This window comes from Hevea brasiliensis, chromosome 3 (genome assembly GCF_030052815.1).
Source record: "Hevea brasiliensis isolate MT/VB/25A 57/8 chromosome 3, ASM3005281v1, whole genome shotgun sequence".
NCBI classification, from domain to species: Eukaryota; Viridiplantae; Streptophyta; class Magnoliopsida; order Malpighiales; family Euphorbiaceae; genus Hevea; species Hevea brasiliensis.
In genome coordinates, this window is record NC_079495.1 from 4,071,523 (window position 1) to 4,176,650 (window position 105,128).

Below are 105,128 nucleotides of genomic sequence, written 5' to 3' on the forward strand. Positions count from 1 at the left end.
AATAACAAATAAATAAAATTACTACAGAATCAGTTCTCGAGGTGGTAAGGGTATTATGTAAGCTAAAGGATAAGAATAGAGATCATACAATAAAAATATGACTGTAATTTGCTGAGTTCCTTTCTAATTTCAAATTATTCAAAACAATAGTATAATCTAATTATAATAGTGTTAAGAGTAATAAATTAGCGAAGATAAATCACAGAAGGCCAATGGATAAAGAAAGTGCAGAATGAAAGTTTGGACAATTGATTGTAGATGCAATATAATCTAAATGCTAGTGGAAGTACTAGCTAGAGTGGTCAAAGGACCAAATCTGAGTAGCACAGACATATGATAACGCGATAGAGACTCTGAAAGATATAGTTAGCAAGTACAGCTATTATGTTAGGAAGAAGAATGGAACCAGGGATAGAATAGTCAAGTTCTATTTTGGGTAAGACAAAGGAAATAAATGAAAGGACAACCTAAAGAGCGCATAATAAAAGGAACAAAGTTAAGATATAGGATAGGCTAAGTGTTATTCTTGGCAAGGAGAATGACAAGGATGGAAAACCCAAAATGGGACCACATTAGTGAGAAAAGTGATGGAGGTATGAAATACAATAATAATGAGTAAATGTTAGAAGGTGTGCGATGGTATTGCGGACTACCTAAATAGGTAGAGAAAGAGAAGTTAGTAAGCGATAAGTTGAATAAAAGTCGTCTAAGGGATCAAATAGGTATGATGAGAGGAAAAGAATGATAGATAATGACACATAGGTTTTAGGTTAGACTTTTGAGATAGTGAGAAGGTAGTTAGAGGTTCAGTTATGAATGTCGGGCAAACATTTTTAGTGTGATCAACAGAATCACTTTGCGATGGCCTTAATAACGATGAGCAACGATAGGGGTAGAATAAAAAGTGACAAGTATGGATGGTAATAAATCACTAGAAAGTTTAAGGATCAAATTAATGACCATAGATAAGGGTGGAATTAGTGTTTGAAGAATCTATTAGCGAGAGAAATCTTTCAGGATTCAACAAGGGTTAAGGGCACAATATAAACGATGATAGATATGAATCATAGGTCGAGTATAAGTAAAGTTAATAAATTATAAAATATTATGTCAGGAAGGACGATGGTATAGTAAAGGGTTCATGCAGATGATACCTTATAGGTAGAGCACAATTGTGCTAGGAGATGATGAAATTTGAAGAGAAAAACTAAGAAACATAGGTTAAACATTATTATATGGACAATCGGGCGTAGTTGAATATAGAGGATATTTTTCTTTCTTTTCAAGTTTAGCTCGTGTTTTGATTCAGGCGTTAGATAAGGAGCAGAGACTGAGGCAAGGAGACCTAGTTATTTGAGATTTTGATAGGCACCAATTCATATACAATTTCCTGATATGAGAATGACAGTAAGTGCATACCTAGTGTTAAGTATGAAAGGACGATTAGAGTAATGACAGGAGTTAAATTGAGTTAGCTACTAAGGCTTGCGACTGTTTTAAACTATGAGCTAGATGAAGTACTATTTATGGATGAGTTTCAATAGATGAAATTGTTGCTGATGGGTAATTTGAGGTTGAAGTTTAGAAAGCTATGGGCAGTATATATGATTATATTAAGGAGAATGAACACGTGAAGTATCTTGTTTGGAATTAAGGCATGACACACATTTCCCACAGCCGTGTTAGTTCAGATGGAACTTATAGTTTCTGGAGCTCCTATCCATCCAAGATGAGCAATTTCCTACTAAGGCTGGTAGGGAATGATAATGTTCTGATAGTTAAGTTGGGAAAGGGGTTACAAAAACGAATTTTCTATGGTTAATTATAAGTGTTACAAAGGTGAAGAATGTCTTTGGTAGGAGAAAATCGTAAGGTTAGAATCCCCGAAGTAATGGAACTAGTAATCAAGATAAGACTAAGAAATAAAAAGAAAGTTAAAGTTGATGATGGGATAGACATCTTTGAAGGAAAAGGTGTAAGGATGAGATAGGACTAAAATTAAGGAATAAGTACAGCAGGTTGAAAAGATACCAACAATACCAAAAATAGGAAAAGGGAAGTGGATAAGATGCAAAGGACAGAAGAGAGCTCGATAGAGTCGGTTATAATGATGAGGATAAGGAGTGTCTAACCACTTTGTGTTAACACTACCTATGAGCGGTGAAGGATACACCATGTCTTGTGGCGCCTTGAGTTGGCCTAGGGTGTGTTTTGATGCGGAATGGAAAAGTAGTGGCTTATGCTTCAAGGCGGTGAAGAGGCATGAGCGTAACTATTCCACCCATGATTTGGAAATGGCGGTGTAGTCTTTGCAATAAAAATGCGGAGACACTACTGTATGGTGAAGTGTGCGAGATATACACCGACTATAAGAGTTTGAAGTACATCTTCCAACAGAGGATTTAAACTTGAGACAGAGGAGATGGATGGAGCTTACGGAAGACTATGATTGCACCATCCGGTACCACCTGGGAAGGCCAATGTAGTAGCAGATGCTTTAGCGAGAAAATCTTACAGCGGTTTGGCGCACATTTCAGTGAGAGAAGAGACCGTTGATTCAGAAGTACATGAGTTGATGGATCAAGGTTTAATCCTAGATCTTTCAGATGAGGGGTCTTGTTGGCTCATTTTTCGGTGAGGCGGACTTGCGAGATAGAGTTAGAGTTTCCCAACGCAGAGACCAACAATTAATGAAGATCATAGAAAGAGTACAGCAAGGTGAAGGTGGTGAGTTTGGATTTGCCAATGATGGCACCCTAGTGCAAGGTTCTAGGATATGTGTGCCCAATGTGGACAACCTCAGGAATGAAATCATGCGAGAGGCACACTATACAGCATGCAGTGTCCACCTGAGTTCCACCAAGATGTACCATGATGTGAGATATAGATATTGGTGGAATGGCATTAAGAGATGCATAGCAGACTTTGTGTCCAAGTGCTTGACTTGTCAGAAGGTGAAGTTTGAACACCAGAGACCGTCAGGGAAGTTGCAAGAGCTCCCTATCCCAGAATGGAAGTGGGAAATGATTTCTATGGATGTTGTGACTGGGTTGCCTCGTACCACGCGAGGATATGATTCGATATGGGTAATTGTAGACCGCCTAACTAAATCAGTTCACTTCTTGCCTGTGAAGACTACATATTCTCAGCACGATGCGCGGCTCTACATTCGAGAAATAGTCAGTTGCATGGAGTTCCTTCCATAATATCCGACAGAGGGCCCATTCACTTCTCGGTTTTGGAGAAAGTTGTAGGAGGCACTTGGCACACGATTGAACTTGATGCGGCTTTCCACCCTCGAGACAGACGGACGGTCGAAAGGACAATCCAAACATCGAAGACATGCTTCGCATGAGTGTTTTGGATTTTGGAGGTCAATGGGATGAGCAGCTAGCTTTGGTGGAGTTTGCCTACAACAACAGTTATCACTCCAGCATAGGGATGCCACTCTATGAGGCACTATATGGAAGAAAGTGTAGGTCTTCTCTGTGTTGGATGAAAATGGGGGAAGCGAAGGTGCATGATGTAGACCTAGTGCAGTACACTTCAGAGATAGTTCCTTTAATCAGGGAACGACTAAAAAGCGACTTTCGATGGCGGAAGAGTTATGCGGACCCGGACGGAGGATGTGGAGTTTGCGATGGCGACTATGTATTCTGAAGGTTTCTCCAATGAAGGAGTCATGAGATTTGGAAAGAAGGGCAAGTTGGCACCTCGGTATATTAGACCTTTTGAGGTTCTTGATAGAGTTGGACTGGATTGCCTCACGGTTGGAGCTACCACCCAACCTTTCTCACGTTCATCCCGTGTTTCACATCTCCATGCTCAGGAAATACATTCTCGATCCTTCTCATGTACCACAGTCGGATGTAATAGAACTAAAGGAGAACTTGACATTTGAGGAGCAACCTGTAGCCATAGTGGACTACCAAGTGAGACAGCTAAGATCAAAACAGATCCCTATGGTTAAGGTTTTGTGGAGGAGCCATCGGTGGAAGAGTGCACTGGAGTCGAGCGGGACATGCGTAGCAAGTACCCTTATCATTCAATGTGTAATCATGTACTTTATTCTCGCCTTGTGTAAAATTCGAGGGCGAATTTTTACGTAAGAGGAAGAATGTAACACCCACGATTTTTATATATTATTATTGTGATTCGTGTAGGTATCATCAATTCGCGAAAATTCGGCGGATTGTCAGATCTGTGAATTTCGGCGAATGAACCAGCTCTAGGAAAAGTCTCCGAATTGGATCGAGGTTTTGGATACCCCACCATTGTCAGGCATCCCGAGCGCGTTCCCGAAGTCGGAATCGGCAAAGGTAAACCCGAACCTTGCTTTTTCGTAATTTTTTTAATGCTTAAATAGGATTAAAAATCCATAAAATATTCGTGGTAGCTTATAAAATTACGATTCTTTTTGTAATAGCTTAGTAATATTTCTAAGGACCGCGGGGCAGAGTTTTATAATTTTTAGAGCTTATTTGAGCAGTTTTTGCAAAAATGATCAATTATAAGGACTAAATTAAAATTTTACATATTGTGATGAATGATTGATTTGATGGGCCCAGAAGGGGCTGTGTGATGTGATTGAGTTGTGGATATAGAAGTGTGTTTTGAGCCCTTTTGCAGGTTGGGTAAGTCCTATGTATAGGGGAGACTCTGCCGGATTTTCGGCACGACTTAGGACGTATTGGGTCTTTTCTTGATTTGTATTGGGTCATTTGTATTAAATAATTGTAATATAATTGTCAGGTGAGCCGGGGCAGCCTTCTTCCTCTGCCCAGCCGCCACAGTGATTGTCGTCAAGTCTGTGAGTAAAATATTAATTTTAATTGTAATTTCGATATTATTATATGTTCAGCATGCCCATGCATCACTTATATGCATATAATTATGTAGTTAAACTCTAGGCACGATTTATGTTGCATTGATAACTGTTAAAGTGCCATGAATGTTGTTGCGGTAATTTGGAGCAGTGTGCGTGCGTTGGCGTGCATGTGATGTGGTGTGGACTATGGATAGGACGGGTAGTCACGGCTTGAGTTCTTCGCTGGGACCCGATCCTTCGAGGGGTAGTCACGGCTTGAGTTCTTCGCTGGGACCCTCGATTTGGTTATTAAGTGGAAGTCCGAAATGAGTTCTTCATGGCACCAAAGTTGGATTTAAGAGAGCTGTATAGGGGATCAGCTCCCATATATTATGATTGATGCTACAGGGTGCGTGAGTGCTCCAAATTACCTTTTTGATGCTATGATGTGAATTTATTGCTGATGTTGCATTTCATTCCACAGGTTGCATTAGTTTTAGATAGTTATAGAGATTATGGTTAAAATTTATATTTTACTCTCTGAGTCGAACGCTCACTCCTGTTCAAAAATTTTTACAGGCCACAGGAGGATATTTTATTCTGGGTTAACCTGATTTTCTACTTCGCAGGTTGTTTATCAATATTTGTGTAATTTTATTTACTCCTAGAATTTCCGCATGTGTTAGCAGTAATTATTTGAATTTGGTCTGTAATATTATTATCATGTTGGACCTGTAAACTTAATATTCTATGTCTGTTTGATGGATTGGATGAGGGAGCTGAGCTCCCATTTCTTTTATGATGCTATGAGTATGTGGAGGGTGAGCTGAGCTCCCCAATTGAGTATTTATTATGTTTACAGGTCGGGTGAGTCGAAAACTCCCCGTTGGGAAGTCCATTTTATGGCCGGACTCTGTCCGTTTCTTTTCTTGTATTTGGGCCCAAATGGGCCTTAGAGTTGGGTTAATGAACAGTTAGGCTTACTACGGGCCTCGGGGGCTTTAGGCTAGCCCAGGTCCTAGTGCCGGTCCGGCCCATAGGTTGGGTCGTGACACTTATAATTATGTTTAATTTTGTTGAGATTATATATGTAATGGCCCGGCCCACTAGTGATATTGTCCGCTCTGGACTGAAATTCTCACGGTTTTAAAACGCGTCACTAGGGGTTGTGAACCACCAACTTATAAACCCAGCATCTCTCCCTTGTTTTGCTGATCTGAGATTTGCCTAGGGTGTTACAATATATCTTGATTTCCTACCTAACCAATTAAGATTAATGCTTTCCATGCAATAGCCAGTTTGACCTGGTAGGTATTTTGGCAGTTGTCAGTAGGAGCAATCTATAGAATATATACCAATTAGCTAGGTCAACATACAAAATCAACCATCCCCCTAAACTAACTGCTATTGTAACATATTATCATAATAATTAATTAATATTGTAATTTAAGCATCACTGTCTAATGGCAACTCTACACTTACTAAATGAGTAATATGTCTTTAATTACTGAATCAAATCAATAATAAGATTTACTGTATTTTAAGAGAAAAGCTCAAGTTTAATTCTTAGAAATAATATTATTAAAAGAGATAATAATGAATTTTGAAAGAATTAAATTTTATAAACTGTAAAAATAAATATAAAAAGATACCCTTAGAGAAAAGAATATTTATTGACAACCCTGGGATGTGGTCATGCCTTAGCATCAGCTAAATCAGTCGATGTGCCCATCAGCCAGCGATGTAGTTGATATTCTGTCAACTTTATTTTAAGAAAGAAAGGCCTTGAAATTAGGAAGCAAATTAAAATGATTAATATTAATTTTATGGCAATTGAATAATTAATTAAACAAACCATATGCATGTGATGTGTCCTTATGTATCCATTCCATTATTATGTGGACTCAATATGTCAAGCAAGTGTAATGAGTAATGCCGTGCAACAACTTCATCATAAATTTAATCTCATTTAATTTATCATACCCATTTAAAAAAGAGATCCCAAAGCATGCACCAACAATCAAATTGCTTGGATTTTTTTTTTGGGTTAATTCAATACAAGTTCAATGTCTTGCTAATAATTAGTAAATTACTTACTATGAGAGTTAACTCTATATTTTATTATTTTAAAATAAATAAATAAGGATACTGATCCATTCCATATCGATTAACAAGAAATATTTTAGATGTTATATATATATAATTTTATAACTCTCTCCTTACAAGCTGATTTTTAAAGTGGTGTTAAGCAAATTCGTATCATTTAGTATCATAGTTTTAATTATCAGGTCTTTGACTTGATCCCGATTCTTAATACCATGACATATAGTGTAAAGGGGTTGAGAATGATATATATATATATATATATATATATATATATATATATATATATATATATATATATATATATATATATGAAGTTTTAAACGTTATATATATGAGTTTGTAACCCTCTTTTTACAATTTGATTTTTAAAGTAAAGTAAATTCGTATTATTTGGTATCGAAATCTTAATTTATCAGGTTAATAGCCATGATCCCGATTCTTTACACCACGACAGTGACGGAGCCAGAAAATTCATTGAGGGAGGCCTAATTAACAAAATATGTAATTTATAAAAATAATATAAATTCACAAGAAAATTTTTTAAAAATAAAATCTACTTGTTAAAAATTAAATGAAAGTTGTTGTTAATTAAAAAAAAAAATAATAAATGCTTAACATTAGGAATTATTGTACTTACAATCTATTGATGACTTAAAATTAAAAAATTTGTTTAATTTATCTAGAATTTATTTTTTTTCATAGTAATCACGAAAAACAAATTTAACTAAAATTATATATTAAATAAAATATATGATATGACTTTAATTTATAAATTTTTTTTATTTGAGTCTAAGAAAATCATAATAAGGGAGAAATTTCAATAATAGTAATTAAATTACAAGAAGAAAGCCACTAAAATTTTAAATTGATGAAAAAATGACAAAACAAATGTAGTAGAATTTCATTTGATAATTTATCCAATAATTTAAAATTCAAAGAAAATAAATTAGTGATTACAGTAAAATAAAATTGATGGTAAAGAATAAGCCAAGAAATAATAATGTCTTAAATTTTTTTATAAAAAAATTTACATTTCACTATTAATATCATTTAGTTAAAATTTAGAATTTTATTTTTTATAAAATTAGTAACACTCCTAAAAAATTTTAAAATATTAGGACAATAATTGATTTTTGAGAAACTACTACTATATTATATCCCTAAAAAATTTTAAAATACTTATTAAAATTTTATGAGGCTTAATATCCCATAAAATTTATATAATAATAATTTTAAAAAAATACTAATATTTAAAAAAATTACTATTATATCCTTAAAAAATTTTGAAAACTCAGGGTGACACAATGCCTTCTTGGCCCAAGTGTAGCTCCGCCCCTACACCGTGAAATATAGCATAAAATGGTTGAGAATGATACGATACACATCCTTAGATATATATTAAAATTAATCACTAGTTCAAAAATGATTAATTAATAACGCTAATAAGAATTGAAGATTAAACATTGGAAGAACATGGCAGGAATATGTATAAGAGAAATTGAGGAAATTTATTGTATGATATTAAAAAATAATACTAATTTTATATAATTCGCCAGCAAAAGTAAAAAATTTGTGATGACCATTAACAATTTTTTTATATGAAGGAACTATGATTAGAATAATCATACTTGTTTAACACAGTATGTCTTATTTGCAGAAGAATGATGATTAACAATTATGGAGCTCTTTCCAAGCCAAGCACTTGTTTTCATGTGTAATCATTAATTTAATCTTAAATTTCAAATCTTAACTAATAATTATATTGGAAATAATTCCACTTAATTAAATTATTTAATTTTTTTTGGTATTTAAAAATTAAAATAGTAACTTATTAAAATAATAATAATAATAAAATTCAATAATAATGAATAGTTAAGTGAAATTAGGCCTGTGCAGTTTCGGTGTGAACTGAAAAATCGAATTAAATTGAGTCATTTCAATTTAATCGGTTCAGTTTTTCAATTTTATCGATTCAGTTCGGTTTAAAACTTTTAATATGTTTAATTTTTGGTTCAACCGATTAACTAAATAGTAAAAAAGCTTAAATAATTTTTCAGTATAAGATGTATAAGTCTAGCTTAAAAAATAAAAATTATAATATTTTTAATTTAATATAATAAAATCGAACTAAATCATTATTTATTTTTCTATTTAAATCGATTTGATTATCTTTAAGTGATCTGTTCAATTCAATTTATATTTTTAAATAATATAATTTTTTTAATTTTTAATATTTGATTCGATTTCAAATTAAATGGACCCAATGCTCTCCCCTAAGTGAAATTAAGCTTATAAATATAACACTTGGAAGGCAAAAATTTAAGCCGTTCTCTGAAGCCGAGAAGAAGAAATAACTAAACAAGCCAAGCCATGAAAAATAAAAAGTAAAAGAAAATAAATAAATAAACAGAGTATAGGGCAATGGGTGGGAGAAGAATACGGAAAAGTCAGAGCACGTTGTTTGACAGCGTAGCGTTTTTCTAGCGTTTAACCCAAAAAGGAATTAAGCCGCCGCCTAAAAAGGTTTAAAGATTCCGTTTCCCGTTGAATTTTAATTTTTTAAATTATAAAAATTATTTTAAATATTAATAAAATACAATTTAAAAGTTATTATATTATTTTATAATTAAAAATTAAAATATATAAAATTTAATATAATACCAATATTAAATAAAAACTTAAGGTTTATTTGTTAAATTGATGTTAAAGAATATATTATTCTAAAATATCTTTTAAAATTTTATATTTTTATTTAAATTTAATATAGTTTAATTATAAAATTATATATAGTAAATAATATTTTTAAATTAATTTTTCAACAGTATCATTTAAAAAAAAGTTCAAATATTTTTTAGCCATTCAAATTTTATTTCAAATATTATTTAAATGCTGCTTAAAATAATTTCAAAAAAATATTTAATTGTTTTAGAATTTTTATGTTAGAATAATAAACAATAAGAATAATTTATTATTTTTCAAATTAATTTTATATATAATATTAATCTCTTAAAAAAATTGATTTAACCTCTTAAAAAAAGAGAAATTATTAACAATATGCATCATTTATACAAAAATATGATTCTTATTTTTTATAATTAAATAAAAATTATTTTATTATATTTAAAGGAGTATTATTTTTTAGCCTGAATAAATTATCTCACGTGCAATACGCATGCTCAAAAACAAGGGTTTTTTTTTTTAATTTTCAAATAAAAGATTCATATATATATATATATATTTGGATTCATTTGCTTTATAGTAATCAATTAAATAATTAAAATTCAATTGTTTATATTTTAATAATATTTATTTTAAAAATTATAGGATATTAAATTTAAATTCTAATTAAAGATTGATAAATAAAAACAAATATCTTGTAGAACATATCGTCAAATCATAATGTAAAACAAGCACTAAAAAGAAATGTACGGGAAGTACAAAAATAAAGGAATCACACCTCGAAATTTCACGACTAAACAAAGTTGATGGAAGTTTCCACAGAGAGAGAGAGACGTATTCATTGATCTTATATAGGATTAATAAAATATAATCATCTGTGAAAAAGATATCTAGAACTTCACATTCAAATTGAATCTACAGTTGCCATTTGTATATAAATTATACAATGTAGTGATGCGAGTTAACTTCTTCTGCTTTATCTTAATTCTTTTATTTTTTAATGGTGGATGACTCTTTGGGAGTTGAGTAAGGTTCTACTCACTCCAAGCTAAACATTTTTTTATAAGAAATTTGAAATATATAAATTAATATTTAAATTTTTTTATTGGGTCGTAAGGTTTTGGTGAGGGTAAGCAATGGAGAAAGTAGGAGCTTGGTGGGGTTAAATTAGTTTTATTAGACTTGATGGTATTGAATGTTTCTACCCAAAACGTTGAACTATGGACCTGAAGAAATGGATTACAATAAGGAAAATGATTTTCCCTTGGTGGGCTTTGAACATAACGTTGCCACCTTGAAGCCTCACAGGCTAGGCCTATCAACTACATCATTTGCAATGTTATTTAAATTTTTTTTTTATTTAAAATTAATTAAAAAAAGTATGAAGTTAATAATTTATCATTACATAATGCTACATAATTTTATCACACTCATTAAGAAAAATTTTAAAATTTAAATAACATTCACTTTAGAATTAATTTCACGTTACTGATTCAACTACTCGTTAGTAATTATATTTTGATTTTAACAAAGTGACTATGGAAAATCCTTGGGTGAAAAATTAAATTTAACAAGAAAGTGAGACGAATGATAACTAATAACTGAAAATGACGAGGGCTTTCAGACAAAACGCTAAATAAATTCGAAAAATTCGACCGTTGGGGCCCGTTGCGGACAGGGGAAGGGTAACGGTTTCGCTTAAAAAAAGTCCCCGTTCGTCCACCGCCACATCTATATTGAAAACTACCAGAGACAGAGGAAAAAACAGAGCGAACCCCACAAAAATCAGTCAATCAATGGGCTGTGTTTCTTCCAAACTCTTTAGGAAACAACTCCATCAAGACATCATCCTCAACAATGGCGGCAGAGACTCTGTTAACCATGTTGTCTCTCTCACTTCTACAACCTACGGTGCTCTCAAGCTTGACATCAATGAAAAAAGACAAGAAGATCAAGAACAAGAACAAGGACAAAAAGAAGATCTCATCAAGGAGATAGTGGCGGAGAGTAAGAAAATGCAGCAGAGATCACCTCCTCGAGAAGAACCAGAAATTATTAATGCTTGGGAGCTCATGGAGGATCTTGAAGATGGAGGATTACCCGTTTCGAATCATCCCAAAAAAAGCCCCAAATCGAGAGCTTTGCTTCGTGGGTTTGCAGATGTGGATGTTAGGAGCCCTTTGAAGTTCTTGAATCAGATTGGATCTCCAAGGAAAGCCAAGACATTTGGTGGGAAAGAAAATAAGTTAAAGAAAATGTCAGAGTTTAGCCCGAGGCCAGTTTTGAAAGCCAACAATTCTTTAGGCAAAGCAAGCAAGGCAGTGCTAAGATTGAGTTATCCAGTGAAAAGTTCTCCGGTCAGGACTAAAACAGAGAATGCTGGTTGGGATGATTTTGCGCTTTCTTCTTTTTCTTCTTCGAGGAAGAGTAGTTCTAGTCCTTTATTTGATCCAGAGCTTGTCGCATCATACGAAAGAGAGTTGTCTAAAGACGAAGGCCAAATCAAGAAAACCATTACCATTTCTCTAACACCCAGGCCTCAAAAATCAATGAATGCACGAGAATTGGAGTCTATTCTCCATTCTTTTGAACAAAAATGCCCACCAGGTGGGGATAATGCGGTTGTGATCTACACTACTACATTGCGAGGAATCAGAAAAACCTTCGAGGAATGTAATACTGTAAGGTCGATTATTGAGTCATACCACATTCATATGCTTGAAAGGGATATTTCAATGGATTCAGGCTTCAAGGAGGAGATAAGACGGCTAATGGGTACAAAGGAAGTGAAAGTTCCACTAGTGTTTGTTAAAGGGAGGTTGATTGGAGGTGCTGATCAAGTGGTGAAGTTGGAGGAAGAAGGCAAATTGGGGATTTTGTTTGATGGGATTCCAAGGGGGCTAGCCGGAGGGTGCCAAGGGTGTGCAGGGTTCAGGTTTGTGATGTGCATGGAGTGTAATGGAAGCTGCAAGGTGTTGGATGAGCAGCAGAAGAAAATGGTAAAATGTGGGGAGTGCAATGAAAATGGGTTAATACATTGCCCTATTTGTTGCTAATTTCCTTATTAACTTCTGGAATTGGTATTGAGATTCTGGGATTTTTCTTTGTTTGATTCTTGTATGAAGAATGATTCTTGATTGGTTTTGATTCCTCTGAACAGAAAATGATCTATTCCTTAGGGGACCGGGAGTCCTAAATTGGGTTTTAGGCCTCTCATATATTCTCTTGCTAGAGTCTGGCTTGTAATTTGGGATATTAATCTGTTTAATATATCAATGTAATTTGTACATATTTTTTCTTCAGCAATTAATTAAAACTTTTGCTACTTCATCTCCATGGATAATCTGCAGAATTGAACTACAAAATGACCATTTTCAAGCAGATTCTAGATAAACAAATTTCACAAGGATGCTTATCTCCTTAATGAACAAAGAAATAATCTACTTGAAGTTGCTGCAACGGTTAAAAGAACCCAAGTTGCATGGTGAGGATAGTGGCAGGGCCATATTATTGTTTATTTATTTATTGATATTTAAGAAATTTTTAAAGAGATTGAGTTACTACTAGAGTTTGAATCCGTAACTTTGTACAGTAGGAGACAGAACCCAAGGAGCTGAAATAGTTGTAAAGGTTAGAACCCAGGTGGAGGATTGAGGATAGTGGCAGGGCCATTTGATATTTTTTTTTTTTTTAGTATTTCAATAATTTTCTTTAAAATTTGAATTCTTTAACTTTTTATATTATAAAACATGTATAAGCCCTTCTCCCCGGAAATAATTTTTAAGTCAGCGTTTAACGTTTTGATTCTAATTAAAATATTATTTTTCTAAAATAAAAAAATTAATAATTAAATATTACTCTTTTAATTTTTTAAGAGAATAATTATTAACATAATCTCTAAAGATAACATTTAATCTTTAAAAAAATATAAATATTAACAAGATAAAAATTTAATTTAATTTTTTAAAATATTTAAATAATATTAATAAGAAGTTAGAAGTTATAAAAGTAATAATTATCCTCATTAATTTCATACCAAATGCTCATTAATAGTTAAAACAGCATATAGTTACTAAAACAGCAAAATTACCGAATAGAGCTTATTGATTTATTGATCCAATGGAAACAGTGATTTTAAAGTAAGAATAAAACAGTGATTTTAAAGTAATTAAAGGTCTAATTGATAATACTATTATTATTAAAAATATTTTTTAAAAAAATATATTAGTTAGTGTATATTAAAATTAAATTTAATATATTTTAATTAAAATAATGTGGATTTTACATAAATACTAACTAACAACCTGCACATTACAGTGGAATTTGTAATAAAATATAAAAAATACTATCTTCCATAAGAAAATATCACAAGATGAAATTATTCAAGATTATAGATTTAACATTGTTGTAACTTTAATATGGGATTTCACTTCCTTGTCATGAATTTGATGCCAAGTATAATCCACTACAATATTAAGTAAAATACTTTATTAATATCTACCTTTTCAAATTTATATTTAAATTTAGTAAGTTATTGTATATATTTAAAAATATTTTATTAGTTGCATATTATTTTTTAAGTTTATTTTCATCTAAGATTTTTTTTTATTTCAATGAAATAATAAATTAATATTTATAAATTATGAATATTAATTAAAATTAAATATTTTAAAAATAAAAATAATATAAAATCATCTAAAGATTATTATTAATTTTAAATTTTGTTAAATGGATGACTTAAAAGAATTTCATTTAGTTTTAATTAAAAATTAATACTTACAAAAAAATTATTAAAGATAATTAAATTTAAATATAATTAATTTATTTTTATGTATATCTGTATTATTACAAGTATGATTTCTTAAAATGGTTATTAAAGAGTTAGCACTGTGTCATTTATAAAACATTATCTCTTGCGTTAATAATAAATAAAAGAGTAACATTAATTAATTAGCTTTTTATTTATATTAACATGTTATTAATGTTTTCTTATTTTTATTTATTTTCAATGCTGAAAATTGTAGTGTTTAGGGTTCTTATTTTTTTAATGATAAGAATTGAAATAAAAAAGATATTATAAGAATCATATCATATTTGATTAAATTTATTTTATGGTGTTGATATAGTTATAATATTTTATTAATAATTGAATCGAAAATTATATTATACCCAATCATATTGAATACAAAATAAATAATATAATAATATAAAATTTTAAAATATCAATATAATAAAAATAAAAAATTTATAATGATAATACACTAAACTAACAAAATTTTATTTGAAAAATTATTCTATTTTCTAATTTTATAAATAATTTTTTTTCACATTACTCTAAATATATAATTTCATTATTCAACTTAATATTATTTTAAATTATGAAAAATTAAAGTAAAACATATACAAATGAAACTTAAAAAATAATAAAATAATAGAGTTTAAACAAGTTAATTTATATTTATTATTAATTTATTTTAATTTTTAAATATTTTTATCTATTTATTTTTTAAAAATTTATTATTATATATTTTTATTATATTATATTTAATTTTATAATTAAGTTAATAACATATATTAATAATATAACATATAACTTTCATAAAAATATATTAGAATAAAAATTAATTTTTAAGTTAATAAATATTTTTATTTATATAATTAATTAAAATAATATTATAACTAATATTTTAATTTAAATAATTAAATATAATATTTATAATATGATAATGCTATTATATAATATATAAAAAATTAATAAAAAAATGTAAAAGTTAAATTAAAAATTTTTATAATAAATATAATAATGCGTGTTGCACGTTTTAAAAAAGTACTAAGTTTTATAAAAGAGAAAGTTAAATTTTGCTAAATAATTAGATCAGAGTTAAACTATTAATTTAATAATTAAGTGCTCTAAAAATTGGAATTTAAATTTTGATAATTATTAAAATAATTTCTTAAAAAAAAAAAAAAGAGAGAAATTGCAGCTGTATCTCAGCGTCAGCCGACGACGAGTCAAAGTTGGCGAGAGACCCCTGTTAAAACCTTTCACACGCGGTTTAACTTTACCGTACAATCCAGGTCGCCATCCCATGTGTAAACCCACACATATCCTTCATACAGATCCAATAAGAAGTAGCCACGCCACAGAGGTGGTCATTTTGCTGACGTCACTGGCTATAGCGTCAATGCAATACGCTGTGAAGTGACACACCAGATCAAAATATATACTTACACGTGCATTCTATATTTTCCAACTTGTCCATTGTGTTGTAGTAGATAGCAAACGCTGCTTCTCTCGTCTGCTCGTCTCTCCAATTTTTTTTTACCTTTTTTGCAGTGAATCGAATTGCTTCATTTGGGATCCAAAAATGGCTGGGAGGAAGAGAAGAAAGTTGAATTCGTAAGTGGGTTTTTGTTGCTGTTAAATTTCAAGTGAGAAAATTTTCATTTGTTTTCTTGCTTGCTTGTATTTCAGTTTGCTTGCAGTTAGGGTTCGGTGAGTTTTTTTAAAGGTTTGACAGATTTTATCTCTGGGTTTTAGTATGATTCAATGCATTTTGTCGATTTAAGTTGGCGTTGAAGCTTGAATTATGGGAAATTGAGATCGAAATCATTTTGATGGGTGTTTTCAAATGGGTTGGGTGCGGTATGTAAATGATGCTTTGGATTTCAAAGAGGGAGTTGAAAAATGGCTGATGAATTTGAAATTTTGAACATCGAATGCTTTAATCTTCCTTGGGTTTTGCTCGAATTTGTTATATGTTTAATTCTAGTATTATTATTATTATTATTATTATTATTATTATTATTATTATTTTGGATTATGAGCTATTGATTTTGACTGACTTTGGAGTTTGGATATTAATGAGAGATTGTGAGTATGAATTTCAACGTGGGTGAATCAATGATAACTTTGATTGATGCAGTATAGGAAGATTAGAATTAGGAGTTATATTCAATGTAGAATTAGGAAGTCTAGAAAGTTTATTAGTTTTAATGTTTTATGACATTATTATTTTAATTTAATTATATTTAGGATTTATTAATTAGATTTGTATTAGGGTTTCTATTTCTAATTTGCTTAGGGTTGTAATCTCTAGGGTAAATTTTCTATTATTCATAAGCTTGATAATATGAAATTGACAACTAAATAAAGCATTTTTGAGAATTCGTTTCTCCATTTACTTGAGAATTAGTTTCTCTTGAGTTAAATTTCCTTACTCTACATCAGTGATTTTCTAGTGTAGAGAGTTTATAAGAATTTATATGGGGTTTGTTTCTTTACATAGTATATTTACTTAATTTAACTTTATCATCATGGATTTGGGTATTTAAGATCATGGTCTATCATATACGGTTTTTATGGCGGTGTTCCTGTCCTAGATGAATGAATTGCCATCAAGCATGCTGAGCTTGCATGACAAATCCAAATGACAAGTTCATAACTTTATATTGTTATGTATTTTTCTTGCAATTAATATATGTACAAGGAACATTTGTCTCTGAGATTTTCCTAATCATTGTTGGCATTGACTTTCATTCTATACTTGGTTCCAGTTTTAATGTTGATTCAAAAGTTTGCACTTTTCCAAAAGAGTTCTAAACTGTCATAGCTATTAAGTTTAAAGTTTCAGTTTTTTTTTTGGAGGGGGCGGGTTATGGAATGGGTTGCTGGCTGCAGGAAAAACAAGTTTGAATTACTTTAAAAGTAAGATTCCATAAATGTTTCACGAAGTGCATTTGCGTAAAGTGGTGCTACTCCTTTTTCGGACCTTTCTTAGGCTTTTGGAATATATATTGATTTGTGTTCTCAAGTCCATTTAAAAGGAAAAATACTTATTTAACGTAATTTATTGGGTTGGTTTGGCACTTTATTGACTTTAGGTTGGCTGTGGCTGCCATGGATAATACGAGGGTGACAACCAAGAATATGAGAGAGAAATTGGAATTGCAAACTTGGTCTGACCTTCCTACAGAACTTCTGGAACTGATCTTTTGCCATGTAACTCTAGAAGACAACGTTCGTGCCTCTCTTGTTTGCAAGAGTTGGCATACAGCTGCCATTTCTGTCAGAGTGGTAAAACAATCACCCTGGCTGATGTATTTTCCAAAATATGGGAATTTGTATGAGTTCTATGACCCAGCACAGCGCAAGACCCATTCCCTTGAGTTACCAGAATTGTATGGGTCAAGAGTTTGTTACACTAAAGATGGTTGGTTGTTGTTGTACAGACCCAGAACCCACCGTGTTTTCTTCTTTAACCCATTTACTAAGGAAGTGATCAAACTGCCAAGATTTGAATTGACTTATCAGATAGTTGCTTTCTCGTCTTCTCCAACATCTACCAGCTGCATTGTTTTTACAGTTAAGCACATCAGTCCCACAGTTGTTGCTATCAGCACTTGTCATCCTGGGGCAACTGAATGGGTTACTGTTAATTATCAAAATCGCTTGCCTTTTGTTAGTAGTATTTGGAACAAGATTGTTTTCTGCAGTGGACTTTTTTACTGCCTAAGTCTCACTGGCTGGCTAGGTGTTTTCAACCCAGTGGAACGTACTTGGAATGTTCTTGTTGTGCCCCCGCCTAAATGCCCAGAGAATTTTTTTGCTAAAAATTGGTGGAAAGGAAAATTTATGTCAGAGCACAATGGAGACATTTTAGTTATTTATACATGTTGTAGTGAAAACCCAATTATATTTAAGTTGAATCAGTCAAATATGATGTGGGAAGAGATGAAGACCCTTGATGGTGTGACACTGTTTGCCAGTTTCTTATCATCTCATTCAAGAGCTGACCTCCCTGGAATAATGAGAAACAGTATCTACTTTTCTAAAGTTCGGTTTTTTGGAAAGCGTTGCATATCATACTCTCTTGATGACTGTAGATACTATCCTCGCAAGCAGTGTCATGACTGGGGAGAGCAAGATCCTTTTGAGAATATCTGGATTGAACCACCTGAGAACCTCTCAACCTTTCTATGAAGAACACAGGAGTATGTTCAAGTTAAGTGCATATGGTACTCTTATTATCTGTTTGTCCTATTTCATTTACTTTTTGCACTTGACTGAATCCTGTTGGTGCTCACTGTATGTGCTGTAGCTCTTGGAATAATTTTATTGTGCTTAAAGGACTCAGAATACATTACATGCTTAAGTTTAAAATGTCTATCAGGTCTGAATGCCACACAAAACTTTTTGTGTCTTAAACATATGCATGTTTTAAAATGTACACATCTTAGACAAAAGTTTTTCTACTATGCACTTTGTTCCTTTGGATACATATTTGTGGTTGTGAGGAATTCGACTGAATTGTTGTCATTCTGTAGCACTGAAATCTTGGTGGTGCCAACATCAGGATTATCATATTGTTCCTACTTTTCTATATTATTGGTGGGCAAAAAAATCATTTGACCTGAAGTTTTCTTGTGCTTAAAGCTCTGAATGGCCTGATATACTTGGATGCAACACTTAAAGATGCCATTTCAGTAGATATTGCTCTATAGATCATGATAATTTTTTCAAGTATTGATTTTATTTTTCTCATGGGTCTGTGTGGAGCAGGTATTGAGTATCCAATGGTTGCATCTAAGTAGAGCAAATCATTAGTCAGGAGTCTTTAAAGAAGCATTTGTGATGCAGCATGGATTCAGTGTACATCAAGCATTTCGAAAGTTCATGCAATGTTGAGGAATGAAATTTATACCTTGAAGATAACAGTAATGCAGCGTAGACAACCTAAATTGTGCCTGGAGGATCTGAAATATAACATCCTTCTTGTATGATCTTTGGTGCTTCTTTAGCTATATACATTTATTTGTTCCAAATAGTTTTCAGATATAGATATGTTTTGTCCACTATAGATTCTCTTCCTTTGTGTCTTCTGTGCTTTAGGCTAAGTGACATTTGCCTTTTTAACATTTTGATTATGTCTGAAGATGTGCATTTTTTTAAGCAGTCAGAAGATATACATAATGGAAGTCCCTGTGAAAGCATGATTACACTTAAATGGGCTTGCCTAAGCCCTTAAAAAATCCTATCCTAGTTTGATCTGAAGCAAAAAAACGATCTTCTAAGCTCAATTCAACACAGATTAGAAGTGGAAATTTGTGTAGTTGACCCTTGCATGGGATTAGAACTTTCAATATAAGTATCGCAGCTAATATAGCAAAGATCATTATCTCTGCCAGAATTCCTCTTGTAAGGTAAATTGATTGAATAATCTGATGTAGGAACTGCATCACAATTGATTTATTACACCGACAGTAGACAGACACCCGATACATGGTAAGAGTGAAAAGGCAACCCGAAGCCAAGGTAAGAGTGGAAAGGGAAACTAACGCGTTGGTTCAATTTTTTGGCAAACTTTATTTCAATGAATTTCTTTGTTTAATATATTTTATATTAAAAAAATTCATTCAAATGAAATAATTTTTGTATTTAAAATAAATAAAATCAAATCAAATGATATATAATAACATAATAATATTATCACTTAAAATATATATAATTTTAAATTTAAAATTCATATATAAATTCAAATAATTTTAATGAAATTTAATTTAATTATAATAAAGTATTAGAGAAAAGGTAAGAGTGATGCCAATTGAGGATAAGTTGACAGAATGGAGATTAAGATAGTTTAGTCATGTGAAGCGTAAACATACAGAGACTCCAGTTAGACAAGTAGAGCACGTTATGTCACAAAGAGAAAAAAAGATAGATCTAAATTGACTTGAAAAAGATTAGTACAATATATCTAAAAGTATTACACATTTATTACACATTTCTGATAATTTAACCCAAAATCGTTTAGAGTGGAAAAAACGAATCCATATATCCGACCCTAAAAATTTAGAATAAAGGCTTAGTTGAGTATAATAAATTCCATAGAATTTATTATTAAGAATTCCAAATGAATTTTCATTTAATCCAAACACAATAAATTTCATAAAGTTTCATAAAATTCATTTACATACCGAATACTACCTTAATTTAAACAATATTATAAAAAAATCTCATTGTCTTGCACAAACAAGCTCAGTTTACAAAAGTACAATTTAACGTTCAGACTAATTGACATAGTGCTATCCAGCAAGCTCAGGCCTGAAAGCGAAAAGCAAAAGGCAAAATGGGTTGAGCAGTGCAACAGATTGCTTGTTAGCACATCTGCCCTATGGCTCATTAGCGGTTTAATTTCATTTCAGTGCGTTTAGGCTCTAGTAATATGCAGAAAGCACTCTTCGTCGACCAGATAAAGCCTTTATTCAATAATTGAAGAACCTTTTTTTCTCTTTCCCTCGCACTTGCACTAAAATGGCAATCACATTAGTATGGGCTATACCGGCTGCGTCGGCTACTGTCATTGCTATGTCTTCCACCACTTGAGCTGCCAGCACCTCCACCCCTGCCGGCCCGAGGCTGTGGTGGAGGGGCGTGTGGTTGCATTCCAGGCTGTTGCCTATCGCAAAAATAATGACATCAAATGGTTTGGAATGGATAATTCTCCAGAACAAAAGAATAACCCTGTAAAAAGCAGGAAACAAGTAGATCTGCAAGGCAGAAAATTACTCTGCTGACAGGTCCTGTCAAAGAACATCTTTCTTCCAATGTAGTAAGATTAACAACATATTTGTGCTCTGGACATAACATGGTTCAATGCAGTTTAAGCCTCTAAGGGCTTTTGTCCAAATTTCAGTTTTGAAATAAACACAAATATACTCACACCGAAAAGAAAATTTCACACATACATATGGAAATTATGAGGATATCAATTACTGTAAGCGCCCCCGGAAAAAAAAAAGGATTGGTATTCTGAACATTACAGGCATGTCAAGTAAGAGTGATGAAAGTTTGTTGAACAAACAGGTACTGAAAGAAAAATGATCACACAGCCAAATGATAAGGTTAGATATAAAGAGACATGTGATGCAAATCATCATATCAAAATGGAATATTAAAAAAGAAAAACGAAAAAGAAAAATAACACACGCATGGATGGTCGAAGCATGACTTTCTCTGAAAAAAAAAGGAAAATAGCACTTACAAGACATATCCAATCCTTCCATCAGGTAAAAGCATTGGCATCATTGCCATACCAGCAGGAGTTGGTCCTCTACCATAAATCACTGGCTGCAGGAATTTTTCAAATGTATAAGCAGCCAAAAGTTTTGTAAAATTTTAAGTTACACAATGGAAACCTCCCAACAAAGAGAACAAACTAATCCTTCTCAAATACATGTCTAGATGTTACGTATAGCAGAGCTATGGGAAAGGAAATAATAGGAATGCAGCTGTAGTTTGTGTGAGGAGAGTAGAGTAGTTATTGTAGAGAGAGTGTTTGCTATATAAATAAGAGAAATGTACTAGAGGAGATTCATTCCAAGAATCAACAAACAAGAATACTTTTCTCTCAACTCTGAATATTCTTTTCTCTTCTCATCAAATCTATTTTTTTTTCTCATCCATTCTATCTCTTTTCTCATCTATTTCTCTCTCTTTCTCTTCCTATTCCTCTGTTTCACTAAGTATGCAGGCTGTTATGTAACAAATTGGTATCAGAGCCCTATTCTGAGCTGGGTTTGCTTCCAATCCTTCTTGCTGGAGTCACAAGCCTAAACAGATCAATGGGAGTATTCCAGAATTCCAGGTTTCTTTATGCTATTTTCTCTCTCTCTCTCTCTCTCTCTCTCTCTCTCTCTCTCTCTCTCTTCTTTCCCTCTAAATTCTTCTTTCTTCTTCTATTACTTTCTGGTTCTTTCTTCTATTCTCTTCTTTAATTTCTCATTTCCAGCATGTCAAGAAACCCGTTTCTTGAAGTTCTTGAAATTTTGTTCTTCCTCCGCCTTGTTTCTAATTTCTTTTTTTCTTTTCTCGAGAACCAGACTTTTCCCAAATTCCAGAAATATTTGAAAAAAAAAAAGATTTTTTTTCTTCCATCTTAAGAGCTACATTATTCCTTTTCCCTCTATCAAATTCTTCGCAATCTCTCTATTTTTAATTTCTGCCCTATTAGGGTTTCTTTTCTCTATTCCTTCTTAAAATTCTTGAAATCCTTATTTTTGCCTCAACTTTTGTTCCCCTATTCTTCGTTCTTTTCACAAGTTTTTCTTCTTCATTTCTCTGTAATTTTCTTCCAATTCCAATATCAGTTCCATGTTGTGAATCCCTGTTTCAGATCTGATTTTCTTTTAATATTTTCTTCCTCAAATTTTCCTGGAAATAAAATACACTCAGAGCATCAAACCATGGACGTACAATTTTGGGAACAAAGGGATCTCAAGGGAATGCTAGAAATTTTTGAAAGAAGAGTAACAATACGCTTAGAGGAGTTGCCGTATCAAAGATGGAAAAAATTGGATAAATTGTTAGAAGAGCAAACAGAAAGGCCAAACTCATTATCCAAGAATTATGGCAGTGAAAGGGGATTGCTGAATCCAAAAGGAGAGACAAGCGATTTCGATGTTGAGGAGACTGACCTTCTTGATGATGCAACATTTCTTCATGGTGATGGAGACAAAGAAGAGGTTGATATTGTTGGTGTTGGTGTTGGTGATGGAGAAGCGGAAAAGGTTGATATTATTGATGGAGAGGAGACCGTCTTAGATCAATTAGATTCAATTCAAAATGAAAACATGGTTGCCAAGGATCAAGATGACATACCTGTTGAAGTTCAAAAAGTAACAATTCATCCACAGCTGGGATTCGAAGAAAAATATGAAGATCAGTTTAGTGCTGAAATGGAGCAAGATTTTATTGTTGATATGTCTAGCATAGGTGAGATGTAAAAGGATGGCGATGATGGGCAACTAGAGTCTGCAATGGGGAAAATAGGAGCTGAATCTGATGTAATTGCACAATTCATTCACAAAAGTGAACTTTTTGATGCAGAATTTATTAGGAATGCTTTTGAAAAAAAGAAACATAAAGGTGTTTCAAAAAGTGTGGGTGTTAGAAGCAAGTGGCAGTATTTGGGGAGCAAAGATGGTGAATTCAGCTATTTTACTCTTATTAGTCTCATGGAAGATGAATGGGAAATATCAAGAAGGGAAAGGAAGAAAATTAAACCACCAAATGGTATTGTGATCTTAAAGGAACAAACATGGGAAATTGGGAGAAGAGAAAGGAAGAAAATTAACTCTTTGTCATAAGTGTTCATACTTTTAGCTGATGAGAAGGATGTACCTAAAACTTCCAGCCAATTTTTTTTTTGGGCCATTCAATTCATATTTCCAGCTGCAAACGAGCAAGTACCTGCAATTTCAGTTCATATTTCCTGAATTTTCACATTCTTGGGGACAAGAATGTGCTCATGGGGGAAGGTATTGTTACGTATAGCAGAGCTAGATATGGGAAAGGAAAAAATAGGAATGCAGCTGTAGTTGTGTGAGGAGAGTAGAGTAGTTATTGTAGAGAGAGTGTTTGCTATATAAATAAGAGAAATGTACTAGAGGAGATTCATTTCAAGAATCAATAAACAAGAATACTTTTCTCTCATCTCTAAATATTCTTTTCTCTTCTCATCCAATCTATTTTTTTTCTCATCCATTCTATCTCTTTTCTCATCTATTTCTCTCTCTTTCTCTTCCTATTCCTCTGTTTCACTAAGTATGCAGGCTGTTATGTAACACTAGACTGTAGATGCAAGATCTGTGTGAACTCTACCAATTATCAATAGTAATAGAAATGACCTACCATGCATTTTTCTCCATCTTTTATTAAATAAGCAGACCTATTTACATCCACAACTCTTTAGTATTATCCCAAAGATTAAAAAACAGAATAACCTAAATATTTTTGTTGACAAATGCCAGACCAACTTAAAAATACTTCACAGGTGAGAGAGAGAGAGAGAGAGAGAAAGAGAATATCCTCTTACTTGTGCAAAGCCAGCAGCACCATAACCTGCACCTAGAGCACCATAGGTACCCCCAACTAAACCATATCCAAGACGGGGTGGGAAGGTTGGATGCAAGACAGACTTCTGTGAATTTGGCCCTCCAGAAGACTTCTGATCTGCTTGAGGCTTAGCAAGGGAGCACTCCAAAACTTGGCCTATCAAACAGAGAATAACAGATTCATATGAACCATGCTGGTTCATCAGCAAATATAGAAAGATGCTAAAGAGTAAAGACGACAGAAAGTTACCATCAATTTCATATTTCTCAGTGTTCTTCAATGCCTTCATGGCACTCGACCTCTCTGCAAAGTGCACAAAACCAAATCTGCTCCTTTCATGCCCTGCTTTTGCAGGAGGGAGAACCACTTTTGTAACTTTTCCATGATGTTCAAACAGCTTTCTCAAGCGATCCTGAGTAATGTCTTTTGGTAAGTTCTTCACATACACTGCCTTGACCTGTATCAAATGGAGGAAATCATGACTATAATAATAAAAAGGCCATAATCCACTATCCCCTGCATACAAATAACCATCCTGCATGGAGGAAATCACCAGAGAAGCACAGATCAAATATAAAAAAGGAGGGAAAACATATATTCCAATTCCAAGGTATGATCCACCATTAATTCTCTTTAGGGGAAAAGGCCCCTGATTCTTTTTCATACACAAGCCACAAGCAAACACCATAGGCACAAAGCACACAATACACAAGTGCACATATTTCATTGCCTAATACAAAAAACACAAGCAATCTCTACGAACCAGATGACAGAAGGAATAATGGTAGTTACAGGCAGAAAAATGTGTAGTTCGCATAGGTACCAAGAAGACAATATGAACAACAGTAGAATCATTCCAAGCACATTAGCTTCATAGCATTTCAATATAGGGATACACCAAGCCACAACAATATTACAGAAGATAAAATGAGAACAAGAAACGATAAAAAGACCTGAGAAGCAGCTGAAGATCCTGCATTTTTAGGGTCAGCCCAGCTCACAGTTGGAGCATTATCATCCAGTTTAAATTTTGGGGTTGACATCTTTTTTCTTGAGTATTCTGCACAAGCATGATTATAATACTCAATGAAAGCAAATCCACGATTCCGGTTGGAGTTCTGTGGGTCCTATTACCATTAAGAAGTGAAATCAATAAGCCAAAAAGTTCAAATCACATTTTAAGAACCACCATGGCAATATTCAACTTGAAGGATTATAATGACGTATGTGTGAGTCTAGAAGTTTAAAGCACACAAACCTTCAACAATTCCACAGAAATTACTCCTGGCCCAATCTTCATTACAACATTCTTCATATCTTCCTCTTCCCAGTTTCTTGGAACATTACCGATAAACAACCGATGATTTGCTTGAGATGTTGAACATCTTATCTTTTTCCCCTAGAAAAAGGAAGAAAAAAAAAAACAGCAGTGTTAAACTACCAGAATTCAGAAACTCAAGTATTTCCATAAAATTTTCAGAGTGGACTTCAAAGAGGTTGAGATAATAAAGGAAATTATGCATGAAAAATGACACAAGCAGCATTTCCAGCACAAAGCAGAAATAATACCCACTGCTGACACTATTTATAGGAAGAGAAACCAACACTTTGATACCTTAAGCTCAGCATTGTTCAGATCTTCAATCGCCTTGGAAGCTAACTCCTTTGATCTGAAGGTCACAAAAGCATACCCCTTGGCCTCACCTGTATCTTTTCCCTTCATTATCCTTACCTGTTCTCAGCATATACACAAATTTAGTCTGTCTAAATAAGAAATGCAGGTGAGGCATTTATAATGACAACATAACTTACTTCTGTGACTTCTCCTATAGATTCACAAAAACCCCTGAGATCCTCTTCAGTGGCATCATGAGGAATGCCACCAAGGTACACCTCTGATCCATGAGGAGGAAGTGCAAGAAGTTCAGCACGATTTTTTCCCTCATCTTCCTCCTCGCTGTCTGAGCCTTTTTGTGCATCAGCCTCGTCTGCTCTCTCCTCAATTTCTTCCTCTTCTTCCACCTCCTCTTCTACTTCTTCCTCTTCCTCTATCTCCTCCACTTCCTCCTCTTCCTCTACCTCCTCATACTCAACTTCTTCTTCCATTGTCTCCTCTTGTTCATTGTCACCATCAAGGTCAACCCCTTCTTCAGATTCAACAGGCTTTTCAGATTCATCAGGTTTGTCAGCAGCCACAGCAATACCTCTTGTCCTTGGCATCTTATGTGTCTAAAGAAAAAGCTTGCAAGGCAACTGTGAAGGAAGCACAGAAGCCAGAAGCATTCGCAGAAGAAAGAGTACAAGTACGGAAAGGTGGAAACAAAATGAGAGGCCAAATGGAGTTGCAGAGTAAGATTCTCAACTGAATTTTTCCCATCAGATATGGATCCAAGGAGTTCCAATGCGAATGATAATCAATTACGGGATAATGATAAAGTAACAGTAGTTATAGAGACAGGCAAGAGAGAATTACGAATGATAATCAAGAGGATGATGATGCTCAACAGGTGAAAAATACATATGTATATATATAATATGAAGCAGTGAATTTCTTGATATTTAGATACTGGCAATGGCCCAAAAACAACAGCCAGTTGATTGTTTAACTATCTATCTGGAAAAATGCATCCAACAAAAAGAAAGCAAAAAGACAAAAGCAAAAGATAAGAAATGAGAATTTGAACTAACGTGATTTACATTACAAAGCACAATTTTAACACACAGTAAGACAGCAAGCTGTGACAAAGAGGAAGAGGCCAGCAAAAGCACCCACTTGAAAATTCATAACTAATTAAATGCAATACAGAATAAAATGGTGGAAGCAACAAAAATCCAGTTGGTTTTGATTCAAAGACAAATTATTCATATATTTTTTCAACATTACAACCTTTTGTCGTGATCATTAGATTATGTCTATGCCTCATTGATTTGGGTATCTATATGATTATATCATATCCAGCACACTACTAAGTTAGCAATTTTCCAATCCATCAACCTTGAGGGGGCAAAATGTAAAAAAAAAAAAAAAAATGACATCATGGACTGTAAGATGATAAAAGCTAAAACTACATACCAATACAAGAGAACAAAATAAACAGATTTAACTAGGCACAATGATCCCTCAGCCTCACACAAGCCCCAATTACAAACATTTTTCCTGGAATGACTTCATCCCAAATTCATTTTCTAATATTTATGGCCAGGCACTATGCATATTTTCCTAATAAACAACAATATAGGCCACATTATTATTGTTATTATTATTATTAAAAAAAAAAGCGAATAGTAGTTAACAGAATCCTCATTTTTTTCAGCTCTGAAGCAAGACAAGTGCTTAAAAAATAATAACTAATCAGTATTCAACAAATTCCTCGCGTCATAATCCTGCCAATGGCTAAGATTTTAATCCAAAATCCATGACCCTAACCCATCATTATTACATGAATCTACCAGCTTCACCTAGAACCGACAAAGAATTGTAACCTCACAATCTATAGATGGATAATATATAACCAAATAAATCAAACCAAGAAACCCCTCAATTAATTAGATCTTTTCAGTTCTCGATAATACAAAAATTTTTGATACCATTAATGAAAGGAGAGAAGAAGAAGCAACCCAATAACACCAGCATTAAATACAAGAATGGAAGAGAGAAAGAATACCTGGTAAGGTATGTGAAATCGAGCAAAACCGTTTAACACAACAAGGCAATATGGTTGTTCCTGAAGAAAACCCTAATTTTCCCAGTCCTCTGGGAGAGTTCTTTCGGCTCTTTGTTTTTACGCGGGCCCAAGCTTTTAGAACAGAGACGATAGAGAAAGCCAGTGTGCCCTTTTCTGATTCTAATTTAATGGCACAAAACGACCGAAGCTGCTTGTTCACATATTCATTACTTTTATAAATTTATTATTTGTTGTTATTATCAATTAATATTATATTATAAAATCATAAGCTGAAGACATGTCATCATTACATAAATCCATATTTTCATTTTCCAAATTATCTTGTTAAAAAATAAATAAGTAATTAAAATTTAGATAAAATTTAATTTTATAATTTAATTTTTATATTTTTAATATTAAATAATTTAATTCTTAAAATTTGATAAAATATATAATTTAATTCCGGCAGTTAAAATTTCATTAAGTTATGTTAACTTAAAAAAAAATAAAATATCATATTTTTTTTTATTTTGAAAATAATTTAATTTGTGAGATTTTATTATAATTTAGTCTTTATATTTATAAAGTGCGTCCTATTAAATTAAAATTTTTTTATTAATTATAAAATAATCTATATATTTTATAAATTAAATCTTAAAAATTATAACTATTTATAAATAAACTTTTATAATTATATAAAATTTTATTTATGTCATTATTATTTTATATATATATATATATTTTTTTTTTTTTTTTTGATGCCATCATGAGTCTAATAACTAGCCTAATATGCCAAATTAACCTATCAAATAAAGAAAACAATAAGGTTAATGGCTTATTGGCCAATCACTCTGACGCTCAAATTAGATATGCTAGTATAGAGTTTTAGAGAGTGAATAATAAAGAATTTTATAAATAATTTGACTGAATAAGTACACCTAATTAATAGCTATTTTTCATGTTGACAAATTATTAATATTAGATATTCAGTTAATATCCTGAAATTTCCTCCAAAAGATCTAGTCAGATCATTGACTGGTAATAGTGAAGCTCAGTATGGTCAATATCCGATCTGTCCGGGCGAACATCTCCACTTGTTTTGCCATCTTAGTTATGTTTGCTTGGCCCCACCAACCTGAGTATTCATTTGTTCAGTATAAGTTACTCGAGTCTTCTTTTGTTCGGTCTGGATAGTCCAAAATTTGTTTGCTTGATACAGTTAACTCAAGGCATGTGATTGTTAGTCTAGCTCTTGGAGATGTCTCTTCTTATTTACTTTGACTTTTTGATCAAGTGCTAACACTTTAACTATCACATTAGATTTTTAGACCAAGCGCTGACTATTTAATTCGATTTTAGCCGGATAGTACCAATATTGTTGTATGTATATAAAAAAAAAGATATTGATGCAAGTTTATTATTAAAATAAAACTTAAAAAGCTAAATTATTTTAAATTGAAAATAGACTTAAAAGTATTTTAGTATTTTCACTAAATTTAATAGAAATTAATTATAATTTTAACAATAAGAGCTAACTTATATGTTCATTGAAATGTCAAAAACTAAATTACTTAATTTCAAAATTACAAAGATTAATTTATAAGTTTAACTAAATATCAGAGACTAAGTTATCAATTAAATAAAATCCTATGAACTAAATTATTTTTAAATTAAAGATAGAGTTAAGAACATTTTAATCATTTTTGTTAGAATTAATAATAACTTCATTGAAATTTTAATAATAGAGGCTAAATTATAAATTTTATTAAATTTTAAAAACTAAATTATATTTCACCCTTAAAATTTTTTCACAACCTTATTTTTATTATGAAATAGTTATCTTTTGAATTAAAAATCTTCACTCATTATACCTTAAAAATAAAATTAATCAGATTATAATCATTAGCTTTTCACAATATTTTTAGCCGAACTCTTCAACCTCAATCGGTGTATATCAAATCAAAATTAAATTTAAAAAAAAAACCCTTGATTTGACATGTAATAAATCAAGTTCAGCAACCTGATCACATGTACTATTATATTTATTTTTTTATCCATATTATTATATTTAATTATTAATTCCTTAAAAGAAATTAATTGAAATTTTAATCCAAGATCATCAAATTGCAATTGTCGACCCCAAAAAAACAAAATCCTTAAGACGTATTTAAGGATTTGAAAATTTAAATTATTTGAACCAATTGAAAGATAATAAAAAATAAAATTTAAATTTGAGACCTTGTACACCATCAAACTTATATTTGACCGTTCTTTCTTTATATATATATATATATATATATATATATATATATATATATATATATATATATATATTTTAGATTATATGATGGATGAGATAAAACTATTTTCAATAACAAATTAAATTATAACAGTTCTCAAAATATACAAGTTAACAGAAGAACAATTGAAGGAAATTTCAATAGGAAGTGGAGTGCAATTGCATTCACAGTCCATAGCTTACTATTATTATTATTATTATTATTATTTCACAGATATGTCCATCAGCTGGACAAAGAGGTTCAATTATTGACGATGGAAAGAAGACGTGATGTTAGAAAAAGACGAATGTGAGGAATGGGAGGGTGAAAATTTTTGCCAATATAAAGCATATGAAGGAAATCAGGAATGGCGTGATTGTGAAACACCAAGCATAAAGAAATGGAGAATGAAGCACTTCGGCTCCCCGAGTGCTGAAGCCTTCTTTGAATCAATCAAATAATGTTATGCAAGTTACCTTGATGGTAGAAACAAAACAGGACCGATTCAAGGGATAGAACTGGTCCCAAGGACTAAGCTCGATTCTCTCTCCAGGACCATGAACTGGACTAAAATGAGCAGTGCAGCCCTATTGTCCTATTTGATTTGAATCAATTTTACTTTAAAAAGAAAATTTTTCCAAAAAAATTTAACCGCTGGATTGCTTCAACTCGTATCAAACAGAAATCACTGGAGACTGGACCAAAACCGAATCAGCCCCCATAGTCTGGTTCAAATTCATTATCTCCACAAATCGAAACCTGCTCATGGCTGGAGCTACTTGATGGTGGATGCTCATCTTAAACCCATCAGTCACCCCTTGAGCAATAGACGATGCCCTCCAGCCAGGCCAGAGGAAAAAAGTAGATACATGTTGGTTGGTTGTTGCTGATTCGCCTGAGCAGGATAATCACCTCAGCTGCTCAAGAGAGGAGTTGATTTCAAAGATGTGGTTTGAGTGGAATGAAAACATGCAAATGATTTTGATGATGTGTTTTTTCTCAAAGCATCACTCAACCTTACCGATCGTTAACTCAAAGACCAAAATATTGGTTCAAGAAATATCCAAAATTGTATCGAAAGCTGCAAAACTGACTGAATTTATAAACATCGACCACCTAGTTACATCAGGGGCCAAAAGCACCAAAAAGCCTCGATAAAAATAAAGCCAATACACCTCAGAGGAACAAGAGCTGATATTCACCATTTGCAAGCTGACAAAGCTGGTTGTAGGAATATGTATCTGCCAAAATAAGAATAGATTATTAGAAGTTGCAGAAGGCCTATGTAAAGTGAAAAATACAAGCAAATAGCCCAAATACTGATTAGTGTTTCAACCCCAAACACATCACAAGCACAACCACCAAGAATATTTCAAAATTAGATCTCCCAAACATTGTGTTAGTCCTTATTAATTTCTAGCTTGAACACAAAGAATGTACACTCACGTATGCATAAAAGTACTCATTTGCTGGCCAACTGTCTCATCTGATTGTTAATGGAAAATATTCCATCAACTCAACTCAACTCAACTCAACTCAACTCAATTAAGCCTTTATCCAAAAAATTTGGAGTCGGCTATATGGATTCGCTTTCTCCACTCTGAACGATTTTGAGTTAAATCATCAGAAATGTGTAATGCTTCTAAGTCATGTTGTACTACTCTCCTCCAAGTCAATTTAGGTCTACCTCTTTTTTTCTTTTTATCCTCTAACCTAATGTGCTCTACTTGTCTAACTAGAGCCTCCGTATGTCTACGCTTCACATGACCAAACCACCTCAATCTCCCTTCTCTCAACTTATCTTCAATTGGCACCACTCCTACTTTTTCTCTAATACTCTTATTACGGACTTTATCTAGTCTAGTATGGCCACTCATCCACCTTAACATTCTCATCTCTGCAACTCTTATCTTAGATGCATACGACTCTTTCAGTGCCCAACACTCACTACCATATAACATAGTCGATCGTATGATTGTACGTTAAAATTTTCCTTTCAATTTATTGGGAATCTTACGATTACATAAAACTTCCGTGACACGTCTCAATTTCAATCATTCGGCTTTAATCCTATGACTAACATCCTCCTCACATCCCCCATCTACTTGAAGGACTGAGCCTAGATATTTAAAGTGATTACTTTGGGGCAGTATTACTCCATTCAAACTAACTCCTTCCTTATCACCAGTTTGGCCTTCACTGAACTTGCAATGCATGTATTCTATCTTCGTTCTACTTAACTTAAAACCCTTTGACTCTAGAGTACTTCTCCAAAGTTCTAGCTTTCTATTAACTCCTTCTCGTGTCTCATCTATCAGAACAATATCATCCGCAAATATCATGTACCAAGGAATACTCTCTTGTATATGTTTTGTCAGTTCATTTAAAACTAATGTAAAAAGGTAAGGGCTTATGGCTGATCCTTGGTGTAATCCAATTGAAATCGAAAAATCTCTTGTGTCCCCTCCCACTGTGCGCACAATAGTAGTTGCTCCTTCATACATATCTTTCAATACTTGTATGTACCTAATAGATACCCTCTTTTGTTCTAACACATTCCATAAGACCTCTCTTGGAACACTATCATAAGCCTTCTCCAAATTAATAAAAACCATGTGTAAATCTTTCTTCACATCTCTATATTTCTCCATCAAGTTTCTAATGAGAAAGATCGCTTCCATAGTTGAACGGCCGGGCATGAAACCAAATTGATTGAGAAAGATAGAAGTATCATGACGTAGTCGATGCTCCACAACTCTCTCCCACAACTTCATAGTATGGCTCATGAGTTTAATTCCCCTATAGTTTGAGCAACTCTATATGTCTCCTTTATTTTTAAAAATAGGTACTAAAATACTCTTCCTCCATTCATCAGGCATTTTCTTTAAGTTTAGAATCTTATTAAATAAAATAGTTAACCATGCCACTCCCATATCTCCCAAATACTTCCACACTTCAATTGGTATTTCATCGGGTCTACAGGCTTTACCCACTTTCATTCTCTTAAGTGCTTCCTTTACTTCTAAAGATCTAATCCTTCTAGTATAATTCACATTCTTTTCTATTGTTCTATAATTTATATTCACGTTATTACCATTTTGACTATTATTAAAGAGATCATTAAAATAATTTCTCCATCTTTCTTTAATGTCCTCATCTTTCACCAACACATTTCCTTCTTTATCCTTAATGCACCTAACTTGATTGAGATCTTGACATTTCCTTTCTCTCCTCCTTGCTAATCTATAAATATCTTTCTCCCTTTCTTTAGTTCCAAGTTTCTCATATAACTTTTCAAAGGCCTGTGCTCTTACTTGACTAACTGCCTTTTTTGCCTCTTTCTTTGCTATCTTGTACTGTTCATATGCCTCATTATTATCACATTTAGGTAATTTCTCATATCATTCCCTTTTTCTCTTCACTGCCTTTTGTATTTCCTCATTCCACCACTACTCTCTTTTGAGGGTGGTCCCTGTCCTTTAGACTCTCTAAGTACTTTTCTAGCTACTTGTCTAATCTTTAATGCCATCTGTATCCACATATCATTAGCCTCCATATCCAGCTTCCATACTTCGGACTCGAGAAGCTCATTTTTGAACTTCACTTGCTTTACTCCTTTGAACTCCCACCACTTTGTTCGAGCTACACTATTCCTTCTGACCTTACTTGAATTGTTCCTAAACTTGACATCCAAGACCACTAACTGATGTTGACTTGTTAAAGCCTCTCCTGGAATGACCTTGCAATACTTACATAGAGCTCTATTTGTCTTCCTAGTTAAGAGAAAGTCGATTTGGCTTCTATGTTGCCCACTTTTGAAAGTCACTAAATGTGACTCTCTTTTTATAAAATAGGTATTTGCTAGTATTAGATCGTATGCCATAGCAAAATTCAAGATGTTTTTTCCCTCCTTATTTCGACTGTCAAAACCAAAACCTCCATGAACATTCTCATAACCTTGTCTATCACTTCCTACATGCCCATTCAAATCTCCACCAATGAGAACATTCTCTTCATTCGGTATGCTTTGCATTAAATCATCCATATCTTCCCAAAAACTTTGTTTACTCTCACTGTCTAATCCTATTTGTGGAGCATAAGCACTCAACTCAACTCAACTCAACTCAAATCAACTAAGCCTTTATCCCAAAAATTTGGGGTCGGCTATATGGATTCACTTTTTCCACTCTAAACGATTTTGGGTTAAATCCTCAGAAATGTGTAATACTTCTAAGTCATGTTGTACTACTCTCCTCCAAGTCAATTTAGGTCTACCTCTTTTTTTCTTTATATCATCTAACCTAATGTGCTCTACTTGTTTAACTGGAGCCTCCGTATGTCTACGCTTCACATGACCAAACCACCTTAATCTCCCTTCTCTCAACTTATCTTCAATTGGCACCACTCCTACCTTTTCTCTAATACTTTCATTACGGACTTTATCTAGTCTAGTATGACCACTCATCCACCTTAACATTCTCATCTCTGCAACTCTTAACTTAGATGCATACGACTCTTTCAGTGCCCAACACTCACTACCATATAACATAGCCGGTCGTATGACTGTACGGTAAAATTTTCCTTTTAATTTATTGGGAATCTTACGATCACATAAAACTCCCGTGGCACGTCTCCACTTCAACCATCCGGCTTTAATCCTATGACTAACATCCTCCTCACATCCCCCATCTACTTGAAGGACTGAGCCTAGATATTTAAAGTGATTACTTTGGAACAGTACCACTCCATTCAAACTAACTCCTTCCCTATCACCAGTTTGGCCTTCACTGAACTTGCAATGTATGTATTCTGTCTTCGTTCTACTTAACTTAAAACCCTTTGACTCTAGAGTACTTCTCCAAAGTTCTAGCTTCCTATTGACTCCTTCTCGTGTCTCATCTATCAGAACAATATCATCCGCAAACATCATGCACCAAGGAATACTCTCTTGTATATGTTTCGTTGTATAAGCACTAACTATATTTATTGTTTCTCCTTCTAGTACTAGCTTTACTAGTATAATTCTATCTCCTACTCTTTTCACAGCTATTACTGCGTCTTTCAATGTCCTGTCTATGATTATACCCACTCTGTTCTTGTTTCTCTCCTTTCCGGTAAACCACAGTTTGTACCCTGAATTACCCACTTCCTTACTTTTCTCTCCTACCCATTTAGTCTCCTGAATGCAAGCAATATTCACCCTTCTCTTTTCTAAGGTATCCACAAGCTCCATTAATTTTCTTGTAAGTGATCCAACATTCCAAAGTACCAACCATGATCATCCTCTTATCCTGCTCCTTCCTAATTGGTCTCCTTTTATGATATCTTCTATTATTTTCTATGTCTATCTTGTGTTCTGTTCCACTATTTATTCTACTATCTGTCCTATGAACTAACTTCTTTAACCCTTGCTTACTTAACACCACACCCGAGCGCCGGCATGACGCGTCGCTTTCGGTGAACGCCCTACAACCTTGCATATTTCTCACTACACCCGGGCTCCGATGTAGCGCGTCGTTAGTAGAGGACGCCCCAACGTTTATATCATTTGAATCCATATCATTCCATCAAAATTTCAAATTAAAAAAAAAAAAAAGTATTCAGCAAGCAAACATTGCATGATTGTAATTAGATTATTTCTACTAACGGATACAAGTACTTAATGCCATCTGCTGATTTCATAGTTGGACTTATGTAAGTCATCTGCAGGCTAGTAGTTGTACGACATGCAGTGGAGAGCAAAATAGCAATCAGAAGTTACTAGAGAGGGGTTTGCACTAAGTCCATGCACGAATCTGTATACATAAATATCATTTTGCATGAACACTTGAAACAATTTAACAGTAAGGAACAGGCCACAAAAAAGCATTTCTTTTAGAAAATGCAAGCAGGGGACTAGCCTGTCGGCTCAAAGCAATGTTAGGAAGAAATCTGATAACAAAATTATTACCAAATGTGTCGCCAAAGTTGGTCCATATTTCAGCTTGGATGGATTTTTCACTGTCAGCAATGCCAATAACCTCAACGAAATTTGTAAGAGGAACAGAAGGTGGGGTGCCTTTGACAGTAAGCTGGTGATCATCTGTTGATTTCCCAATTACAGCTCCACGATCAGATCCAAGAACTTGAATGACAATTCGGACCCTCTTCTGCACATGCATGGGCAACAGCCCTCCATTGACAAAAATTGCAGGTTTCGATGTATCCATACCCTGCAAAATCACAAATAAGAATTTTACAGCCACACAGCAAATCAAAACTCAAAATTTTCTGAATGTATGTAAGATTTAACTCTATTAAAAGTAGTTTCAGAGGTCAGAACAGATTTAACTCTATTAAAAGTAGTTTCAGAGGTCAGAACTGCTATGAGTGGACTCTTGATTCAATTTCATGACTCACCTCTACTAAATAGGCCTCTTAAATATCCCCATATTTTTCCCTCTTCCCTTGCTATATTGCCGATACAAATTACTGCTAGAAAATTTTTTTAACACAATTAAACTGGTGAGTACCCGATCCAGCTAGTCTTATACAAGAAACTGAAGGAGCAGGCCCAGCACAAAATTTTTTTCATGAGCTCTATAACATTCAACACATGCGCATTGACTATATAGATAAATTCTTAGAATTAAGCTAGCACCTCTTTCACGCATAACATCAAACAGATAGATTACGGCTTTCTATCGAACTCTTGCCGAAAAGAAATCCAACCAAACGATATAAAACATATGATACAAAAGTCAAAAGAAATCGATCAGAAAGGAAACTCGTGCTAGGGCTTAATTTGGTATTTTAAACTGCAAAATTCAGATTCAGATGTTTTCACAGCAACCAAACACTGATTAAAGGGAGATTTAGGATCCAGAGCCTTACCCGATTCTCCAGAAAAGCTCGGTTCAACAAAGATGAAAGCACACCGAGTCCGTGCCAGTCGGCGAGCGATCAAGAAGATAGGAATAAAAGGAGCGCGCCAGATCTTTTCAGTCTTTTTCTCGATAATAAGAAATCAAATAAGAAAGGCGCTAAAAAAAATGCGGGAGAGATGAATTTTTGTAGTGGATCCCTACTCGGCCCGATAGCAATTATAATTATCGATGTTATTATTATTATTATCAAAAATTACTATTTAATTTACGTATTTTAATAAAATAATTTATATTTATATTTTAAAAAATATATTATTTAATTTTTTTTTTACTTTTATTAAATTATTTAGACCTTATATTAAATATTTTGTTCATTAATACTAATCAAATTACTATTTAATTTATTTATTTTATTAAAATTAATTAATACATATATTTTGAAAATATATTTTAAAAAATATATTCCTAGATAATATGATAATTTTGTTATGTGAAAATTAAATATAAATTTATATATTTTTTAAATTATTTAAATATTTCCATTGAAATTATTGGACATTATTATTTTTTATATTAGAAAATAATTTTTCTAAAGTATCATTTTATTATTTGGAGATATAGAAAATTGAATAACTTTTTTTTGCATGTAACTTATATTAATTTTTATCAAAAAATGAAAAATAGAGAGAACGAGGAGAAAAAGAGTACGAGTGCATAGAATAAGAAATATGAGGAGAACGAAATAAAAGGAAAATGATCATAATAATTTGGGTATAAAAAAATAATATAAAATATTAAAGTGTTAATAAAATCAAGTTACATGGACTAATTTTTTTTCTTAAATATAAATACTAATTAATTAGTTTTATTAAAATAAAAAAATAGTTTGACTAGTATTAAAATTATTTAATTAATAAAAAAATTGATGATGAGATTAAATAATTTAATAAAAGTAAAATATAAGAATTAAATAGTATACTTTTTAAAATATAGAAATAAAGTAATTAGTTCCATCAAAATGTAATTATTATTATTATAATTATTATTAAAACCTATTGAAGATTTTAATTTCAATATGTCTTTAAAAAATAACATTTTAAATATAATTAATATATAATTTAAAAATACTATTTATTTTGAAATTATTGTAATTAATATATATCAAACATAACTCTAAATTAATTTTTAATAAATTTTCATTATTATATTTAAAATAATATTTTGTTTTCAATAATAATTCAAATAGTAATGTTAAACCAACTTTTGTGTTTAATTCAGTTGTGATTGGATGCATGAGGTCTAGAAAAGGAAACTAGTGTTTTATTTTCCTACACAAATATTATATATGTATTTTTTTAGAGACCAAATTATATAAAATTTTAAAAGAAATTAATTTAATTAAATTTTTATCAATTTTAATGTTTGAAAAAAATTTAATTTTTTAATTTAAATTTTATTTTTGACAAATAGAAATAAGTATAATTGTGTAAAAATTTAATTAAATTCTTTTTTCAAATTATTTATTCCAGGTAAAGCCATTATATATTTACAGATTATGTTTTATGGTAAAAAAAAAATCTAATATTTTTTTAAGTAGGAATTTATTTATTTTTTAATACAATATCTTCCTTTCTATATTAACAATTAATAGCCAGATAAACCTATGTTATATGTAGTACATTAACAATGTAACAAAATATAATCAATTACGTAATATAATTAAAATTGTAATGTAATATGATATTTTATTTATAATAATAAAAGCATAATGTAATACCATACTATCATAATTATTTACATATATATTTTGATGAAATTTAATCAAATTATTAATAAAATTTTAATATATAATATTATTTTATTAAATATTATTTTTATTTAGAATTATTAATATTTTCATTATTATTGTTACTAGGTAGTTGTGAGGTGATTACGTGGTGATTGTGGTAGTGGTGGTAGTGATAGGTGGTTATGGCGGCGGCAATCATAGTTAGGTGATGATGGTGACAATCCCAGTGACAAAGTAGTAATGAGAGTGGCGTCATAGTGATGATGATGGTGATGGCAATAGAGATAGATAAGCAGTGGTGATGATGATAGCGTTAATAATATATAAAAAATAAAAATAAGTAATTATACATCAATTTTTATATGTAATAATTATTGTGTTACTTAATTTATAATTAATTAAATTATGTAATTACCGTTTTATTACGTTAATTTATTTTATATTACTAAATAAAGTAATCAAATATTAATTACTGTTTTATTACATTAATTTATTTTATATTACTAAATAAAATAATCAAATATTCAATATAAACACAGTTACATTACACCTTTAATTACAATCTATCAAAAACATTATATCAAAAACAGCCTAACAGTGTTAATATTAACTGGTTAACATGACAAAGATGAAATGATAATTAAAAAAAAAATTGATTATTCTACCTTGCCACTCCTACATATAGGATTTTTTTTTTAACTACATCTGATTTATCATGAACTCAAAATATAAATATATAGTGAGACCTATATATTAAATATATAATTTTTATATATTTATATTTTGAATTTATGATAGACTGAATTTACACAAAAATTTATCATTAATACATTTAATTAATATGTGAATTGCCAATTAAGCAAAATGCAGGGACTGGGGCTAAACTTGAATTGGCTAATGCAAAATTTTGACTTTATTATAACACAGTATTTGAATTGGATTAACAAAGATGGCAATATTGCCAATCTTTAACTACTTCCACAACAATAATTAAGTGGAAATGGGGATGCCTATGATCTCACATTCCATTTTTTTTTTTTAAATAATGAAGATATCAAGAAAAATAATAATAAAAAAAAAAGTAGATTGAAAACACCATCCAAGGGCAAAAGGAGAATAGGATTTCACTTCTCTCTCAATTTTCTGGTAATTGCAAATGCTGCCCCAGCCACAGCAACAATGACTGCTGAAACTAAGATGGTTGTCTTGAGTGTTTGCACAGCATCCCTTCTTCTTTCCCTTTCCTTCTTCTTTTGTGTAGCCTCTTCTTGTTCCTACAAAATAGAATTATATTATACAATATATCACCATTCATTGGCAAGAGAATACTGCAAATTCTGCTCTAAATTGAAGAACATTCACAGTACAAAAACTGAACAACAAAGATAGAACGTAAAAAAGAATTCTCTATGCTTTCATTTGGTGGCTCATGAACTCCCATCGGAGCGTTATAATCATGCCAATAGTAATATTCAGACAATTCCACACCACTAATCCAACCACTTTATATATATATATATAAATAAGTGGTTGGATGAAGCGTTAAGATTACCTTAAGATCCTTGGAGGTAGCAATATCAGATGATACAGAATCAACTTCGAGCTTCTTGTTGTGGGCAGGATGTAATTCTTTGTCAACATCAGCAGCAGGAAAGGTTGAGGTTTCTGAAGCTGAATTTGTTGCCATTTTTCTTTTAAACAAGGTTTCTGAAGCTTTCTTTGTTTGTCCAAGATAATTAAGAAGAGAGAAAAAAAGAAAGAGACCCACAAAACTTGGCTCTTAAATAATTTTATTCTAACAAGTGTCATGTCCTAATATGCTTAGAGTTTTATGTGGTCTCAAGTCTCCACTTCCTCTTTCTGTTCAGAACTGCCCGGAAAATCTGTCGGAAATTGCTATTTCCTAGAAACTTGTCAAACTTAAAAAGACAACAGGCAGTACTTGGAACCGCATAAACTGGCTTTACAAGGCCACAAATTATCTTGAGCTTGTATTGTCTTGAAGACACAAGTTAAATGGCCCATTGAATAGAGTATGTAATGTGTATATATATATATATAAGCTAAGTCTTAAAATGGATAATGCAAGTATGTCACTGAACAAGAGTGCATAAAATTATTATGTGGCATAACATATTTTATTTTTATTTATATACTTTTTTATATATAAAAAATTATCTTATCATATTAAATAAAAATTTTTATTAAAATATTTATAAATTTCAACTATTTAAATCTTATCTCTTATAAAATAAAAAATTATCCAAAATTATTTTTACTTAATATGTTTGATTTTACAATTCTGGAGATTATATATTCTGCTTGTATTATATATCTCTAAAAATAATAATTTTTTAATTAAAATTTTTATTAAATTAGAATAAAATATTTATCTTTTTTCAAAAATTATATTAATTTATATGTTTAAATGATTATTTAATAGAGAACTATTTATAAAATTTTAAATTTTATTTTTAAAAAACATTTTTTATATTTGAAGTCTAAGAATTTTAAAAATGATATTTTAAAAATTATTAGGAAGCATATGTTTTTTTTTCCTACTTTGTTTATTAACATATGTCAACTAATTTAAAAAATAATAAAAAATACTCTATTAATTGATTAATTTATTAACACTTAAAATAAAATTATAATTAATTAAAAATTTTAACATTAATAAAATTTTACAATATAATTATAAAAATATAAAATATATATATTAAATTATATAATTAAAATAAAATAATAAATAATCAAGAGCAAAACGACTTCTTATAAGTAATGTAGAAGACATTACCATCATGTTTTTGGTCCATTGTTTTTGTTTCTAAATGACAGTTGGGTCCTGAAACAACTTACAAACATCAATAAACGGTGTCGTTTTACCGTGACTGGCAAAAACTCCTCGCCTCGACGCACTCACAGTAAGACAATCCAGTAAAAAAAAAAATAGTAAGACAATCGAGTTATCGTAGCTCAAGAAACATTTAACTCTAACCACCGGACCCCTTAGGGTGAGGTCTATGATCCATTGGCTTGAACTCGTGGTTCCAATGCCCACCACCTTAAATTCCTAATTTTTGGACCCAAACCCACGTGGACTAGGCCTTGACGATGCTGAGTCCGCAAATTGCCTCCTTGATTCTGACCTCCTCTTCCTTCTTGCAGTACCAGGAGGAGCCTTACCCAGGAGAAGACCCAAAATATCAAATGATTATACTATAGCATATTCATAAACAATCAAAATATGCAACAATATATACACTAGCATACAGAACATGCAACCGTGCAAGTTATCAGGTCCTGTTAGCATACCAGAAATTGAAGATAAGTTTAATAAAACAGAAACAGTGGAAATGTTGACAAGTTCCATATAACTTTACCCTTAAAAACAAGATGGTTTATATGATGATAGAATTTTAGATGCCATAAGATTATTAAAAGAAATCCTAAATATAGGAAAAACAAATGAATGACCATGGGCATAAAATGACTTGGACACATATGGTTGAAATTCTAGTTGGTTTCTTCTTGTTTTTCATTATCTCAATGAATGGAGTGTCATGCAAGGGACATCCGAAATTTTCCTTCCATTCTCTCTAATCTGAAAGAGTTTAAAGATATCATTACCCTCTGAAAGGCTAACTCAAGTAAATCAATAAGGTTGATGCTTCCAATACCCAGTACTCGAACGAGATAGAACCAGTGTTGCGTGGTACCCATGTGGGAAGACTACTGTCTACATTGTCTTTCATAGTCCACATGATCTATATTCTTTTCTAACAAAGGTTAAAAGAAATAAAGACGCTTTGCATTTTCTGATGTCACACAAAAATTGTTGTTGACTAGAAGTTGAACTCATTTAATTTTGATGATGGCAAAGCCTTGATTGGAACTAGTAATAGTTTTCCTAAGTGTTAGCTTTTTGATAGAACAAGGCACACATCGATGATCCCACAAGGGACAACAGTTGGGTTGCCATTAGTGGGCCAACATTATTCCTGTGTGAGTAGAAAATTAAAGCTTAATATTGAACAGAAAACAACTCTCAAAGATACAGTTTCTAAATTTCCCAGCTGTAGAATAAATTTACGCAATCATAAGGTTTTAACAGCATCAAGTAAAGATAACAGTAAGAACTGAATGGCATTCAAACTCCATCCTATCTAGAATAGGTTAGCATATTCTACCAATCAGCAACAATCCTTTACCAATGAAATTTACAGTGTGAGAAGTGAACGGCAAAACATGCATTGCACTGTCAATGTATATGCGTTTGTGGGCAAGGTACCTTCTGCTCAGCTTTAAGCGCATCCTCAAGATTGCTCAAAGCAGGAATAGATCCCCCCTCCATTACGCCCATTAGATTCTTCATACGGACGCGCATTTGGAATAGTTGAGCAACAAGTTGACTCACCTAAAATTCACACCATAGCCATACTTTACATTCCAGGGGAAAAGATAGAGCTAATATTTGCAAGTAGAAAATAGTAAAGAACTTCCCCACTTGCCAGGGAGGCTAAGATAAAATCAGTATATAAACCCATATCAAGTAGAAATAATACATACCTGCTGCTCTGTTTTCCCGGAATCCTGAGCAACTCTCTTCCTCCTGTCAGGAGATTCTGCCAACAATTCTGGCTTCTCTCTTTCCTCTGTAAATAAACACCAAATTAGAAAGCTTTCCAAGTATCAGATGTTTGAGTAATAAACAAAAGAACACTATCTCACTTAGAAATAAGCAAAATACACCCTGTGTCTCTGATAAAAAGGGATTTATAATGGACCACGTAGATAGACAGTTACATTAAAGAAAGTATTCCATCTCCCAAAACAGATTTTGGTTACTTGCAATGTGTTTAACATCCGTGGCACAAAATGAGTTGCTATATGACATTACTAATACACGTTCTTGGAGAAGAAGATATGTCAATTTACCAATGTACAAAAGGAAGAATATGGCATCTGACAAGACAACTGACAACCTGTATGGTGTAGAATTACTGTTGGTTTTAACTACCTTCCATGCTCTGTATAGTATTGTCCTTTCCCTCATATGGAATTCAATAGGAACATTAGACTGCCTAAATGCATACCAGGTGAGAAAAGGGCAATTATATGTTCTCTCAGTTATTAACTAATTTTCCAATAGACCATAATACCCTGATAAGAAAAAGCATTAAACCATATTTAACTCTTAATGGATATATGAGATTGATGTAAACCATTCAATACACATACAATAAATATTAATATCACCAGTTTCCTACTATCTCATTGTTACTCTGTCATTAAACAAATTTCCAACTTGTTTCAGTTATGTTTTATAATCAAATGTGGTTTTTACAAATAGCAGAGAGAAGATACCAGGAGTCATTGCTTCAATCATTGCTTCCATTATCTTCAAACTCTTCTCCGCTTCTCGAATTTGTGCAGGAGTAATCTGTTTTCATAGGAAAGTTATTTGAAGCTTCTTCCAATAGTCTATGGAGTTCAAAGTAATTGACAAACAAGCTATTTCTAAGCAATTTCATCATTTGGGTTCATATTTTGAACCAGAAAAATGGACGCTAAAATGCTGCTGGTATAATTACTTCTATAAGTGATACAAAAACTGAAGCATGATGCATCTTTTACTCGCCAGCAAACATAATTATAATGAAGAACTGGAAAAGCAGCCTTTATACCTTCCCCATTCCTGGGATCATCCCTATGACACGAGTCATGGAACCCATACGCGCAACTGCGCGAGTTTGCTTTAGGAAATCATTGAAGTCAAACTTGGCACTCATTATCTTCTTTTGCAAGTCTTCAGCATCTTCTTGGCGCATCTATAGAGATGACAACACAGAATTGCATCAACATGTACCTTTTCAAGGAAATATAAAACGGAATTTATGAGAACTTACGACTTCTTGTGCCTTCTCTACAAATGAAAGAACATCTCCCATTCCTAGGATGCGACCAGCCATACGATCTGGGTAGAAAGGTTCAAGATCCTCCATTCGCTCTCCCCGCCCTACAAGCTTAATTGGCTTCCCTGATACCTATCACCATTCAACTATTAAATACAGGATATAAATTAAATCTCAGTACGACAAAGCTTGTATTTCGTATAATTATTTCAATAACAAAGGAAAACCACTACTATAAAAAAATAACATTAAGAAATTCAAAAAAAAAAAAAGCAGCCACAAATATCCACAACTCAAACAGCATTTACTCCAAATTCATGCACAATTCTTTTAAATGGCAATATGGAATATAACCAGCCTCTCCAATATAAGGCTTATATTGCATACTCAAATGCAACATAATCTCTTCTAACTTTCAATGCCTTTCACATGGTTAATGAAGCAGTCGTGATAATTTTCTGATGGACAAAACCAGCCAAAATATTCAATATTTACATTCATATAGAGTAGAAACACATTCAACATATTAACTACCTCTGTGAGCATATGCCTACAATAAGCAAATTGTTTTGAGCTATAGCACATTAATTGCTCTCTCTCTCTACAGCTTAATTAGTTCTGTCAAGCCAGTTCTCATTGTTCAGTCCAAGCGATTAATTGGAAATAGCACTGAGCAGGTCAGACTGGCACGTGTCCAGCTTACTAGTATAAGAGGCCTGAGATTTCTAACTGGATTCAACTTTTCTGCATTTAATCTCAAGCTTGTAAGGTCCATATTTCTCCTAGGCCAGCTAGTTATTACTTAGATGACCACATTTTCAAATGTTCCAAGGAGCTCCTAGAACTTAAACCCACCCTAAAATATTACCACAAGCCCTTCATCACATTCAGACATCTATCATGACTCATTATCAGAAAAGCAATTGACCTTACAAATCCAATGAACTAAATACAACTAACTAGCTTTGTGGGAGACCAACATTCTTGATAGTCGAATTGCAACACTCATCACAGTTCTGAGAATAAATTATTTCTTTAAGAAGAAGCTCCTAAGAGATAATAGCATAAACGAAAATCCAGGAAAATTATAAAAGCAAACCTCTTTGACGCTTAGGGCTGCACCACCTCTAGAATCCCCATCTAGCTTTGTCAAAATGGCACCCGTAATTCCAATTTCAAGATTGAAGGTTGAAACCAACACTGAAAATTTACAAAAGGAAAAACATCATATGGTCAATTTTTGTGTAGTCATAATTGGCATAAGAGCAATTATAGTCCAATATAGGGAATTATAAGTTGTACATAGCACCAAAAAAAAAAAAAACAGCCAATTTTTTACTTTCATATACAGACCTAAAAAATTATCAGAAACTAATATGCCAACAGCATCAAATCAACAAAGGCATTATGCATAAAAGCATTGAATATAAAGTTAGATCTGCTACTTATTTTCATTCACTATTTAGATGTTAGAAATTGCATGTAAACTGAAGAAAAAAAAAATCCAACTTTCTTATGCATAAACACTTGTGAACGGATGGACTACTCTATGAAAGAGAAATGGAAATATTTCTCATGTATACTACAGATTTGCATAGACATTTGTGCTCTCTATGAGTTGTCAAAAAGTTTATGGATATTAGTTCTCCTCGCAGTTGCATACTCATTTGCTACTTTAGCAGGAAAACCATATATGCTAATTGGAATGCTTATAGCCCGACATAGCTGCATTCTTGATGGTCAAAGACCATTATCATCAAACAACAATTATATTGTCCAACCTGAAACGTAGTACCACTACCACATTGCATCAAATGAAGTTGTAGCAAAATGAGCATACACAAGTTGACCAATGAATGGGAAATAAGCATGGCAGTCTTAGACAAAGTACAGTAATAAAATCTAATGACTAATGAACATATCATGCCCCTAGATGCAAACTCAAAATTTACTCCATCTATCTACATGAGGAATAGAATAGTCCCTAAGCACTGGTCTAGCCCTCAAAAACACAAGAAAAAGATAAGAGATCATGATCTGAGAAGGCAAATCAAAATTTAAAAACTCTCAAACTATTTGACCATCATAAAATGAACAGTAGAAGTCAGACTACCTGCTGCTTCTTGGCCAGTCATTGCATCCACAACCAGCAACACTTCTGTGGGATTCAATACCCGCTTCACTTCTTTTAGCTCATCCATCATTGCTTTGTCTATCTGTTAAAAATTAATAAAGATAAATAATAGTCAGTAAGATCAAGATATGAGAACCACTGAATCAGCAAGGATGTAAAGACATTATCTTATGAATCCCTAGAAGTAGTATTACCTGCAGTCTTCCAGCAGTGTCTACTATGACCACATCTAAGCTTTTCTTTTTGGCCTCCTCCAAGCCTCTTTTAGCTATTTCTGAAGGTTTAACCTCCGTACCCTCAGTGTAAACAGGCACACCCACCTGTCACAAGCTATAACTAAAGATGAGAATGCTAGTAGATAGCCAAATAATGACGCATACAAGTTATAACAGCAAAAATAATGACCTGTATAGCACAGACTTTCAATCATACCGCAAAACTTATTGTATTATATCTAAAGAAGAGCTGCTAATTCACATTAAGTTGATAGGAAACACAAGTAAGAACATTTAGGTTCCATCTTGGAGTAAGAAACATGAATATCTATTGCATCAACCTATCAATATTAGCATCTCTAGTTGGTAAGAGCACCCATCTCTGCTAATAGAAACATTTTTAATATTCCATAACCACTTCATTTGACATCTTCCATAAAATACAAGGGTTAATACAAGAATAGGAAGCAAAGCAGATAATTAGATCAACATATTCTTGTTCAAATGAGTATGCAAAAGCACTCTCCTAACCATGAGAATCCAATACCTGTTCACCCAAAATGACAAGTTGGTCTATAGCGGCAGGTCTGTACACATCTCCAGCAACAAGCAAGCAAGACTTCCCCTGCAGAAAACATCACATATACTGGTTTATGAGGCTAAGCATACTGCAATACTAATAATCAGAACTGCACACAAGCATGCACTTGCACCAACAAAATGGAGAAAGATAAAGGCAAAGCATTTGATAATGCACCTGTTTCTTGAGATAATTAGCTAACTTTGCACAAACAGTTGTCTTTCCAACTCCTTGTAGACCAGCCAGTAATATAACAGTGGGGCCAGATTTTGCAAAAACCAGTTCAGACACCTCCCCACCCATCAATTTTACAAGCTCATCATGTACAATCTGCATGAACAAGAAAATAATAACTGCTCATAAAAACAATAAAGAAAAAAAAATAATGCAACAACATAATAAAAAACCTGTCAACAATAAAAATGATATGTTGCATGTACTTGCATCAGATATCTTGTAATTGATAATTCACATTTTACTGAAAAGCATTATGATTTAAGAATTTTGACAAATCCCAATCTACATACCATGTCTGCTCCAGCAGAACCAAAATCTTTATTCACAAACATAAAAGGTGAAGCATCAACAAGTTAATTTTACAAATTCTTAATTGTTAGTTCAAAGCAACACTCACCTTGACCAACTGCTGATCAGGTTTCACTCCTCGTATGAGGCCAACACCCACGGCTTGGTCGCTTACTGATTGCACAAACCTTCTAACAACAGGAAGACTCACCTGTCACCAGAGCAACCTTATTAGTCCATTTTTATACGAAAAAATCTGATGTTGCTGACCAAAATTCACTTACATCTGCTTCCAGAAGAGCTCTCCTGATATCTCTCATAGGCTCCGCAATATTGTCCTTGGTCAAAATCTCTGAAACACGAATAAATAAATAAACAAATAAGTAAAAATTCAAGCACATAAAAAATAAAATATCAATATCCAAATTCGCATATATTTCTTCTCTAATAAAGTGGAAAGATTTAAAAAAAAAATTGAAATTGATAAGAAAGAACATGTAATTGAGAAAGGACAAAGAAAAGAAAAGCTAAAACCTTCTCCTTTGAGCTTGCTCCAAGCCGCTTCAAGGCCGCTTGTTAACTGCCCAAACATTTCCGCCTTTACCACGCCACGAACGTCTCTTTTGAAAGTAACGCTCTTGCAATTCACCCAGCCCCATATCTCTCTCTGTTTACAACGAAGGCATTGAGTAAACAAACTTTCTAGGAAACCAAACAGAGTCTAAAAAGACATTAAAAGAATTGAGTGATTCTTCACTTACAGCGAACAAGTTTCTGGAAGAAAGGGAAGAGACGCTGCTGGAACCAGTCCATGAAGAACGAAAACCAGAGGAAATTCTCCTGCATTTGGAGAGGTTTAAGTCTCTGTGATTGTTTCTCGTCAAAAAGCTAGAGGAGAAATGGCGGGAGGCAACGGTCGAGAACTGTACGGCATCCATCTCCAAGCTCAGAGTCTCCGCTGCTTTTTATCCGCTGAAAATCCGTTTTTGGTTCGACTCCTATCCACTCTATCTAGCTGGATGATAATAATATACCACGCGGCCTGTTGTTTTGGATTTGCTTACATCTTGTTGATCATGGCCCTTCAAGTTGGTGACCTGGATGCATCAGAATTCGGGTCATGGCCGCGGAGCGCTAAAACGCAACGTGGTTATGCCGTTTTGATCTGGGCCATGACCATATATAGTTATGATGCTAAGAGGCCCATCTGATTTCTAAAGAGGACTAGAGAAAATAAAAACACGCACCGGCAGAACTCCATGAGAGGATCTAAAGCTGCTCTAAATCTTGGTTCATTTACCAAATACATGTGAGCAGCGGAGACAAGAAGATGCTGAAGTTTCTATCAAAGGTGCGGATTGAGTTCAATGGGCGAGACCCTCGTATAGCCTCTTGTATGGAATTCTTAGCCCAATGCAACGCCCGCAAGGCCAAGCAATCGAACCCCGCTTGCCAGGTTTTGGTCAAGCGCCGAATCGATGATCACCCTCCACAAATCACCGTCACTTTTGTCAATGGAGTCGAGGAGGTTTTTGACGGCGCTACTGTTTCTGCCCAGACGTTGAGGAACATGATTTTGGAGAAGGGTCAGCTCATTGAGACTGAGCAAATTTTCCGTCAAGCTGGACATAAATGGCCTGTTACTATTCCGGAGGAAGAGCTTCACCAGCCTGGCCCTGTTACCAAGGTTAGTGTAACCGTTCCTTTTCCTCTTAAATGTCTTTGATTTTTTTTTTTTTTCGTTTGGGCATTTCGTCGAACAATTGGTATGGTATGGAAGGGTAATTCATCTCTTTTAGGTTTTATTAGTGCTTCCGGATTTTCTTAATTGATACTGATGAAAATGTTCCCAAAATAGCTTGAAAGTGATGGAGCAGCAACAGAGCAAACAAATGAGAAGCAACGTCTCCGGCGAGGTCACTCCGAAGTTCAAATTGGTATTAGAATTCTTGGATGGACAATGTGAAATTTCTGTGATGTTAGATCATACCTAGTATGGAAGAAAAAATAGTCCTTTTGTTTGACGAGAGATTTCTTGTAACCGTCTTCTCATTGGAGGTATCTTGTGGGAGTGGTACTATACCAAGAGGTGTGTTCACCTTCTGCTATTACTTTGGGACCAGTACTGTCAGATACTTACTCCTATTTGCACTTACACATGTTGGATGTCTTGTCCTTGGTATTCTTGTTCTCTTAGATAGTTATTGTTTTTGACAAGTGGTTTCTCTTGTTACTTTTGCTCAGAATTTTTATGCATGATGTTGTTAGTGCTCTTCTGTATGTTCAATTCGATTTTTTTTATGTTATAACTGTGCACATTTTTTTTCTTTTATTGTGTTCTATTGAGGCATTAGCACACTACAATTAAAAGATGTTTCTTTTCAAATAAAAGGCAAATGGGTTTAATTTGGAACACTCTATCAGTAGTCATATAGATGAGACCATGCGTATCATTGTTTATTTTGCTTCGGTGCAACTCCTGTTATCTCAATGTGTTCTGCATTTTGATTTACTTTTCCACTTTGTCTTTTGTCCATATTCAAATAATCAAGATATCCTATTGCTCTTACCTTTACACGCTGATTTCTTACTACTCTCTTCCTATGGAAGATGTGAATGCTGCCTTTAATTATCAATGGTCATTGTTTTGTTTGTTTTTGTAAGTTTAGCCACTCAAATGTTAAAGTTTTGTTGATAATTGTTCCTTAAACATCAAGTTGTAGAGACATAGAGGACAGGTTGTGATGCAAGCCTTGGCTGAATGCTGTAAAGGAGAGCACAATTCATTCAGCCATAGAAGATGGACCGTCCTTCACCTAAGCACAAACACACCAGCACGTACACAAATAACTCAACTTCTAACAAGATAGACAGCACTTTGGAACAAAGAGGAGTTTCATTAACTTTGAAAAACAGAAAATACAAGATGTCAGTGGCACTTGAAACACAATAACAACCTGTGCTAGAGTTTCTCAAGTATAAGTCTAAGATATTACAAGTGACAACTTGTAATAAATCTAAGTTCTAGGTGGAATTTAGCAAAGAACATAACTTCACAAGAGTTTCAGTTTGAGAGCTTGAAGCTTCTTTACAATGGAGGAAGAAAATACAATCTCAAAAATCTCCAGCAAAATGAGGGAGACTACCCTTTTAGAGGTGAGTTTCTGCCAAGCATGGCTATTACCCAATGAACCATGCTTGGCTTGGATAATTCCCTTAGTCTTTCTATAAATGTTTAAATTACACTACCATAAAAAGAAGCCCTCCCAAATCAGATCACAATCTCCTAAAAATGTTCTTTGTCTTGTAGTCTAATTTGGTAAATTAGCTTTTACCAAAATTATAAAAGAAGCCTCCCAAATCAGATCACAATCTCCAAAAAATTTTCTTTATCTTGTAGTTTGATTTGGTTAATTAGCTTTTACTAAAAATGTAAAAGAAGTGAACAATAACCAACACCAATAGCTCTTACATATTGGGCAAAGCTGTATCTTCTAATGTTTGGTAGACTTGTAGAAGAAGAGGTCTCACATGCCATGTCACCTTCCACATTAGCTGCCACATCCTCCTTGGTTGCCATCATTCATCACGTGGCATGCCACCTAAGCCATGCTCCAATGGGTCTCCTAAGCATTCGGCCATGTTTGTTCCTTTTTGTTCTCGTATGTGCAATGTCATTAGGCAAGTGGCGCATCCTTGAGGGCTTGGCGAGTCCTTGGCCAAATGGTGTTCCTCCATTAGTGCTTGCAATGCCTTGCCCGTGATCTTGTGATAGCTCCCTTGAACATAGGTGGGTCAAGTAAGTCCTCCACGATGTCTTCATTAGGTCGAACAAGAAGGGGTTGAAGAACAAGCTGGAGACTGTATTTTAATTAAATATAAATGTTGTGTGGTTATTATAGTAGAAAGTAAAGAAAATATAGAAATAGATGTTTGATTTTTAAGTGCATAATCCCTCATAGTTGTGTTTTGGTGACGAATGAAATGGCTTTTTGTTTCAATGATTCACAAATGCTGCTGCTCACTGATTAAAATATCTAAATATTTGATAGTATATTTTGCATAAAAAATATATGCTCAGCGAGGCTGAGCAGGTCATTGAATCTATGCCGGTGAAACCTGATGGTGCAGTGTGGGGAGCACTTTTAGGTGCCTGCAAAATCCATAAAATTGTAGTGTTAGCAGAGGTGGCTTTCGATGGGTCATTGAGCTTGAACCTGCAAATATTGGTCACTAAGTTTTGTTGTCTAATATTTATTCTGAGGCTGGGAATTTGGAGGAGATGGTAAGGATTAGAGTAATGATGAAGAAGAGGAATCTCAAAAAGAACCCAGGCTGTAGTTATGTTGAATTTAGTGGGAGAGTTCACCTCATCAACGCTGGAGATAGAAATCTTCCTCAAACTGAGGAAACATACAGTGCTGGATGAGTTAGAAATTTTGGTTAAAGAACTTGATTGTTTAACAAGAATGGTCAAGAAAGAAGTGATGAGTTTCTAAACGGTAGGGGCATGCAGAGTGAAAAGTTGGCAATTGCATACGGGCTCCTGAACACTGGAGAAGGGTCAGAGATTGTTGTGATAAAGAATCTTAGGATATGTGGAGATTGTCACATGTTTATAAAGTTGGTCAGCAAAATTGTGAATCATCAATTTGTTGTCACGGATGCAACCCGTTTCCACCAAAGATTATTGGTGATGTACATATGTTGGTCTTAATTTGTTTCAACAAAACTGGACAATAAGCTATGAAGAGGTTCAAGTTTTCAATTATTCAGTTAAAAGAATTGCAGTTGAAATTTGAGCCTTGTGATGGCCAACTCAAGTTACTTGGCAATCAGCTCCAGGATGTTGCACATTCATTGATGAAGACGATAGGCTGAATGTTGTTAGAAAAAGGAACTGAATTCAAAAACAGGAAATCATTTCGATGCGCTGTTGTGCCTTTTTGGCTCATGCACCTTTCAAGAATCAAAAGAAATCTCCTCCAATGCGCTTATTCCGATTAAAGCTGGAACCCTCGGATTCAAAAAAGAAAAGGATGCATTAAAATTCTCTCAAAAGAAGAAAATATCAAATGCATCTTTTCGAATTCCAGTTCTACTGAGCATCAGGAATGAGATGTAAATAATGTTGCAGGGAATTGTAACTATTTAAGACTGCATTCTCTTCTACATCGATACCAATCTACAATTGCAAATTAAAACGGGTTCTCATTACCGTCTTATCAAGAAGAAGAACAAAAACAAGAAATTAATGAATACGCAAACCGCAAAGGCACCGCATGCTTCTGAATCCTAAGCTATGAGAAAAAAAAAAAAAAAAAATCAAATTTTCAAAACTAGAGTGATTCAGCTTCGTGATATTATAGCCAGCTTTAGAATTATGAAGTCTAAAGCTCAAGTTCTTATCAGAATCAAATGAAACTTAAAAATGTGAATGGAGACCAATGAACTTTAGTTAAGTGGTACAAGGTTCGTCTCCGAGGGTTTTGAGCATCAGTCAAAGCCATTACACATTCATTAAAAAAAAAAAAAAAAAAAAAATTGAAAACCTACCTCAGTGTTGCGATGTGTGTTTTTCTTGAATTTCAAAAATCTTGGATCAACATGGCAATTTATGTCATCTACTAATGAAAAATATAGTTAAAAAACCCACATAATCTGTCTACACAAATTCCTAAAACATTAAAAGTCAACAGATGATCGATGAGGAGAACCATGATACTGAAAATGGATAGACAATAGTTTCAACATAAAGAAAACTACAAACCAATGAAGTTTTGTAGTCTTGTCAAACTCAAAATGCATACATTCTGACGGATAACTAATGGTTGTTGACTACGATCAGTTGCAAAATTATATTCTTCCTGGTCTGCCTAACAAATACCATTTCGACACCAACACTCTACAGTCTACTCTGTGATCAGATCCGTAACTTGTTGAATACCAGATGAAGCATCAAGCAGAAAATGTGCGTTTCAAATCAAGTATTCATAATAAAAAACATCTAAGTTGGTATATATCAGTAAGATCATTTAAGAACAAAAGATTAGCATGCAGAAAAAGAAATAAGAATAAAGGATAATAAATCAGACATGACCGCTGCAAATGAAGAAAAAAAAAAAAAAAGGCCTACATCTGCAATGGTTGTGGTAACCAAGGTACGAGCTAGGATTGCCATTTTCTGAAGCTGGTCTCCAGGCATGGATAGGGCATTTTCTTTCTCAGTTGGAGATGGAAGTTCCATATATTGATTTAAAAGAGATACACTCTTGACTTGATCAGGGAAGACACACCAAAAATGAGTTTCTCTACAAAAGCTGCTGCATCTCTATTTCAATCTTGTAGCACAAGTGATTTAAGCATCAAACTGGATACATTGAGATACCCATCAAACCACAGAGCAGTCTTATAAGTACTTCATTCATCTGCAAGTTTACAGAGATTAGTATTATATCAGAAAACATGCCACATACAGTGGAGATGGACGCTAGACAGGAACCAGAGAGGAGGTATTGAAAAATCTCATGATTATGAAAAACTCATGTAATTGATTATTGATTGATATTTGTATGAATAATTGATTTATAATTTATTATTAATATTAATTGGTGTACAAATTTGGATTCTTAGGTTCAATTTTATTGAATTAATAAAATTATTTATAATCTTTTTTTTTCTTTGAAAAAAATTGCTCCATATGATATAATTCTCACTAATCACCTGGCACCAACACCAAGAACTTAGTTTTTTGAGCAACCAAATGCAAAGGATAACTTTACTCTTCAATTAATTGCCAATAGTATACACAGCTCCTGAAAAATACTATAAAACTACTGAGCTAGAGCAGTTCCAAGCTGGAATTCAGCTTTTGATCAAGAAAGTGTAACAAGGAATTAAAAGGATTAGATGCTGTACTATGAAGAAGAGGATGTTAGAATAGTTGAAGGATATTAAACATGAAACAGCAGCTCACGATTAAAGAAGAAATATACATTAAATCACACAAATCGCACACAATATTTTCCATAAGAAACACACAACATGCCAATACCAACTTGTTTCATCAGTTGGCATTTTTCCCCACCACTGCACATCGTAAGTCGTAACATCGATGCCCTTCACCTCCAAGCTTCGAACAGCTCTGTTCTAGGATTTATACAACCTGCCATACCAACTCCCTTTCTCTTCTCTACAGATCCCGCTGCCCAAACCATTGCCTGCTCAATCACCCTTTTGGATTCCTTTCTGAGATTTGAATCACTTGATTGGCCAGTTCTGTTCTTAGAAGTTCTTATTTGGACTTTTCCACTCTTACTTGCAAGGCTACCCTCTAGGTTTTCATTTATTAATGCATTTACTTGGGATACAAGTTCACAAGGACAAGTATCAACCAAAGACCGATTTACTCCAGGAATGTTCTCAATAGAAGTCAGGAAAATTGGACGTCCACTTTCAGTTGTAGAATCATCTTCCCTGTGTTGAGTGGGGCTCCCAATGCTAGGTTCTTCAGAAATAAATACTTTCTGCCCTTCACTCCCCTCACTGGCTTCCTCATTAGCCTCCATGAAAGACAGTTGAGAAAAGCTCTGGTGCCCATTCTCATCAGAAGGCTCAAGGTGGGAATAAGGAGCTGATTCTATAACAGATTCTTCTCTGTACCTAAGTGTCCTAACAATAAGAGTCTTAAGAAAGTTCATCACTTGGACAGCATACATCAATGCCGTTAACGGATCTGACATCTGCAATTAAAGGGAAAAAAGGGTTAAAACAGTCAATACACCACATGTTGATCAAAACTGTATTTTAGTGAGGAATACCGGACAAAATAGATTTGAAGAAATTCAGTATTTTGATGTGTGTTTGAATAATAGCATTTTGACAGTAAATTACATAGGATTAAATGGGTATGCCTCCAACCTGCTTAACTCCACTTACCGCTTATGAAGAAATCCTGTACATTTTTCTAGCAAGAGATAATCCTTCGGGAAGATGTCGAATGCATATTATCAATTTAGTCTTACTGGGGTTACGATAACAATAAATAATCGCAATACAGTGCATGAAGTAGGATACTTGCAGCTCAAAATTTTGGGCAATATATAACATTTACTCACTTGAGTCATGTTTGGTGCAAAAACCATGGCAACGTTACGTGCATTCATCTTGTTCAGATGTTCCAGTTGAACAACATCAGCCATTAGGTTTATCGCCCAATCCAGCAGAGAAGCTTCTGTTGGAGGAAGGAGCCTTGCTAGCTGAACACATTCTTCCTCTGACTGAGATTGCATTACCTGCTCTTGCGAAAGAGAGTCCAAGACACCAGTTGGGAGTTCTCTAAACCAAGCCTACAAAATTGACAAATATAGAAAATTAATGCAAATTATCATGTGCAACCAAGATGAATTGTCAACATACAGTTCAGATCTTCAATAGTTTAATTGGGACAATGGTCATAAGAAAGTATTTGAAAGGAGTCAGGTCATACCTTTATAAGACCTGCCAAGCAATGAACATCAATGCCTTCTGGGACCACTCCCCTATTTAATTGTTCCCTAACATACTCCTCCTGGCTGTTCTCTGCATTAATTCTAAAAATTCCTTCTGCCTGTACAATTAAATTCAAAATTGAATTCCTGTTAAATTTGGATATTTATACAATCTCTAGACCATTTTCCTCTTTATCCAAAACAAATTAGTGACCTATAAACAACCTAAATGTGCACACGGATGAGCTTCTACACCAAATGAACGATGTTATATGGTGCACCTAGGAGCTAGTTGGTTCTATAATTTCGGCTGGCAAACACATAGACATAATAATACCTGCAAACCTCCTTGGGCATACAGTTGTCTTTGCATCATCAAGAGTATTGTGGGCACACTATTTCCTCTGGAGTCATATGAAAGCTGCATGGACTCAGTTGAAACCCCAAAAACAGTTGCACTACAGAAGAAACGCAATTAGTTAATGCTAAGACGGAAGAACCAATCTCTACATCTCTGGAATGCTTGTAAAGACAGAAATAAGTTGTAATCTTTCTATAACAATACATAGATACAAGTTTACGTGATCAGATGATACATCGCAAGTACGTTAATATGAGTTACACGTGACATTAAAGTGAGAAAGTAAAATCAAAATGAGTCAACAACTAGTAGACACACACACAATAACTACATCTATGGTAGTGCAACCTACATAAGTGAATTGTCCAATGTGAAGGCTGATGTAGGAGATGGTGGTGCTATTATATAAGCATTAGCAGCAATCATTTAACATCACAAAAAGCAAAAGTCACCCAATCAGTTCCCCTATGCCCATGAAATATACACATATTTTGCAGCCTCTTCAACATCTATAGGTGACTCACAAGTATGAATGTGTAAGAAATGAGGACAAGTAAATGCTATGGACACAGTGGTGTTATCAAGAAGGAATGGCTTATTATTATCAGAATGCCTCCTCCTTGTGAACAGGAATTGAATTTTCAGAGCAGACAGAAGAAGATACTGTATGAGCTGGCCAAGAAATGGGGAGAAAGTGGGCAATGTTAGATGATTGCAAAATGTTTACAAGGAAAGACAATATTTAATCCCCATAGATGACTTAAACTAAGGGTTCAGATATGAATTCCAACAGATTTTATAACCATTGCATAATTAAATAATGATAATCCAGCTGCAACTTAAGATTCGACCCTGTGGCATTAAGCAAATCAGCAAAAGAAAAAGACATCCACAAAAAAAACAAGACAAACCGTTTATTAGATGAAGGTGATACATTCAAGTTTCCTCCAATATTATGAAGATAAAGGAAGATATGAAGCAATTGCAGTAACTAGAGACTGTAAGAATTTAAGGGGTGTGGGGGGATGTTGGAAAGATTGGTGCAACTATAATTACAAATTCAACTTTGGACGTGAAGAACAGCATGAGAAATCATGGTTTGCTAAAGCTAGCATTAAATAGAACTTGTAAAAAAAAGAAAACCCTCAATAATCGTATTCTACCAGAAAGGATAACTGATGCTGTATGCAAGCTGGATAGTGAAGCAAAAGAAATATTTGGGGCAATAGCCAAGAAATCAAAATTTGATGAAAATTGGGGATACAAAAGTGAAATTTGAGATTTGTTTTGTGATCCCAAACCATTCCTAAACGACTCAAGACAGAATGAAGAGTGATCTTCAGTAATTCTAGAAAGAGGCAGACCAAACCATAAATCTCAACAAACATAGAAAGCAAGCAATTCACCACAAAAACTGCAACAGAAATCTCAAAATGTCCCAAAATGGAAAGCAAAGAAAGTTCCCTTCCAAAACTGACCTGGCACTAGGAGCTCTCCTGGGGACCTCAGGCTCAAATTCAACAGGCAAGCCAAGAAACCCATTGAACCTATCAAAAGTGACATGGGCAACATGCCTGACATTTGTGGGCAACCCAATCTCCATGTTGCAAAGCTCCTTACCCCCAGCAGCAGTAGTACTACACCCAACAACGGACCTCCTTAAAGCAGCCACCAAAAATTCAAGAAGTGACAGCTGATCCCCTTCTCTCTCCCTTATTTTCCCCTCAATGGACCTATCCTCCAGTTCCTGTTCCTGTTCCTGTTCGTGTTCTTGTACTTGTTCTTGGTCTATTTCTTGGGGTCTAGTGGGGCTATGTGGAAGTTGTTGGTGTGGAATATCATTGTTGACACATGGTGTGGAAGAAGAGCTTGAAGGAGAAGGGAAATGAGATGGAGATGATTGGAGTACTTCCGTCATTGTTGGTTTTAGGAAAAAGATAGAGATAGAGAATTTTTATGTCAAAAATTGAAAACAAGAAATGGTCTTTTTTTCTTATTTTGGATTGTGATGAGAGAAAGAAAGGTCAAGATTTCCGTGTGGGCATGTAGAGTTGGATTGAAGGAAGGTTTTTGTGGGTATGGTAGGACGTGACTATCATCACTCTCGATTTCTTTCTTTTTGTATTGTTTCCTTCTTTCTATCTTGGCTGGCTTAGATATTGAGGCTTCAAGAAGCAAACAGAGAAATGCGTTGAGAGAGAAAGAAAGCAAGAAAGTAAAGCTTTTAGAGAGAAAAAAAAATGACAGGCATAAGGTAAATCAGACACTGGTACACAGAGAAAGTAGGCCAATTCTTATACCTCACCCATTCCTCTGGAATAAGCAATCTGAAGATACTTCTAGTTCTCTTCCTTTTTTCGTCTCTTTGAATATCGCCAAATCAGCTTAAACATCACCATGGATCCCTTAAAAAGAAATACATAAAATGCTTCAGAATAATGTAAACCGCAACAGAGTTTTGGGGCGTGTTTGGACTTGTTCTGTAACAACTTGTTCAAGATTATTTTATTGAATAAAAAAAAAAATTGTTGCCACTTGCCATAATCTTGCTCATGTTTGCCGTTGTGTTAGGGATGACAACGAGTAGAGTTCTGTAAAAATTTGATCTAATTATTATTATTTAATTAAATATTTTTAAAATTTAAATTCATTTTAAATTAAATTAAAATTTATTCTCAATTATCTAAATCCATCCTAAACTCAATTGTTATTATCTAAAAAATATTCGAATCCTTTTAATTTTATATATTTAATTAATAATTTATAATAAAAAAAATATTTTTATTAATAATTTATATTTTAAAAACTTAATAATTTCAAAAAATATTTTAATTTTATTTTATATAAAATAAGATTTATAAAAATTTATAAATATTATTAAAAAATATATATATATTATATTTAATTAAATATTAATATAAACGAGTTCGAGTAATTGATACCCAATATAAAAAATTTAAACCAGATCCGAACCTATCAAGGGTATTAAATTTCAAACCTAAACTCGTTCCAAATCCGATTATATATTATCTAAATCTGTCTTATTAGGGTTCGATTAGATCGGGTATCCATAAAAATTTGATCCGTTCCATCCTTAGCTTGTATGACTTTTTAGACTAATAAGAACTCTATCAACAATATAATTTAAGATATTCATAATATCACTCTCAATACTTTTAATCCTAATAAGAATTTGATGTCTAGTATAAATGGAAATTGATAAGTATAATGTAATTATAAATTTAAAATATAAATATATGAAGATAAATATAAGTATGATCTAATTATTAATATTTGAATATTTATTTTTTTTATATTATGAAATAAATGCTCCATCACTAGAGAAATTCTCAAAATGAGGATGTAGTTGAATCTTTGGACCGTAGAAATTTGAAGTAAATCCAACATAAAAAAGAAATTAGGAGGGGGCCAAACAGGTCCTTAGATTGAGATATGCAACATGGAATGACAGGTAACCTTAGTTAGGAAGGTGATACGCAAACAGAAAAGGCTGTCTTACGCAAGGCCAACCAGTTATGACAGTTGTGAGACCAAAGTGAGCAGAGGACCACCTATTATTCCCCTTCTCGAGACTACTCTTAGCCTCTTAATCCTAATTAAATTCTATTATACTGTTTTTAATTACTTCTGCATTTTGGTCCCCACGCCTAAGCCTTAGGCCCCACGGTTTTCGTCCTATTAGTGCCCCAAAATTTCAGAATTATCTTTTTTAAGAGCGTATTTAATATAAATCTAAAATTATATAAAAATAAATTTAATTATTATTAAATTAAATATTTATATTGAAATTATATAATTAATTAAAATATATATATAAAATATATAAATTTATATATAAAAATTTAATACAATCAAATTTATATAAACTCAAACTTTTCATAAACGCACCATTTTAATAATCAATTCTCATTGCACCTTAAATTTAAGATTTTAATATCTTACCCAGTTGAAAATGATTTTAATGTTTTTAAATAAAATATTTAATGATAAATTTTTAAATTTCTTTGAAAAAATGTAAAATAAGTGAAATAAATAAAATTTTTAAAACTCTGTATTTAAAAGAAAGTAACAAATAGGTTATTATGCAATTTGAACAATTGATTAATATGAATATTATATTTTATATAATAAAATTTATATCGATTAAATATTTAAATTGTATAATTAAATTTTAAAGTATAAAATTTTATATTATTATAATTTTATATAAAAAAAATTAAAATAAATCACTTATATAAAATATAATAATTATTATTTTAATTTAAATAATTTTATTGTGTTAATAGAACATTTAATTTGATAATTCAGTAGAAAACACGCTTCATTCAGTAGTAATCTATTACTATTACTATTAAACTTTACAATTTTTTTATGAATTTATTATGAAAATCATCAAACCTAATAATTTTATGATAAAAAAAATTCCCCAATTCAAAAAATAATAAATCCTCGTAACGGAGGAAATACTAAATCATCACAAAAAAAAAATAGATAACAAAACCCTAAAAGATAAGATAAATTTTGGATGAAAAAATATAAAATAATAAAAAAAAGTGATATTTTTTTTTAAATTACAAAATTATTACAATTAGTAAATTTGATTTAAAAAAAAAGTTAATAATGTAACTAATATCACTTACTTTTCATCTTCTTTTAGGACCATCATCATCTACTAACACTCTATCTTATCACAATTTTCACTCTAATTATTAATCACTATGTTTTAATCATTAGGCATTAAATTTATAATTATGTTATTCACAAAAAAAAAAGTATATAATTATGTATTTGTAAGGAGCATTAGTTGGGTATAATTTAGACATGTAGTATCTCTACCTAGTTAAGCCATTATATTTAATTAATCATAGTTTTATACATTAATCCACATCATTATTATGTATAATAATTGCAAACATGCACTCAATTTGTTTAGTGGAAAATATTTTTCTAAAAAATTAAGTTTTATTGGTAAAAAAAATATTAAGTCATTTTTAAAAGAAAATAACTTTTCTTTTTCGAAAGGCAAAATTATTTTATAAATTTTGATAAATTTATTAAAATGTAAAAATATTTATAAGTATATAATATAAATATATATATATAATTAATTTTATATAAAACATTTTCTAAAAAAAATATTTTTTAAAAAATATTTTTCTTAAACTAATTATATATATTTATAGCTTGTATATAAAAATATTTTTCACATTTCAATAAAATTATTAAAATTTAAAAAATTGAATGACTTTTTTTTATTTATCAAGAAAATATTTTTTATCAATTTATTTTTCTAAGTACTCTAAATAGTAAAAAATATGACAAATATATTTTTTCTATAAAACAAATGGAGACTAAATTACTTAAATAATAAAATAATTTTTAGATGATAATAGGGCATTCTTAAATTATTCATATTAAAATTATAATAATATATTTTATAAAACTGAAATAAAATGGAAATATTTTATATAAAGCATCACCGACTGATTACTTAAGCATAGAAATGAATTAATTTGCATTAAAACGAGGTAAACGAAAAATTCACTTAAAATATGAAATTTTTGAAAAATGAAATGATCGAATATCACAAAAATAAGGTTGAGAGATCAATGGAAAATGAAAAAGAATATGAAAAGCGAAAGAACAAAGAAACTTTCACAGGATTATACCGTTTTAAAGACACTGTTTCAAAATTCAAAACCAATTTCGCGGGCGGCTGTTAGTTTTGGGATGTAAAAGCCCTAGAATAGAATAGAATAGAATAGAATCTCTGAGAATAAAAGGGGAAAACTTTTCTCTATGTGCGAAGGCGAAACCCTAGACGAAAATGACCTCTCAAATCACGCTTGTTATCTTATTCGCACTTAAATTGTTTTTCTCTCTTGTACAAATTACATTTCATACTTTAGAATCCAACCCATAAATATGAATCGTATTGTTTTCCAATTTATCATGAAAACATACTCAATGATTTCTTTTTGAATAAATTTTTTATGAGAAAAGATTTTAATTAAATTTTTATATAATTTTAACTAATTTTTATCTTTTTTTTAAGTAAAAATTTCTTTAAAATTAAATTTTGTATTTTAAATAAAATAATTAATAAAAAAATTTATTAAATTAAATTCTTATAAAATGATTTTTTTTAAATAAATAAATTTAAAAAAATCTAATATAATTATAGTTGATTGTTGCTCAGCCCTATTAAATTCTAATTTGACCTGGTTTGATAAATATTCACTGATAAAAAGTGTATAGTATGAGAGTTGTCAAAATTAACAATTCAACAATTATTTTTAGACTTATATAATTATAATATTACAATATTTTAATTTTAAAATACAACATAAAACTTTTTATTTTAATTTTAAAATATAACATAAAACTCTATAACTTTTAAATTTTGTACAGTCAAATTTTTTCAACTTTTAATTACTGATTTTTTAATTAGATATTAACGTGAACATGTCCAACATGATACTTAGTATCTTTCTCTTCTCTCTTATGCACAATGTAAAATTATTCTTTATACATAAAAATTTATTTTATTTATAAAAAAAATAATTCAATTTACACACAATTTTAAAAAAAATATATAAATATTGATTAAACATTATACTAAGCTGTTCAGGTCAGTGTCTAACTAGAAAATTGGTGATTGAAGTTTAAAAATTTTATCGCACAAAATATAAATTTAAGAAGATTTTATGCTACATTTTTAAGTCGAGAGATAAGGCATTACATCTATATAACATTCAAATTCAGGGACTATTGTTAAATTTATCCTCTTCACAATGCCGGTTGATTGAGTTCATGTCACAAACTAAATCATTACACAAGCCAGCGGTAGGCTGCTTCCCATCTCAATCAAACCAAATTTGACCATGTTTATTTGTAACAATAAATCTCAGTAACTCTGCATTTTATTATTATTTCCAAAAAAAAAAAATCTCTATTTTTCGCATAGTTAGGTGGAAAAATAGTGAAATACAAGTATAATAGGATGCCCCAACATTTTTTGATAAATAAAAAGCACTCATTCACTGCTGTACAGAGAATATAAATATCAGGCAATCATCAAGTGGATAAATTAAATGGCCAAAGAGAAAGAATAGTTCAATGCCTCTGAACATCTCTCTTTCATCCGAAAACAGGCTTTTCATTGAGCCGAAGTTCAGTTCGTCGCCCTAGTATTAGCCCGATGGCCCCAGCCATAACTCAAGCTCCAAATGATAAAAAATGTGCAACTTATGCACGAAGTATTTAGAAATTAATTCCACAAGGCATACAATTGTCATTGCAAGAGAACCAACAGCAGCCTAAGCTTGCTAGAAATTCAATCTAATGCAAGAATTACCGAAATTCAGAAGACCCACATTACCTTGCATCTACAAAATACAGAATGGTTTGCATCCCACAAATAGACATATTATCCAAAATACAAGAGTTTAAACTAAATGGATCAGTACAACCACATAAACATAATCACATTGCTCTGTTTACAGGCTCTAGTGCTTCAACAGTGACAACACTATTTCCTCTGATTACCTGCAGCAAGAAAATGATAAACTTAACATGAAAATAGTTGACAGTTTAATTATTCAGTGAACAACAAATTCCAAGAGAAACTGCCTTACCACCATGCCTATGTCAGTTCTCTCATCACCATTCACCTCCACAGTGTTGTCAACCACCAAATTCATGAATTGATCAAATCCACGAAGTGTTCCAACTACCATCCTATTTGCATTCAGCTTAACTGCATAAAAACATAAATAAGTAACATGCATAAAAAGAAAAAGGGAAGAAGAGGGAAGAGGGGCACATCAACAATCTCAATGCTAGTGCCAATTTATACTGCAGGTGAACTATTGTGTGCATCACCAATATACACGCATGAATGCAAAACCACCAATATATCAATTAATCATCCACCAGTGACTTTCAATAAGCCAAAAATCGTGGTGGACAATTAATTGAAGCTATATACTCATTTTCAATAAATCAAGGGCTTTGTCCAATACCAGATCAGTGAATGCAACATTACAAGACAACTAACACCCCGTTTCACAAATCGCTATAAAACACATTAGTGTCGCAATTTTTGCTAGATTTACAATGTTAAGTTTCACAAAAGATTAGCTGGTTTCCTAAAATAATATAAACAAAGTTATTAAGGCGAGAAGCGATACTAAGGTGACAAGATACCCTATGGCCTAAGGCAAGAGGCAATGTAAAAACCTTTTGAAGTGAGGCTCCATATTCTATATATATATATATAATATAAAAATATCATACTTTAACTACTTTAATAAGTAAAAAAACATATAGAAAAGAAAAAAAAAATCATTTTCACAATATGTGATATAAAAGAAATAGAAAGTAGAAACAAGTAAAAGTTACTTTGACAGAGGCAAGCCTCAGCAAGAGAGGCGCTCGCCTCTTGGGATTGGGGTGCACCTCACTCAAGCAAGGCAAGGCAGCTCACCTCGCGCTATAACTATAAAAAAAGGAACCTACAGAAACTGTAAATTCAATTATACAACTTTACGAGGCCCAAAGATTCACAGCACATCCCTCAATCAAACAAGATCAAGTAATTCTACATCACGACACAAAAAGTTTTGAATGCTTTCTTTGAGCAAACACCTCCTTTTTTTCCCATTCCCAAACAAAGGGAGAAAATAAAAAATGTTAGTACCACATATAACTAAGTTGAAATTGAAAAGTTCATGATAAAAATAGAGATTCTAAACAGTTTACAATCAAGACATTCCCTCTCCTCCCCTCCCCGCTTCCCCCCTCCCCCCCCCCCAAAAAAAAAAAACAAAAAACCTTTCTCTCTTTCTCTCTCTCTCTCTCTCTCTCTCTCTCTGTTTCTAAACAGGCACTTTCATACACATTTCATATCTGATTTATATTCAACCAACATTACAAATCTTCCCTCAAAGACAAAATTTGCCTATGCTTTGTGTCGTTGCCTTTCAAAGTAGTCAATACCAACACAGTGCATCCAGCAGTCCCTAAATCTTGAATATCTCATCTTGAAATAATTCCCAAATTTACTTCCAACAATGCCTAAGGAAACAAACTTATTGCTAAGCCTGCTCTGGCCTTCAAAAAAATCTAACTAAAGGTACTTCTCCAAAATCATTTGAAAGAAAAAAATTCAATTGAATTCTCACACAATCATGTTTGATTTCTATTTCTTTTAAAATGAATTTTTTTAAGTTAAGAAGAATTGAATTCTTTCATTCTAAACAAGAAATCTGATAAAAAATAAATTAATTGAATCGAATTCTTATAAAATTTTAGTTTCCAAAGAGCAGATAATAGTCTAATATGCTTTCAAGAATGTGAATAAATTCTAATGCAGTGCCTGATAGCATCAGCACTTGAATCTGAAAAAGTTCAACTCTTAAGGAAAATAAAATAAAATATAACAAATAAAGGCAGGACTCTCTTCTTCTTCTTATTTTCAACCAATGTTTCATTCACTTTAGTGTTTCAACCATGTGGCAAACAAATTTACATGGTCTACAGCACACAACCTAACTCAGATGCATCTAACATTAGATATCACTATCAGCACATCCGCAAAATTTCAAAGTTTTTTACCAAGACAACCCATTGACCAAACTCAACTACATCTAAATCCCTGATTAATAAGGTCGGCAATAAGGATTTCATACTACATTTTAAACATTAAAAGTTGGAGTATACCCATTAGCCAATCCCAAAATTCTTTCCTTTTAATGCAGAATGTCAAAACAGAATCCCATTTCGCTTGAAATAAAATCTATGCACACCATAAACAATTATACACTAAATTGTTTTATCACATTTCTCTGTTACAAGTGAAGCTTTTTTCAGTAAGAGTAAAATTAGAAATTAAGCACAATTCTATTGCGAAGCTAAGAAAATAACATTAACATGATTAAAAATTAAACAAATAACATATTCTAGCATAGAACTTCGCTTAAACCCCTAAAAACCATGAACAGAATACTTTGAAGAAAAACAAAATTCCAACTGAGTAATAAGAGAAAGCAAAAGCAAAGCGATCGAGAAGAGTAAAAAAAGCTTACTTTGAAGTTTCTTGTCCATGTACCTGGAATCCCCAAAAAAAATGGAAGGAAAAACAAATTAGAAATTCATATCGGAAAAAACGAAGAATAATGCTGATTAGGTGAAGTTAATAGCATCATTAAGAGCTGAGAAGATTTACTTCTTGAGATCTGGAGGCTGGCCTGATCTGCTCATGTTGAGCGGCTTCGATCGAGTGTGCTTTGCGACTTGCGGAGAAGCCGAGAGAGGGAGAGGGAAAGCGAGAATGACAGGGAGATGCCCAGGGCTTAGGTTTGATTTCGCGCTTGATTAAATAGTAGAAAAATCAAAGGGCTGTTACGACGTCGTTTGAATGCCAGGCCAGGAACATAATGGAGGCCCAATTATTATACCATATACAAAAAGTCCATTTCTGTTATAAAATCGCAGCAAATTTTCTTTAATTCGATTTGCGTTTCTAAATTAAAATAATTATTTATATATTTAATTTTTAAAACATATTAAATTTATTTAATATTATAAAAACTCTTTGCATATCTGAAATTTTACGTTTCTTTCTAAAAAAATCATAGCACTACCCAACATAAAAATAAGATTAATTTTAAAAATTCTCCGCGTTGAGCACAAAGTATTTTAATTTTTGACATTTTAAATTAGATTATTCTTTGATTTCTATAATTTAAAAATGCTGATACACTTTAATTTTAAATTGAAAACCAACTAAAATGTAATTTTATACACTTCCATTTAGTCGAGTGATTATTCAAATTAGGATTATGCATGATTTTTTGAGTTTTGAATTGAACTGAATAACCTTAATGAACCATAAAAATTATACCAAACCAAAATTATATTAATAATTTGTTTTGATTTTAGTTCTTTATTTAAAACGAAATCATAATCGTGTCAAACTCCTATCAAATCAGCTAATAATTAATTTTATACATATATTTTAAATTTTTTTTTATTGATAATATATTTTCAATGTAATAATATATTTATATGCAACTTAAACCGGTAATATATCTGTGTGGATTATGTAAAACCTAATATTTTCTGTCATTTTTCTATTTTTTTTTAATAATTTTAGTTATAAATATATTAAATCACCTTTTATATGTGTATACTTAATTCATAATCGTATATATATCATTTATTTAAAGATCACATCATTAATAAATAGTTAAAAGACACACTCATGTACTTGTATAACTATTTATATACAAAAATAACAATGCCTTAATTCCAAATATTATATAATATATTTAATTTTAAATTATTTGTTAACTTTACAGTTAAAAAGTATATAATTTAAAAATAATTAAAAGATATATTATGTGATATATTATATATTAATAATCAATTTTAAAACTTAATTATTAAAGAACCAAAATTTTATTAAACTGAAATAAAATAATCAATAAATCAAATTAAACTAAAATTGAAACATTAAATAATCAAATTACTGAAATTTCAGTTTAATTTCAATTTCTAAATAAATCTTAAACTGAAATTGATACTGTAAACCCTATATCAAACACATTTCACAAGACTCAATTTGAAATATTATTCAATTAAAACAAATGAAAAGCCAAACCCAAGAGTTGAAATTTATTTGGATTGAGAGAAGGGTTGGTTGAGTCTATTTGGATGAATTTAATATATTTTGCTAAATCATATCGAAAAAATAAAATTTTTTATCCGAAGCTTAACTCATCAAGAAAGTGGCATGCCCCTTGAGTGGAGAAAAAGTAATTTACACTCTCACTGAGTCAGATTTAGAAAAGCTGAGCAATGGAAGCTTTGATTAAATTGCACTAATGATGGAAAAATGGGGAAATATTTTCAAAGCGTTGCGTCCGTGATTGAAGAATGTACAATTGGGTCAAAGTACAGCATTGACGTACTTGACTGTGCTTCCACTTTCCATAGAGTCAAATTGTCGTGTTACATATTTTTCCTCTAATTGTTCCTTCTTTGGCCCAACTCACAAGGCCTGCCCTCGTCCTCTCTCCATCTCCATGAAATGCAAGTGTTTCCAATTTTCCATGTCCATGGAATGCAAAGTGTTCCCAATTTTCCATGTCAACTTTCCCCCAATTCATCGCTTGACTTTCCGTTTTCACCTTTTTGCCCCTAAAGAAATATATTTTTATTTAATGTTAATTAAAACTTTATTTGATTATAATATTAAATTAATAATATGTATTTATATTGTATAAATATTTTTATATTTTAATAATATTATTAAAATTTAAAAAATATTTTTTTTTTGTCATTAAATATTTTCTATTGATATATTTTTTGAGTATTCCAAATACTAAAAATATAAAAAATATTTTTTTAAAAATATTTTTCTATAAAATAAATGAAGCATAAAATTTAAATTAAAAGCTACTTTTTATAATTTTAAAAACAATTCATTATTGTTAAATTAAAATATGTGTTAATTATAAATTAATTTGAGTTGATTATATAAATATGTATTTTTTATTTGCTATTCAACTCTTTTTAACACTATATCTTATATTATAAGTTATGCTAATCGTCTATCTATCACAACCTTTTTCATTTATTTTGACTTGGAAAATATTTCATCATTTATATTTCAATTATTTGAGATATTTTCTACCTAAAATATATTTTATATATAATTATTAAATTAGATTATTTGTGTCATTCTTTGCCTAATTACTATTCTCAAAACCCATGGAATAATTTTTTTAATAAGTGATAAGATAACAAACTACCATATACCTTACACCTCAACTTTAAAAAACTAATTAAATAATTAATTTTTTTGTTAGATGCTACCCATCACCCCCATATCTCTAGCACACACACTCTCTTGTCCAAGAGAGAAATATAAAATAGTGATGTAAGATGATCATAAGCACTACTTTCTTTCAATTTATAAAATTTAATTAATAATTTAATATAAAAATTTCAGAATTTAATTAATTTATACAAATTTATCTATTTTTAAGAAAACAAAAATTAGTTTAAGTTATTTTAATTAATAGTATAAATAGAGATATCCACCATAGCTTATTTTTAGTTACTAGTAATGGAATTGAGATTCCATTTCATTGATATATAAATGATAAGTTTTTTTTTTTTTATTGGTTCAAAAGGTTGGCAAATAATGGTAGAAATTAATGGTTTGGTATGTTAATAACAAATCAAAATGCTAATTAAGCACTATAATAACAATAATAAGTGGTTGGCATTTGATTCAATCACAAAATTGATTGATTCTCTAGCAAATTTAAAGGTTGAAACTTCATAATCTAATTTTCAAGACTCTTAATGGCTCCTAACCTATAGTTTCAACGTGATTTGGTAAGGGTTTAACAATTGCATCACTACGCAATAGTGGTATAATGGTAGATGAATGATACTCTCATCTTCTGTTATAAAATAGAGGTATAATGGTGTATGAACAGTAAAGGGGAGTGGATGATATTTGTTAATGGCTGTGAATCACTATTGACTAGAGAAAGAAAATATTTATAAGACAACCTTGCCATAATCATTTTATTCTTGTTAATAATTGATGAGTCAAAAAAACACAAAAGAAGACTCATCCCCTCTTGAGACATTCCCTTCTAATCTCAATACAAAATCTCTCCTCTCTCACCCACCCATTTCCTTGGGAGAGCCATGAGAACACTTCTCCTATAGTTCTCTCTCACCACTTTCATCTGATCTCCAAACTCTCTCTAGTCTTCTCCTTGATCTCAAAAATACCAAAAGATCTTTGAAAAAAGGAAAATGTTGGGGAAAAAGATGGTTTCTTTCAAGAAACTTGCCAAGAAAGTGAAGGTTATGGCCAGAGGTGATCATTGTCATCAGTCATCACAACAAGAATGTTTGCTTAGGGGATTTGAGGATACCTCCCCTGCTTTAACCAAAACCCCAACTGGGTTTTTTGCTGTATATGTAGGGGAAGAGATGGAAAGATTTGTGGTTCCAACTAGCTTCCTCAGTCATCCACTCTTCAAGATGCTACTGGAGAAGTCATATAATGAATTTGGCTTTGAGCAAAGGAATAAACTTTTGGTTCCATGTAGTGTCTCAACTTTTCAAGAGGTTGTAAATGCTGTTGAATGTTGCAATGGGAGGTTTGATTTCGGAAATTTGGTTGAGGAGTTCATATAAATGAGAAAAATAGATTACAAATCTTGCGTATGTAAAATACATATATGCTTAGCTCTATCTGCATGGTTGGGCTAATTTTGGTCATAACCATTTGTGTCATAGCTAGAATGCAAGACTTTTTTCTTTCTTTTTTCTCCTTCTTCTTTCTGGGTATAGTGTGTTACCTCAAGAAGAATGACCCAAAATGTAGCAGTAGCATAAGAAGGAGAGATAGTTTCCACAATACTGGATGGAAAGACAACCCAGGTGATGTTTAAGATTGATCTTCTTGATCTGTGTATAAATGCTATATGAATGGTAATATAAATGCTTAATTTGCTTCTTAATTTATTGTTTCGAGTTCGATTTTCATAACTAAGATTCAGCAAATAATTCAAAATGAATAGATCCAACATACAATTTCACTGAAACTCGCTCGAAAAGTCAATTTAAATAGTTTGAATAAACAAAAGTGATAGATATGTTCCAACAAAATTGGCATATCAGTGAAGAATACACACCAAGCGTCTAAAAACAGCTTGTATATGGCTCGAGGCCAAACGCGCTTTTGACCCTTCCAATGGCCAAATGGACACAGCTTTCCGAAGTTGTGACAACCTCTAGTAATTTTCCAGTTTGGAGAATTACCCAAAAGTCAAGTAAACTCGATGAACTTCAAATTGACTTTTCACATCCACCAGGAAAAAGAGTGGCGATGTAGTAATTATAAGTTATAACAACGAATTCCAAAAAAATCTATATGTTTGCATAAAGACAGAATGATTGTAATTGAAGAGTTTTTAACGTTCACAGGGTCTGAGAGCTTCTTCTCACGTGGTGTCTATTCATAGGTTTTTTGAGAAGGGATTCATGATCATCTCTGGAGATGAAAGCTGATAGAATTCCTCCTTTGTAATGAGGTAGCTCGCAATTATTTTTTGGAGGCAAAAGTAAAATTTAATCTTCCTGTATTTACATACATTTATACTCTTTTTTTTTCATAAAAATATATGGATAATTTTTCTTTTTAAACCAAGCTAATGGGTGGCCATGGCACTCTCAACTTTCCTTACCTAGCTCCTTCAATGCTCAGTTGAAGTTAGGGAGAGCACTTGATCAGTTAAGCTTTTAAAACGAATTGAACTTGAAAAATCAAATTCATAAAAAATATTTATCGAAAATCTATTCTAATCAATTTGGTTTGATTCAATTTGAAACATCAATTTGAACAAATTCCCAATTTAAAAAAATTTCAATCCCACAGTAGTGATTTACGAATTTACAAAATCAAATCTCAAAGAAAAATTAACAAAACACCAATAAAAAAAAATTCATAAGGGAAACAAAATTCCAATTTACCAATCAATTTAAAATTTTTAAGATCCAACAATCACGTGCAACAAGCGATAAGATTAAGCAAACACCGTCAAAATTGAGTCGAAGATATGGGTCTCGGCATGCCTGTACATGTCGGTCTCGGCATCTACGTACGAGCCTACTTGGGCATGTGTATCTCAGCTGCTAGAGAGAAAGGGATGGCTCGTCAGGTAATGCATGAATCTTGACATGCTCGTGAACATGGGTGTCGATTTATAGAGAGAATGGGGTGGTTTTCGTTTAGGAGAAGAAACAAAAAAAAGAATAGAAGCGAAAATGGATCATTGATAGGTAGTTTTTGGGAGAAAATAGAGAAGGAATATATATATATATATATGACATAATTATTTTCATTATATATATTTGTAATTTAATTTTTATATATAATTTTTGATATATAATATAATATTATTATAGTATTATAAATATTATATTTAATTATTTAAATTAAAAAATAATAATTTAAATATTATTTTAATCAATTATATATATATATATATAAATATTTATTAATTTAAAATTATTATAATTTTTTATTAATTATATTTTTATGAAAGTTATGTATAACATAACTATAAATATAAATGTAATAAAATAAAAAAATATAATAATAAGTTCTAAAAATATGTATGGTGAAGATGTTTAAAAATTAAAATAAATTAATAAAAAATGTAAATTAATTAATTTAATTAAATTTATTAAAACTTTGTTTATTAAGTTTTTTAAATAATAAGCAACAATCGATGAGATTGAGCAAGCACCGTCAAAATTGAGTCGAAGATATGGGTCTCGGCATGCCGGTGTATGTAGGTCTCGACATCTTCAAGCCGACTTGGGCATGTGTGTCTTAGCTGCTAGAGAGAAAGGGATGCTTGTGCATGTGCGTATGGGTGTCGGTTTATAAAGAGAAAGGGATGGTTTCCTTTTAGGAGAAGAACAAGAACAGAAGCGATAATGGATCATTGAGAGAGGTAGTCTTCGGGAAAGAATAGTTTCTGAGAGAGAATGGAGAAGGAATATGAATATTGCACATTATTATTCTAGTTTTATATATATATATATATATATATATATATATATATATATATAATTTTTATATATAATATAATATTATTATAGTATTATAGATATTATATCTAATTATTTAAATTAAAAATATTCATTTTAATGTTATTTTAATTAATTACATATGTAAGTATTTATTAATTTAAAATTATTATACTTTTTATTAATTATATTTTTATAAAAGTTATGTGTTATACATAATAACAACGTAATTATAAACATAAATGTAATAAAATTAAAAAAATAATATAATGATAAGTTTTAAAAATATATATCGTAAAGATGTTTAAAAAATTAAAATAAATTAATAAAAAAAATGTAAGTTAGTTCATTAAATTAAATTTATTAAAACTTTGTTTATTAATTTTTTAAAATAATATGCTAAAAATTATTAATGATAAATTGGTATTGAATAAACTTCTTATTACTAAAAGTATCAGCGATGAATAACTTATTACTAAGGAATATTAGCGATGAATTATATATAATGATTTATCTCTGTTAAAATTATTAACAACAAATACATTATTGCTAAAGGTAATTAGTGATAAATTTTTCTCACTAATTAATCTTATTAGCGACAAATATATATAACTGTCACTATAGACACTATACACAAGTTTTTATTAGTATTTTTTATAAATAATATAAAAACATTTTTATTAGAATTTTATATGGCTAGAGTGTGGATTTATCCTCGATTTATATATTTTGTCTAATTAAGTTTGATGAGTACCACTTTTTATTAAATTGACCTAAGCCATTTTAACTTTATGGGTATCATCTTTATTAATCCATTTCTTTTTTATTATCTACCGATATTAAACTCTTTATGTTCCAATAATCTTAAAGGTCAAATGAATTTCAATTCAAATCAAAATTTTCAGTGTTTTCTGTAAACTGTAAAGTAACTGAACCATGTCAAAAAGCTAAAAATATTTAAAACTAAAAATGAATCAAACCAAATTAATCAAAGAAACCAACCTATTTAACTAAATGAATTTGATTTGATTTAATTTTTCCATTAAAACTGGAATCTGCAAATGCATACAGATTTCTACGAGATAAAGAGAAGGTTATCATCAAGGTCTTTCCAATAATTAAGGTAGCATGATGACTATAAGTTGAAGAGAATGGATTCAGAGAACTATGCTACGAGAAATAGAGATTCATGATCTATGTAACGAGAAAGAAGTGTGTAGAGAAGAGATAAAATCCTTTGGGGGGCTCCTCTATTTTATACATGCGTTGGGGTGTGGTATAGAGGACGGGTGGAGCTTACCCACCGTGAATATCCCTAAGTAAGCCTTATGTTATTAACAATAGCCTTTTTATTTAAATTTAATATATTTAAGTAATTATTTATTTTATATTTAAATAATTATATATTTTATAAAAAATATTAAATATTTTTATAATTATAATTATTCAAAATTTAAAATAATAAAAATAATTATATTTTAAATAGTTAAAAAATAGTTATTAAGAAATCCGTGGATCCAATCTATGCTTCCAATTTACCATTTCGGAGCTCCAACCAGATTATCCCAATTGTTACTGGGCCGAGTACATATAATGGGCTGGCATTGTCCGATCCATCACACAAAATTGAATAAATTATATACCGTAGGATACACACGAGCCTTCAAACTCTAACCGTTGGATATATTCTATGCGAGCGGGTATCAAAATTCAAATATCACCCTCAGCCCGCTCTCGCTTTCACACTGACACGCACCCTAGAGCCAGAAATTGAGAGAGAGAGAGAGAGAGAGAGAGTGAGGAGAAGCACAATCTTTCAACTGGATCTAATAGCATAGGCTTGCGCGATTCTCTCTCTAATCTGAGATTCCAAAGGATGTCTATTCGCCACGAGAAAGAGAAAGGCGTTAATGTTCAAGTCCTTCTTCGTTGCAGGTGTGGATTATTTTTTTTTTAGTTATTATTTGCTTTCATTTGTCTAATGAATCAGCCTTCTATTCCCAATTCGATTTCTGTTTATCCGTGTTAAGAAAAAGTTTTGTGGGTTCATTGGAAATTTTTGTGTTCATTTGTTTTTCTATTTGTTGATTTTGGCAGACCATTTAGTGATGAGGAGTCGAGGAAAAATGCTCCTCAGGTTGTTTGCAACGAGTACCAGAGGGAGGTTGCCGTTTCTCAGAGTATTGCTGGGAAGCATATAGATAGAGTTTTCACTTTCGACAAGGTTATTTTTCTTTTTTTAATTTGAGAAGAAAAATGGTTCAATTTGATTTTATTGATGCTTGTTTGAATAGGCACTTTCGATTTTGCTTTTGTGTTTGTAAGGGGGTAGATTTTGTAGGGGGTTCAATATGTGTTTGTTGAGATTTTGGAGTTATGTGTTCACTAATTGATAAGAAAAATGGTAATGTAAAATTACATGTAGAAATGATTGATTTGCATTGTGAAGAAAAAGCCCAGAAAACAATCAAATATCTCTGTCTTCTCAATCAGCATATCTTTACGGTATTACCAGGTCAGAACATGTTAGTGTCTGCATGCGTTCAAAGCAGAACTTCAATTTAATGGGTTCAAATGAATCAGTAACATTTTGCCATATTTGAAAATTTGACCTTTCGCTTTCATCATTCATTCTATTCTGGCGGGAATTGAAATTGAGATTTTCCAAACTCACTATCTCAGTGTTTGGCATGAGGGTTGAGAATTTTGAATCCTTCTATCCAAATTTCTATTGATTTTTTTTTCCCATTTGAAATGTTGTTTTGAATGCCAATATTGTTTTTTGTGATGATATTCATAGGTTTAATTTTTGTTTTTGGGCAGTTCTATGTACTATTTTTGTTATTTTTAAAAAGGAATTGAAATACAATTACACTGTTCTAACTGATGGCCGACTCTGATATTTAGCGTATGTGCATGTAGGTTTTTGGTCCTTCTGCTCAACAAGAAGATCTTTATGAACAAGCTATGGTGCCAATTGTAAATGAAGTTTTAGAAGGCTTCAACTGTACTATTTTCGCATATGGTCAAACTGGTACAGGTAAAACATACACGATGGAAGGGGAATGCAAAAGGTCAAAGGTATAGCGTATGGGTATTTCATGGTTATTTTGTTTGATGTTTTCTATCTTTAATGGCCGCATTGTTAATTTATTCATGTGATGCAACGATTGGACAGAGTGGCCCTAACGGAGAATTGCCTCCAGAAGCAGGGGTCATACCCAGAGCTGTTAAGCAAATATTTGATACACTCGAAAGCCAGAATGCTGAATATAGTGTGAAAGTTACTTTCTTAGAACTGTACAATGAGGAGATCACTGATTTGCTTGCCCCAGATGAAATTTCTAAAGTAGCTTTGGAGGAGAAGCAAAAGAAGCAGTTGCCTCTAATGGAGGACGGGAAAGGTGGAGTTCTTGTAAGAGGTCTGGAGGAGGAAATAGTAACAAGTGCCAGTGAGATATTTACTCTTCTTGAAAGGGGTTCCGCAAAACGTCGCACTGCAGAAACTTTGTTAAACAAGCAATCAAGGTAACAGTTCTTTTGCTGTTTTTATGCTTAAGGCCAGAGTTTTAATGTCTGTTTCTTCTTGTATTAAGATATTGTTTTCTGTTCTAGTCGGTCGCATTCTCTTTTTTCCATTACAATACATATCAAGGAAGCAACTCCCGAAGGTGAAGAACTAATCAAATGCGGGAAGTTGAATTTGGTTGATCTAGCGGGTTCAGAAAATATCTCGCGTTCTGGTGCTCGGGAGGTATAGTTTATTGTTCTAATACCGGCTTACTTGGATTTTTCATTGGTCGATAACTACTAAATTTAATTTCAAGCTAAAATTATTCTTGCTTTTCATCTAACAGGGACGCGCTAGAGAAGCTGGTGAAATCAATAAAAGTCTACTTACTTTGGGTCGCGTAATTAATGCTCTCGTGGAGCATCTTGGGCATGTCCCATACAGGTTTAAACTGCTTTCCTCAATTGTTCTGTTGCAGGTGTTACAATCAGTGTTCTTCCAACTTCCATTTACATACTTACTTTGATCCAGGGATAGCAAGCTCACTAGGTTACTTCGTGATTCACTTGGGGGAAGAACGAAAACATGCATTATAGCAACAGTTTCACCAGCTGTCCATTGTCTAGAAGAGACCTTGAGTACACTGGATTATGCACACAGGGCCAAGAATATAAAAAATAAGCCAGAGGTTTGTTTGCAATATTTTGAAATCAGTTAACTGATTTAGTAAGTTTACTGAAGTTCCTTCTTTAATATTCTAGAAGTTTTTTCAAACGTTCTGTAATTCTGTTTATGCTATCTATAAAAATACAATAAAGCGAGTTCTCCAATTGAACAGTAAAAATTTTCAATTGATTTGGTGAAAGTAAATAGCAAATGTGCCCTTTGGATTTTGTCCAAGTAGCTTTACAATAGCAGGTTTCTTTAGTCTTTTACGTTGCTTTGCATCTTATGTTAGGCCAATATGTCAGCCAATTCTACATGACAATTTTGCCCGTGATTTATTTACACTCTTGTATAAACTACAAGTAATATTAGCTAGCCCATACGTTGTCCTCATGTTCAATGAATGACCTGCTACATAAAAATTGAGGACTCTGAATATACTATAACAAGGAATATTTGTCTAAAGTATCTCAAGAGTTAGAGGTGATCTTGCATTATGTATGATTTTGCAACTTAAAATCGGTACGAACTGATGATTTTGCTCATCAATTTTGGATGGGATTATGGTGTTATGGTTTTGTATTTCTCTTTTTTATACCTTGTTTTGTTACTGAAGCTGAAGTGCCATAGTGTTTGGAAACTCTTTACATATTTTGCTACATTATATCTTAGAGAGCGCTTCTTGTACTCTATTACAAGTTGTCAATAGATTAGGACCTTAGGGATTTATTGTGGTTATTTGCAGGTGAACCAAAAAATGATGAAATCAACTCTTATCAAGGACCTTTATGGAGAGATTGAAAGGCTCAAGGCAGGTGAGAATGAGATACTTAATTCTGCAGCGCCAATAAATACAAAATGTATGCACGTGAGTGTGCTTGGCATGATGTTCTATATATTAGTTTACAGAAGTGTAACACTGTTGCCAATTTGTCCAGAGGTGTATGCTGCACGGGAAAAAAATGGGGTTTATATCCCAAAGGAGCGATACTATCAGGAGGAAAGTGAAAGGAAGGTATTCTACCATTTCACTTGGTTATATATTTGTTTCTTCTTAGCCGTTAAATGCTACATTTTTATATTGTGTTGTGTTTGAGGATGTTCTGTTGTTTAGTTACTCTTTCATAGCTCAATTGGGAGAGGAAGAGTAAATACTTTTCTTAATGTTTGCACTAAAGTAAGAAACTTTATACAAGTAAATCATTATGGTATTTTTTATGCATGATTCTCTTGGATTTGATTCATGGAGAAGCGTCGTTTGTTAACCTGTTTTTGCTTATGTGCTTTACCCTTGTTGTGTTTAGGCCATGGCCGATCAGATAGAACAAATGGGAGTTACTATAGAAACCCATCAGAAGGTTAGTGCACGCTACCATTTCTAAGAAACAAAGGATAGAGTTTGTTATTTGCTTTCACGACATCCAAATTCACATGAAATGTCAATGGTGTATTGCAAAACAGCAACTGGAGGATTTACAGGAAAAATATAATGCCCAAGTTCAACAATGTTCTCATTTGAGCAGAAAACTTGATGCCACCGAGGTAACTTGTGTACTTATGTTTTGCATACGGTTCTTAATTATGAATATATCAGTAGTTACATTTGTAAATGCAGAAAAACTTGAATGTAACCTGCAAATTGCTCACCAGTACTGAGGAAGAACTGAAGAAATGTCTATATGCTTTGAAGGAGAGGGATTTTGTCATATCTGAACAGAGAAAAGCAGGCATGTTTAAGTAACTTTTTGTCTTGGATTTTTAAGGTTTTCTTTTGTTTGTGTATTAATGGTGCTATATGATTTTGAAACAGAGAATGCTCTGGCTCAACAAGCATGTGTTTTACGGTCTGACTTAGAGAAAGCCCTTCAAAATAATGTTTCTTTGTACCAAAAGATTGGTATGCTTTCCTTATTTGATAATGCAAAGTTTTGTCAGTGGTTAATTTAAAAATGGTATCAAATGGAATGCTTTATAGGACGAGAAGATAAGCTGAATGCTGATAATAGAGCACTGGTGACCAATTTCCAAAAGGAGCTCTCCCAACAAGTTGGTTCTCTTCAAAATATGGTGGCTTCATCAATGTTGAGGCAAGATGAACATCTTGAGTGTGTTGAGAAACTTTGTCATTCTTTCCTAGACATACATGATAAGGTATTGACAAAAAAAATGTAAATACCTTCTAATTTATTGTCTTTTTTACTCATTGCATTTTTTTAATTGCATTCTTGTTATATTAGTTATGGTTTTGGATTCAATTTTAAATGTTTTTATTGCATGCATTGTAAATACTTTGCAATAGGCAGTGAAGGATATGAAGAAGAAATTGACAGCTTCAAGGGCTTTATATATTTCCCACATTGAGGCGGTGCAAAACGTTGTACGATTGCACAAGGCTAGCGCTATCGCTGGCTTAGAGGAAATTTCATGTTTGGCTTCTTCTAATGCACATTCTATTGGAGATGTACGTAGCATAATTTAAGTAACTTTCTATTTACTTCCTTCTAACTATTCCATTGATGTTTGTGCTTAATTTTGATTTTTGAATTAGTTTCTCGCATCAGAGGCAGGTAAGGCAGCATCAATATTTGATGATCTTCGGAGTACTCTTTCAACCCACCAGGGAGACATGGCTCTTTTTGCTAGGGAACTGCGTCAGGTATGATCCATAACGTGATCCTTATCTGTCCAGTTGTGTATTTGGTAAATTTTGTTATTTGGAATGTTTAGTTCTTTTTAAGTTGTGTATGTATATTTGATTCTTTTTCCTTTTCTTAAATATTTTGCACAAGAAATATTTAGATAACTGGCCTTTCAAAGTTTCTTTGGTGAACAGCATGTAACTTTGTTTATTGTTGTTGAAATGTTCGTTCTTCTTGTTCGTCAATGCACCATATTCTCTTTTGCTGTTTTTTAATGTATTTTCTTGCTGTTTCTGATTATTTGCTGCTTTTGTTTGGATTTGGAATGAATTGGAATTCAATAGAAATTCCATGTTAGTGGTGAGCGTATGAAGGAGGTTTCTGACTTCATGAATGGATTTCTCCAAAAGATTTTGGAACAATTCCAAGGGCTGCAGAATGATGCAGCACAAGCTGATGAAATTCAGTTGAAAAGCATTGCTGATTTTCAGAAGGCTTATGAGGTATGCTACAGATATTGTCATAGTTGTATGAATAATATGTGCATTCAAACATTGCTGATTTGAAATTTTTTTCCTAAACAGGAAAAATCAAAATCTGATGCTGAAAAGCTTGTTGCTGATATCAGCAACCTGGTCTCCAATCACATTCAGCGTCAAAAAGAGCTGGTTTGCTTCTTTTATTATGCCCTATATTTATCCTTCTTATCTATTGTGAAGTTGGACTGAAAGTTGAGTTGATAGGTGGACTCAAGGCTTGTTGTTCTTAGAGAAACTGCAACTGGAAACAAGGCAAATTTGGATATGCATGCTTCTTCAATGGAGGGCATGACAACAGATGCAAAACGAAAATGGCAGGAATTTTCTATGCAAGCAGAGAATGATGCTAAGGATTGTGCAGATTACTCTGCTGTGAAACATTGTCGTATGGAGTTACTTTTACAGCAGTGGTATGTTGGATACTTTGTTGGTTCTGGTTTTTATGATATCTTCGCTGGAGCAGGGTTTGGCATGAAGAAAGATTAGTGATTGAAAAATACATACAGCTCTTTTAAGCCAATGAATTGCAACTTTTTTTTTTTTTTTTTAATAAAAATTGTGAAACTCTTAATGCCAAAAGGAGTTATCCTTGGTCTTTCTTTGACTGTTGCTGCTGCTTCTTTGGTTTAGTTTAAGCACTACTGAATCAGCTTTTGAGCACTGGAAAAAGACTCGTGAGTCGGTGAACGAGATGGGCAGTAAACATGTTTCATCTGTGCTGTCACTCACCAGGTAGGAAATTCGCACAGTTTTGTTAGGATTTTCATATAAGGTACTGCAAAATGATTAATTTTGACATCCACATTTCATAGAACTAGTAGATGTAGCTTCTTTATAAAAGAAGCTACTTCTGCTCAGAATAGCCCAGGATATTGGTTTTGGCTCTGGTCACTAAGAGCATAATGACAACTCAACTCATCTCAACTCAATTAATACTTTTTCCCAAAAATTTGGGGCAGGCTATATGTATTCGCTGTCTCCACTCTAAACGATTTTGGGTTAAATCCTCAGAAATTTTGTATTGCTGTTGTACTGATCTCCTCCAAGTCAATTTAGGTCTACTCCTTTTTTTCTTTCTATCCTCTAACCTCTAACCTAAGTGTTCTACTTGTCTAACATAACGACAAAACCATCAGAATATTTTCCAATTGATCCATTGATTCATCTCATGTTTGTCTCATTTTGTTGATTCACTTATCTTGTCTAAGATCATTCTTTCAAAAATGCTTTTGTACAGAAATGTATCTGATAGCATTGAGCAAAACGATGCTGAGATTGGCTGTGCAAGAGTTGCAGCTGACCAAGATGTGGCAAGGAATAGTGATGATGTCCTTAAGCATATTGACAGTGAGTGTGATTCTAGTGTATCTCGAGTTCTATTAATTACTTTTGGAATTTCGCTGTGAAAGTGGATGATAGTTATGCTATTAGGTCGTGCTTTTGGATGTATTTCTACCTCTTCCCCTATCCCACAAAAACTAAAATCTTGATTTGAAACTTTACACTTGAAAATTTCTACAGATGTATCAGAACAGGAGCGGGAATCTGTATCTGGAATCTTGGGAGCTGTCAAAGCTCATGCAGATACACTTGAGGTTTTCAGGGAGGATCTTTCAGGCCAATCGACAGCTATTGAGAGCAAAGCACAGGAAACCCTCCAGCAGCAATATATGGTAAGCTGGGGTAGCATATAATAGCACCTGCTATGTTTTTTTATTCATCACACCATGCCTGAACAACTTTTGGTCTTCAGTCTCTGGTTCAAACCATGTCAATCATGCAACTGGAATCGATGCTAATGATTAATTTGCTCATTTGGCTTCTCTGAAACGTGTAGAGATTTTGAGATAGTAAGATTGTCTCCAGTTTATGCTGCTTTTCTTTGACCTTTTCGTCTTAATAATGCGCAGGATTATGAGCCGACAGGCACAACACCAGTGAGATGTGAGCCAGACATTCCCAGTAAGGGGACGATTGAATCACTTCGAGCAATGCCAATGGAAACTCTTCTTGAAGAATTCAGGGAAAATAATTCTTACGAATCATTTGAGGTGAAGGAACTGAAACCATCTTTAATACCAAGGTCACCCCTTGTACAACTGAACTAGTAATTGGCTGGTCCTGTCTGATCCATCTACTTGCCAATTATTGCCAATTTGTTGGTTGTAAGAATCTTGTACATTGTTATTATTTCCATCAGAAAATTCGCAGGATGCTTTGGAGGGTGTATTTTACATAATCCTGGTGTTTAGGATAAATTAATCCCATCTTGGGATATTTAGTAATATGTAGCTTAATATAAGGATGTAGAGTGAGGCAGGCAGAGCTCCACAATTAGTGAGTTAATTTTTTTTTTAATTCGGAATACTGACTCGATCAACTCTGTGCTTGTTATAAGACACAGTTGTTTACTTAAAAGCAGAAAATGAAGTTTTGTTGGATACTCATTAGAATTAAGTTATTAATACTAATGAGTTTAATATTCGTAACTATGAAATAGCCAAATATATATATATATATATATATATACACACACACACACGCATACACGTTATGATTATGTGATTAAATTAAATTTAACTTAACAATAACACCTTTGAATGTTAGGGTTTCGACTTTGATTAATTTACCCTCTCGATGTATATATAAAAAAGAGAAATTTAGCATTAGAGCAAAGCTTTATTGGTCTGTATGTTAAAACTAGCTGAAAGGAAAACGCTGGGCACTCTCGGGCATCGGCAGCCTCCCTTTTAATGTTAAAACTTAGAAACCAAACAACTCGTCTTGTCCTTAACCATGAAAATCTTCGCTTTCTCTCTGCTTCAACAGCTGCAGCCATTGCAGATGGCATTCTTCAACCTCAATTTCATTCACAAACCACCGTAGACCTCAATACCCAGGTAAAGAAAATGTCACCCCCTCATTTTTCACTCTCTGTAGACCCTAAATTCTTCATCTCTACACTCATGAACTGTAAAAACTTATTTCAAATTAAACAAGTTCATGCACTTGTAACTACTAATGGTATGCTTCATAGCCTCACCGTTGCTAACAAGCTACTATACGAATATGCACATCACAGAGATTTGGCTGATGCTTCTGTCTTGTTTGATAAAATGGGAGAGAGGGATTGTGTTTCTTGGAGTGTGTTGATTGGTGGGTTTGCCAAGGTAGGTGATTACATGCATTGTTTGGAGACTTTTAGGGAGCTTATTAGATATGGAGTGCAACCAGATAATTATACGTTGCCTTTTGTGATAAAGGCTTGTAGGGATAAGATGGGATTGATGATTGGTAGACTTGTTCATTGCATTGTTATGAAATATGGGTTCCACTTAGATCGTTTTGTTTGTGCTTCTTTAGTTGATATGTATGCTAAATGTGGGGTGATTGAGGATGCCAAGCAGTTGTTTGACAAAATGTCCAGTAAAGACCTCGTAACCTGGACAGTTATGATTGGTGCGTATGCTGAATGTGGAAATGCCAACGAGTCGCTGGTTTTGTTTGACCAGATGAGGGAAGAAGGTTTTGTGCCTGATGAGATTGCTATGGTGGCTATTGTGAATGCATGTGCTAAATTGTGTGCTATGAATAAGGCTAGGCAGGTTCACGATTATGTAAATAGAAGTAAGATTTCTATGGGTGTGATACTGGGCACGGCGATGATTGATATGTATGCCAAGTGTGGAAGCGTTGATTCTGCAAGAGAAATCTTTGATAGGATGCAACAAAAAAATTTTATTTCTTGGAGTGCAATGATTGCAGCTTATGGTTATCATGGGCAAGGCAAGAAAGCTCTAGAATTGTTTCCTATGATGTTGAGTAGTGGGATAAAACCAAATAACATCACTTTTGTTTCCCTATTATATGCTTGTAGTCATTCAGGCTTGGTTGAAGATGGTCTTCGGCTTTTCTCGTTGATGTGGGAAAGTTATGGTGTGAGGCCCAGATATAAAGCACTATACTTGTATGGTTGACCTCCTGGGGCGAGCTGGGAGACTAAATGAGGCATTGGGATTTATTGAAAATACGACGGTTGAGAAAGACGAGGGTTTGTGGTCTGCTTTGCTTGGAGCCTGCAGGATCCATAAGGATATAGACTTGGCAGAGAAGGCAGCAAAATCTCTTTTTGAGCTACGGCCCCAGAATCCTGGGCCTTATATATTGCTTTCAAACATTTATGCAAATGCAGGGAGGTCGAAAGATGTGGCAAAGGTTAGAGATCTGATGACCAAAAGGAGATTGAAGAAAATTCCGGGTTATACTTGGATTGAAGTGGATAACATAATCTATCAATTCAGTGTCGGAGATTGTACTCATCCTCGTACAAAGGAGATCCATGAGATGCTGAAGACTTTGAGTCGGAAGTTGGAATTGGCTGGTTATGTCCCTGATACAAACTTTGTGTTACAAGAAGTTGATGAGGAAACAAAGCTTGGTATTCTTTACACTCATAGTGAGAAGTTAGCAATCGCATTTGGCCTTATTGCCACACCCGAGGGAACTGCTATCAGGATATCAAAGAACCTTAGGATTTGTGGTGATTGTCACACATTTAGCAAGTTTGCATCAGCTATTACACAGAGAGAGATCATTGTTCGAGATTCTAGCCGCTTTCACCACTTCAAGGAAGGGGCTTGTTCTTGTGGAGACTATTGGTAATTACTAATTATCCACGGGTACTTTTTCTCAGTTCTTCTGCATTTCCATAGCATAAATATAAGTGCTATTGTTTAAGTGAGAGTAATTTCCATTACTGAGTCATTGTGAGGGGCTATACTTGGCTTTGCTTGTGTATTCAGTAAGATTTTCCTAACTTTATGCATGGCTCAAGGGATGAAGAGGTGAGAGTTTTCTAAAGGAAAAGGAAGTGAGGGGAGGTGAAAATTTAAAAAGTTCATCCCATCTCCATGAACAAAGGCCTTTAGGATCTACTAGAGAAAAACATTTAACATTTATTGACGATGATATGATCAAATTGGAAGAAATGAAATCACTATTCAAGAGAAGTGATTAACCGTAGTGAGAGTTCTTTGCAGAATTGCAGAAGGCGAAATATCTTAGCCTTGCTTATCTGGAGGAAGGTGGCTTCCGCTAATATGACAGTGAACAATTATGAAAATACTGAGCTCGTCTAGGATTATATTTGAGTCGTTGGAAGTATTTCCTAATCCAGCTTTTGTAAATATCAGTACTGGCCCAACGGGTCAATTTAGTGATTCGGATTGAGTCTTTATTTGAATCAAAGAAGTGATCCCAAATAACCAAATGACTTAGCCAAATTTCAAAAAAAAAAAATGTTAATATAAATATAAATTTTTTAGTATTAAAATTAATGGGTAAATTTCATCCATGGTACATAAATTTTAGTTTTGACAACAGTAAGAGACATAAAATTTAATTTATAACTTAAAACATTCTAAACAATGATTAAAGTAACACTAAACCTTATATTACCCCCAATAGCCGGTTTAAAGGTTTTGTTTTATGACGTGGCAAGCTCAGCTTGACTATTTACTTCATCTTGCTCTCTTATATCTCTTTCATGAACAGTGATTTTCATCGCAAAAACATTCTATGCAAATATCTCCTCCCATTTCGAGAGTGATCTCTTTTCCTCTCATTCTCTCTTGCGATTTTTGTCTCTAAAGGCTTGGGTCTACAAAAGTAAAAGATAACACATGATAGTAGTTTTGGTAAGGGAATGAGAAATGGAAACTACACAGGAAGCAACAGAGGAAACTAAGGCACTAGAATCACTTAACACTATGCTGACAGAAAAGTTCATCGGTGCTTGATGATGATACAAGTCACCTATCTAGATCAAAGCATTGATTTTATGGGAGAAAGGATTATAACAGTTTTTAAAGGGTTTCATGACTACTACCAAATGAAAGAAAAAATACTATAGCAAAATTGAAGGGTAAACAATTTATTTAAAAGTTAAGAGGACCTACCAGGTAAAAATATATTCTATATTCAGTACTAATAAAGTCTTGGATGACTGTCTTTCTAGCCCTATAGTGTTGTCAATGAAAAAATTAACATTTGGTGCTGAATTTTTGAGCATCTCATAAATTTCACATCTTCTATTCCAACTAAATATCATGTCAGTACTGTAGTAATATAAATGCTAAATACTAATGCTTTAAATTACGAGAATATAAATGAAGGTTATGCTTGATGATGATCCTAGAAACTTAGCTATCATGGTAACAAATGATTCTTCTTATTGGTCTGTTATTTTTATGGTTGAAAGTGACTTTGGAGCATCTTCATTATCGTCTTTAGATCCATAAAATTTTCTTAGATGGTCCAGTTGGTTGTTAACAACCTATAACTACACTCATTGACCAATCGTAGAAATGGATCGACCTGATATGAAGTGTTAATAGCATAAAGAATATTAAGAAGTATGCACTATTTCACAAACTTAGAAGTATACGACTAAAGAAATTAAGGACAAAAAGGATTTTAAGTTAGGACACATATCTCCTCCTCTACTATTGCTAGTTCTGCAAGAAGCCGTTGAATCTATAGACATATAATTCCTCTTTATAATCCCTCACAAAAACTATTATCATATGCTATCTTCCACTTTCGTCAATAAAGGACCCAAGCCTTTAGATCTCAAGAGAGAACGAGAGGAAAAGAAATAACTATGGAGATGGGATGAGAGATTTAATTTGTAGGGAATTTTTACAAGGAAGAAATGAACATTGTACTTGGAAGTGAGAGATAAAGAAAACAAAATTGAGAGAGTGAGAGAGAGAGGAAAAAAAAAAAGAGAAAGCAAATTGTCAAGCTAGACTTGCCATTTCATCACAAAAACCTTTAAACCGGGTATCATAGGTAATATAGGGTTTGCCGTTACTTTAACTATTATTTAGAACGTTTTAAGTTACAAATTTAAGTTTATATACCTTATTATTACCAACTTTAAACTTCATGTACCATGGGTAAAATTCACCCTAAAATTAATATACTTGTTCTCAATTCAATTAAATAAAATGCTATTTACTTATAATTATTTATTTATAATAATATAATAAATTTTATAAATTAATATGTTATAAATATTAAGAAAATAGTGACTTATTTATAAAAATATTTTTATTTCATGTATTCCTTAACCCAATGAATGTTGCTCATTTAATATAAACTTCAACCTTAAAATCAATTATCTATCTAATATTTATAGTTACTTATTTGTAATAGTATTTTTGTATAAAATTTAAAAATACTATTACCGAACAAAAAAAAAAAATAAAAAACCTTAATGTGAGTTATTTATTTTAACAAAATCTTTTAATTATATTAATTTAATCATAAACTTTTCATTTTTTCTCAATTTTAATAATAAATTTAATTAAAAATAATGAAACTAATAAATTAATAAATTATTCAGATGTTTTTATTTATATATTTTCAGTTTTAATTAATCTATTAAATTTTATTAAATTATTTAATTAACTTAACACTTTTAATATTTTTATTACTTTTAATAGATTTTCTATTGATAAAAAAATAGAATAATTGAATAAAATATTTAATAGTATTATCTTAATTTTAATTTTTTCTCCATCTTTTTATTATATTTTTAATTTACATGTTTCTATTTATTTTATCTCTAATTTAAAGCTTTACTAATGAAAAAATTCAAAAATTTAAACATAAAATATTAAGAACTAATATAACCAAGATAAATCTAATTATAAATTTTAAAACAATAAGTATTTGATTCATTAAAATAATATTTTTATTTGATTTATTTAAAAATAATTGTTAAAATGATAAAAAAATAAAATGATTAACTAATATTAATAATGCTGATAAATATTTAATTTATTTTTATCAATTAAATCATTTAATTAAACCAATTGTTAAAATTGAAATTAATGTAAAAATTTGAAATTAAATTAATAAAATTATGGTTTTGCTAAAATTGAAAAATTTATAATGCTTTAAATTTTTCTTAATCATTTAGTTATTATATTATGCATATATGTTAATAAATATCAAAAGTTTGATTTTAAAAATAAAAATTATTTAATTAAATTTATTTATTTATTTTCTAAAATGTAATATTTAATTAGTTTTTTAATAATTTACTGATTGATTGAGTGATTTGTACATTCAATCTAATCAAGCTTTGAATGAGTCTAATAAATATGATAAATAAATTGTAAATAGTAAAATAAACATATTTGAAAAATAATAAATGATAAATATAAAAATATCTTATGATAGTAGATTTTGTTATTTACAATGTATAAGAATCAATTAAGAGTTTTCATTTTTTTTAATAAAATTTTCTAGAAAGATGTATTTCAATAAATTATATATTTGCCACTGACAATTATTTTTGTCATACTTTTATTTTATATTACTATATAAATAATTAATTATTAATAGATAATAATTAATAATTATTAAAATAATTAATAGTTATTAAAATTATTAATATTATCAAACAGACTCATAATGATTATGAAAGCTTAAGATCAAAATAATCCACTTATAACCAAATAAGGTGTAAGAAATAAGGATATTAAGATGTTCAGGTTTAGATAATTTAATTTTCAGTAAATTTGTTTAATTACAATTATTAAAATTTAATTTTTGTTGCTCAAGCTTGTGTAATTAAAAATTATTGAGCTTATATCCAACTCAATAATCTAATTTGTTATATACAAATAGCAAATTTTATGAATCTTAAATAACTTGTTAAATAATTTATAAATTTATGGTCTTGATATTCATGTAATATCAAATTTATAAGCATGTTACTTTTATCAGATTCATTAAAAAATATTTTCTCCATCGATAAGTTTTAATTTAGTGATATTAGTGTAACACCCCTCACCCGACTACAGTGTAGCCGAGCAAAATGTGCTACATTCGGTGTCGGAGCACCCTATCTTATCTTACTTTATTCCTTTCATATTTTGATCTCGTTATATTTTAATATTAATTATTTTTCGACGGAGAAACCAGCGGAGTTTCCCTTATTTTATTACCAGTTGACGTAATTTACTATTTACCTGTTTGAAAGTTTCAATAATATTTTACAAATAAAATCTCATCAATTATTTCATAACCATCTCATAATTCACATCTCATTCATATATCTCAATTTCATATTCATTTCCATGCATTATCTATATATTTCAAATCTGTCTTCGAATCCATACAATCTCATTCATGCTCAAATCACATAAGTAAAATTTTCAAATTTCTTTAATTTACATAATTTCATAATTTACATGATATATAAATTAATTACATATGAAAAAGCTAATTTATTAAATTACATTACATTTCTATTAATTACCTGCTCATAATCTACATTATAATACAATATCTAGCATTTTATACTAAATACAAAATATGATCTATATGGGCCCTATCTACATGCATTGCTGAGGAGGTGACAACCTTGAATACTCCACCACTTCGCAGATCCGACTCCAAAATCTTAGTCAAAGTACCTGCGCGAGGAAACAAATCCATCGCGCTAAGCATTGCTGCTTAGTGGTGCAATAATAGAACAAGAAAATAAAATATACAAATAAAGAAAGAACGAAGCATAATTTGAATATTTAAGAATCTGTTTAATTTAATACAATGTGTCTAATATTAATTATCTTTTGTTCTCATTTGTTTCGCTTTGGAAGCGTTTAATTCCAAAATTCACAGTGATAATGTACAACATACAGAATTAATAAAAATACTCAGTTTATATTTATATGGCAATAGAAGGTACATTTAAAATATTTAGTTAAGTTATACCTATTTTTGCAACTCTTTTATCATTTTACTTAACAATTTTTTTTTATGTGGTTTGGATTATTTCATAATTCTAACTAATTCTTTTGAAGTCTTATTAACTCATTTATTTGATGTCTAATATTTTTAATTACTAATAGTCTTAATTTATTTCAATAGATTACACTGCCCAAGTAACCTACGACAGGCTGACTAAACTGGATAACGGGTCGTTGGCACTGGACACCGCGGTGCCTCGGGCCGTCATACCATGGGACGCAGAACGTCAATCACGTATGCAGTCAGTGTGGCTAAAAAGCCATGATAACACATAATGGGGCATAAAAGCCATGAATGTTGGCATAAAGCCATGAATGCGGGCACAAAGCCATGAATACAGGCACAAAGTCATGAATACAGGCATAAAGCCTTTCGCAGTACTGCTAAAACAATACCCTATTGGCATGCCAAACTATCCAATCTGACACAAATGTCTAGGTAATACAAGGGCACCTAATATCATTAAATATTAATATATTGTGTTTTATGACTTTATTATTTCATGATAAATTTCAATTATAATTCATACATTCATTTGATCATTTATATGATCACAATTCACATCAATTATCCTTTTATACCATTTTACTCAAAATACTCCTCCTCTCTACAATAATGAGAACTAATGTCTCATTTATACATTAATATGGTTTATTTATTTATTCATTATGTTATTCATATTGGTCACAATTCTAAACAATGGTTCACATGTATCATTGTATTCAAAACATTTTTTTTCCTTTCTCATTTATACATTCAAGAATCTACTTATGTAATTACAAATTTTATATTTCAAGTTGAGTTACTAATATTTTATGAATTCCATTTGTGATGGGCCTATAAGCTCTAACTATCTATTCACATCAATTAAGTGACTTATTTTTTTCATGTTTCAAGTAATCCATGAATATTTCATGGATTTCAAATTTATGGCCTTAATTTCTTTTTAAAAATTTTGACTAGGATGCATAGTCCACATTTGTCATACAATTCTAAGCATTTAAGCTTAGAATTGGTTCTAGGTCTTCATCTTAATTTACTAATCATTTTGATTACTATTCACCTTACTAGTCAACCCAAAATGTTGACCTTTTTATACTTAATGGATATATTAATTCTAATTACACAAAGATCCCACATTTTTAGTTTTACATTTGCTAGTATTAATTGCCAATTGCAATTTAAAGTCCCCTAGATGCATTTCTAATTTCAAATTTTGAATTTTCAAGTTTTGGTGTCACTATTCACCTTATTGGTCAACAAAAATGTTGACTTTTGGATAGAAAATAGGTACATTGGTTTTGACACTCCCAACATACCACATTTTGCATTGAAAACTTGTTGGCATTAAGCATTAATACCATTTCTAAGCTTAAACCAAGTGAGCAAAATTTTCCAGTTTTTGTACCTAAACTTCACTGTTCCATTAATGACTGTTACAGTGGGAATTTGAAGAAATGGTAAACATGAAAGTTGTTCCTTATTTTGTCTAGTTGAATTTCCTTTTTTGAATCACTCCATTTGGAGTTTTGTAGCTCCAGATATGGTCCAAAAACCATAACTGGCCGGATTTCAAATCTGCAGAATTTACCAAATCTATAGTATCACGAACAGTGAGTGTGACTATCATTTGGGTTAGGTTCTGGTTATAATTTGGGGTAGGTTTCTTCATGAAAGTTGTTTGTCTAGGTCTTAACTTGTTGCTGTAAAAATTTCAGGTCAATTGACCATTTCTACAGTGAGTTATGGCCAAATGAACAGTTACTGTTCATTTGGTCATTTCTGCAGGTGCTGGTTGCAGGGTATCCGGATTGGAGCCAACTTTTGGTCCACTTGCTTTGGTCTTTTGGGCATGGTTTCTTCAGAAAAAATGTGCCATTATAAGCCTAGTTTCATGTCCAATTGGCCAAACACCAATTGAACCTACACAACCAAAGTTATGGCTGTCTAAGTGGGCTGGAATCTCAGCCACCATGCTGCACTCTCTAGGCAGTATACTCATTCACTTTGCCATGCTATATTTTAGTCCCAATTATGGTCAAATTTCTTCAAATGGTCACTAATTGACCACTAGAATGTTCTTTAACAATTTCATAAGCCAAGTCCAATTTTTCACTCCTAAACCCTAGCTCAAATTCAAGGGTTACACCAATTACCTTAGTTAGCATACCAATTCATTATACTTGTGTATATGTACCTTAAACATCATTTCTAGTCCACTCTAAGTCCAACAAAACACTCATTCCTATTCCTTCAATAGGGCTACCGAAATTCATGGTAGGCATACACTCAAATTTGGTTCATTTAATTCACAAATTCATATTGATTTCAAGTCTCTAACATAGAAAATAAGGGTTTTAAGTAGATAGGTGCACTAACCTCTTGTAGGGCAGAATTTTTCAAGCTTAAATTTCACTTTCCTTCCTTTTCTAGGCTGCCAAACACTTCCCCAAGATGAGTGGACAAGTTTTAATGAAAGTGACTTAGGGTTTAATAGTGGAATTTCATGGGAAATGGAAGTAATTAAAGGAAACTTTCATGGAGGGTTATGGAGGGGAGGTTCACGTTTTGAGGAAGAAGAAGAACCAGAAAATTGGTTTCTTAATTTGCCATTTTTCTCTTTTTAAAGAGTCTTTGTTGTGTTGTTGAATGGTGATTAGTGGAGGGCACTTAAATGACATCATGGTGATGTCATAATTAAGCATTTAAGTCATTTTCTTTTTCTTTCTTTTCTATTCATTTTTAATTTAATTTTTAGCAATATTTATTCATATTTTAGATCATAATAATTATTTACTTAACTGGACAAGTCGGCCAAAAATCGTCTCTGAAGGCGAAATGACCAAAATGCCCTCCGTTTAGTTTAACGGGTCAAAATTGTCTGTACCGATTGAAAATTTTTTCTAAGTATTTTCTTGGCATTCTAATGCCATAGGAACATCAATGACCCTTCTCTGGAGTCCCAAAAATTATTTTATGAATTTTTTCCCGGGTCTAGGGCTCCTCGTTGCGAGAACCGCAACTTCACTCTGGTTACCCATCGCTTGGGCACCGGCTCGTTTAACTTGGTTGTATTTTATTTCAAAATTTTTTTCTAAATTTTTCTTATTAATATTTGAGTTATTATGGTTCCTCACTCTAGTCTAATTATTTTTCCAGACGTTTCTAGTCGTCAGGACCGACACCTGATAAAGAAATGTATGGAATTGCTACAGTGAGGGTGTTACAATTAGAGTTTTTTTTCTAAAATTATGAGTTCTCAAAGTCGAGTCTTAATTGAAGTCAATTGTATATATTAAAAAAAACTCTAAAAAAGTGTTTGGTATAAATAAATTCTACAAAATTTAATAGAATTCATTTGTAAATTTAAAATTTTAGTGTTTGATCTAAATGAAAATTTATTTAGAAATTTTAATAACAAATTCCATGAAATTTATTATAACTAAATGAAATTTCATCAAAATTGATAGAATTTGTAAATAAATTTTAAATTTAAAATCGTATATATTTCAAGTAATAAAATTATTATTTTATTATTATCATTTTATTTTATTTTATTTATTTCAAACACAAAATTCATTTCATTTGAAATGAATTCCATATTTAATCTAAAATATACCAAACAAAGAAATTCATTTATAAATGAATTTTATCATAAAATTAAACCAAAAGAGTCGTCTAAAAGTTTTGATAATAATTTATTTAATTTAAATCATATAATATATATATATATATATATATATATATATATATATATATATATATATATATTTGTGAAAATCTCATAACATAATTTAATTTAAAGGCAACTTTCTACTAATACTAAACATTAAAAATTTGATAGTGGAAGTGGTTTATCATTGAGTTATAAACAAGCTTATCAGAATGAATAAAGAAGCTTATCTTTGAGTTATTGAGGAGTGACTAACCAGTTATATATATGTTTAACAACATTATAATGAGATGACTTCAACTATACTTGTAGCTATTATTTGTTTAGTAAAGCTTAAGATTATTTAACGATAAGAAAAAGAAGCTTAAGATCAATTAAATTTATTCGTTTAACTCAATAAATAAACACAAATTATCATAAGCTTTCAAGTTAGTTCATGATCTAATCATCAAGTGCACTAGTTTCCTTTTTCTGCATGTGAGAACATAAGCTACGTGTTTGCTCCAACATCTGCCAATCAAGTGGCACATGCTTAAGATAAAATTATTAGATTTTCCAACCATTTAAAATCTAATATAAAATAATACCATATTGAATTTTATATGAGAAACGATCATTCCATGATACCTGATTGGATTTTTTTTTTTTTTTTAGTTCAACAGAAAAGAATCCAATCTGATATTATATGATGGGATTCCTACACCTCCAACTTCTCTATTCGTCAGGATTTATAAATTAAAATGGATGCCACTGCAGAAGAAAACAAGTATTTCATCAGCAGTCCTTTGTGGGTGGGTAGTGCCCATCTTCGTCCTCCCAAATGGGATGTTTTTCTTTTGCCTTCTCCAAAAGATACTGACACATTTCCATACCTAAAACTAACAAATTTTTGATGGAAAGTTACCTCCAAACCCCCATTTTTTTTTAGTGGTTCTTATTTTTAGTTTTTATTTATGCTTTGGAATTTTTTTTTTTTAATATCCAAAACTAAATCTCAAAACAAATAAGCAAACAACTCAAAAATTAGGGGTGATTATCAATCTAAATGTTAAAATTCTGAATAAATTGAAATTTATAATAGATTATCAATAAATTTTCACTAAGTGATATCAATAAATTTTCACTCAATGATATTGAAATCGTTTTTAGAATTATAAAAACTTGAATTCGAATCTTAGTTGGAGTTAATTGTACAAAAAATTTAAATTAAATTAGAAAGAAAATTAAATCAAATTAAATTGAATCATTTTACTTTAGAATTATGAGATTTAGATAGAGACATTTTCTTAATTTGTGTGAAAGAAATATTCCTCAATATGATGGAGGAATATTTTCTATATAGAGTATAACTCTTATTTTAGTGTTATTTTAACAGTATTGTGAAAAAGTGTAACATCCCTAATTTTAAATTTATTATTTTATGAGTAAATATTAATATTTTATTTTATTTGAATTTTAGAAAATTATTTGAAATTTTTCGGATTTTAGAAATCGGGTTCGATTTTCCGAAAATATAAAACTTTGATGATTTTTAAAAATTAAGTCAAAGACCACGTGGTAAAACTAAAAATATATTTGGACTCTAAGAATTTTTTTGAGTTTTCTAGAATTTTTTCAAAATTTTTGGGCCTCGTTTTTAGTCCCAAGGCAGACTAAAAATTCAAAATTTTGTATCCTTAATTGAACCGATCGAATCGAACCGGACCGGTCGAATTGGACCGGCCTCCCTCCTTTTTTTCTTCTCTTCCCCGCGCATCCTGACCCTTCTTTCTCTCTCTCCCATTTTCTCTCTCCTCCCTCCTTCCCAGGCCGGCCTAGCTCTCCGGTGCGCCGCCTCGTCCTTCCCTCCTCGCAGGCCGTCGCCTGGAACGCCGGGAAAGCGCGCGCAAAGACCCCCGACGTGCAGCACGCCACTTCAGCTTCCCGGCCAGAATCTGGTCGATCCGGCCACCGATTGGGCAGGGTCTTGCATCAAACACTATCTACACCTCGAGAGCTTTCCATAGACACCAAGAACACCAAAATCTATCAAGCGCTTTGCCTAATTTTTGTCTGGGAAATTTTAGCCCATTTAGATTTTTGGGCTAGATTTCTCGCAAACAGTGAACCCTACAAGAAAACCGAGAGTACCGGAGCGCTCCACTCGTCGAGAGCTTCGTGGCAATATAAATTTCAAAATTTTCCGACACCATTTTTCGGTGGTCCCACGAAACTTCATAGTATTTTTCTGAACATTAAATGAGCTTAGAAAATTCTGTACAAATTATATACTAACCCTCGTGTTGTGGGCTTCGTGTAGGTACCTTCAATTCGGGGAAATTCAACGGTTGCCCGGATCAGTGAATTTCCAGCCAGACAGACCGGCTACCGAAAAAGTCTTGGAATTGGATCGAAATTTTGGCTATCCCACCATTTTCAAATGTCCCGAGCACGTCCCCGGAGTCGGAATCCGTATAGGTAAACCCGAACCTTACTTTTTTGTAATTTTCTAGTGCTTGAATTAGATTAAAAATTCATAAAATATTCATGGTAGCTCAGAAAATTATAATTCCTTTTGCATTAGCTTAGTAATGATACTAAGGACCGCGGGGCAAATTTTTAGAACTTATTTGGGTAATTTTTGCAAGAGGGTTAAATTATGAGGACTAAACTATAATTTTACATATTGTGATTGATGACTATTTGGATGGGCCCAGGAGGGGTTGTGTGATGTGATTGAGTTGTGAATATATGGTTTGTGGATATGGAAGTGTGTTTTAAGCCTTTTTGCAGGTTGGGTAGGTCCTAGGTATAGGGGAGACTCTGCCGGATTTTCGACACTACTTAGAACATCTTTGGTCTTTTTCTTAGTTTGTATTGAGTCAAATTTTTTAAATGATTGTAAAAAAAATTGTCAGGTGAGCCGGGACAGCCTTCCTCCTCTGCTCAGCTGCCACAGTGACTTCGGTTGAGTCTGTGAGTAAAATATTAATTTTAATTGTAATTTCGATATTATTATATGTTCAAGCATGCCCATGCATCACTTATAAATATGTATCTATGTAGTTAAACTCTAGGCACACTTTATGTTGCATTTCACTCTACAGGGTGCAGTAGCTTTAGAAGCTATAGAGATTATGGTTAAAATTGATATTTTACTCTCTGAGTTGAACGTTCACTCCTGTTCATTATTTTTCCAGGCTACAGGAGGATTATTGTTGTGGTTAACCTGCTTTTCTTCTTCGCAGGTTATTTATTTATGTTTGTGTAATTCTAGTGATGCATGCATTTTAGATCATCATTTAGGTGTAATTTTTGCACATAATTTACCCTTGTTCATAGTCATTATTATAGATGTTAGTATATATTTAATCAATTTTGCAATTTTCACATTTCTTAGTTTAATTTTTGGAATTTATTTGTTTTGTAGGGTAAATTTGGAGAAATTTGATGTATTTTGATCAGAGTAGCCATTTGGAGGAGATTAAAGTCGAATTGCAAAAATTTTGAAGTTGAGTAAAAAAATGGCCGAGAGCGACACAACTTGCAGCACAACCGAATTAGCTTATGTCGCAGGTTGTGTCGATCGTCAGATATTCACGCCGAGAGCGACACAACCCGCAACACAACCCACGACACAACTGACTCGGCTTATGTCATTTTTACTGGAAATAATTGACGTGGCATTTCCGTTACTCCAGCTTTTTACCTCACTTTCTCTGGAACCTTCCCCCTTTTACCCATTCTAGGGCAGACCCTTAGCCTATATAAAGCCTCATTTTATCATTTTCTTTTCATAGAGAGCAAGAGAGGCATTTTTGGCAAGATTAGAAAGAGAAGGAGGGAGCACTTTCTGCATTCTTTTTCCAGCAGCTGCAGATCACGTTCAAGACTTTCTGCAGCAGATTCTGCTGCATATTTCTGGGTTTTTCTACCCCTTAGCTTACACTTCCATTATTTCTTCATTTATACATTTGGGTTTGTCTTTAAACAATGATTTGTGAGTAGTTGATTGAGATTCTAGAGATGGGTTTGTAAATATTGATTTGTATTGTGGTTTTTGAACTGATTTAGCCATTTAAATGGGATTTGTTACATTTTGATTTATTGCTTGTGAGCTTGTTGCCTTGCTTGATGAATGGGCCCTCATTAAGTTAAGCTTTAATCCTTAATAGATGGACTGAAAAGTGAATATTAGGGATAGATAATCTTGCAATAAACTTTATTTTCTTGGTGTTAGAGATAAGCTAAGAGGATTAAGGGGAACTTTCCAAAAATCAATTAGAGCTTTAAATGGGTTTTTGTTAGGTTTGAAATACCGTGAAAACAGGGTTTGATTTAATGAAAACCAACTTTGAAATGCTTGAAAAAGGTTTCAAAAATTTAAGAATTGATTTCCCTCAAAATTGCAATTCTCATGTGTTTGGCTAAATTAGGGATAAACCACATGCAAACAATATTGAAAATCCAATCTCTAGAATCAATTTAATTTTCATTGAATTTAGATTTAAATCCTCCAAATCTCATAAATAGCAATTTCAATTTAAATCCAATTTAAATTTAAATCCAATTTAAATCCAATATCTAGAATCACTTTATTTTTATTTTTATTGAGTTTAGATTTAATTCCTCTCAAATTTCATAAATAGAAATTTCAAATTAATTTTTGGTAATCTAGTTTAATTAATTTTAGTTAATTGATTGATTTAGTTTTAATTCCTCAAATACCAATTTTAATTCCAAATTTCATTTTACATCTTTAATTTTTGTCTTAATTCCAAATTTCATTTTACATCTTTAATTTTTGTCATTCTAATTAGCTTATACTTTTATTTCCAATTTAAGCACAATTCCCTGTGGGATCGATATCATTTTTTTTAAAACTATACTACTGTGACCCGTGCACTTGCGGACACACCGTACCAAGTTTTTGGCGCCGTTGCCGGGGAATTTTTTGTTTTTAAGTTGGATTTTAATTGTTTTAAGCTAATTAGAATTTTTATTTTCTTTTATTTTCACTACTGTTCCTTGTGTTTTTCAGGTACTTTTCTTGTTTATGAGACGATCGAAAAGCACAAGTGACACTGAATTGTTGTTCAATCCTGAAATTTAAAAATTCTGTCGAGCCGACAAAAAGGAATACAAAAGAAGCAGAAAAAGAAGAACAACAAAGATTTGAGCAAGAGGAGACAATAGAAAATATGGAGAATCAAAATAGAGCTATTGGTGGAGATAATGGAGGAATTGAGCAAAACGGGCAAAATGCAGTCGCTAATCAAAATGATCCTCAAAGAAGATCCATGTTAGATTATGCTTTTCCTAGATGTGCAGATGTGAGAGATAACAGACCTATTATTGGAGCTAATCAATTTGAGTTGAAGACTGGTCTCATTCAAATGGTTTAGAATTCACAATTTGGAGGTAGTCCACTTGAAAATCCTCATTCTCATTTGAAGAAATTTTTGATGATATGTGGCACACAAAGACAACCTGGAGTTTCTGATGAAGTTATTCGGCTCACCTTATTTCCATTTTCTCTTCGGGATTCAGCATTTGAGTGGTATGACTCACTCCCACAAGCTATTATAGCTACTTGGGAGCAGCTATCTCAAGCTTTTCTATCTCAAATTTTCCCACCTGGGAAGACCACTCATTTGAGGAATTTGATGGTAGCTTTTAAACCAAGAGATGATGAAACTTTGTATGAATCTTGGATGAGATTTAAGGAGCTTGAAAGGCAATGTCCTCATCATGAAATACCCAAATGGATGATTGTTCAGAATTTCTACACCAGAGTTACTCCAGCCATAAGAAACACAATTGATTCACAAGCAGGAGGAGATTTCATGAGAATGACAAGTGAAGAATGCTATGATTTATTAGAGAAGATTGCTCATAATACCCATTTGTGGGGAAATCCTAGAGCACTTGAGCCAAAGAAGGCTGGGATTTATGAACTTGACTCAGTTAGCTACATGAATGCAAGATTTGATCAGTTGACTCAGCTTCTTAGTGATTTTTGCACAAAGGCAACAACCTCAACTCCTACAACTATGCAACAAGTTGCCTTCACAGATGGAACTCAAAGTTGTGGAGTTGATTACTCTTCTTATGGTGATGATTATTTGCAAGAACAAGCTGCTTATGCAGGAGGTTATCAACAGAAACCTATGGGAAATGCTTACTCTAATGTGAACAACTCAACATGGAGACCACAAGCAACTTTTGCTCAACAAAGTCAAAGCTCAAATTATCCTCATAACCAGCAGTATGTGCAGCAGAATAGACCTCAATTTCAGCCCACAAGACAACCACAACCGGGATATCAAGCAAGAGCACAACAATCCCTTCCACCTCATGAACCGAAGCCAACCTTGGAAAGCATGATGGAGAAATTTTTTGCTGAACAAAGCAAGATGAATAGCAAATTGGAGGAAGAAATGCAACACATGAGACAAACCATGGATCAATTACAAGTCCACAACCACATGTTGGAGACTCAATTGGCGCAACAAGCAAGCTCATCGGGAAGCAATTCCTATGGGAAACTACCTAGCCAACCACAAAACCCTCATGAACAATGTAAGGTTGTAACCTTGAGAAGTGGTTAAAAAGTTGGTCAAGAGAGTGAAAACAAGAGAGAAGAAAAAGAGAGCACAAAAGAAGAAAATTCAGTTGAGAGCAAGAAAAATGAAAAAGAAGAAGAAAGCAAAAGTGAGCAAGTTGAGGGAGAGAAACCATACATCCCACCTGAACCTTACAAGCCCACCCTTCCCTACCCTCAAAGATTCATCAAGCATAAACTAGACAAACAATTTGGCAAATTCCTTGAAGTGCTAAAGAAGTTGTATATCAATGTGCCATTCACTGAGGCACTATCCCAAATGCCAAGTTATGCCAAGTTTTTGAAGGAAATTCTTTCCAACAAGAAAAGGTTAGAAGATTATGACACCATCAACTTGGGAGAGCAATGCAGTGCTATAATCCAGAAGAAGTTACCTCCCAAACTCAAAGATCCGGGTGTATTTTCCATTCCTTGTCATATTGGTGATAATTGTGTGGCAAATGCTTTATGTGACCTTGGAGCTAGCGTCAGCCTAATGCCTCTTTCAATATATGAGAAGTTGAATATGGGAGAGTTGAAGCCCACAAACATGTATCTTTCATTGGCTGACCGTTCAATTAAGTATCCAGAAGGCATTCTTGAAAATGTGCCTATCAAGGTTGGGAAATTCTACATTCCGGTGGACTTTGTCATTTTAGATATGGAAGAAGACACAAAAGTTCCTATCTTATTGGGAAGACCCTTTTTGGCAACAGCTGGTGCATTAATTGATGTAAAGGGTGAGAAATTGACACTTAGAGTGGGAGATGATCAAATGATATTCAACATCAATCCAGCCATGAAAAGGAAATATGAAGAAGTTGAGTCTTGTTTGCGGGTAGACATTATTGATGAGATTGTTCAAGAGCATTTCAGAAAAAGCTACCCACAAGACCCACTTGAAAATTGCTTAGTCCATGGTAGGAGCATTGATGATGATAATCTCAACATAGCTGCTTTTGCACAACACTTGGAGAGCTCTCCACCACATCCTGAAGCCACAATTTTTCAACTTGAAGGAGTGCAAAATTTGGAAATCAAACCACCATCATTAAAGGTAGAGGATGCCCCAAAGGTAGATCTTAAACCTCTTCCTTCCAACCTCAGGTATGCTTTTCTTGGACCAAATGAAACATATCCTGTTATAATTAATGCATGTTTGACTGACATTGAGATTGAAAAATTGTTGAGAGTTTTGAGAGAATATAGAAGAGTTTTGGGTTATGCAATTGATGATATAAAGGGAATTAGTCCAACAGTTTGTATGCATAGGATTTTCCTGGAGCCAAATAGTAAACCTTCCATTGAGCACCAAAGAAGATTGAATCCTACAATGAAGGATGTTGTGAAAAAGGAAATCCTAAAATTACTAGCTGCTGGAATTATTTACCCTATTTCTGACAGTGAGTGGGTTAGTCCTGTGCATGTTGTACAAAAAAAAGGTGGGGTGACAGTTGTGAAAAATGTGAATAATGAATTGATACCCACTAGAACTGTTACAGGTTGGAGAATGTGCATAGACTATAGGAAGTTGAACAATGCCATAAGAAAAGACCATTTTCCCCTTCCTTTTATGGATCAAATGTTAGAGAGATTAGCCAAGCATTCATTCTTTTGTTACTTAGATGGATATTCTGGTTTCTTTCAAATTCCAATCCATTCTGATGACCAAGAAAAAACTACCTTTACCTGTCCCTATGGCACCTTTGCATATCGAAGGATTCCATTCGGATTGTGTAATGCGCCTGGCACATTTCAAAGGTGCATGATGGCCATTTTTTCTGATTTTATTAAAGAAATTATGGAGGTCTTCATGGATGACTTTTCAGTTTATGGCACTAATTTTGATTCATGCTTGACTAATTTGTCTAAAATCTTGCAGAGATGTGCTGATAATGATTTGGTGTTGAATTGGGAGAAATGCCACTTTATGGTCCAAGAGGGGATTGTTTTAGGGCATTTAATCTCAAATAGGGGAATTGAAGTGGATAGAGCTAAAATAGAAATTATTGAAAAAATGCCCCCTCCAACCACTGTCAAAGGAGTGCGGAGTTTCCTTGGACATGCCGGGTTTTACCGGCGATTTATTCAGGATTTTTCTAAACTTGCTAAACCCTTAACAAATCTTTTGAATCATGACGTTAAATTTGATTTTAATCAAGATTGTATAGTTGCTTTTTGCAGGTTAAAGACGGCATTAACAACAGCTCCTATCATGCAACCCCCGGATTGGACTTTGCCATTTGAAATCATGTGTGATGCAAGCGAGTTTGCTATTGGAGCTGTCCTTGGCCAGCGAAAAGATAGAAAACCTTATGCCATTTACTATGCAAGCCGAACCCTTGATGAAGCTCAAGTTAATTATGCCACAACTGAAAAGGAGTTCCTTGCGGTAGTATTTGCACTCAATAAATTCCGTTCTTATTTGGTCAACTCAAAGGTAATAGTTTTCACTGATCATGCAGCAATAAGGTATTTAATAAGCAAGAAAGAGGCTAAATCTAGGTTGATTAGATGGATTTTATTACTTCAAGAATTTGATTTGGAAATAAGAGATAAAAAGGGTGTTGAAAATGTGGTGGCTGATCACCTTTCTAGGATAAAAACTGAAAATAAAGATGATGAAATTGTGCCAATTGATGAGTTTTTCATGAATGAGCAGTTGTATGTGTTGAATTCTGCACTTCCATGGTTTGCTGATATTGTGAACTTCTTGTCTTGTGGTGTCTTGCCACCTGATTTATCTTGGCAGCAAAAGAAAAGATTCTTGCATGATGTTAAATTTTATTCTTGGGAAGAACCTCTTTTGTTTAGGAGATGTAATGATGGAATAATTAGGAGATGTATACCAGAGGAAGAAATAAATGATGTTATTTACCATTGTCATTCCTCTGAATATGGTAGTCATTTTAGTGTCTCCAAAACTGTTGAAAAAGTCTTGACATCAGGTTTCTATTGGCCTAAAATGTTTAAACATGCGAGAGACTTTGTAAGCAAGTGTGATAGGTGCAAAAGGGTAGGCAACATTTCCAAAAGAGATGAGATGCCCCAACAATCCATATTAGAAGTTGAATTGTTTGATGTATGGGGAATTGATTTCATGGGGCCATTTCCATCTTCTTATGGGAACAAATATATCTTGGTAGGGGTGGACTATGTATCTAAATGGGTAGAAGCTATTGCTACACCTACCAATGATGCAAAAGTTGTGGTGAAATTTCTGAAAAAATTTGTTTTGACCAGGTTTGGTGCCCCACGTGCCATAATCAGTGATGGTGGTAGCCATTTTTGCAACCACCAATTTGAAAAATTGATGAGAAAATATGGGGTAAAGCATAGGATTGCCACACCCTATCACCCTCAAACAAATGGCCAAGTAGAAATCACAAATAGAGAAATCAAGCAAATCTTGGAGAAAACTGTCAATAAGTCCAGAAAAGATTGGTCCCTTAAATTAGATGACACTCTTTGGGCATATAGAACAGCATTTAAAACCCCCATAGGAACTACACCTTATAGGTTAGTTTTTGGGAAATCATGCCATTTGCCTGTAGAGTTAGAGAACACAAAGCTTATTGGGCCATTAGAGCAATCAATTTTGATTTACAAGCTGCTGGACATAAAAGACTTTTGCAACTTGATGAATTAGAAGAATTGAGACTTGATGCTTATGAAAATGCTAGGATCTATAAAGAAAGAACTAAAAAATGGCATGATAAGCATATCAAGA

General features: G+C 32.4%; 12 protein-coding genes and 1 non-coding gene across 20 annotated transcripts; 6 read left to right on the top strand and 7 right to left on the bottom strand.

Moving 5' to 3' along the window:
• The first annotated feature begins 11,311 nt into the window (after nucleotides 1-11,311).
• LOC110645970 (uncharacterized protein At3g28850-like) lies at nucleotides 11,312-12,648 on the top strand. Its single transcript, XM_021799250.2, has one exon. It carries the CDS (start codon nucleotides 11,389-11,391, stop codon nucleotides 12,646-12,648), a length of 1,260 nt encoding a protein of 419 aa, XP_021654942.2. The 5' UTR covers nucleotides 11,312-11,388.
• Nucleotides 12,649-15,834: 3,186 nt separating this feature from the next.
• Nucleotides 15,835-19,452, top strand: LOC110645976 (F-box/kelch-repeat protein At1g57790). 2 transcript variants are annotated; one of them, XM_021799259.2, is made up of 3 exons: nucleotides 15,835-15,992; nucleotides 17,477-18,596; nucleotides 19,155-19,452. In XM_021799259.2, exons 1-2 carry the CDS (start codon nucleotides 15,961-15,963, stop codon nucleotides 18,573-18,575), a joined length of 1,131 nt encoding a protein of 376 aa, XP_021654951.1. In that variant the 5' UTR covers nucleotides 15,835-15,960; the 3' UTR covers nucleotides 18,576-18,596; nucleotides 19,155-19,452. The 2 variants fall into 2 exon arrangements, with proteins under 2 accessions (XP_021654951.1, XP_021654953.1); XM_021799261.2 differs by having other exon boundaries at nucleotides 15,852-16,024.
• Nucleotides 19,453-20,573: 1,121 nt separating this feature from the next.
• On the bottom strand, nucleotides 20,574-28,347 carry LOC110645972 (heterogeneous nuclear ribonucleoprotein Q). 6 transcript variants are annotated; one of them, XM_021799255.2, is made up of 9 exons: nucleotides 28,154-28,345; nucleotides 26,301-26,741; nucleotides 26,104-26,220; nucleotides 25,747-25,887; nucleotides 25,442-25,615; nucleotides 24,738-24,945; nucleotides 24,469-24,644; nucleotides 21,637-21,722; nucleotides 20,574-21,051 (listed from the first exon to the last, which is right to left on the bottom strand). In XM_021799255.2, the coding sequence occupies exons 2-9, from the start codon at nucleotides 26,706-26,708 to the stop codon at nucleotides 20,919-20,921; spliced, it is 1,443 nt and encodes a 480-aa protein (XP_021654947.1). In that variant the 5' UTR covers nucleotides 26,709-26,741; nucleotides 28,154-28,345; the 3' UTR covers nucleotides 20,574-20,918. The 6 variants fall into 6 exon arrangements, with proteins under 6 accessions (XP_021654947.1, XP_021654946.1, XP_057999632.1 ...); XM_021799254.2 differs by having other exon boundaries at nucleotides 26,301-26,850; XM_058143649.1 differs by having other exon boundaries at nucleotides 26,301-27,098.
• Nucleotides 28,348-31,408: 3,061 nt separating this feature from the next.
• LOC110645967 (replication protein A 14 kDa subunit B) lies at nucleotides 31,409-37,492 on the bottom strand. Its single transcript, XM_021799248.2, has 3 exons — nucleotides 37,306-37,492; nucleotides 36,383-36,644; nucleotides 31,409-31,673 (listed from the first exon to the last, which is right to left on the bottom strand). The coding sequence occupies exons 2-3, from the start codon at nucleotides 36,639-36,641 to the stop codon at nucleotides 31,609-31,611; spliced, it is 324 nt and encodes a 107-aa protein (XP_021654940.1). The 5' UTR covers nucleotides 36,642-36,644; nucleotides 37,306-37,492; the 3' UTR covers nucleotides 31,409-31,608.
• Nucleotides 37,493-39,972: 2,480 nt separating this feature from the next.
• Nucleotides 39,973-41,407, bottom strand: LOC110645981 (uncharacterized). The gene is made up of 2 exons (XM_021799266.2): nucleotides 40,640-41,407; nucleotides 39,973-40,361 (listed from the first exon to the last, which is right to left on the bottom strand). The coding sequence occupies exons 1-2, from the start codon at nucleotides 40,772-40,774 to the stop codon at nucleotides 40,212-40,214; spliced, it is 285 nt and encodes a 94-aa protein (XP_021654958.1). The 5' UTR covers nucleotides 40,775-41,407; the 3' UTR covers nucleotides 39,973-40,211.
• Nucleotides 41,408-41,837: 430 nt separating this feature from the next.
• On the bottom strand, nucleotides 41,838-49,473 carry LOC110645975 (signal recognition particle subunit SRP54, chloroplastic). Its single transcript, XM_021799258.2, has 15 exons — nucleotides 49,218-49,473; nucleotides 48,991-49,123; nucleotides 48,741-48,808; nucleotides 48,566-48,667; nucleotides 48,109-48,261; nucleotides 47,899-47,976; nucleotides 47,331-47,456; nucleotides 47,116-47,218; nucleotides 46,102-46,202; nucleotides 44,997-45,134; nucleotides 44,775-44,918; nucleotides 44,455-44,530; nucleotides 43,657-43,742; nucleotides 43,379-43,504; nucleotides 41,838-42,268 (listed from the first exon to the last, which is right to left on the bottom strand). Exons 1-15 carry the CDS (start codon nucleotides 49,392-49,394, stop codon nucleotides 42,161-42,163), a joined length of 1,719 nt encoding a protein of 572 aa, XP_021654950.2. The 5' UTR covers nucleotides 49,395-49,473; the 3' UTR covers nucleotides 41,838-42,160.
• Nucleotides 49,474-49,659: 186 nt separating this feature from the next.
• On the top strand, nucleotides 49,660-50,728 carry LOC110645982 (uncharacterized). The gene is made up of 2 exons (XM_021799267.2): nucleotides 49,660-50,143; nucleotides 50,315-50,728. Exons 1-2 carry the CDS (start codon nucleotides 49,787-49,789, stop codon nucleotides 50,420-50,422), a joined length of 465 nt encoding a protein of 154 aa, XP_021654959.2. The 5' UTR covers nucleotides 49,660-49,786; the 3' UTR covers nucleotides 50,423-50,728.
• Nucleotides 50,729-55,220: 4,492 nt separating this feature from the next.
• LOC110645973 (rho GTPase-activating protein 5) lies at nucleotides 55,221-59,814 on the bottom strand. 2 transcript variants are annotated; one of them, XM_021799257.2, is made up of 6 exons: nucleotides 59,607-59,814; nucleotides 58,785-59,471; nucleotides 57,283-57,403; nucleotides 56,945-57,064; nucleotides 56,574-56,804; nucleotides 55,221-56,198 (listed from the first exon to the last, which is right to left on the bottom strand). In XM_021799257.2, the coding sequence occupies exons 2-6, from the start codon at nucleotides 59,222-59,224 to the stop codon at nucleotides 55,578-55,580; spliced, it is 1,533 nt and encodes a 510-aa protein (XP_021654949.2). In that variant the 5' UTR covers nucleotides 59,225-59,471; nucleotides 59,607-59,814; the 3' UTR covers nucleotides 55,221-55,577. The 2 variants fall into 2 exon arrangements, with proteins under 2 accessions (XP_021654949.2, XP_057999635.1); XM_058143652.1 differs by having other exon boundaries at nucleotides 58,785-59,814.
• Nucleotides 59,815-64,581: 4,767 nt separating this feature from the next.
• On the bottom strand, nucleotides 64,582-67,675 carry LOC110645983 (probable small nuclear ribonucleoprotein G). The gene is made up of 4 exons (XM_021799268.2): nucleotides 67,556-67,675; nucleotides 67,416-67,438; nucleotides 64,965-65,086; nucleotides 64,582-64,875 (listed from the first exon to the last, which is right to left on the bottom strand). The coding sequence occupies exons 1-4, from the start codon at nucleotides 67,588-67,590 to the stop codon at nucleotides 64,813-64,815; spliced, it is 243 nt and encodes an 80-aa protein (XP_021654960.1). The 5' UTR covers nucleotides 67,591-67,675; the 3' UTR covers nucleotides 64,582-64,812.
• A 3,250-nt stretch (nucleotides 67,676-70,925) lies between these two features.
• On the top strand, nucleotides 70,926-71,686 carry LOC110645978 (indole-3-acetic acid-induced protein ARG7-like). The gene has a single exon (XM_021799264.2). The coding sequence runs from the start codon at nucleotides 71,170-71,172 to the stop codon at nucleotides 71,554-71,556; it is 387 nt and encodes a 128-aa protein (XP_021654956.2). The 5' UTR covers nucleotides 70,926-71,169; the 3' UTR covers nucleotides 71,557-71,686.
• A 4,022-nt stretch (nucleotides 71,687-75,708) lies between these two features.
• Nucleotides 75,709-83,757, top strand: LOC110645966 (kinesin-like protein KIN-5C). Its single transcript, XM_021799247.2, has 23 exons — nucleotides 75,709-75,894; nucleotides 76,057-76,183; nucleotides 76,882-77,040; nucleotides 77,138-77,487; nucleotides 77,575-77,713; nucleotides 77,817-77,914; nucleotides 78,002-78,158; nucleotides 78,882-78,951; nucleotides 79,075-79,151; nucleotides 79,441-79,494; nucleotides 79,598-79,678; nucleotides 79,752-79,863; nucleotides 79,947-80,033; nucleotides 80,112-80,287; nucleotides 80,436-80,597; nucleotides 80,685-80,792; nucleotides 81,120-81,278; nucleotides 81,360-81,443; nucleotides 81,519-81,724; nucleotides 81,945-82,046; nucleotides 82,552-82,661; nucleotides 82,836-82,987; nucleotides 83,225-83,757. The coding sequence occupies exons 1-23, from the start codon at nucleotides 75,836-75,838 to the stop codon at nucleotides 83,420-83,422; spliced, it is 3,027 nt and encodes a 1,008-aa protein (XP_021654939.2). The 5' UTR covers nucleotides 75,709-75,835; the 3' UTR covers nucleotides 83,423-83,757.
• A 106-nt stretch (nucleotides 83,758-83,863) lies between these two features.
• On the top strand, nucleotides 83,864-86,139 carry LOC110645980 (pentatricopeptide repeat-containing protein At2g33760). The gene is given in 2 exon segments (XM_021799265.2): nucleotides 83,864-85,258; nucleotides 85,260-86,139. Coding segments are annotated over 2 exon segments (1,908 nt in total). The 5' UTR covers nucleotides 83,864-84,067; the 3' UTR covers nucleotides 85,977-86,139.
• A 14,306-nt stretch (nucleotides 86,140-100,445) lies between these two features.
• On the bottom strand, nucleotides 100,446-100,552 carry LOC131178894 (small nucleolar RNA R71). Its single transcript, XR_009147902.1, has one exon. It is a non-coding gene; the product is annotated as a small nucleolar RNA R71 (small nucleolar RNA).
• Nucleotides 100,553-105,128: the final 4,576 nt, after the last annotated feature.

Bases quoted from the DNA above. Each gene is read 5' to 3' on its own strand.
- LOC110645982 (XM_021799267.2), top strand. From the start codon at position 49,787: ATGCTGAAGTTTCTATCAAAGGTGCGGATTGAGTTCAATGGGCGAGAC. The intron at 50,144-50,314 runs GTTAGTGTAACC...TTCCCAAAATAG, and splicing joins AGCCTGGCCCTGTTACCAAG to CTTGAAAGTGATGGAGCAGC.
- LOC110645978 (XM_021799264.2), top strand. From the start codon at position 71,170: ATGTTGGGGAAAAAGATGGTTTCTTTCAAGAAACTTGCCAAGAAAGTG.
- LOC110645975 (XM_021799258.2), bottom strand. From the start codon at position 49,394: ATGGATGCCGTACAGTTCTCGACCGTTGCCTCCCGCCATTTCTCCTCT. The intron at 48,262-48,565 runs GTGAGTGTTGCT...TTGTTCATGCAG, and splicing joins CTGATCAGCAGTTGGTCAAG to ATTGTACATGATGAGCTTGT. The intron at 42,269-43,378 runs GTACCTTGCCCA...CTCCTGGGTAAG, and splicing joins CGCTTAAAGCTGAGCAGAAG to GCTCCTCCTGGTACTGCAAG.
- LOC110645970 (XM_021799250.2), top strand. From the start codon at position 11,389: ATGGGCTGTGTTTCTTCCAAACTCTTTAGGAAACAACTCCATCAAGAC.
- LOC110645983 (XM_021799268.2), bottom strand. From the start codon at position 67,590: ATGAGCAGATCAGGCCAGCCTCCAGATCTCAAGAA. The intron at 67,439-67,555 runs GTAAATCTTCTC...TGGGGATTCCAG, and splicing joins CAGCCTCCAGATCTCAAGAA to GTACATGGACAAGAAACTTC. The intron at 64,876-64,964 runs GTAAGGCAGTTT...TTCTTGCTGCAG, and splicing joins GAACTGACATAGGCATGGTG to GTAATCAGAGGAAATAGTGT.
- LOC110645972 (XM_021799255.2), bottom strand. From the start codon at position 26,708: ATGCCAAGGACAAGAGGTATTGCTGTGGCTGCTGACAAACCTGATGAA. The intron at 26,221-26,300 runs GTAAGTTATGTT...TGCTGAGAACAG, and splicing joins CTATAGGAGAAGTCACAGAA to GTAAGGATAATGAAGGGAAA. The intron at 21,052-21,636 runs GTAAGTGCTATT...TTTTTGCGATAG, and splicing joins GGAAGGATTGGATATGTCTT to GCAACAGCCTGGAATGCAAC.
- LOC110645973 (XM_021799257.2), bottom strand. From the start codon at position 59,224: ATGACGGAAGTACTCCAATCATCTCCATCTCATTTCCCTTCTCCTTCA. The intron at 57,404-58,784 runs GTCAGTTTTGGA...TTTCTTCTGTAG, and splicing joins AGGAGAGCTCCTAGTGCCAG to TGCAACTGTTTTTGGGGTTT. The intron at 56,199-56,573 runs GTGAGTAAATGT...CTTTAATTGCAG, and splicing joins TTGCACCAAACATGACTCAA to ATGTCAGATCCGTTAACGGC.
- LOC110645966 (XM_021799247.2), top strand. From the start codon at position 75,836: ATGTCTATTCGCCACGAGAAAGAGAAAGGCGTTAATGTTCAAGTCCTT. The intron at 78,159-78,881 runs GTTTGTTTGCAA...GGTTATTTGCAG, and splicing joins ATATAAAAAATAAGCCAGAG to GTGAACCAAAAAATGATGAA. The intron at 80,034-80,111 runs GTATGCTTTCCT...AATGCTTTATAG, and splicing joins TTCTTTGTACCAAAAGATTG to GACGAGAAGATAAGCTGAAT.
- LOC110645967 (XM_021799248.2), bottom strand. From the start codon at position 36,641: ATGGATACATCGAAACCTGCAATTTTTGTCAATGGAGGGCTGTTGCCC. The intron at 31,674-36,382 runs GTAATAATTTTG...TTATTTTGGCAG, and splicing joins CAACTTTGGCGACACATTTG to ATACATATTCCTACAACCAG.
- LOC110645981 (XM_021799266.2), bottom strand. From the start codon at position 40,774: ATGGCAACAAATTCAGCTTCAGAAACCTCAACCTTTCCTGCTGCTGAT. The intron at 40,362-40,639 runs GTAATCTTAACG...TCTATTTTGTAG, and splicing joins CTACCTCCAAGGATCTTAAG to GAACAAGAAGAGGCTACACA.
- LOC110645976 (XM_021799259.2), top strand. From the start codon at position 15,961: ATGGCTGGGAGGAAGAGAAGAAAGTTGAATTC. The intron at 15,993-17,476 runs GTAAGTGGGTTT...TATTGACTTTAG, and splicing joins AAGAGAAGAAAGTTGAATTC to GTTGGCTGTGGCTGCCATGG.